The sequence below is a fragment of the Hemiscyllium ocellatum genome, chromosome 32 (genome assembly GCF_020745735.1).
Source record: "Hemiscyllium ocellatum isolate sHemOce1 chromosome 32, sHemOce1.pat.X.cur, whole genome shotgun sequence".
NCBI classification, from domain to species: Eukaryota; Metazoa; Chordata; class Chondrichthyes; order Orectolobiformes; family Hemiscylliidae; genus Hemiscyllium; species Hemiscyllium ocellatum.
This window is the reverse complement of record NC_083432.1, coordinates 49,351,720-49,495,898: the sequence shown is the minus strand read 5'-3', so window position 1 is coordinate 49,495,898 and position 144,179 is coordinate 49,351,720. Positions and strand designations below refer to the sequence as shown.

Below are 144,179 nucleotides of genomic sequence, written 5' to 3'. Positions count from 1 at the left end.
GGCTCAAGGGTGGAGGAGCGGGAAGTGGAGGAGATGCGGTGGAGGGCATCGTCGATCACGTCTGGGGGGAAACTGCGGTCCTTGAAGAAGGAGGCCATCTGGGCTGTACGGTATTGGAACTGGTCCTCCTGGGAGGAGGTGGAGGGCGTGGGTGGTGTCCCGAATGTAGGTGGGAAGTTCTTGGACTAAGGGGGACAGGATCGTGTCGAGGTATGCAGAGATGAGTTCTGTGGGATGAGACAATGGGTCGGCCGGGGCAGTCAGGTTTGTGGACTCCTCCCTCCCCTTCCTAGACCTTTCCATTTCTATCTCGGCAGACCGAATCAACACGGACATATACTATTAAATGACCGACTCCCACAGCTACCTAGACTACACCTCCTCCCACCCTGCCCCCTGTAAAAATGCCATTCCATATTCCCAATTCCTTCGTCTCCGCCAGATCTGTTCCCAGGAGGCCCAGTTCCAATACCGTACAACATCGATGGCCTCCTTCTTCAAAGACCGCAATTTCCCCCCAGACATGATCGACGATGCCCTCCACCACATCTCCTCCACTTCCCGCTCCTCCACCCTTGAGCCCCGCCCCTCCAACCGCCACCAGGACAGAACCCCACTGGTCCTCACCTACCACCCCACCAACCTCCATATACAGTGTATCATCCGCCGTCATTTCCGCCACCTCCAAACAGACCCCACCACCAGGGATATATTTCCCTCCCCTCCCCTATCAGCGTTCTGAAAAGACCACTTCCTCTGTGACTCCCTCATCAGGTCCACACCCTCCAACCCAACCTCCACTCCCGGCACCTTCCCCTGCAACCGCAAGAAATGCAAAACTTGCGCCCACACCTCCCCCCTCATTTCCCTCCAAGTCCCCAAGGGATCCTTCCATATCCACCACAAATTCACCTGCACCTCCACACACATCATTTACTGCATCCGCTGCACCCGATATGGCCTCCTCTTTATTGGGGAGACAGGCCGCATACTTGCGGAACATTTCAGAGAACACCTCTGGGACGCCCGGACCAACCAACCCAACCACCCCGTGGCTTAACACTTCAACTCCCCCTCCCACTCCACCAAGGACATGCAGGTCCTTGGACTCCTCCATCGCCAGACCATAGCAACACAACGGCTGGAGGAAGAGCGCCTCATCTTCCGCCTAGGAACCCTCCAACCACAAGGGATGAACTCAGATTTCTCCAGTTTCCTCATTTCCCCTCCCCCCACCTTGTCTCAGTCTAATCCCTCGAACTCAGCACCACCTTCCTAAACTGCAATCTTCTTCCTGACCTCTCCTCCCCCACCCCCACCCTATCACCTTCACTTTAACCTCCTTCCATCTATCACATTTCCAATGCCCCTCCCCCAAGTGCCTCCTCCCTACCTTTTATCTTAGCCTGCTGGACACACTTTCCTCATTCCTGAAGAAGGGCTCATGCCCGAAACATCAACTCTCCTGCTCCTTGGATGCTGCCTGACCTGCTGCGCTTTTCCAGCAACACATTTTCATCATGTGACATTGGAGCCGAATTAGGCCATTCAGCCCATTCGGTCTGCTCCACCATTCAATGAGATCATAGCCCAACCTGATAATCCTCAACTCCACTTTTCTACCTTTTCCCCATTACCCATGATTCCTTTACTGATTAAAAATCTATCTCCGCGTTGAATATACTTAATGCCCCAGCCTTGACCGACCTCTGTGGTAAAGAACTTCACAGACTCACACCCCTCTGAGAGAAGATGTTCCATCTTATCTTTGTCTTAAATGTGCGAACTTCATCCTCTGGTCCTAGACTCTCCCACAACGGGAAACAACCTCTCCACATCCAACGTTATCTAAGAATCGTCAATGTTTCAATAAAGTTGTCTCTCATTCCTCTAAACTTCAATGAGTACAGGCTCAACCAACTCAACCTTTCCTCCTAAACCACTCCCTCCATGCCCAGGAGCAGCTCAGTGAATGTTCTATGGATGGCCTCCTGCCATATCTCTCCTGAGATAAGGGCCCAGAACTGTTCACAATGTTCTAGGTGTGGTCTAACTAGGGCCTTGTATGGATTTAGCAAGACTTCCCTATATTTACACTCCATTCCCTTTGAAATAAAGGCTAATGTTCCTTTGCCTTCCCTGTTGAACTTGGACACTAGCCTTTTGTGATTCAAGGACAAAGATTCCTTAATCCCTTTGCTCTGTCTTCAGAAATCTTCCATTGGTTAGGATACTTTTGGAGTCTCTAAGGTTCTGAATACTTTTCTAAATATCTTGAAATCTAACAAAACAAACTTAACTTTTCAATAACTCTGAGATATGGGAAAATAATTGGCAGCAAGGCAGAATTAATCACTGACTTGTTTGTGGTTTCTGTGTACAGTTTTGTTAAAGTACCTCTCCTTTGGTGACGAAATTGATATCTGACGAGCCTGTGTCACTTATTACCGAGCCAAGATCTCTAGCTTGCAATGTTTGTTATTTACTCATGGGACAAGGGTGTCGCTGGCTAGGTCAGCATTTATTGCCCATCACTAGTTACCAAGAGGGCAGTTAAGAGTCAACCATATTGCTCTGATTCTGGAGTCACATGCAGACTATGTAAGGACAGCAGTTTCCTTCCCTAAAGGACATTAGTGAACCTGACCATCAACAACGGGCAATGATTCATGGTCATCATCAGACTCTTAATACCAGATTGTTATTGAATTCAGATTCTACTATCTACTGCGATGGGATTCAAACCTGGGTCTGCAGAACATTAGAGGGGTCTCTGGATGAACAGTCCAGTTATAAGGCCACCAGGCCATTGCCTCGACTCTCCTCCGACCCCCAGCGTTGAACAGGACATGTTCAGAGCTCAAAAACAAAACAAGCTGACCAAAGGGACTGAGCCCACACCTGGGAATCTGAACAATCCGTACCTCAGTCCTTTAGTACTCGTCATGCTCCTGCAGGATGGAGATAATGCAGGAATCACTGGAATGTGGGTCCAATCATGAATCCAACATCCAAGCAAACAGTGAGGAGGAAATGAGCTCACTGTTACATGGTATAGCCTGAGATCGATGGAGTGGTCTACTGAGCACAGTCAAGGACAAGAAAATGATTAAACAAATTAATCGATGGAATTGGTCCAATTTCAAAGCTAATTTTTTGTTTGGATTTTTGAATCCTATCCAATGGGTTGAAATCACAGCTCCTGGCAAATACACACACCTGATTATACTCCAGCGTTGAAGTTACCAATGAATCTCTCAGAGCCAGCGTTCAGGCCAAGTGACTCACTTGGTAACTATCCAGCACGTTGTCAACACAATCCCACTGCAGACTGGGACAGTATAACCCCATCCCACTGCAGGATTTCTGAAGAACAGCAGAGAGACTGTTCCCTTTCAATGAAACTCATTCATGGGATATGGGCGTCACTGGCTGGGTCAGCATTTATTGCCTTTCCCTCGTTGCCCCATTGAGAAGGTGGGGGTGAGCTGCCCTCTTGAACCACTGCAGTCCATGTGCTGTGGGTAGCCCCACGATGCCCTTAGGGAGCGAATTCAAGGACTTTGACCCAGTGACAGCGAAGGAACTGTGATATTTCCAGGTCAGGAGGTGAGTGGCTTGGAGCGGAACTAGCAGGGGGTGGTGTTCACATGTATCTGCTATCCTTGTTCTTCGAGGTGGAAGTGGTTGTGTGTTTGGAAGGTGTTGCCTGAGGATCTTTGGTGAATTTCTGCAGTGCACCTTGTAGATGGTACACACTGCTGCTATTGAGTGTTGGTGGTGGAGGAAGAGAATGATTCTGAATGTGGTGCCAATCAAATGGCCACTTTGTCCTGGATGGTGTCAAGTTTCCATTCAATCCCTTGATCCTGCTGCTCTATTTGACATGATCACATTTGATCATCCAATCCCTCCAGTGTGGAAGCAGGCCATTCAGCCCACTGAGTCTATGCAGATCCTCCAAGCATCCCAATCAAACTCACCCCCCTGCCCTATCCCTGTAACCCTGCAATTCCCATGGCCAATCCACCTAACCTGCACATTTTTGGACTGGGAAGAAACTGGAACACCTGGAGGAAACCCACGCAGACATGGGGAGAATGTGCAAACACCACACAGACAGTAACCCGAGGCTGGAATCGAACCTGTATCTCTTGCGCTGTGAGGCAGCAGTGCTAGCTACTGGGCCACCATGCTGCTCTGTATTGAGCTCAATAACTTAATCCTACCTCCCCATCCATACCTCTTGATCTCTTTAGCCACAAGAGCTATATCTACCTCCTCCTTGAAAACACAAAATGTTTTGGTCTCAGCACATTCTGTGGTAGTGAATTCTACAGGTTCCCCCCTCTCTGGGTGAAGGCATTCCTCCTCATCTCAGTCCTAAAAGATTTGACCCTTATCCTTAAGCTATGACCCCTGGTTCTGAACTCCCCACCACTGGAAACCCCCTTCCTGCATCTAACCTGTCTCGTCCCGGTTAGAATTTTATCAGTTCCTAGGAGATCCTCCTCATTTTCTAAACTCCAGTGAATACAATCCTAACTGACTCAATCTCTCCTCATACGTCAGTCCCGTCATCCCAGAAATCAATTTGGTCAATCTTTGTTGCACTTTCTGGACAGCAAGATTTCTTCCTCAGATAAAGAGACCAAAATTGCCCACAATATCCCAGGTGTGGCCTCACCAAGGCCCCTGTATAATTGCAGCCAGCCATCGTGGTTCCTGGTTCCTGTACACAAATCCTCTCGCTGTAGAGACATACACACAGTTTACCTTCCTCAATGCCTGCACCCTTACGTTCAGTGACTGTATGGGGACGAATTGCACCTGTCCAGGTAAGTGGGGAGCATTCTCTCACACTCCCAACTTGGGCCATGTAGATGGTGGACAGGCTCTGGGCAGCCAGAGGAGGTGAGTTAAGCGCCGCAAGATTGCAAGCCTCTGACTTAGACAATCGACAATAGGTGCAGGAGTAGGCCATTCAGCCCTTCGAGCCTGCACCGCCATTCAATATGATCATGGCTGATCATTCCTAATCAGTATCCGCTCCCTGCCTTATCTCCATAACCCTTGATTCCACTATCTTTGAGAGCTCTATCCAACTCTTTCTTAAATGAACCCAGAGACTGGGCCTCCCCTGCCCTCTGGGGCAGAGCATTCCACACAGCCACCACTCTCTGGGTGAAGAAGTTTCTCCTCATCTCTGTCCTAAATGGTCTACCCCGTATTTTTAAGCTGTGTCCTCTGGTTCGGCACTCACCCATCAGCGGAAACATGTTTCCTGCTGCCAGAGTGTCCAATCCTTTCACAATCTTATTTGTCTCAATCGTATCCCCTCTCAGTCTCCTAAACTCAAGGGTATACCAGACTTGCTCTGGTAGCCACTGTGTTTTTGTGATGGGGCCAGTTCAGTTTCTGGCGAATGGTAATCCCAAGAGTATTGATAGCGGGGAGATTCAGAGATGGTTAATCTGTCTCTTCCTGGTATCACTGTCAATATTTGCCCATCAAAAGGCAGCAGGCGATCCAGTCATTACCCATATTGTTAACTGCTGCAGGGACGGCCTTCACAAGCAGCTTTTATTGGGAAGCACTTAGACACACCAGCGAATGAGAGCAATGCTCACAAGGTCGGAGTTTCAGCTACACCTCAGCTGCTTACATTCTTGTCTCTGAGTCAAACAGTTCCAGGTTCCAGGTCTTAACCCGTGGCCATCCAGCATACACTGTGGGACAGTGCTGGTGGCATGCTGCATTGTCAGAGATGCCCTCTCAGCTGAATGTACAAGGGCCAGTGTTACTATTTTAGGTTGGGTTTCATGATGCCACAACCACAGAGAGTGCACTCCAGGGCAGATGGCCCAATCAGAGGGAACACAAATGATCAGACACCTCACTGCTCATCATGGACAGAGTGCAAGAGTGGTCAATACTTACTACTCAACCAACCTGCTGAATATACACATAAATAAAAGAAAGAACAGAATATGCTGGGAATCTAAATTAAAGGCAGAAACTACAGGAGAATCTCAGTAGGTCGGGCAGCACCTGGCAGAGAAAGCAGAATTCACGTTTCAGGTCTAGTGACCCTTCTTCAGAACTCATCTTTCTGCTCTTTCTGTGTGACTGACTCTCACTGGGGTACAGTCCCCCACACACTGACTCTCCCTGGGGCACAGTCCCCCACACACTGACTCTCACTGGGGTACAGTCCCCCCCACACACTGGCTCTCACTGGGGTACAGTCTCCCAAACACTGACTCTCACTGGGGTACAGTCTCGCACACACTGACTCTCACTGGGGTACAGTCCCACACACACACTGGCTCTCACTGGGGTACAGTCTCCCAAACACTGACTCTCACCGGGGTACAGTCTCGCACACACTGACTCTCACTGGGGTACAGTCCCACACACACTGACTCTCACTGGGGTACAGTCCCCCCCACACACTGGCTCTCACTGGGGTACAGTCCCACACACACTGACTCTCACTGGGGTACACTCCCACACACACTGACTCTCACTGGGGTACAGTTCTGAACAGTCACAGGATTCAAAACATTAACTCTGTTTCTCTCCTCACAGTTGCTGTCAGACTTGTTGAACTTCTCCAGCAATTTCTGTTATTGTTTGTGATAACACACACCTGGTCATTACCATATTACTGTTGGGATCTTGTTGTGGTATTTCCTACGCTGTAATAACCATGAACCTTGCTAAGTACGTCGTTGGAATTGAAATACTTTGCCGCGTCTGATGGTCACATTCGGCGCGACAGGAATACACCTCTCTCTTGTTTTAAGCAAAATAGTGGAATTTTCTGAGTTACATTGGAGCAAACACCCAACTCTGAACTCAGCGAGTATTTAAGTTAGGAAACACAGGAGAGCAGCAGATGGGAGACAGGTCAATGTTGAAAAGATAGGAGTTAATGCTTCAGGCGATGAACGATTCATCAATTTGTCTCGCTTGCTGTAAGTGCAAATTTGTTTTTAAAGTTGCTTTTAGGTAATTAAATCAAATTGGATTAAACCCAAGTGCAATCCCAAGGAGAGCAGATTGGATTCAGCAGAATGTGCTTTTAGCAGAATGATCCTTGACTCTGTGTGTCTATCAGTCCCACGGAACGTGACTCCCGTCTCCCTGACAGGAACCCGAGCAGTTAATACCCACCATTGTGGACCTTCTCCACATCCCCTCCCAGTCTCACTGCTCACATACTCAGTGCGTGTGTTTACTGATAGAGCTCCCTCAGCCTATTTCACAACATCCCTTCAACACGACCCCAACCTTACAGCAGCGGACAGGGGCGGAGATCCCCAAAAGAGGATAAAGTGTGGTGCTGGAAAAAGAACAGCAAGTCGAGCAGCATCAGAGGAGGAGGGGAATCAACGCTTCAGGTCAGAACCTTCCATCAGGATGAAATATCGACTCCCCTTCTCCCCTGGTGCTGCCTGACCTGCTGTCCATTTCCCAGCTCCACTCTTTATCCAGACCCGGGCTCCCCAGCATCTGCAGTCCTCACCGTCTCCAAATACACCCCAACACCATCCCCCCCTCACCCCATCACCACCCCCCCTCACCCCATCACCATCCCCCCCTCACCCCAACACCATCCCCCCCATCCCATCACAATCCACCCCTCACCCCAACACCATCCCCCCCTCACCCCAACACCATTCCCCCCTCACTCCAACACCATCCCCCCCCACCCCAACACCATCCCCCCTCACCCCAACACCATCCCCCTCACCCCAACACCATTCCCCCCTCACCCCAACACCATCCCCCCTCACCCCAACACCATCCCCCCCAACCCATCACCATCCACACCCCCACCCCATCACCATCCACCCCCCTCACCCCAACACCATCCCCCCTCACCCCAACACCATCCCCCCTCACCCCAACACCATCCACCCCCCACACCCCAACACCATCCCCCCTCACTCCATCACCATCCCGCCCTCACCCCATCACCATCCCCCCCACCCCAACACCATCCCCCCTCACCCCAACACCATCCACCCCCCACACCCCAACACCATCCCGCCCTCACCCCATCACCATCCCCCCCACCCCAACACCATCCCCCCCTCACCCCAACACCATCCCCCCCTCACCCCAACACCATCCCCCCCTCACCCCAACACCATCCACACCCCCACCCCATCACCATCCACCTCTCACCCCATCACCATCCACCCCCCTCACCCCAACACCATCCCCCCTCACCCCAACACCATCCCCCCCTCACCCCAACACCATCCACCCCCCACACCCCAACACCATCCCCCCTCACTCCATCACCATCCCGCCCTCACCCCATCACCATCCCCCCCACCCCAACACCATCCCCCCCTCACCCCAACACCATCCCCCCCCACCCCAACACCATCCCGCCCTCACCCCAACACCATCCCCCCTCACCCCAACACCATCCCCCCCTCACCCCAACACCATCCCGCCCTCACCCCAACACCATCCCCCCCACCCCAACACCATTCCCCCTCACCCCATCACCATCCCCCCTCACCCCATCACCATCCCCCCCTCACCCCATCACCACCCCCCTCACCCCGTCACCATCCACCCCCCTCACCCCATCACCACCCCCCTCACCCCATCACCTTCCACCCCCTCACCCCAACACCATCCCCCCTCACCCCATCACCATCCACCCCTCACCCCATCACCATCCACCCCCTCACCCCATCACCATCCGCCCCCTCACCCCATCACCACCCCCTCACCCCATCACCATCCACCCCACTCACCCCATCACCATCCCCCCTCACCCCATCACCATCCACCCCTCACCCCAACACCATCCCCCCCCTCACCCCAACACCATCCCCCCCTCACCCCAACACTATCCATCCTCCTCACCCCAACACCATCCCCCCCACCCCAACACCATCTATCCCCCTCATCCCATCACCATCCCCCCTCACCCCATCACCATCCACCCCCTCACCCCAACACCACCCCCTCCCCCCAACACCAGCAGATTCCCAAATTGCCCTTAGCTACTAAAGTCCCCCATTGCTGATGTCAGGGACACAAGTGCCAATAATGGATCAATATTCCAGATATTGTTTCAGGAAATGCAGTAAACACCAAGCCCCAGGGGAGCAAACAACCTTCACTGTACGTAGAGCTCTCTACAATTGGTCAGATCATTTTCAGAAAACCCACTGATAAATAATGATTATTATTACACAGCATTAACTTTGGACCAGCCACAGACACTGTGTGAGTGTGGGACTGTACCCCAGTGAGAGTCAGTGTGTGTGGGTCTGTACCCCAGTGAGAGTCAGTGTGTGTGGGACTGTACCCCAGTGAGAGTCAGGGTGTGTGGGACTGTGCCCCAGCGAGAGTCAGCGTGTGGGGGACTGTACCCCAGTGAGAGTCAGCGTGTGGGGGACTGTACCCCAGTGAGAGTCAGTGTGTGTGGGACTGTACCCCAGTGAGAGCCAGTGTGTGGGGGGGACTGTACCCCAGTGAGAGTCAGTGTGTGTGGGATTGTACCCCAGTGAGAGCCAGTGTGTGGGGGGGACTGTACCCCAGTGAGAGTCAGTGTGTGTGGGACTGTGCCCCAGTGAGAGTCAGTGTGTGTGGGACTGTGCCCCAGCAAGAGTCAGCGTGTGGGGGACTGTATCCCAGTGAGAGTCAGTGTGTGGGGGACTGTACCCCAGTGAGAGTCAGTGTGTGCGGGACTGTACCCCAGTGAGAGCCAGTGTGTGGGGGGACTGTACCCCAGTGAGAGTCAGTGTGTGGGGGGACTGTACCCCAGTGAGAGTCAGTGTGTGGGGGACTGTGCCCAGTGAGAGTCAGTGTGTGGGGGGGACTGTACCCCAGTGAGAGTCAGTGTGTGGGGGACTGTGCCCAGTGAGAGTCAGTGTGTGGGGGGGACTGTACCCCAGTGAGGGTCAGTGTGTGGGGGACTGTGCCCCAGTGAGAGTCAGGGTGTGTGGGACTGTGCCCCAGCGAGAGTCAGCGTGTGGGGGACTGTACCCCAGTGAGAGTCAGTGTGTGGGGGGACTGTACCCCAGTGAGAGTCAGTGTGTTGGACTGTACCCCAGTGAGAGTCAGTGTGTGGGGGACTGTTCCCCAGTGAGTGTCAGTGTGTGGGGGACTGTACCCCAGTGAGAATCAGTCATACAGAGCGAGAACAGGCAGCACCCACTCCGCTGTTTAAATCCCTCTGCGGTAACCCTGTCACGTTGCAATATTTGTGTTAGGATGTGGCCCATCCCTCTTACCACAGAATCCGGTGACACCTGGTTTGTCTCTCCTCCTTCTGAGCAGACAGCGAGGAAGCCCCTGACAGTCAAACAGCCAAGTGGCAATGAGGTTCGCTTTATGAAGGACGATCGCCTGCCCGGAGTGTTCGAGAATGCATCCTCTCACTGACAGAAGCAGTGCCTTCAGTGGAACAGGAGCAGAACACTGAAGGTCAGATAGAGATGTGCAAATCTGTGCTAATGTGACAAAACCCACAGTCGCTGGACACTTGCACAACACATCGGGCTCTTCGTGAATTCACATCACTATAACACATTACAAGGGTAGAGTAGGGAGTTTGTTTGCCTTCTGCAGCACTTTCCAAACCTTGGTCGTTCTTGTTGAGTTCCCCTGGGGGTTGCAGCACAGTGGAGTGTGAATAATTACTCCAATATAAAATGCTGCATTACTGAACCCGGGAGCCTGCCTCAGCACAATGCAATAATGCAGCAGCTCCCCACATCCTATAGGCTCTGACAGCTCTGACTGACAGCTCTGACTTTCCAGTGAATGCTTTTATATAAATTGTAACTCACTGTTTTGTGAGGACAGTCGGTGGGTCGAGGAAGCCAGATGCTGCTGTGTCACGGGCAGATGGCAAGGTCAGGAGCAGCTGTTTGGTTTTAAACAGAAGGTCCTGAGGATAGAAGCAGAGATGAGAGAGTGTCAGTGAATGTGGGGAGACCGGAGAAACTGAGGCTACTCTCTTCAGAGCAGAGAAGGTTAACTGCGAGGAGACTGGATTGGGGATGACCAGCATAACATTTCAGAAGTCCTTAGATGATGACTCGCGTGGGCAAGACTGTGGGCTAAGTGCTGAGAAATGGGGCTAGAATAGGAGATACTTGATGACTGGCATGAAGATGCTGGGCTGCAGGAGCTCCCTCTGTGCTGTAAAACACAGTGATTCCCAGTGTTGTGAATTGTGAGGGGTTTTTTATAGAAGAAATAGGGGCGTGCAGTTTCCTGCTGCTGGAGGATTAGTAAACAGAGGGACTCACATTTCAGGTAATTGAATTAACAAAAACAGGTGAGGAAATATTTTTCGCTCAGTGAGCTGTTTGTAATCTACTGTCTGAAAGGCTAGCTGTCTGAGAGGCTAGCTGTCTGAAAGGCTAGCTGTCTGAAAGGCTAGTAGGAGAACATGCAACAGGAGCCTTTCAAAAAGGGGGCATCTGCCAAAAAGTGGGAAAGGAACAGTTTCTGACCCAGGAGGAACGCGGGAGGAGTGGGACCAATCTCCAAGCACCAGCACAAGGGGAGGTGAGCTGAATGCTGTTAAGATCCCTCTGAATCATGACTGTACCTCACTGAACCCCACGCCCAGTTTGTAATCTGCAATGAGACATTGAGGTGTTCATTACAGAGACTCTAACTGACCCTCAGTATGTAGCAGAGTCGTCACCCCGTGACTGTGGTGTTTTACTATAACAGAAGACAGCAGGAGCCTATTGTCCTGGCTCTGTGGCAGAGGAATCCATTTAGTAACACTTGCTTTACACCTTCCCCACAGCCATGTAAGTGTCTCCTTTCCAGCTATTTATCTTCTTTAAAGTTATGTTTCAGATCTAGTCGCAGTACCTTTGTTGACAGTACATTTCCCAGGAAGGGCTATCGGATTTGAAAGGGTCACATCTGACACTGGGATATTGGAATGGAGACATCTCTTACAATCCCCCCGAAACCCCACCCCCCTGGAGCCTGGCAGGTATTTCAGCCCTGACAGTGAATGTGACCAGGAGGCAGTTGAATCTGGAGAGGAGTTTGTGCACCTGAACCAATCCAAATCAAACATCTATTCAAAGCAACCGAGCACCTCCCGAGAGCGGGGCCTCGTTGGAGCAGTCGGAGAGAATTTGCTGATGGAATGCTGGTGTACCTCTCCAGGGATACACTGCACCACATCCCATCCAACCTGATGCAAAGTCTCTGATTAGAAAGCTTCCCCTTTTTTTACTGCGTTAGTTACTGATGAGGCAACAATGACACACCGATTATCTTTCCCAGTTCTGACTCTCCCTTTGGGGCGCATTTCAACTCATTTTGGTATAAACTCACTCAGAAACACTGCCAGTGAAAACCACCCCGGACAAGGTGAAAACCCAGTTCAGGGATCCAGTGGATTCTTCCTGTGGACAGACAGGCAGACGTTCCCCTGTAGTACAGGCCTGGAGGAGCTCAGAGCCTGTAACACTTCAATCAGACCTCGAGCAAATCTTCTGACCCTGATTAACCTACAGATCAGGGAAGCTGCCTCAGATTTCAGAAAAGGCATCACACTCCTTCATGATTATAACCTTGTGTACAGTCAGCAGTCAGATACAAATCTCCTAGAAACTTCTGCTTTAATGATGCAAACTTGTTGGGCCAAGTTTAAAGTTGTAAACATTTCTGAGCTGTACTTTAGAACTATGGGGACATTTAGCTCTCAATGTTCCAGCACTCAATTAGATCATGAGGGATCTGTACATCAATCTGTCTCTCAGCCTTTGCTCTAAAGGATCAAAGTTTGCCTGATATGCTTTTGCTGCAGCCTCAGTCTCCCGTCCTCTCTGCGCTTTAGTGATTTCAGCCAGAGTTTGTTTTTAATGTCAGTGTCTGGGTCATTTCAAGTGCAGACATATTCACAAAGTGTGTTCCGAGGGATCTCATGTCAGCCTTGCCCTTCAGCACTGATGTAAGCTCTCACACAAATACCTTTGCTTCCTGTGTTTCTTACAAAGCAGGATTTGAAGGTGTGCCACATCACGCTAAGCAGTCACCCTTCACGCATGACTAGTCAGTCACATGGTAAGCTGTTCACCTGTGGATGCCTTTGTAGCTGGGTCTGATCTGTTGACGAACCAGCCGTTAAGACGTCATGGGGAGCAGCAGGAGCCTGGGCTCATTTTAATTTTTTTTTAAGTTTCCATCTTGAGACATGAAGACTACCTGGATGTGTGGGGCTCTGGTTTCCTGTGTGGCATTCGATCACAGGTGGTTTTCTTCAGTCACCTCCTCGTGGCGACCAGGATCAGTAGATACAGGCCACAGGAGAGAGGAAATGAAAATTCAGCAGATACCTGCTCACCAGTATCTAAACAGGGTGGTTTTCACTGGCAGTGTTTCTGAGTGAGTTTATACCAAAATGAGTTGAAATGCGCCCCAAAGGGAGAGTCAGAACTGGGAAAGATAATCGGTGTGTCATTGTTGCCTCCTCAGTAACTAACACAGTAAAAAAAGGGGAAGCTTTCTAATCTGGGACTTTGCATCAGGTTGGATGGGATGTGGTGCAGTGTATCCCTGGAGAGGTACACCAGCATTCCATCAGCAAATTCTCTCCGACTGCTCCAACGAGGCCCCGCTCTCGGGAGGTGCTCGGTTGCTTTGAATTGATGTTTGATTTGGATTGGTTCAGGTGCACAAACCCCTCTCCAGATTCAACTGCCTCCTGGTCACATTCACTGTCAGGGCTGAAATACCTTCCAGGCTCCAGGGGGAGAGTTGGGGGGGAGGGGGGCTGGTAGGGGTTAGATTGTAAATGCTGTCTCAGGACAGATGTGAGAGTTTCTCAAAGTTTTTATTCCAGTTCAGTTCTGAAACTGATCCTAACCCGAGTTTTAGGGATGGGCAATAAATACTCACTGAGCCAGGGAGGCCCACAGCTCAGGAGGAAATGACAAAAATTCACTGGATCGTCCAAACCAGCCAATGTTGATTGTCACTGTAAGGACGACTCAATTCGACAGTGATAGGCTTACAGGAGTGAATATTGGGGTTCAGGGCTCAGGTACAACAGACAGGCCTTCAGACCCAGTTGGGGTTCTAGAGAGAGGAACTTTCAATGGGAGATTTCAGTCAACTGCATTCCATTTTAAACAATAAGTGCCCCAGTGTCCAGGTTGGAAATGAAATGGTTTGTGTTCCGAAACAAAATGTTTGATAAAAGCGATGGTCAGATATGGCACAGCTGGCAACAATGGGCATCAGGTGGAGTTCAGCTGAAAGGTCAATCAATGACTTTCCTTGAACAGTAGTACAGGCCTGAAGGGTCAGGGTCCAATCCAATTTCTACTTCCTAATTCTCTTCTATTCTGCCAGTATTGCTCCCTGAGTTAGTGTACAGTGTTGTGAGACAGTGGAGTGTACGAGATAGCAGCGACTGGCTGTACTGTGCTACATGGACTATGTAGGACATGGATAATAAGAGAAATATCAGTTTCCAATTGCCCAAGGCAGATATATCTGTAAACCAGTAACAATGCACAGCAGCCGAACCCTGTCGGAGTAGCAGAAAGCACATGTTCTGAAATAGTACTGACCAGAGATATCTGACAGATACAGTGGGACAACTTACCAATCCTCTCCCAAAGATACCAATGTTGCCAGGTTGGAGGATTTGAGTTACAGGGAGAGGCTGAATAGGCTAGGGCAGTTTTCCCTGGAGCGTCAGAGGCTGAGGGGTGACCTTATAGAGGTTTATAAAATCAGGGTGGCATGGTGGCTCATAGCACCAAGGTCCCAGGTTCGATTCCAGCCTCAGGTGACTGACTGTGTGGAGTTGGCACGTTCTCCCTGTGTCTGCGTGGGTTTCCCTCGGGTGCTTTGGTTTCCTCCCACAATCCAAAGGTGTACAGGTCAGGTGGATTGGCCATGCTAAATTACCCATAGTGTTAGGTGCATTAGTCAGAGGGTGGGTTACTCTTCAGAGGGTTAGTGTGGACTTGTTGGGCTGAAGGGCCTGTTTCCACACTATAGGAAATCTAATCATCATGAGGGGCATGGATAGGATAAATAGACAAAGTCTTTTCCCTGGGGTGGGGAAATCCAGAACCAGAGGGCATAGGTTTAGGGTGAGAGGGGAAAGATATAAAAGAGACCTAAGGGGCAACTTTTTCACACAGAGGGTGGTACGTGTATGGAATGAGCTGCCAAAGGATGTGGTGGAGGCTGGTACAATTGCAACATTTAAGAGGCATTTGGATGGGTATATGAATAGGAAGGGTTTGGAGGGATATGTGTCAGGTGCTGGCAGGTGGGACTAGATTAGGTTCAGATATCTGGTCGGCATGGACGGGTTGGACCGAAGGGTCTGTTTCCATGCTGTACATAATTTTGTAAAACTCTACAAGGTCAGCTCTCAGCCTCCGACGCTCCAGGGAAAACAGCCCCAGCCTGTTCCACCTCTTCCTGTAGCTCAGATCCTCCAACCCTGGCAACATCCTTGTTAATCTTTTCTGAACCCTTTCAAGTTTCACAACATCTTTCCGATAGGAAGGAGACCAGAAATGCACGCAATATTCCAACAGTGGCCTAACCAATGTCCTGTACAGCCGCAACATGACCTCCCAACTCCTGTACTCAATACTCTGACAAATAAGGAAAGCATACCCAACGCCTTCTTCACTGTCCTATCTACCTGCGACTCCACTTTCAAGGAGCTATGAACCTGCACTCCAAGGTCTCTTTGTTCAGCAACACTCCCTAGGATCTTACCATTAAATGTATAAGTCCTGCTAAGATTTGCTTTCCCAAAATGCAGCACCTTGCATTTATCTAAATTAAACTCCATCTGCCACTTCTCAGCCCATTGGCCCATCTGGTCTAGATCCTGTTGTAATCTGAGGTAACCCTCTTCGCTGTCCACTACATCTCCAATTTTGGTGTCATCTGCAAACTTACTAACTGAACCTCTTTTTTTTTAGATTAGACTTACAGTGTGGAAACAGGCCCTTCGGCCCAACAAGTCCACACCGACCCGCCGAAGCGAAACCCACCCATACCCCTACATTTACCCCTTACCTAACACTACGGGCAATTTAGCATGGCCAATTCACCTGACCCGCACATCTTTGGACTGTGGGAGGAAACCAGAGCACCCGGAGGAAACTCACGCAGACACGGGGAGAACGTGCAAACTCCACACAGTCAGTCACCTGAGTCGGGAACTGAACCCGGGTCTCAGGTGCTGTGAGGCAGCAGTGCTAACCACTGTGCCACCGTGCCGCTCTTATGGTCACATCCAAATCATTTATGTAAATGACAAAAAGTAGAGGGCCCAGCACCGATCCTTGTGGCACTCGACTGGTCACAGGCCTCCAGTCTGAAAAACAACCCTCCACCACCACCCTCTGTCTTCTACCTTTGAGCCAGTTCTGTATCCAAATGGCTAGTTCTCCCTGTATTCCATTCCTTGCTAACCAGTCTCCCATGGGGAACCTTGTCGAACGCCTTACTGAAGTCCATATAGATTACATCTACTGCTCTGCCCTCATCAATCTTCTTTGTTACTTCTTCAAAAAACTCAATCAAGTTTGTGGGACATGATTTCCCATGCACAAAGCCATGTTGACTATCCCGAATCAGTCCTTGCCTTTCCAAATACATGTGCGTCCTGTCCCTCAGGATTCCCTCCAACAACTTGCCCACCACTGAGGTCAGGCTCACCGGTCTATAGTTCCCTGGCTTGTCTTTATCACCCTTCTTAAACAGTGGCACCACATTAGCCAACCTCCAGTCTTCCAGCACCTCACCTGTGACTATCGATGATACAAATATCTCAGCAAGAGGCCCAGCAATCGCTTCTCTAGCTTCCCACAGAGTTCTCAGGTACACCTGACCAGGTCCTGGGGATTTATCCATTTTCAACCGTTTCAAAACATTCAGCACTTCCTCCTCTGTAATCTGGACATTTTGCAAGATGTCACCATCTATTTCCCTACAGTCTATATCTTCCATATCCTTTTCCACAGTAAATACTGATACAAAATATTCATTTAGTATCTCCCCCATTTTCTGTGGCTCCACACAAAGGCCACCTTGCTAATCTTTGATGGGTCCTATTCCCTCCCTAATTACCCTTTTGTCCTTAATATATTTGTAAAAACCCTTAGGATTCTCCTTAATTCTATTTGCCAAAGCTATTTCATGTCCCCGTTTTGCCCTCCTGATTTCCCTCTTAAGTATACTCCTACTTCCTCTGTACTCTTCTTAGGATTCACTCGATCTATCCTGTCTGTACCTGACATATGCTTCCTTCTTTTTCTTAACCAAACCCTCAATTTCTTTAGTCATCCAGCATTCCCTATACCTACCAGCCTTCCCTTTCACCCTGACAGGAATATACTTTCACTGGATTCTTGTTATCTCATTTCTGAAGGCTTCCCATTTTCCAGCCGTCCCTTTACCTGCGAACATCTGCCTCCAATCAGCTTTCAAAAGTTCTTGCCCAATACCGTCTAAATTGGCCTTTCTCCAATTTAGAATTTCAGCTTTTAGATCTGGTCTATCCTTTCCCATCACTATTTTAAAACAAATGGAATTATGGTCGCTGGTCCCAAAGTGCTCCCCCACTGACACCTCAGTCACCTGCCCTGCCTTATTTCCCAAGAGTGGGTCAAGTTTTGCACCTTCTCTAGTAGGTACATCCACAGACTGAATCAGAAAAATGTCTTGTACACACTTAAGAAATTTCTCTCCATCCAAACCTTTAACACTATGGCAGTCCCAGTCGATGTTTGGAAAGTTAAAATCCCTGACCATAACCACCCTATTATTCTTCCAAATAAATGAGATCTCCTCACAAGTTTGTTTCTCAATTTCCCTCTGACTATTAGGGAGTCTATAATACAATCCCAATAAGATGATAATTCCTTTCTTATTTCTCAGTTCCACCCAAATAACTTCCCTGGATGTATTTCCGGGAATATCCTCCCTCAGCACAGCTGTAATGCTGTCCCTTATCAAAAAAGCTACTCCCCCTCCTCTCTTGCTTCCCTTTCTATCCTTCCTGTAGCATTTGTATCCTGGAATAGCCAGCTGCCAGTCCTGCCCATCCCTGAGCCATGTTTCTGTAATTGTAATTCCAAGCCTCTGACCTATCTCCCCAAAGCCTGCCCACCAGCTACAAGGCACAAGTCAGGAGTGTGATGGAATACTCCCCACCTGCCCTGGATGGGTGCAGCCCCAAGAACACTCGAGAAACTCGACATCATCCAGGACAATGCAGCCCACTCCACTTCCACAAGCATCCGCTCTCTCCACCACTGACACTCAGTAGCAGCAGTGTGTACTGTCTACAAGGTGCACTGCAGAAATTCAGCAAGGCTTATAGGTCAGCACCGTCCAAACTAACAACTACTTCCATGTAGAAGGACAAGGGCAGCAGATACATGGGAACAACACCCCCTGCAAGTTCCCCTCCGAGCCCCTCACTATCCTGACTTGGAAATATATCACCATGCTTTCCCTGTCACTGGGTCAGAATCCTGGAATTCCCTCCCTAAGGGCATTGTGGGTCTCCCCACAGCACATGGACTGCAAGAAGGCAACTCATCCTCACCTTCTCAAGGGGCAAATAAATGACACCCACATCCGACAAGTGAATTAAAAAAAACCAACAACCTGATTCAACAAATCTCCATAAAGATACCAAAATATCTCTCGACCCCTCTCGGAGCGCCTGAACACTGAGAGAGTCAGCAGATCTGATAACTTTACAAACTTGAGATTGAATCATAGAATTAAAGCAGGGAGGGAAACCCCTTTAAATAACAACAACAAACTTGTACTTATGTAGCACCATTAACACAGTAAAATATCTCAGGTGCATTATCAAGTCATATACAATGACATCAGAACAGGAAACCAGTCAAAGAAATAGTTTGGCAGAAGCTTCTGAAAGGAGGATAGAGACACTCTGAGATGTTTAGAGCGGAACTTCCAACGATTGGGACCCAGGTATCAGAACGATGGAGGAATGGGAATCGAGGGGTGCTGAAGAGGCCAGAATTAGATTACTTACAGTGTGGAAACAGGCCCTTCAGCCCAACAAGTCCACACCGACCCACCGAAGAGCAACCCACCCATTCCCCTACATTTACCCCTTCACCTACCACTATGGTTGATTTAGCATGGCCAATTCACCAGACCCGCACATTTTTGGACTGTGGGAGGAAACCGGAGCACCCGGAGGAAACCCACACAGACACGGGGAGAACGTGCAAACTCCACACAGTCAGTTGCCTGAGGCGGGAATTGAACCTGGGTCTCTGGCGCTGTGAGGCAGCAGTGCTAACCACTGTACCACCGTGCCGCCCAATGAGGTGATTACAGAGACTGGGGAGAGGCAACAGCAGGAGAGATGTGAAAAGAAGGAGAAAGGCACTGCCCTAGATCAGGAGCCCATGTAAAGGTCAGAGTTCAGTGCTGAAGACTGAGTTGGGTTTAATGTCAACTATGATACAGGCAGCAGAAATGTGAACTCACTTCTGTCTGTGCACAGCTGGGAAGGGGAAGATTGAAATAGTCAAGTTGACAGGTAACTAGGACATGGGTGAGGGAGACAGCAGCCAGTGAGAGAAGTATGGGCAGAATCTAGGGGGGGCTTTTACTGATGCAAGTGGATATAGGGTCAAAAGCGCAGCTCAGGGTCAAGACTGTAAACAGTGTGGAGAGGAAACTGAAACATAACCACACTGACCTACAGTGACCAGGCTGTCAGTCCAGCTCTATGTTTCTGCACACAACAAGCACGTGACTGAGTGTCAATAAAATGTCAATCCTACTCTCGACTCCAACCTCAGACCTTCCGAACCAATCCGACAGCAATCCACTGTTCCATATATACATGCTCAAACGCAGTCAGACTTCCCTGTGGAACATGCACAGACCTGACTACAGTCAGACTTGATATCTGTCTCATCCTACCTCCAGACACATGTGGGACTGCGGGCGCCTTTCCATACAAATGTCAGCGATTCTACCCCAAGATAGCCTGGGGTAGGTGGGACCAGTAAAGGGCAAGGGTGGAGGACAGTGAGAATCCGTCTGATGGCACTGACCAAAATGGACATGGGTTTGACCATGCAAACAAACTGTATTAGTCTCTCCTGGATTGTGAGTGTCTCTGGCACCAAGAAAAGCTGGGATAGAATCAGAAAGTTGGGATAGAATCGGAACGTTGGGATAGAATGGGGAAGCTTGAAGAGGAACCAATTTGACAGTGACCTGGGACTGACCTGGGACTGACCTGGGACTGATCCAGTCGCCTCTGGTCTCTAACACCCAATCCATGGTAAACCCCCTCAATCTTTAAACTGTAATAAAACTAAAGAAAATAATTCCTTGTAGATTGAAATCTGCATTTACATTGTTTCCTGGTCCAGCTGATGTGTCTGGACTCACTGTAACTAACACCCCCTACTCCCCCCACTCTGAATAAGAGGGGGGGCTGCTGGTATTAGGTATCAGTCATGCACTCAATCTTGTCTCGGAGGTGAAGGCACTGATGGAGTGCTGCATTGGTGGAGATGCCTTCTTACAAATGAGACATTAAACTGACTCCGAATCGATCGTCTTCACTGGGAGCTGTTCCTGGTCTCCTGGCCAATGCTCATCCCTTCATTGATTTCACTAAAAATAAAGACTGTTGAGTAATTACCACGTTTCTGTTTGAGGGACCTTGCTTTGTTGGATTCCCTACATTATAACCGTGACCACTCATCAAAAACTCTATACCGGCTGCAAAATACTCTGAGATTTCCAGAGACGTTCTGCAGTCTCAGTGCGCAGGGTGTGTCTCCTACAGCCTACAGCCAGTGGGACAGAAGGGAAAGCAGACTGAAAATAGACAGAAAGAAAGAACACTTGGTTTTACTCACTGACCTATTGGGACCGGACAACTGGGGAAACTGCAGTCCAAGGCAGTGTCTGTCTTCATTAGCTCCTCAGTCTGCAATCACACTGATCCACAGGAAACTGCAGAAAGGGCATACAGTTTAATTGCAGTACAACACCCTAAAGCAAGGTTAAATATTAACTTTGTAAAGTTATGGATCGCGATTAAAACGTGACAGTCACAGCGTCAGTGTTCCTTGGTGTCACATTCACAATCATTAGCCTCAAAGTCCCTGATCAAAGCCATAGTTGAAAACCAAATGGTGGTGGTACTCGGCTCCAAGACTACAGGCTGATGAGTTCAAAGCCCACCAGGGAAAGTGAATTCACTCGATTTCAAACTAACACCAGACAATCTCACCAGTGTTGCTGGAGAATTATTTCAATAACTCTCCTCCACAGACAAAACTGGTCATCAAATCTGGGACCACACTTTCCCCAGAGTCTGGTTAAACTCTTGGCTCAGCAATAAGAGTGGCCTTTCCAAAATCCCAGAAAAAGTCTAATCAAAGAACCAAAGTATTGCTCTCTGCCTCCAGAAAACTGATTACAAATGAGGAGTAAACAGTGCTGAGTCAGGTCTTTAGCCCAACCTCACTGGGGAGCACCAGGCTTCAGTTCCGTATCCTGAATCCCAGGAATGACACACCAGCTCTGAAGCTACAGCTTCACCAGGATGATCCCAAAGGCTGAAAGAGTTCAATTATAATCCCTGAGAACCCCCTTGAGTTTAGAAGACTGACTGTTGATCAGATCAAGGTGGTTAAAATGTTAAAAGGATTTAACAGAGTAGATGGACAGTTGTGGAGACAAAGGATCCTTGCTGTCAGATTTCAGAGGGGCCATTCACTGGAGGTGCTGTCAGACAGTGCATACTGTCAGGGGAATAGGAAACATTCCCCCCACCCCCTCAATAACCTGCAAACGCTGGCGATTCTTTGAACCAGAATCAATCAGAGAGTTGTAAAATAAAGAAGAAGCCTTTCAGCCTATCAGCTATGACCCATGCTGGTTCCACTTTCCCCCAATAAGCCCATAGCCTTCAAGTGCTCCTCCATGTACTTTTTAAAGGTTATGAGTATCCTGCCTCAACTCCCCTCCCAGGCAGTGCACTGCAGACTCCCATCACCCTCTCAGTGAAAAGATTTATCCTCCACTGTCCTCTAAATGTCCTGGCTTTCACCTTGAAATTATGCAACTTGTTCTTGAGCTTCAACTGAGGGACAAAGCTGGTTTCTATCCCCTCATAGTCCTTGCCCCTCATCATCTCTACACCTCTTTCAGGTCTCCTCTGAACCTTCTCTGCTGTAAAGAAACAACCTGAGCTTATCCAGCTTCTCTTCATTATTAAACTGCTCCATCTAGGAAGATAGTGTTGCAGAGCTCCGCACCGTACCGTGAGTGGGACGAGTTCCTGACCCACCCTACCTGGACCACCACGATATCCTGACACTCTGGAAAGGTTGTGGAGTCGCAGGAAACTGTCAGACAACAACTTAGCTTGGTGTTCACCATCCAGGGAATGCCGAAGAAGGGAGGAAGTACTTCTGAGGCAGGATCCTTGGACTCAATTTCCTACCAGGCCCTGGTGAAGGAGCTCGTGAAATCTCGCGAGATGTTGGGTAAGCAGATCGGGGAGATGCTGGCCCCGATACCTACCATGCTGCAGAAGCATGAACACCAGCTGGGAGTCCTGGAAAAGAGGATGGATGAGGTTGAACACAGAGTCACAGTGGTGGACACTGATACCAGTTCCACCAAGAATAGGATCGAAGCCCTGGAGACACAGGGCCGTAATTTACTTGACCAGGTTGATGACCTCAAGAACAGGAGAAAACATATTCAGACGTTCAGTCAGCCAGAGGGTAAGGAAGGTGAGTGGCCGGTGGAACTTATTGAAGACTAGTTGCCAAAATTCCTTAACTTGGGTGCTGGAATGAGAGGCTTGATAAGCGAGAGGGTTCACCGGGTCACGGTGCAGTGGTCAGGTCTGGGTCAATATCCTCGTCCTCATTTGGTGCGGTTTCATCATTATAGAGATAAGGAGAGAATCGTGGAAGCTTCCAGAATCCAGGGGAAGGATCCGAAGGCCCTAATTTAGGAGGACTCTAAGATCATGTTCTTCCAGGACCTCTCAGCGGCGGTGATCCAGAAAAGAAAATCCTATGACAGTGTCAAGAGAAGACTGAAGGAGCTTGGGATCCAGTGCTCTCTGAGGGATCTGGTGGTGCCTCGGTACATCTTAGATGGATCCGTACAGTCTTTGACACGTCAGAGAAGGCAAGAGACTTTGTCGACAAATTAACCTAATCTGAGCAGTTTAGTATGTACAAATAGTAGTGGTGTTTGGGTATGTCTTTATTATTCTTTAAAAAACAGAGGCTTTCTTTTCCTATGTTTTTTTATTGGTAATAATCTGGTTTAGACTATGTTCAGAGGCAGGTGGGATGTGTACTTTCAATGAGAAAGTGACGTCTGCAGATGCTGGAGATCAGAGCTGAAAATGTGTTGCTGGAAAAGCGCAGCAGGTCAGGCAGCATCCAAGGAACAGGAAATTCGACGTTTCGGGCATAAGTCCTGAAGAAGGGCTTATGCCCGAAACGTCGACTCTCCTGCTCCTTGGATGCTGCCTGACCTGCTGCGCTTTTCCAGCAACACATTTTCAGCTGTGTACTTTCAATTCCTAACTTCAGCTATACCAAAGGATGGATGGGGTATTTACCCCTTTTTCCTTAAAAAAAAGTTTTCTTTATTCACTTTGCTATTCCGTGGTGTATTTTCTTTCTCTGCTGCTTGTATTTGCAGTGTGGCACCAGATGGGACGAGGGAAAATGGTTGAGATGGTTAGATGCCTACTTACGGGCAGCTTATACCCGGTTCAGGGATTTAAATGCCCGGGCTGCAGTCTTGGCAGCAGGATAGGAAATTGGGTTTTTTGGATGGGTAGTTGCCCCCTTTAGGCAGGGGCTGAGTTCCCTGAAGCTGTTGGTACTTTATACATTGGTTTGTGTTGTATATAATCTTTGATAGTTTTGTAGGTTTGTTAAATGTAATGGTTTTAGTTTTATATAGTTTTTATGTTCGATGGATCTTGTGAGACTCAGACTCGGCGATTTCTGGTTTGAGTTCCTTCTTTCTGGAATTTAAATGTTACTGCAGAAGGTTATGTCTAATGACTTGATTAAATGATGTACCTGGAACATCAAGGGGAGTTACTCAGCAATTAAGGGGAAGAAGGTACTTTTGAGTCTTCGAAAGGAGAAGGTGGATATTACTTAATTATAGGAGACACACTGGGATGATAGGGAGCATTTGAAACTACAGCCGAATGGCTTTGATCAGGTCTACTTTTCATCATTTAATTCCAGAAAAAGGGGAGTGGTTATATTGGTTAGGAGGAATCTCCCATTTAAGTTACTAGTGTGTATTAATGACACACACAGGAGGTTTGCAATTCTCAAAGCCCTGATAAATGGGGAAGAATATGGTGTTTTAAATGTTTATTGCCCATCCCCTCAAATGTCTGGTAGATGCATTCTCTAAACTGATCAGTCTTGAGTCCCGGCATGTCATTATAGTGGGAGATTGTAACTGTCTAATGGATCCCACCATAGACATGTTGCCCAAAGGTCCCTCAATACTCTCTGTACAAACTAAAAAGTTAGTGGATCTGTGCGTGGAGTGAGAGTTGGTAGACATCTGGAGGCATCTCCATCCTACAGGCAGGGATTTTACGTTTTTTCCCAATCCACACAGATGTCACACCAGGATTGATTTCTTTCTGACCCCTGTGGCAGCCTTGCACTTAGTGGCATCTTGTACAATTGGTAATATTACCATCTCTGATCAGGCTCCAGTGTACCTGTTGATTAAGATTAAGGACGTTATAGTGGGCCCAAGGCACTGGTGACTAGCCGGGCAAGTACCTAGCATATCTCACCAGGAAAAGGAGTGCCCCTCAAGCTATTACGGCGATTAGAGAAGGGTCTGAGAACCGAACATGTGACTCCAAAAAGATTAAGGTGTCATTCCAGAGATTTTACTCTAAGTTATACCAATGTGAGAGTTGTGAGGAGGGGCGGGCCAAGATGGAGTCCTTTCTCAAGGAGCTGGAGCTCCCGGGAGTGACCCCCGAACAACAGTCCTTTCTCAGTGCCCCCTTATCAGAGCAAGAGGTACAGGAGGCTGTGAAGCAGCTTCAGATGGAAAGGTGCCTGGACCTGATGGACTTCCCAGTGAATTCTATAAGGAATTTATAAACATACTGTCAGGCCTTATACTGATCATCTCTCGCCAGCTCAGAGAGAGGCCAATATTTCGCTTATTCTTAAAAAAGGGAAGGTCCCGGTGCTTCGTACAGTCCCATTTCACTCTTAAATGTGGACTTTAAAATCCTCTCTAAGACGCTCATTTTAAGGCTGAAGACTGTGTTACCTTCTATTGTTTAAAGAGGATCAGACAGGCTTCATAAACAGCCGCAGATCCTCCAATAATGTTAGGAGGCTGATGAATGTAATTTAAGCATGTCAGCAACACTCAATACAGGGATTGGTGATTTCTTTAGATGCAGAGAAGGCATTTGAGTGAGTGGGCCGTAGCTTTTTTATACTCTGGAGCGGTTTGGTTTGGGCAAAGTCTTTATAAGATGGGTAAAGGTTTTCTACAGTGTACCTCTCGCTGTGGTCATTACCAACGGGGTACGATCAAGCAATTTTAATATTTTCACGGGTAGCCGGCAGGGCTGACCCCTTTCACCGTTACTTTTTATGTTGGTGATTGAACTGTTGACGGAGGCCATTCGTGGGGATCCCAATATATCAGCTCCAGAAGTGGGGTCAAAATTACATAAGATCTCGTTGTACACAGACAATGCCCTCATTTTGTTGTCGAATCCAGCAGTTTCAGTGCCTCCCTGATACGATGCATCAGCTGGTGTGGCACCTTTTCGAGGTACAAGATGGATGGTCTTACGAAGGTGCTAGGTCTTGAGGGTGATTATCAATTCCCATTTAAGTGGTCACAGTGGGGGAGGGGTTTGTGTATTTGGGCACATTCATTACTCCAGTTCTGGATCAGCTGTTCAAAGCTACTTTTTTTCAACAATTCAACAAAATCAAACAAGGCCTTCAAAGATGGGAGGCGATTCCGGTCTCATGGTTAGGTCAGATAGTGCTTATTAAGATGAATGTTCTCCCCCGTTTGCTGTACCCTATACGGATGCTCCCCCTGATTTTCAATAAGCAAACATTCAGGAGACTGAACGGCTGGCTCAGCTGTTTTCTTTGGCATCGTAAGTGGCCCCTTATTAAATTAGCTGAACTACAGTTGCCTCACAGATTGGAGGGAGTGGATCTCCCAGACATTAAAAGCTACCAACTAAGCTCGTTTTTATCTTACATGAGTGATTGGGTTTGTGGGGACTCTCTTTCAATGTGGTTAGATATCGAAACCTCCCAGGCAAGGTGACCCCTCACCAGCTTGCTGCTTTTGGACAAAATGAGGACAGTTAGGGAATATTGCCATAACCCAATAGTCATCAATACTGTTAAAGCATGGAGGGCAATTCGGCAGAAGAAAGGCAATGTTGGCAAAACGTCTTTTCTTACACCTATCGTGGATATGCCAGGTTTTCAATCAGGGATGATAGATTCAAGATTCAAACATTGGGCAGCTTGGGGTGTGTCTTGCACGGGCGATTTATTTGAAGGAGAGACAGTGATGTCCTTCGATCAGTTAGCACGGCAATACGAGCTATCTAGCAGGGACCTCTTTCGTTTTTTTCAAGTTAGGGATTTTATTCAAAATATGACTTCACTTTTGACTGATCGCTACAAATCTGACATAGAGAGGAGTGTGCTCAGTACCAAGAGTACACTTTCTGTCAGCACTTTATATCATCAATCGGGGGGACAGCCCTCAGATGAGTTTGATCGACTCTGCAGGCTGTGGGAGAGAGAGCTGGGTATTGAGTTCTCCTCAGAGGCATGGGAGGATATTTGGGAAAACGCAGTAAAGATATTAATTTGCAATCAGACCCATGCTTTACAGTTGAAGATTCTCCACAGGGTCCACTTGGCTCTGGACTGTTTGTCAAAATGTAAACCAGGGGTATCTTCAATATGTCCCAAGTGCATGGTTGGTGCAGTCACTCTTACCCATTGTTTCTGGTCCTGTGGCAGGCTTCAACCAGACTGGAGTGCTGTGGGGGTGCAATGGAGGGGATTTTGGGTGTAAGGGTGGAGAAGGACCCAATCTCTCTTCTTCTTGGCCTGCCCAGCGTATTCCCTGCAGATGCGCATAAAAAAAACGTTTCAACATCCTCACTTTCTGCGCAATAAAAAAGATCTCGCTCGGTTGGGTATCTGAAAATTCCCCAGGCCTGTTGGGTTGGCAGAAGATTGTTATGGAGCATCTCCCCTTGGATTTTCTCACTAGTGTGGTACACCACAAAACTGAGAATTTTTATAAGCCCTGGCAGCCCTTTTTGGAATACCTGGGCACAGATTTATCTGCCGCACTAACATGGGTTTTTTATATAGCTGTAACGATTGTGTTTTGTGAGTCCAATATTCAGACAAGGGGAACTGCAGACGTATGAATCGGTGAAAATTAATGCTCTCAATATTCAAGAGTTAGTGTTTAGTTTGGCTGAGCTGCCCTATTATTACTAATTAGTTTGTGGTTAGTTATTATTTAGTTAGTTAGGTAGTTAGTTGTTTTTTTATTTTATACATATTTATAGATCTGGACATAAGAAAAGTTTGGGTTTTTTGCATTATTGGTGTTCTTTATTTGTACTGTTTTGAATTGGATTGTTTTGTATTTGTCGTAATATTAAAAAACTATTTTTCACTAAAAATATATTTTAAAAAGCACTGCTCCATCCAGCTAAAAATGATCATTTTGCATTGGGTCATGCAGGTGTTGTGGGGCAAATAAAGAAGCAGATTAACGATGGAGACAATGTTTGTACAGTAATCCCAGGGAGCTGAATGGCTCACTCCATTTCCTATCATTCTAGAGTCAGAGTAAAATGATATTTCCAACAAAATGTATGCTTGGGCTTCACCAGATCCCTAGATTCTAATTAGTTTGACATCGATTCGGCATCCATATCAGCAGAGATTTTCCTGCACATCCAAACACCTCATCTACTGTATCCGTTGCTCACAATGTGGTCTTCTCTACACTGAGGAGGCAGGATGCTCCGCAGAGTGTTTCAGGGAACATCTCTGGGACACATGCACCAAACGACCCCATTGCCCTGTGGACGACCACTCTAACTCCCCCTCCCACTCCACCAAGGACATGCAGGTCCTGGGCCTCCCCAGCCTTCCATCCACTGACTCCATCTACATCTACCGCTGCCTTGGGAAAGCAGCCAACATCATCACAGACCCCTCCCACTGTGGTTAGACTCCCTTCCACTCTCTTCCACCAGATATAAAGATTTGTATACACATATGGATGGATTCAAGGACAGCTTCTTCCCTGCTATTATCAGACTTTTTAATGGACCTCTCAAATGGTTAATGTTGGTCTCTCGCTCTCTGCACCTTCTCTATGGCTGTAACATTGTATCCTACACTCTGTCTGTTACCTTGATACACTCTGGATGGTTTGATCTGCCTGTATAATATGCAAAACAACACTTTTTATTGTGTTCTGGTGCATGTGACAATAATAAATCAGTCATTACCACCTATCTCTGATAACCTTCCACGTGCTCACTTCCTCATTAAAAATCAATCTATTTTTGCCATAAAAGAGTCAAAGGTTCTGCTAAAACCACAAGGAAGTTCAAAAGACACACATCTCTCAGGAAAATTATCTTCCTCTTTGTTTTAAATGGGCAAGCTCTTATTGTGTAAGAGCTACCACACACCCACCATGTCAAGACCCCTCAGGATCTTCCACCTTTCAAAACTTGGACTCTTCAATCCAACCGCGAGGGTGAGTGAAAACCAGGTGAACACCTCCCATTGTGGAGTTTGAAAACAGTGAGAGCGTACAGAATTATTCTCCCTGTCCTAGTGCAGGCAGATGTTCAATGAATTGTTCAGCCAGCAGCCCCGCTGTTTATAGAAGATAAAACATTTTTAAAAACTGACAGAAAGTTTTACATTTCCATTTTACTTTTCAACATCTCAGATCACTCTACTGACAATAAAATACTTTTTCAAATGTCATCAGTATGATGTAGGAAACGCAGCAGCTAAATGTCTGCACAGCAGGTTCCCACAGGCATCTAGTCGATAGTGACCGAGAATAGAATAATTCTGATTTTTGTCGGGTTGATTAAGAGATAATATTGACCAGCACCTGGTCTTCATTTTAATAATTCACATAATAGGAGAGACCTTGGTTTAACAGCTCAGCTGAAAGACAATACCTCAGATAGTGTACCCCTTTACACTGGAGAGAGCTACACTGGAGAATAATGCGTTGTGGAATTCTACACTGGAGAGAGCTGCACTGGAGGGAGCTGCACTGGAGGGAGCTGCACTGGAGAGAGCTGCACTGGAGAGTAATGCACTAGAGAGACCTGCACTGGAGGGAGCTGCACTGGAGAGAGCTGCACTGGAGAGACCTGCACTGGAGAGTAATGCACTAGAGAGAGCTGCACTGGAGGGAGCTGCACTGGAGAGGGCTGTACTGGAGAATAATGCGTTGTGGAATTCTACACTGGAGAGAGCTGCACTGGAGAGACCTGCACTGGAGAGAGCTGCACTGGAGAGGGCTGTACTGGAGAGACCTGCACTGGAGAGAGCTGCACTGGAGAGAGCTGCACTAGAGAGAGCTGCACTGGAGAGACCTGCACTGGAGAGACCTGCACTGGAGAGGGCTGTACTGGAGAGACCTGCACTGGAGAGACCTGCACTGGAGAGAGCTGCACTGGAGAGAGCTGCACTGGAGGGAGCTGCACTGGAGAGAGCTGCGCTGAAGAGAGCTGCATTGGAGAGAGCTGCACTGGAGAGTAATGCACTGGAGAGGGCTGTACTGGAGAGAGCTGCACTGGAGAGACCTGCACTGGAGAGGGCTGTACTGAAGAGAGCGGCACTGGAGGGAGCTGCACTGGAGGGAGCTGCACTGGAGGGAGCTGCACTGGAGAGAGCTGCACTGGAGAGTAATGCACTGGAGAGAGGATATTCCTGGAAATACATCCAGGGAAGTTATTTGGGTGGAACTGAGAAATAAGAAAGGGATGATCACCTTATTGGGATTGTATTATAGACCCCCTAATAGTCAGAGGGGAATTGAGAAACAAAAAGGAGATCTCAGCTATCTGTAAGAATAATAGGGTGGTTATGGTCGGGGATTTTAACTTCCCAAACATGGATAGGGACTGCCATAGTGTTAAAGGTTTAGATGGAGAGGAATTTGTTAAGTGCGTACAAGACATTTTTCTGATTCAGTATGTGGATGTATCTACTGGAGAAGGTGCAAAACTTGACCTACTCTTGGGAAATAAGGCAGGGCAGGTGACTGAGGTGTCAGTGGGGGAGCACTTTGGGGCCAGCGACCGTAATTCTATTCGATTTAAAATAGTGATGGAAAAGGATAGACCAGATCTAAAAGCTGAAGTTCTAAATTGGAGAAAGACCAATTTTGACGGTATTAGGCAAGAACTTTCGAAAGCTGATTGGGGCAGATGTTCGCAGTAAAGGGACGGCTGGAAAATAGGAAGGCTTCAGAAATGAGATAATTAGAATCCAGAGAAAGTATATTCCTGTCAGGGTGAAAGGGAAGGCTGGTAGGTATAGGGAATGCTGGATGACTAAAGAAATTGAGGGTTTGGTTAAGAAAAGAAAGGAAGCATATGTCAGGTATAGACAGGATAGATCGAGTGAATCTTTAGAAGAGTATAAAGAAAGTAGGAGTATACTTAAGAGGGAAATCAGGAGGGCAAAACGGGGACATGAGATAGCTTTGGCAAATAGAATTAAGAAGAATCCAAATGGTTTTTACAAATACATTAGGGACAACAGGGTAACTAGGGAGATCAGCAAGGCGGCCTTTGTGTGGAGCCACAGAAAATGGGGGAGATACTAAACAAGTATTTTGCATCAGTATTTACTGTAGAAAAGGTCATGGAAGATATAGACTGTAGGGAATTAGATGGTGACGTCTTGAAAAATATCCATATTACAGAGGATCGCATTAAGGTGGATAAATCCCCAGGACCTGATCGTGTATACCCTAGAATTCTGTGGGAAGCTAGGAAAGTGATTGCCTCTTACTGAGATATTTGTATCATCGATAGTCACAGGGAGTCACAGTCAGTCTGTGACTGTAATTGTTCCCCTGCATTTCACACTGAAGCTCTGAAATGAGATTTAAACCAACATCCTTTTGGTTCGAGGCAAAAAAACTGCTGACATCAAAAGAGATAAACATTAGAGAGCTACAAAAAACACAAGGTATATGGTAAAGCAGAGCTCCTGTTCTTGTAGTGCTAGCATTGGGCAGATGGGTCAAATGGCATCTTTCTGCTGTCACGTTTCATTATGCTATTTCTGGTTTCTGTTTTTAACTCCATATAGAGTCATAGAGATGTACAGCACAGAAACAGACCCTTCAGTCCAACCAGTCCATGCTGACCAGATATCCCAACCCAATCTAGTCCCACCTGCCAGCACCCGGCCCATATCCCTCCAAACCCTTCCTATTCATATACCCATCCAAATGCCTTTTAAATGTTGCAATTGTACCAGCCTCCACCACATCCTCTGGCAGCTCATTCCATACACGCACCACCCTCTGTGTGAAAAAGTTGCCCCTTAGGTCTCTTTTATATCTTTCCCCTCTCCCCCTAAACCTATGCCCTCTAGTTCTGGACTCCCCGACCCCAGGGAAAAGACTTTGTCTATTTATCCTATCCATGTCCCTCATGATTTTATAAACCTCTATAAGATCACCCCTCAGCCTCCGACGCTCCAGGGAAAACAGCCCCAGCCTGTTCAGCCTCTCCCTATAGCTCAGATCCTCCAACCCTGGTAACATATGAAATGGAGAATAGAAAACAGTGACTTGAATATAACTACTGTCTCAGATCCATGACCAGGAGTATATATTTAAGGTAAGGGTTACAGAGGCTATTAGGAGAAACCTCTTCACCCAGAGGGTGATGTGTATCTGGAACTCACTGCCTGTGAGGGTAGTAGAGGAAGAATCTCGCAGAACATTGAAGTAGTATCTAGATGTGCATTTGGATCACCAAGGCTGGAAAGGGATTCCAATAGTTAGGTGCTTGTTTCTGACTGGTATAGACATGATGGGCTGAAGGGCCTTTCCCAGTGCTGTAGACCTCTCAGGTAAGTGTAAAAGATCCCAATAATATTCAAAGACCAGCAGGATTCAGGATGCCCAGTGAACTGGGCCAATATTGATCCCTCTACCATCACAGTTTAAGGGAGGTTTCTATTCACTGACTGTCTGCGATCTCTCCAACATATGAGTGACTACATTTGAAACGTGCCATTTTAGCTCTTAATAGAGCAGAGAGGTGAAAGCATAATGATAATGTCACTGGATTGAGACCATAAGGAGATATAGGGGCAGAATTAGGCCATTCGAGCCATCGAGTCTGGTGTACCATTCGATCATGTGACACACGGAGCCTGGGTCTGCACTCGATGGAGATAGAAGGATGAGGGGGATCTGATTGAAACTTATAGAATACTAGCAGGCCTGGACAGAGTGGGTGTGGAGAAGATGTTTCCATTAGTTGGAGAGACTAGGACCCAAGGGCGTGGCCTCAGGGTGAAGGGGTGATGAAGAGGAGTGTCTTCACCCAGAGGGTGGGACTCTGTGGAACCTATTGCTGCTGGGGGCTGTGGGGACCAAGCCATTGTGGGTATTGAAGAAAAGATTGATGGGCTTTCAATGAGTAAGGGGGTCAAAGGTTACAGGGAGAAGGCAGGAGAATGGGGTTTACAAACATGTTGGCCATGATCGAATGGTGGATCAGACTCGATGGGCTGGATGGCCTAATTCTGCTCCTGTATCTGATGGTCATATGATCAGTCCCTTTTCAGGAACTACGCTGCTAATTTTCACTCGCTTTGTTTAAACTCTAAATGGGAAGAGTTGCCGGTCCGGGCTCTGATATCAAACACAGCTGTCAGAGCCCATTGAAGCTAAAGGTAAAACCTGGGAGTGCAGACTCCCACAAACAGGGGGGGGGGCAACTCGTCCCAGTCACCGTGGGCAACATCAACAGGTAGTTCAGCAACTTTGATACTGTTCATTAAACCCATAGCAACACAGTTATTCACCAAATGGGGCACTAAACAAGAATTAGATACAGAGTAAAGCTGCCTCTACACTGTCCCCATCAAACTCTCCCAGGCCAGGGACAGCACGGGGCTAGCTATGGACAATGTTAAAATCGAACAGTGAAAACGCGTGTAGTGAGTGTGAGGGGTGTTGACGGAAGGGGATCTCGAGTGAACTGGGATACAGGCTGCAGGTGCATAGACTGTGTACTCACACACATCCAGCCCCCTCTTCCCGAGAGACAGGATAACGGGATCGCCCTCTGTAATTTCAATCTCTCGGTTCCAGTGAAGTGTGATTCTAAAACCCTGTGACCCTGCCGTTACTGGCTGTTTCCTCACGCTGACAGTTGGAACCATCTCAATGTTCCACATTGTCCTGGGGTTACTCTCCCAATGTGCGGGTGAAGTTGCTGTTTGTCTCTTAGCGAAACCTCAGAAACCCAACCCAATGTGTATCAGTCAGTCCCACAGTGGGTCGTGTGTGTGGTGCTGGAAAAGCACAGCAGGTCAGGCAGCATCCGAGGAGCAGGAGCATCGACATTTCAGACAAATGCCCTTTATCACCAGTGAGTCCCATCCAGAGTCTGTCAGGGATGGCTAATGAGCTCAGACCAGGGAGAGACAGACAGCGTGGGAGCATGTGAACTGTTACACTTTCCCAATTGTTAAGAGAGCAGCGAACTGTTTACTCACTGGGTGGGCGTCCAGTTACCGGTCAGTGCTCGTGGGATGTGACACTGTGTTCTCTGTAGAACATCCATTGTGTGACCTCACTGACCCCCCTGAGCCAATGAAGCAACAGAAAGAGAGAGAGAGAGAGAGGGAGGTCTTGGTTCAGGGAAAGTGAGTGATCTGTCAGAGGATCTCTTCATCATCATCACCAAATTCTCCCATTTTAACCATTTATAACTTTTCCATCAATTTCAGTCTAAGGAAGACACCCTGGATTGATCCTCAGCGGCAAATCATATTCATTGCAGTCAGGACACAGGGTTAGATACAGAGTAAAGCTCCCTCTACACTGTCCCCCTACCCCCCCATCAAACACTCCCAGGGACAGGGGGTTAGATACAGAGTAAAGCTCCCTCTACATTGTCCCCCCCACTCCCCATCAAACACTCCCAGGGATAGGGGGTTAGATACAGAGTAAAGCTCCCTCTACACTGTCCCCCTCCATCAAACACTCCCAGGGACAGGGTAGGTTAGATACAGAGTAAAGCTCCCTCTACACTGTTTCCCCCCATCAAACATTCCCAGGGACAGGGGGTCAGATACAGAGTAAAGCTTTCTCTACACAGTCCCCCATCAAACACTCCCAGGGACAGGGGTTAGATACAGAGTAAAGCTCATTCTACACTGTCCCCCATCAAACAATCCCAGGACAGAAAAGCATGGGATTAGGTACAGAGTAAAGTTGCCTCTACACTGTCCCCATAATACCCTCCCAAGACAGGGGCAGCATGGGGTTAGAAATATATCCTCATTCATTCAGTTCTAACCTTGATAAATTCCTTACAGTGATCCTTACAGTGTGGAAACAGGCCCTGCCGCCCAACAGGTCCATACTGACCCACCGAAGAGTAACCCACCCAGACACATTTCCCCCTGACTAATGCACCTAACACTATGGGCAATGTAGCACGGCCAATTCACCTGACCTGCACATCTTTGGACTGTGGGAGGAAACCGGAGCACCCGGAGGAAACCCACGCAGACACGGGGAGAATGTGCAAACTCCACACAGACAGTTGCCCGAGGTGGGAATTGAACCCTGGCGTTGTGAGGCAGCAGTGCTAACCACTGAGCCATCACGCCACCCGGTGACAGGGTCAGACTAGATCATTGGCGGAAGTGGAGTTGCAGGTCAGGGCCACGGTCAGACTATTTCAAGCTTTCAAACTCTCTGAAAGTGAAGGTGGTAGAGGGATTGAGTGCAAGGTCACCCCAGGACTCACAGGCCGGAGATGGGTGAGTTGTTGGAGGAAGCTGGACAGGATGAAGCTGTGATCTCTGAGGTACAGAGGGATCTGAGTGTCTTGGTGCATGAATTACAAGAAGTTACTCAGGAGCTAGGGAAGATTGTTTGGAACTACAGCGAGGTCATGTCCTTGATGTCAGTATCTGGTCGCCTGATTGGATAAAGAATGTAATTGTATTGAAAGCATCTCGGAGAAAGTTCGCTCGATAGATTCCTGGGATGAGAGGTTATCCTTGACTTCCTCCCACCTTCTTATGAATAAACAATCAATCAATATTGATGAGGAGGTCACTGACCTCGCTGTAGTCCCAAACAGCAGCAGTTTAATATTCCATTCCAATTGTAATCAATATCCACACTCCACTCACCTTCCCTAGCTTCTGAGTAACTTCTTGCAATTCATGCACCAAGACCTGAGCTCCCTCTGTACCTCAGAGATGTGCAGTCTCTCTCTCTATTAAAATTAGGTTCTTTTTCTCCCTGCCAAATGGACAAGCCCCTGGTTGGTGATGTTTTAGACCATCTGCCAAAGGTCTGCCCTCTCCCCAACATCTGTCTGTCTGCCTTTGCAGACTCTCTATCTCCTCTGGAAGACTTTGGATTCAGGAGCCACTGAATCACAAGCTCAGAGCATTCAGGTTTTATTAAGTTTAGTTAGAAAAGTTGTTATGAACTCACAGGATGTGGCCATTGTTGGCGCAGTCCAGCATTTATTGCCCATCCCTAGTTGCCCCTTGAGAAGGTGGGGGTGAGCTGTCTTCTTGAACCACTGCAGTCCATGTGCTGTGGGTTGACCGACAAAGCCCTTAGGAAGGGAATTCCAGGATACTGACCCAGTGACAGTGAATGAACGGCAATATATTTCCAAATCAGGATGGGGAGTGACTTGGAGGGGAACTTGTAGGAGGGGGTGATCCCAGGTATCTGTTACCCTTGTTCTTCTTGATGGAAGTGGTCGTGGGTTTGGAAGGTGCTGGCTGAGGAACTTTGGTGAATTTCTACAGTGCATCTTATGGATAGTACACACTGCTGCTACTGAGCGTCAGTGGAGGAGGGAGTGGCTGCTTGTGAATGTGGTGCCAATCAAACAGGCTGCTTTATCCTGGATGGTAGGCAAAAGTGAGGACTGCAGATGCTGGAAATCAGAGTTTAGATTAGAGTGGTGCTGGAAAAGCACAGCAGGTCAGGCAGCATCTGAGGAGCAGGAAAATTGACGTTTCAGGCAGAAGCCCTTCATCAGGATTTATCCTGGATGGTGCCAAGTTTGTGCAGTGCTGCTGAAGGTGCATTCATCCAGGCAAGTGGGGATTATTCCGTCAAACTCCAAATGTAAATTCTGGAACAAAGATTCATCAGGCTTTCACACAGAACCGAGGGCCAGCTCCATCCTGAGGGGTTGGTCAGACAGAGTCTGTACATCGGTGTCCATGTGCACATTAATACAGCTACCCCCTAAAACCTGTTCTTCTAAGCACAAACCTTCCTGTATCTCATACTCTAGAGAGTTGATGGGCTGCTAGGTGTGGAGAAGAGAGAGTTAGAAGGATGGATGGATTGTGAGTCAGTGTCTTCCAGGATAAGGGAAGAGTCCAAGGCAGGAAACAGGCTTCACATTACTGACAGTGAGGGCAGGTAGCCAGCAGAGGGCAGACACATCCTACTATCTCCAACTCACCGGAAATGAATGTTCAACAAATAACTCACAATATACACAGAATGGAGTATACAGGACACAGGATAAAAGCCCATTGTCAGCACACCAGTTGCTGTTTGACATGGGCACTAGCAGCAAGAGAAAATTACAAAGAATATCTGTAAATGCTTTCAACTAAAGTAGTTCACCCATTTCACAGACGAATCTTTAAACTATAAACTATCTGAACAAATCTCCAATATACAGAGTACAGATTAATGACCCGGTCAGTGCTGAGGGAGTGCTGCACTGTCAGAGGGTCAGTGCTGAGGGAGTGCTGCACTGTCAGAGGGTCAGTGCTGAGGGAGTGCTGCACTGTCAGAGTGTCAGTGCTGAGGGAATGGGCACTGTCAAAGGGTCAGTGCTCAGGGAGTGGGCACTGTCAGAGGGTCAGTGCTGAGGGAGTGGGCACTGTCAGAGGAGTCAGTGCTGAGGGAGTGGGCACTGTCAAAGGGTCAGTGCTCAGGGAGTGGGCACTGTCAGAGGGTCAGTGCTGAGGGAGTGGACACTGTCAGAGGAGTCAGTGCTGAGGGAGTGGGCACTGTCGGAGGGTCAGTGCTCAGGGAGTGGGCACTGTCAGAGGGTCAGTGCTGAGGGAGTGGGCACTGTCAGAGGAGTCAGTGCTGAGGGAGTGGGCACTGTCGGAGAGCCCGTGCTGAGGGAGTGGGCACTGTCAGAGGAATCAGTGCTGAGGGTGTGGGCACTGTCAGAGGGTCAGTGCTGAGGGAGTGGGCACTGTCAGAGGGTCAGTGCTGAGGGAGTGGGCACTGTCGGAGGGTCAGTGCTGAGGGTGTGGGCACTGTCAGAGGGTCAGTGCTGAGGGAGTGGGCACTGTCAGAGGGTCAGTGCTGAGGGAGTGGGCACTGTCGGAGGGTCAGTGCTGAGGGAGTGGGCACTGTCGGAGGGCCCATGCTGAGGGAGTGGGCACTGTCAGAGGAATCAGTGCTGAGGGTGTGGGCACTGTCAGAGGGTCAGTGCTGAGGGAGTGGGCACTGTCAGAGGGTCAGTGCTCAGGGAGTGGGCACTGTTGGAGGGTCAGTGCTGAGAGAGTGCCGCACTGTCGGAGGGTCAGTGCTAAGGGAGTGCCATACTGTGGGGGGGTCAGTGCTGAGGGAGTGGGCACTGTCAAAGGGTCAGTGCTCAGGGAGTGGGCACTGTCAGAGGGTCAGTGCTGAGGGAGTGGGCACTGTCAAAGGGTCAGTGCTCAGGGAGTGGGCACTGTCAGAGGATCAGTGCTGAGGGAGTGGGCACTGTCAGAGGAGTCAGTGCTGAGGGAGTGGGCACTGTCAAAGGGTCAGTGCTCAGGGAGTGGGCACTGTCAGAGGGTCAGTGCTGAGGGAGTGGGCACTGTCAGAGGAGTCAGTGCTGAGGGAGTGGGCACTGTCGGAGGGTCAGTGTTGAGGGAGTGGGCACTGTCGGAGAGCCCGTGCTGAGAGAGTGGGCACTGTCAGAGGAATCAGTGCTGAGGGTGTGGGCACTGTCAGAGGGTCAGTGCTGAGGGAGTGGGCACTGTCAGAGGGTCAGTGCTGAGGGAGTGGGCACTGTCGGAGGGCCCATGCTGAGGGAGTGGGCACTGTCAGAGGAATCAGTGCTGAGGGTGTGGGCACTGTCAGAGGGTCAGTGCTGAGGGAGTGGGCACTGTCAGAGGAATCAGTGCTGAGGGTGTGGGCACTGTCAGAGGGTCAGTGCTGAGGGAGTGGGCACTGTCAGAGGGTCAGTGCTGAGGGAGTGGGCACTGTCAGAGGGTCAGTGCTGAGGGAGTGCTGCACTGTCGGAGGGTCAGTGCTGAGGGAGTGCTGCACTGTCAGAGGGTCAGTGCTGAGGGAGTGCCGCACTGTCGGAGGGTCAGTGCTGAGGGAGTGCTGCACTGTCGGAGGGTGGGTCAGTGCTGAAGGAGTGCTGCACTGTCAGAGGGTCAGTGCTGAGGGAGTGGGCACTGTCGGAGGGTCAGTGCTGAGGGAGTGCCGCACTGTCAGAGGGTGGGTCAGTGCTGAGGGAGTGCTGCACTGTCAGAGGGGGGGGTCAGTGCTGAGGGAGTGCTGCACTGTCAGAGGGTGGGTCAGTGCTGTGGGTGCTCCAGGTTTTGACCAAGCAATAGTGAAGGAATTGCGATATGTCTCCAAGTCAAGATGGTGAGTGGCTTGATGGGGAAATAGCAAGTGGTGTGTTCCCGTGTATCTGCTGCCCTTGTCCTTTGAGATGGAAGTGATCATGGGTTTGGAAGGTGCTGCCTGAGGATCTTTGGAAATTTCTGAAGTCCATTTAGATGGTAAACGGTGCTGCTACTGAGCATCGTGGTGAAGGGAGTGGATGTTTATGGATGTGGTGCCAATCAGAGGGCTGCTTTGTCCTGGATGGTGTCAAGCTTCTTGAATATTGTTGGAGCTGCCCCCATCCAGGCAAGTGGGGAGTATTCCATCACACCCCTGACTTGTGCGTTGTAGATGGTGGACAGGCTTTGGGGAGACAGGAGGTGAGTTACATGCCACAGTATTCCTAGTCTCTGCCCTGCTCTTGTGCCTTCTGCATTTATATGGCGAGTCCAATTCAGTTTCTGGTCAATGGATGTTGTTAGTGGGGAATCAGTGATAGTAACACCATTGGATATCAAGGGGCAATAATTAGATCCTCTCTCAGTGGAGATGGCCATTGCCTGATGCTGTGTAAATACTCCTTGCCAGTTGTTAGTCTGAGCTTGGGTCCTCGGGTAAAAAATGAGGTCTGCAGATGCTGGAGATCACAGTTGAAAATGTGTTGCTGGTTAAAGCACAGCAGGTTAGGCAGCATCCAAGGGGCAGGAGAATCGACGTTTCGGGCATAAGCCCTTCATCAGGAATGTAGGGGGTGGGGGAAAGGGAGTTAAGAAATAAATGGGGGGGAGTGGGGCTGGAGGGAAGGTAGCTGGGAAGGTGGTAGGTAGATACAGATGGGGGAGGTGACAGTGATAGGTCAGAGGGGAGGGTGGAGCAGATAGGTGGACAGGTAGGACAGTTCAAGAGGGTGGTACTGAGTTGGAGGGTTGTATCTATGATAAGGTGGTTGGGGGTGGGGTGAGATGAGTCAATTGGGGCCATGTGGTTGGAGGGTTGTATTTAGGATGTGGTTGGTGGGGGGAGATGAGTAGACTGGTGCCATGTGGTTGGAAGGTTATATCTAGGATAAGGTGGTTAGGGGTGGGGTGGGTGGGGGGAGATGAGTCGATTGGTGCCATGCGGTTGGAGGGTTATATCTAGGATAAGGTGGTTGGGGGTGGGGTGGGTGGGGGGAGATGAGTAGACTGGTGCCATGCGGTTGGAGGGTTATATCTAGGATAAGGTGGTTGGGGGTGGGGTGGGTGGGGGGAGATGAGTCGACTGGTGCCATGTGGTTGGAAGGTTATATCTAGGATAAGGTGGTTAGGGGTGGGGTGGGTGGGGGGAGATGAGTCGACTGGTGCCATGCGGTTGGAAGGTTATATCTAGGATAAGGTGGTTGGGGGTGGGGTGGGTGGGGGGAGATGAGTCGACTGGTGCCATGTGGTTGGAAGGTTATATCTAGGATAAGGTGGTTGGGGGTGGGGTGGGTGGGGGGAGATGAGTCGACTGGTGCCATGTGGTTGGAGGGTTATATCTAGGATAAGGTGGTTGGGGGTGGGGTGGGTGGGGGGAGATGAGTCGACTGGTGCCATGCGGTTGGAGGGTTATATCTAGGATAAGGTGGTTGGGGGTGGGGTGGGTGGGGGGAGATGAGTCGACTGGTGCCATGCGGTTGGAGGGTCCCAAGGCGGAAGATGAAGGTTGTGCAGTGGTAGTTTAGCATTGCTGCCACATTACAGATACCGCCTCCTACTGACCCTCAACCACAACCTCACTTCCCAGCACCAAACCATCATCTCTTTGACCCTCCACAACCTCATCACCTCTGGGGTTCTCCCATCCACAGCCTCCAACCTCATCGTCCATGAACCTCACACTGCCCGGTTCTACCTCTTACCCAAAACCTGACTGTCCCAGTCGATCCATCATCTCCACCTGCTCCTGCTCCACCAAACTCATCTCCTCATATCCTGACACCATCCTGTCCCCCTTGGTCCAGGATCTCCCCACATACATTCAGGATACCACCCATGCCCTCCACCTCCTCTGTGACTTTCATTACTTGACCCCCATCGCCTTATCTTCACCATGAACTTACAGTCCCTGTACACATCCCTCCACCATGACGAAGCAAATCTTATCAGGACTTATACACTTCATGGTAAAGTCCTAGGGAATGTTGCTGAGTGCAGGTTCATAGCTCCTTGAAAGTGGAGTCACAGGTAGATAGGATAGTGAAGTAGGCGTTTGGTATGCTTTCCTTTATTGGTCAGAGTATTGTGTACAGGAGTTGGGAGGTCATGCTGCGGCTGTACAGGACATTGGTTAGGCCACTGTTGAATATTGCATGCAATTCTGGTCTCCTTCCTATCGGAAAGATGCCGTGAAACTTGAAAGGATTCAGAAAAGATTTACAAGGATGTTGCCAGGGTTGGAGGATCTGAGCTACAGGGAGGGGCTGAACAAGCTGGGGCTGTTTTCCCTGAAGTGTCAGAGGTTGAGGGGTGACCTTATAAATGTTTACAAAATTATGAGGGGCATGGATAGGATAAATAGACAAAGTCTTTTCCCTGGGGTGGGGAAATCCAGAACCAGAGGGCATAGGTTTAGGGTGAGAGGGGAAAGATATAAAAGAGACCTAAGGGACAATTTTTTCACGCAGAGGGTGGTACGTGTATGGAATGAGCTGCCAGAGGATGTGGTGGAGGCTGGTACAATTGCAACATTTAAAAGGCATTTAGAAGGGTATATGAATAGGAAGGGTTTGGAGGGATATGGGCCGGGTGCTGGCAGGTGGGACTAGATTGGGTTGGGATATCTGGTCAGCATGCTGTACATCTCTATGACTCTAAGCCCTCCATTTCTTCCACTCCCAATGACCCAACCAGTACCCTTCCACTGACACACTCATTCGATTGGCAGAACTGATCCTCACCCTCAACAGCTTCTCCTTTGAATCCGCCCACTTCCTTCAGACCAAAGGGGTAGGCACGGGCGCCTGCATGGGCCCAGCTATGCCTGCCTCCTTGTCGGGTATGTGGAATAATCCATCTTCCATGGTCACACCAGCACCATTCCCCACCTTTTCCTTCGCTACGTTGATGACTGTATCAGCGCCACCTCGTGCTCCCATGAGGAGGTAGAATAGTTTGTCAACTTCACAAACACCTTCCACCCTAACCTCAAGTTCACTTGGACCATCTCAGACACCTCCCTCCCCTTCCTGGACTTCTCCATCTCCATTTCTACCTACCAACTCAACATGGACACCCACTAATAAACCCATCGACTCCCACATCTAACTAGACTACACCTCCTCCCACCTTGTCTCCGGTAAAAACACTATTCCTTACTCCCAATTCCTCCGCCTCCGCCACATCTGCTCCCAGGAGGGGCAATTTGACTCCAGAACATTCCAGATTGGCTCCTATTTCAAAGACTGCAATTTCCCCTCCCACATGGTCAACAATGCCCTCCAGCACATCTCCTCCACTCCCTGCACCTCTGACCTTGAACTCCGCCCCTCCAATTGCAACAAGAACAGAACCCCCACCCCACCCCGGTCTTCACCTTCCACCCCCACCAATCTCCAGATACTGCACATTATCCTCCGCCATTTCTGCCACCTACAATTGGACCCCACCACCACAGATATATTTCCCTCCCCATCCCTATCAGCGTTCCGCAGAGACCATTCCCTCCGTGACTCCCGCGTTAGGTCCACGCCCTCACAAGCTCACCCTCCACTCCCAGCACCTTCCCTTGCTACCACGCAAGGTGTAAAACCTGCGCCCACACTTCCCCCCTCACCTCCATCCAAGGCCCCAAAAGGAGCCTTGCACATCCGACAGAGATTTTCCTATACATCCAAACGCCTCATCTCCCGTGGAGAAAGCGAGGGCTGCAGATGCTGGAGATCGGAGTTGAGAGTGTGTTGCTGGAAAAGCACAGCAGGTCAGGCAGCAACCAAGGAGCAGGAGAATCGACATTGTAGGCATAAGCCCTTCACAATGTATCCCTGATGATTCCTGATGAAGGGCTTATGCCTGAAATATCGATTCTCCTGCTCATCGGATGCTGCCTGACAGGCTGTGCTTTTCCAGCAACATACACTTGCCCCTAAGAATCATCCCTGGTTGTCCTTAAGAGATGAACTGCCTTTCTGAAGTTAGTTCGATACAATTTGGGTATCACATTGAGCCCTTTCAAATGGCCATTAAGAGTCAAACATGGAGTTGTAAAGAGACTGGAGTCACCTATAGGCCCAGCAGAGGTGAGGACAGCAGGTCACTATCCCATGGGTCAGTTGGGTCAGTTTCTCTAATGATCAGACAGCTCAGTGGGTCACATTCACTGATCCCAGTCTTTATTACCAGCTTCTTTTTTTAAAGAAAACTATATTTTAATTCTCCAACTGCCCAAAGTGTGTCCTGAACTCTATCACTGGATTAGTACCAACCGAGTGAGAAACAAAAACAGAGGTTGCTGGAAAAAGCTCAGTGTCTGTGAAGAGAAATCAGAGTTAATACGTCTGGTCTGAACTAACAGAGTGAGTCCTTATTCCCACACTTTTCCAGGGTTGATATCTTGCTCTGGGAACTATGGAGCAGAAAGTGGAATCCAGACAGACACTGCCACAACTGAACAAGGAGGACGCTGCAGGGTCACAGATGCCTTTTGGTGAGACAGAACATCAAAGCTCTACTAAAACAATACTGCAGATACTGGCGATGGAAAAAAAGCAGGAATTGCTGGAGAAACTCAGCAGATCTGGCAGCATCTTCAGGAGAATGCAGAGTTAATGTTTTGGGTGCAGTGACCCTTTTTCAGAACTCCAATTTTAAACAATGATGCACTCAAAATGTTAACTCTGTTTCTGTCTCCATTAATGCTGCCAGACCTTCTGAGTTTCTCCAGCAATTTCGGTTTTTAAAGCAATGCTCAGGCTGTTCTCTCAGGAGGATGTAACAGATGCCATTTTGCATGGTCTGAACACCCCCACTGGGTCCTGCCCCCTCTTAGCTCCCACCTCATTGAACCATCAATATCGTGTGAGATCATGCGACACAGAGCCATTGGCCCTGGGTGGGAGACACCTGCCTGTGAGGGAGCGGATGTGGGGCCTTTGACCCTAGCTATCGCTGACAGCATGGGAGGGTTAATGCAGGGTGATCTAGTTGGCTCTGAACTGGGACAATACGGTAATGTGTCTGAAGCAGAATGCAGCCTTGACTCTGTGGCCTTAGGCAGCAGCTGAGACTGTGTTCCCCTCTTCTCGAAGGACGTGTCAGAGTAAGCGCACTCACTGACTATGTACTGCTCTATTCAGGGACTCTAACAATGCTCGTCTTTCTTTCCCTGTTGTAGATCACTGTGTTTTATTGCTCTTTCTCATCGGGTCATTGACAATCGTACGTATTATTGAGAAATCTTTGTAGGCAGCTATGAGGTATGAAAGTGCTTGTGTTATTATAACATTTCTGATCTCCCAATGTACCTCTGGGTACAATTTCAGCTTCACTGAACACCACGGAGCTCTTTCCTCAAACTGCAGGGCCAAGGCAATACAATTTTACATTCACCGTGTCTGGTTATTGGCATTTTGAGGGTGAGGATCAGCATGGAGTTACAGAGGAAATGGGCACAGACATTTTACAGGGAGGGAGGTGGAGATTTGGGAGGGTGGGGTCGTTTTTGCAATACCACAGGGTCTTTTCAGCAAGGTGAATGGTCGAAGAGATGAGGATAGGACCAGTACAGGCTGAGGAAGGGCCATTAGGTGGTGCATTGTAATACAAGGGTCAATGAACATATCAGGATTCAACTGTAAGACAATTTAAAAATAAGTCACTTCCATGGAATCAGAGAGAAGGAGGAACATTTTCTGCCCGAGGGTCAGGAGTCTTTGAAAGCTCTGCCCCAAAGGAGCAGATGTCATCTCTCAGCCTCCACTGCTCCAGGGAAAACAGCCCCAGTCTATCCAGCCTCTCCCTATAGCTCAAACCCTCCAACCCTGGCAACATCCTTGTAAATCTTTTCTGAACCCTTTCAAGAGGGGAGAAGAGTTCACATTTTGGGATCATTGGAATCTCTTCTGGGGTAGAAGTGACCAATATAAGGACAGATTGTACCTGAATTGGAAGGGGACTAATGTACTGGTGGGGAGATTTGCTAAAGCTGCTTGGGAATATTTAAACAAATAAGATAGGGGTGGGAAGAAACTACTCTGTAAGATAGTGAGGAAAGAGATTAGTCTGACTGGTACGGTTGGAAAAAAGGAGCAAGTCAAACAGTCAGGGCAGGCAGGAACAGAGAACAAGGTAGGACTAATAAATTAGTGACAAAGATCACATGGAATGTGGAATCAAGACCACAATCATATGGAATGGAGTAGTCTCAAGGGGCCGAATGGCCTATTCCTGCTCTTAATTTGTGTAGACATATCCAATACCTTCATTATTTTCAGTCCCCAACAAAATAATTCCTGGATTTTCTCAGATCCGAAATTGGTATCAGAGGTTTCAAACTGACTCTCTTCCCCATGGTCTTCCTGTTCCACCTCATCGTTGACTGAGCGAGAGCACCAGACGTTGTAGTCAGTTACACAGCAGGATAGGGAATGGTGCTGGGGGTGGGGGTGGGGGCGGGGGCGGGAGATGGTGCTACTGAGTGACAGTGAGAGGAAGCTGGATTAACATCACAATTGGCACCAGGGAGCAATTCACAACTCAGGATTCACCAGTTTCACTGAAGACATTTCCTTGTGTATCAGAATTATCTACATCTGACGAAGTGTCTAGATTCAAAATGTTAGTTTGCTTTCTCTCCATGATGCTGCTAGACCTGCTGTGATCTCCAGCATTTGTTGTTTTTAATTAATAGTGTCTCTGATAGATAGAGCTGCTGCAATGCAGTCAGGAAGATGACAGTCCAACCTATAGGGCTAAACAGATCTCACACTGGCTTAGGGAACAGATCAGTGGACCTGAGAGGAGTTGGAGGGAGATGGGAAAGTAACAGCATTTGTCTAATACTGCAGAATCAAAATGTTGCAAATTATTCATTCGACCTTTAAATCTGTAAAATGTAGGTACAGAGTAAAGTACTGAGTCACTTCATTATACACCTCGATTCTTAGCATTTGCCACAAAGGTGTGAATCCTGCAATCAGTAGATAATCTCCATAAGCAATGAGTTGAGATAGTGATTTCAGGAGTTGATTGGTACTTTGTTACATGTTTATACTTGGCATGTAGCTCTGGCCCTAAGACAAAGAAGGATTTGTTAAGACCCATGAGGCTATCTACTTTGTAGATACTGTATTCAACTTTACAGAACACTGACAGCTGCCAACTGAACATAACACGCAAACCATGTGCCAACAGAGCTGCCTAACACTTGCTGGGAAAGGCAGAGGGGATTGTGAACAACTCCATGAACTGGAGAATCTGATAATTACTGCACAATGGGATGGTTCAGCTTGTGTAACAACAGCAGGCGTCAGAGATCATGATGATGCTGCAGGAAGCTCAGTAAACAGATGGCAGAGACCACAGATAATTATGAAAAGGGCTAGAATCCAGGCAGGAATCTTTCAGCTCAGGAGGTGACCATTTGACCCATTGAGTTTGTACTGGCTCTTGAAACCTTTCCCTTGGTCTTCCTCCCCACAACCCTGCAATATTATTTTCCACATTTCTGCCCACGCCCCCACCCCCAGTGAGATCATCATAGAATCCCTACAGCTCAACAAGTCCACACTGACCCTCTGAACAGTATCACCCAAACATATTCCCCCACCCTATTACTCTAGTCAGGAATAAATGTAATGCACCCAACCCACACATGCCTAAACACTATGAGCAATTTAGCCAATTCACCTAACCTGCACATCTGTGGACTGGGAGAGCTAACTCACACAGGCACTGGGAGGATGTAAACTTCACCCAGGAAAGGGACAGTTGGACAGAATTCATTCTCATTAGTTTGCTGATCATTTGAGGCAATGCTTCAGAGAGAGAGAGAGAGAGAGAGAGAGAGAGAGTGGAGGCTCACAGCAACCAATCCTGATAAAATGCTGCATTCAAACAGCACAGAAAAATCGAGAGACTGCAAAGAACACAAACAGTTAGATTGCTGACTTATTTTCTCGCCTTAGGGGACAATTAGTGGCAAAGAACTGGAGCATGAACTCTGATTGGTGAAGGGCACTGGGCAATGTCAAGCTTGAAGAGTCATTCAGTTACTATTGCTCTGTATTCTGAATAAATTGCTTCAGACGCAGCCCCTGCTCCCTCTTGCTGCTGCTGCCAAATCAAAGGAAAATACACTAAGCAAAAGCTCAAACTCAGGAAAAACTAACTGGGCTCGCTGCTGCTTACTTCAACATTTGACAGCGAACAAAAGATTTTGCCACTGTTTCAGATTTATTTATTTCATTCACTTGTGGGTGTCACTGGCTGGGCCCAGCATTTATTGCTCATCCCTAGTTGTCCCTTGAGAAGGTGGGGGTGAGCTGCCTTCTTGAAATGCTGCAGTCCATGTGCTGTAGGTAGATCCACAATGTCCCTGAGGGAGGGAATTCCAGGATTTTGTCACAGCAACACTGATGGAATGGCGATACATTTCCAACTCGAGATGGCGAGTGGGTTGGAGGGGAACTAGCAGGGGGTAGATCCCATGTATCTGCTGCCCTGCTTAACTGTAGTGGTGTCAGGGCTCTATTGCTCAACACCTACAAATTAAGGGTAAAAATCAGCCTCCTACCCTTATTACAATAAGAATGTTGCAGTGATAAATGAGATTTTTAAGCTCCCTGAATTTAGCTCAGTTTGGGCTGAGCTGGTGTAATCAAGAGTCATAATCATATAACTGTACAGCATGGAAACAGACCCTGCAGTCCAACTTGTCCACACCAACCAGATATCCTCAGTAAATTAGTCCCATTTGCCAGCACCTGGCCCATATCCCCCAAAACTCTTCCTATTCACATACCCATCCAGATGCCTTTTTAACATAATTGTACCATCCTCCACTTCCTCTGGCAACTCATTTCATACACAGAATTTCTGTTTATTTTCCTTAAATGAAGTCAGGTCCAGAGATACTTGAAACTAAACAGCTTAGGCAGTCAGCTATGCATGGATATTGCTCTGTGTCTCACTTCTCATATGGTCACTGCCTTTGTCTCTCTCCCCTTTTTAAAAGTACAGCTATTTTAACTTTTTTTCCCCTCCAAAGTTCCAAAACAATGCAACAGCTTATAAAACAACAACTATTACTCCTAGAATTCAAGGAAATCAGCTCCAACACAAAAGTACCTCAAAAGCTGCAACACCTAAAGCCACATTTTTTTCCCCACCCTCCATCTTTGAATACCCAGCATCCTAACCCCATCCCCCTATCAAAACTTATTCATCAACTTTGAGGGGGGGGGGGTTGGAGAAAGGAGACCATTTGGTATTAGTCTGCTCAATTGTAGATTCGTAATGTCTTTTTAAAAAGAGAGGCAGTGGAACCCAGTCTTCCAAAGGGAGTGGATAGTGGAGCTCCCAAGAGTCAGAGAATGATGAAGTTCAAACCTAAAAGAAGATTAAGGAACATGGAACTGAAGTGGGCAAATGGAGTGCAGATACAGATTAGCCCAGATTAAATCAAACAGTGAACAGGTCGGAGGACCTGAATGGACTGCTATTGTTCTTAGAGCGATCTGCCCAATTGTAGCAATATTGTTTTGCTCAAACATAGAGACTGAATGATTGGGTAGGGTCTATAAAAGGGTACACATAGCAAGTTATGATCAAATCAAATCTAGTAAATCAAAGAGGTCTTTTCCCATTAGTTTTTTTCTTGTTTTCTGATCATTTTGAAAAAACTGAAACCAAGACAATCTGTGGTATATTGTTTTTAATTTGCTTTTTACAAAAACTTAGAAGTTATCAAAGTTGGTTGATTGAAACCATGCACTGTATGAATGACCTGCATCACCATACAATTTACAAAGAAAAACTGCAGTTAGTTCAAAAAGCTGTTTAAAATGGTTACAGCAGAAAACCACACAAAACACCAGCCACCATTAATAGAGAGATCATTAAATCAGGATTGACAAATACTCTTCCTAACTGCCTCATTTATGCACATCACAGAGGGACACACAACCACAGGCTTTACTGCAGATCAAATCCAGACATCTCGGCTTCCCCCATCACCAGCCAGATAGACTTATAGCTTGGTTCGGTTTTAAAGTCACGTGCTGACTTCCCACATTTATACCCTTACTGAAGCCACTACATACTGGCTAAGACCAAACTATAGCCCATTGAATGGGTGAGATGCAGAACTACTGAGCGAACGGTGGAGCAAAGGACTTAGAGGGAAACAAAGAAATGCTCTCAGTATCACTCACTGCTCATTAAAAATGAACGACCACTAGTTCATCCACCAAATTTGCTTTAATTAATTCAACAAAAAAACTCTGATCATGACTTATTGATTCATGGTCTCCCAGGAGAATAATTCCCTCCCATCTGCAGGCAGTTAAACATCAGCAAGGCAAGTGTAGATTACATATTGAGAATGGAAGTTTCTTTTTGATGCTTTTAAACGGACCCCTTGGGAGCTGGTCCAGAACAATTAAAAGCTCACCAGTCACGTGCAAGCAGATATCTTCACAGCCACTCGCTCAATAACCTGCACTAACGAGAGAGAGAGAGAGAGAGAGAGAGAGAGAGAGATTATGTAACATAACCCTAAATGTTCTAAAATGAGAATGAAACTGGTTTAAAAATAAAATAATGCTTTGGTAATTTGCAGCTTTCACAGCCAGGAAAAGGGAATTTTCAAGGGAAGGATTATTTCCTCCCTTTGAACATCACATTCTAGAGAAGCTGGTTAAACAGAACAGAAACCTTCAGACAGATTGGAGTTGCTCACTCAAATCATTCCTGATACCAAATATTTCCTCAATTAGTCCCATACTGAAAGGCTTCAGCTTCGAAATGCTTCCCACAGGCTTTCCTCGATGAGTGTTAGGCACTTCTGTCAATATGCAAGTCTCTGCCACACACAAACTCGGTTAAAAGCAGTTTTGCTGATCCCTCCAGAACCTCATCTGCATTTCAAGGCTGTCAAGAGAAAAATTACACAGTCACAGTCACAACCAGAACAAAAACCATTCATGAGAAACCTCAACTAATCTCCTCAGTGGAGAGAATTCTCAGCTGCTGGGTATTTACTCATCATCTGTCATCCACAAACCCTTGTTATTTATTATGCATCCATTCACATCCAGATGTTCAACATCTCATCCATTCAATCCAGGAGATCATCATTGTTGCAGTATGTCTTTGAGAAGGTGAAGGGACCATCAACACGAGATGGTGTCTCACTGAGTGCAAGTTCTGGAACGATCAAAAATACGAGCAGCCCCGTCGCTCTCCCCTCCCTCCCCATCCCATCCCCGACCTCAGCACAGTGCCAGGCAGTAAATGGCAATAGAAACACCATGTCTGATGGGGATTGATCCTCAGACCAGGAGGTACAGAATATCTGAGCTGATTTGTTGACAAAGGTGTTGAGTGATGTTAACTAGTGGCTGAGTGGAGAATTAAGAAATCATGCGGTCAAGCCCTAACCCAGGGTCCCGAATCAATGGTCTCAGGCAAACCCTGCTAGGGCCATATCGAAGCACAGTCATCCTTTAATTCCTCACCAAAAGCCCCATATTCAGCTGTGATCCTGTGGCCACTAGTTCAAAAGGGATTTTGAACTTCCACCCATTCCCAACTTCTCCAGGGGCTAATAATTATCCCTCAAATCACAACCAAATAACAGATTACTTAGTTACTCATAGCACTGCTCTTGATGGATGTTGGTGTAAATTTGCTGCTGCCTCCCCTACATTACAAATATGACTTCATTTTAAAAATACTTTACTGGCTTTGGATAAAATGCTTTGGGATGATGAGACACCATAACAGACAACTTTGTAGTTTCATCCTTTGAGATGAATCTCCCAAATGTCAGCCCCACATTAAAATGATTCAAAGCACTAAGCATAGATCAGTTAAATTTAGGAAACTTGATCAGCCAGAGTTGGTGCCTGCTCCCACACATTGCTTGGTAAGTTTTATTACAGAAAATTTATATTGCCCCAAAATGTCATTGAAGGATTCAGCACCATTTGCTGGAGACCATTTGACCCATCATATCAGTGTCTGCTCTTTGAAAGGAGCTATCCAATTGGTCCCCCACTTGTGAACATGAATTTTCCAAGAGGAGGTAGTGGCCGAGTGGTATTATCACTGGACTGTTAGTCCAGAAACTCAGTTAATGTTCGGGGCCTGGGTTCAAATCCCACCATGCCATGTCAGAATTTGAATTCAATAAAGAATCTGGAAATAAGAGTCTAATGACCGTGAACCCATTGTTGAAAAGAATCCATCTGGTTCAGCAACGCCCTGTAGTAAAAGCTACCACTCTTCTCTGGTCTGGCCTACATGCAACTCCAAACTCACAGCAATGTGGTTGATGCTTAACCATTCTCTGGGCAATACATGCTGGCCTAGCCAGAGATGCCTACATCACATGAATGAATAAATAAAAACTACGAATGAAACCAATTTAACATTTTGAAAAAATTGCCAGAATTCGACCAGGTGGCACTCCTTACCTTGTGGAATGATGCTTGGGAGGTCTAGCATCGATACAAATTCATAGGCTCATCCGACATCATCCCATGTCTGTCCACTGAGTACAGTCCATCAGGACCATTCATCAACTCATGGTCCATATCCAACTCGCCGTCTTGATTTCGATAGTGCAGGTCTGTCTCCCCCTCAGTGGGTGGAGGGAGGAATGCTGTTCAAGCAAGGTGCATTTTTCAAAAGAAATGCCACAAATGAGTCAATGTTATCACAGTTCATCCAATAACCGTTCAATTGAGAAATGTCATTGCCCTCCCTTTCCAATGGTTTTGCTCCAATGAATCCATTTGGCTGCCTCTAACTGCCGAACTGCTCAGAGCCTGTTCAAGAGTGTATTAGTTCATTCAAGTCTCTGAACCACCGCCAATCCATAGAGCTAAATGCAGAGAGAGACTGGCAGGTTCAGTATAAATGCCAGACTCCCTCAGTCTCTGCAGCACGTGGTCCCAATAGTGTCTCACATAGAGCAAGGGAAGGGCAATCAATACTTCCCATCACCCTACCCTGTAACAAACAGCACCCCAGTCACACGAGAACAGTACACATTATAATGTGGAAGTGGAAGTGTTAATGAATCAAACAGAGAATGCTGGAGAAACTCAGCCCATCTGGCAGCATCTGTGGAGAGAGAAAAAGAGTTACTTCTTTGAAACACTACTTCAGAACAGAAGGGGCTCTAAAGAGTCATGCCAGATTCAAAGCATTAACTGTTTTTCTCTTCACAGATGCTACCATACCGGCTGTGTTTCTCTCATTCTTGGATTCAGATTTCCAGCATCCCCAGTATGTTGCCTTTCAGTCAGTCCTACAACTGAGGTACAAGTACCACCCAAGGGTTCAAACACCTACACATATATTCATCTCCATATCCAACACATCTGCCTACATGTGAATGTCTATCTATAGCTATTAAATGGTAAAGTCACCATAACCCTACTAGCCCATAGGGCTGTTTGCTCGTTAGAGAGAACTGACTGGTGATGGTCACCATGCCTCCGGTGTTTTTTTTTGGTGGGGGGGGGGGGGTGGTTGAGATGGAAAATTATTCATGGTGACCTCAGCTGGTGCAGGAATTGAACCCATGCTGTTGGCATCACAAACCAGCTGTCCAACAACTGAGCTAACAGACCCCCAGAGATATTAGTGCACAAATGAGATAATTGTGAACAGATAGAGACCACACAGACACTCTGCTGGGAATCAGGAACCTGGAGCAGTTTAAGCGAAATTCTTCAAACGATGACTTGACTGTCATTCTTTACACTTACCATCGTGATAGGAATCTGCAACCATCAGTCGCTCAGCCTGGGGAGGATAAAGTGCAAGTATTACCAGGAAGCATATATCCTCAGCCATTACCCCAACAGCTTTATACTCCATGTTCCTTCTCTGGCCCTAACCCCTACGCCCCAGGTTGCTCTGCTTTAGCAACCTGTTAACTTGTTCACATCACCTAGTATTGTCTGGTCACACGTACCTCATGTGAGAATAGTCATGCTCCTTCAACAAAAAACCCTCCAATACCCTGCACCCATCCCCCTTATCGCTCTATTTATCCTGCCCTAGGAAGCTTGACGTTCATTACACAGCAAGCTTTCAAGGTAGCTTTTACTATCAGCAACTTGGAGTCGCAGAATTTCCCAACTCAGTCAGGAGTGAGTCCCACCTCTCAAGTGTCAGCCCTTCACTAGGGTGAAGACCCACGTCCACCAGTTACAAGATTATGGCTGATCTGACTCTGGATTTACCTCCAATTTTCTGTCCCCCTTCCCCTTCCACACTCACCAACTGCCTTCAGTTCCACTGCAGATCCAGGATCTGTAACTCAGTCTCAAACATATTCAATGACCCAACCTCGGTTTCTGAATATGAGCAAGGGAGCAGCCCAATGTCCTGACCAGTATTGCACAAAATCATGAATTATCTGGTCATTGTCACATAGCAGATGGTGGGATCATGCTATGCTCAAACTGGCTTCTGCCACACATGCTGCATTGCAACAGCGACCACACTTCACTGGCTGTAAAATGCTTCGAGAGGTCGAGATTGTGAATGGCATTATAGAAATGTACATTTGCTAGTCTGACATAGACAAGTATTGAAAGTTTCAGGAACATCCACCTCCCTCCCATCCCCTAAACTCTAGAATCTGACTAAAGAAATGGCTTTCAGACACTGGCGCTCAGACTCCGAAACAACTTCTCGATAGCAGGGTAGAATTGAACCCATCACGCTGCGTCACTGTCACACAACCCCCTCTAACTCATTCTCTCAAGACTGTACAATTCTTTTTTGTTCTAAAAGGGATGACTTGCATCTGGTTTCACTACCCTTTCAAACAATGGTTTCCATAGAAACAGAAAATAGAAGAAGGAGGAGGAGGCGAGTCAGCCCGTTGAAACCACTCTGCCAACCAACAGGATCATGGCAGGTCTTCTATCTCCATATCTCTCACCTGCTTTCTCCACAGCCCCTGACACCTCTAAATTTGAAAAATCTATTTCTTTCAAAAACATTTTCAGGGACTTTGCCTCATATCTTGGAGTCAGAATTTCAGCAGTTTATCACTAGAGTGAAGACATGTTGCCTCATCTCAGTTTGAAACGGTCTACCCTATATCCCGAGGCTGTGAGAACACAAAAAAAAAAACAACAGTACAGGAACAGGCCCTTCAGCCCTCCCAATCCTCTATCTAAACCTGTCGCCTATTTTTTTAAGGATCTATCCCAACCTATTCATCTGTCTAATAATATCTTTCCACAGTAAATACTGATCCAAAATATTCATTTAGTATCTCCCCCATTTTCTGCAGCTCCACACAAAGGCAGCCTTGCTGATCTTTGAGGGGCCCTATTCTCTCCCTAGTTATCCTTCTGTCCTTAATGTATTTGTAAAAACCCTTTGGATTCTCCTTAATTCTATTTGCCAAAGCTATGTCCCCTTTTTGCCCTCCTGATTTCCCTCTTCAGTAAACTCCTACTGCCTTTATTCTCAAAGGATTCACTCCATCTATCCTTGACATATGTTTCCTTCTTTTTCTTAACCAAACCCTCATTTTCTTTAGTCATCCAGCATTCCCTATAACCTACCAGCCTTTCCTTTCACCCTGACAGGAAAATACTTTCGCTGGACACTCATTATCTCATTTCTGAAGGCTTCCCATTTTCCAGCCATCCCTTTATCTGCGAACATCTGTCTCCAATCAGCTTTTGAAAGTTCTTGCCTAATACCGTCAAAATTGGCCTTTCTCCAACTTCAACTTTTAGATCTGGTCTATCCTTTTCCATCACAATTTTAAAACTAATAGAATTATGGTTGCTGGCCCCAAAGTGTTCCCCCACTGATACCTCAGTCACCTGCCCTACCTTATTTCCCAACAGTAGGTCACGTTTTGCACCTTCTCTCGGAGGTACATCCACACATGGAATCAAAAATTTTCATCCTGCCTATTCTTTCATTTCTGATAGCAATCTTGAGATTCCTACCTCTGAAGTCATACTTTTTAAACTCGACTCCTAACTCCCTAAATTCTGCTTGTAGAACCTCATTCCATTTTTTTTTGTACAGATTTCATTGGTGCCTATATGCACCATGACAGCTGACTGTTCAGCCTCACCTTCAGAATATCCTGCAGCCGATCAGAGACATCCCTGATCCGGGCACAAGGAAGGCAACATACCTTTCGGGAGTCTAGTTTGCGGCCACAGAACCACCTATCTACTTTCCTTACAATTGAATCCCTTAGGATTCTAGCCCTTCCACTCTTTTCTCCACCCTTCCGTATAGCAGAGCCAATCACAGTGCCATGAACCTGGCTACTGATGCCTTCCCCTGGGGAGAATGTGTAAAGGGTGTGTGCAAGTAGGGAAAAGTTTTGAGTTTTGTGAAACAAGAGGTTCAGCTGAGCATGACAGATCAGATAAGAACTTGCAGTTAACAATGAGGTGCTGGAGGCAAGGGTAGTGGTTTAACAAGATAGAAAAGTATTCATTATGTGCAGTCATTCAACAATGGAAGCATTTAAAGTGGAAGGTCAGTTAACAAGGTGAAACATATCCATTATGCTGAGGTTAGTTAATTAAAGGTTAAGATTATTCATTGTGCAACAGCAGAAAGCTTAAACTCTACTATTGACACTCGCTGATTGTAACAGTCACCCAATTAATATGTATATTGCCTTATCTGGATTCTCCACCCTGTAAAACAACTATATAATTCATTAAGAAACTGTTGTTCAGGAAAGAAGACAGAGAACCCGTGTCTCTGGGCACATGGGCGATCGTTCACTCTCCCTCCAGGGCCCGGAATAAAAAGATGAAGGAAGTATAACTATATTGCGAGTCTGAGTGTTTTGTTTCGACTGAGGGGGGAAAACGGGACGACATGATGAGCCATCGCCCCCAACAGTATTCAAAATGGTATATCTGTTTAAGAGGGAGCTGACCGTATGGGATACCTGCATTGCATTCCTGCTCTTTCTGCCTTTTGGTCACCCTTTCTCCCTCAGCAATCCTAATCTGTGATGTGACCAACTCGCTAGAAGTTCTATCTACACCCTCTTCAGCTCGCGGATGCTCCAGAGTGAGTCATCAGAGCTGTCAAGTGGTCTCAAGACCTGCAGCTGGACACACTTCCTGCACATGAAAGAGTCAGGGACATCAGCTGCATCCCTGAGCTCCCACATTGGGCAAGAGGAGCAGAACATGGCTCTGAGATGGCCTGCTATTTCTAATCTTAAGCTCTTAAACTGCACCTCCTGGTCCTAACCCTATTGCAGGAAACATCTTTGTTGTATTTAATTTATCGTGCCATGTCAGAATTTCATGGCAATATGGCCCCCTCTTTTCCTGTCTCTCCTTGTACAAGCCCAGGCGTAAGTCTGGGGAACCTTTGCTGAACTCTCCAGAGTGAGGTTTTTTCCCCATCTTGTCTTGGGTGAGCAGAGCAAAATTACACAGCAATCCAGGTTAGGTCTCACCAAACCCTGTACAACAGAGAAATCCTTGTTCCTGAACTTGCAAAGGCGGCCAAATATTTGGGTTTCTAACTACATGCTTCAGATCATCTTCTCTTTCTCAATAACCTTACCCATATCATCTGGTTACCAATCCTCCTGCCCCGGATGCTGCTTCTCCTGATTTACACCATCAAACTTGAGTATAAAGCAAAACATTTCTATCAGATCTCCTCTTAGCAGAACAATCCCAGTTCTCCCAGTCTAGCCACACAGCTAAAGTCCCAGATCCCTGGAACGCACTGGTAAATCTCCTTCACATCCTCTAAGGCCTTGGCATCTTGAGATGCCCAGAATTGATCACAATACTCCCCACACTAAAGGCTGACTAGATTTTTTTAGAATTAAAAAAATTTCCCACAAGTTACCAATTTCTTTTCTAAACTGTGTCTATATTTAAAAAGCCAAAACTTCTGCCTGCTTGTTAGCAGCCACTCAGCTGTTTGCGAGTTTTCCAAAAAGATTTGTGAACCTACGTCATGCCAATATTAACTTTATTCTGTTTTATAAAAATGTTACTGCAGAGATTTCAGTGGGGATTGAGTTACTGCAGCAGATAGAGTCAGAAAACAGGTTGAACTTTGGTTTAAATGATCTCAAAGACATCGAATATATTTATTCGGATAGGTTGGTTTGTCTTTATTTTAATTTCTGTATAGTAAATTGCTTATTAACAAGAATCTGCAGGCTCATCTGAGCTATATTTCCACGACTGACCACGTTAATTAACTAAACTATTGAAAATGTCCTATGACACTAGGTTTAATTCTGGGATCTGACTTGTGTAGTAATATCAACTGGAATCATGACATATACCTTTGATTTTGTTTCTTCGTGCAACGGAAATTACCTGGCACACCCATTACACTTGAAACATTGGTCCTAACAACATTTTCCCTCCAGGTCTGAAAAATAACTTCACTCCGTCTCCCACACAATTGCTTATCGACCCAGATACTGCCTTGAGATTAAATCTTAGAATCCCTACAATGTGGGAAAGGGCCATTTAGCCCAGAGTTTGTACTGATCCTCTGAACAGCATCCCACCCAGATCCAGCCTTCCTACCCTATCCTTGTAACACTGCATTTCCCATGGCTAATCCACCTAGCCTGCACACCCCTGAAACTATGGGCAATTTAGCATGGCCAATCCACCTAACCTGAACATTTTTTGGATTATGGGAGGAAACCGGAGCACCCGGAGGAAACTCACGCAGACACGAGGAGAACGTGCAAACTCCACAGTCATCCAAAGCTGGATTCCTGATGCCAAAATGCAGCAGTGCTAATCACTGAGCACCTGTGCCTCCCCTAATCTTGCTAATGGAATATCAGGGAGTGGCAGGAGATTGAGTACATACAGCATCCCAGGCCTCTGGGTCATTGCGAAACAGCGTGCTGGTCAATTCAACAGACAGTCGCTTCCGGTAATCCTGAGGTTTGTCTTCTGATATCCGGAACAGCACAGCAGCAGCATAGGTGGCTGCAGGAGAGAGAGAAAAGGTCAATACATTGCCTGACTAGTGCTCACCAAAGTAAATCTGAAATCCACAGAGAGCAAGTGAGTGCACTAAATTAGCAAGTGCATGAGCATCCCCCAACACAACAGGTCACTGGTTCATGGAAGATTGTGATAAAATATGGACTATTTCCTAATTCCATCATCTGATTTCAATATCTGGGACATTCATGAACTGAGAGACTGGAGGAAAAGATACTGACGACCTCAACAATTAGCTGACCACACAGGTTAGCAAAGTTTCTTGAAGACGATGTGGAAGAAATTAAACTGGCTGAAATGAATTTTGTTTTGTCAAAAGAGACAAACTCACTCAGTCTGGCATAAAAATTCTCTCATTTCATTTTAGATTTCAGAGTGTCTCTCCAGGACAGCTGTATGATTTCACCTGTATTCTCAAACAGCTTCTGCAACTTTGACTGAATCCTGTTTGAGCTAACAATTAAACAATTTTCAAATCTTCCGTTTCCTGGAACCCCCTAACAAATAAGGTCTCTTCCAAAAGAAAAATGGAAATATCGGGGATTCAACACTGGTCACGTGCCACAAGTGTTTAAATCTTTGCAGATAATTTGTCTAAAGTGAAGATGCAGGTTCACGGTTTTGGGAGGGATGCAACTCTGTAGTAGTTGTAGAGATCAGGTGTACATGTTGTTTCTTAACTCATAATTAAAGCATTTTCTCAATTCCTAAAGTCTCAGCACAGAACCAGGCCCTTCGGTCTAACCAGTCCATGCCAAACAATCCCAAACTAAACTGGTCCCACCTGCCTGCTCCTGGCCCATATCCCTTCAAAACTTCCCTATTCAATGGACCTATCCAAATGTCTTTCAAACACTAAATTGTACCCACACCCATCACTTCCTCTGCAAGTTCAATCCACATGCAAACCACCCTCTAGGTTAAAACTTAGCACCTCATAACATTAAACCTCTCCTCTCACCTTAAAAATATGCTCCCCAGTCTTGAAATCCCCCATCCTAGGGAAGAGACACCTGCCATTAACACTATCTGTATCCCACATTATTTTATGAACTTCTATCAGGTCGCCACTCAACCTGCTACACTCCCAACGAAACAAAATCCCAGAGTATCCAGCCTTTATAACTCAAATCTTCCATACCCCACAACATTCCAGTATCTCTCTCCTGAACCCTCTCCAGCTTAATAATACCCTTCCTATAACTGGGTTTCCAGAACTGAACACAACTCTTCATTCAAACATTCCTATATCTATGCATAGAAGCAGCATAGAGATTAGACGAGACTTTTGAGATGAGGGCTCAAATGCCACACCGATTTTACACATGCGTCTATAGTGCACCACCTTGCACTGGCACTGGCCACAAATACATACACTTTACCGCTGTACAATATGTTCCACATATTGGGAGATGAAAGGCATCACCTGTAATCATCAAGTTTGGAGACAATGAATTTAACACTGAAATACATCACTTGTATTTCAAAAATCTGCTTTTAAAAGAGCAGGGGAGATGGATTTTTGACTTGACTGTTGGAATCAGGTGGAGAAAACGTTCTCTTCGAGAGGCCAAAGAAAATGATCGGAGACAGTGTTCTGATGTTTCTTTTCACCAATTCTAAGGACTCAAGGAGAGCTAAAAATATTCTACTGCTGAGCACAGATATCAATTAAATAAGCTGCATTAAGCAGTCTCGGGAAAACCTTACACCTCAAAAACATCAAGGCCCTTAAGCTCCATATTCCTTTCATACTTGATTCAGTTTTACTGAGGAATTTGATTAGTTCCTTCTGTGACACAATGTGACATTTCAAAGCTAAGTAGCCCAGGCTCACTTTTCTTTCCCCTTACTGTCCACAGATACAATGCCTCTCCTGCTCTCCCTGTCACCGGAACTGAAAGATCCCTTTCCCAGCCCAGGGCCAAAGGTGGGCATCATTAGAGAACATCTATTGATCACTCACCAATTCCCTCATTCATGGAGTGCAGCATTTCAGTGAGAGGTGCCGTGGCTCCCTCTCGATCTATCTCCTCTGCAGCATCTCGGTCCTGTGCAAGTTCACAGAGAACCCCAGCAGCAACACGCTGGATATTCTCAACCGGAGAGTAAAGGAGCTGGAGGGACAAGACAACAGCACAATGAGCAAACCATGCAGCAATCTGAATAGAAATATCCTTACTGTCAGATAACAAATTAACACATTCAAGATGTAGTTTCACTTCGGATAGGTGTCTTCACCTCCTCCCATTACTGGGAAGCAACCTAATTCTTCCTGTGTCACTCACATTGGAGTGTGTTGGAGGCTGGGAAAGTGTGATGTGGGCAAGATGATTTAGGAAGTCCTTTCTATCTTTAATCAATGTCCAAAGAGCTCCCAGAGAGAGACACTGGATAACACTTAGCCATAGGTGGAAAGACACCAGGATTAATCTAGTCCTCCAGACACTGCCTGATGTTATGCTGTTTTCAAATGTTTCCAGTAGAAGTTTACATCATTATCACTGCATGAGTATCCTTATAACAACAGTTTGACAATGGATTAACGATTACTTAAAGATAACTTGAGAATCATTTACTAACAGTTTGGGGAAAAAACATTTCATACAAAAGCAAAAAATGGTTCAAAACTTTTAATTACTGGTCCAATGCAACACTGTACCAGACTTCTAATTATTTGCTGAGAAAGTTATTAAATGCATTAAGAATTAATCTGTTGATTGGATAAGATAATGGTATATACAAAAAAAAACTTAAGATAAATTAATTAACTCTCCTTTCATGTAACTATTTTAATTTTTAATATTTTACAGAATGAGGAATTGCTTGATTGCCAAATGAAAACGGTTGGGGGATGGTGAGATCCCTGTGTACATAGAGATTTGATTGTCTATAAATACTCTTTAGGGTGTGGAAAGTTAATATATAAATACAGCATGTGTGTTCAATCACAATTCATGTTTGGTTTGAAGTTGGGGACTGTGGAAGGACTGAAAGGAAGGAGATGGCTTTGTTTTAACAGTTTTACCTGAACAAACAGCGGGATGGTGTTTAGCCGAGTGATTTCAGCACGGTTGCTAGGATCCCGAGCCAGAATGTGCAGCGCTCCAGTGCAGCCTTCAACAATCTCATCCATTCGTACTCCATCCTGACAGATTATAGGTCAATACAGATGCTGTTAATCCTACACATGCATTGTGCACAACTTTGTAATTCATTTATTTTAACTTTAAAATTGAAAAACCCACTCCCTTCACAGCATTGAAAGAAAGCAGCTTCAAGATTCCACCAAAAGCAGCCAATATCATGGGACCCCAGATAGACGGTCATCTGCTCCATCAGTGGAGGCATCGCAGCTGAGTCCCATCTTTGCACAGACATGGCAGAAATGTTAACAGTTGAAAGTTTGACATATACACAATCATTTTAGGTCAGCTGTACAAAGAGGATGACGATGCAGGGTAGGATGAAAGACATGGAGTGCGGAATCACATTTGACGTACCATATATTGCTGCTGTCCACCTCCAGACGCTTGTCGCTGTGTTTCATGGTGAGCTTTCACTAGGAGCTGGATAAGTTGGGAAATGACACCACTCTCACGGAGAGGACCATGGTTAGAAGGGCACAGTGCCAGGTTACGGACCAGTCCAACAGTGGCCTAGCAATGGGAAGAGAGAGAGCACGCGAACAAAAAAAAAGAAGATTTAAAGAAAAAGAGGGAAGGGGAGGGGGGAGAGAAAAATGGCTGAGTTAACATCATTGCCAAAGCACAGGGATCAGTGCGACAGTCCCTTTGTGTTTGAGAATGGCTTCAGACTGTCCCAAAGCTACTCAACCTTCCTCAGTCTGATAAGGACAGAGCTGCTCTTATGGACAAATGCTATCACTGCCTAGCTCCCCACTCCCTCCCCAAGTGGGGAGTGTACAGCTGCCCACAACCTTCAGATTGAGCACATCCAGAATACTAATCATCTCCACATACAACAGCATTGCAAACAAAGACATTGTTCTTGGAATGTGGGAGAATTAAGCACCTCTAAAAGGCTTGAGATTTCAATCAGAATACCTACAGTGCAGAAAGAGGCCATTCAGCCCATCGACCCTCCGAAGAGCATCCCACCCAGACCCCCCACCCCATTCCTTTAATCTCCATCTCAAGCTTTCACTAGGGAAAAAAATAATAATAAAATTCTAGGACAAATTCTTTGTATCGCTGCATCTCTAATACTACAGCAGTTGCATCTAGTCCTATACAGAGTGCAGCAGTTCAAGATGGTGGTTCATTGCCATCTTCAAGGGCAATTACGAATAAAGAAGTAGTGTGACCCAGGTAGCAACCCCCAAAGCTGAGAATGAATTCTGAATCCCCGGACTGAGTCACACACTGTGGGGTCTAATTTCCCTCCCTCAGGGACATTAGCAAACATGGTTCATTTATAATTGCACGCATTTATTCACTTTGTTTATCGACCATGCCTCCCTGGGATAGACCTCTCTAACCATTGTAACTGCACTACAAGCCTACTTGGTCACAAAGCACATTCACACCTGAATAAAGTGCGTGGGCAGGACAGGCCTCATCGCAATGCTGACCATGTCCTCCAATCTCTTGCTCTTTAACTAGCCCCTCCCCTCCCACAACAGCATGAACACTACCCCACCTTGCCCTTAAAAAGACACCCTCTACCCCAGCTCCTGAAAGTTGGATCACTGTTACATGGAACCTCTATTCACCTTTATCAGTGGCCAGTGGAAAGGTTGATTCAGAAGCCTGATAACTCCAGGGATACCATATTTGGAGCGCACTTTATTCTGGGCAATCTCAGCTTCAGGGTGTCGGCTGGTGAGGTGACGGAGTGCACAGACAGCTGGTTCAGTGATGTCCTCTTTGTCGCCTGCTCTCAGTACGGTGTGGACCAGGGCCTCAATGCCTTCTACCTGACAGACCACCATCTTGTTCCTGGCATTGTTGCAGGTGAGGTTTGAGAGGATACCAGTGGCACAGGTCAGCACATTAATGTCATCTGAAGCCAGCAGCTGGACCAATGTGGAGAGGAGAGGATCTAATCCTTCCTGCAAACAAAATATAACCTGGATTAGCAGACAATTCACAACTTCATAGGCCGTTCCGCTAATTCTCTCTTGTAAACCATCAAAATTAGCCATTAAATAAAAGCAGTCTACCTACCCTGTGCTGGTATTGCCCACTTCAGTGACCACATCTCCACCTGATTGGCAGACTAAGCTAAAATGGGCCAAACAGCCTATTTCTGCCATATCATCTCCACAGAACTTTCCTATTTCTGAACCTTTCACAGCATCAGTCAGTCCCATACAAAAGCATCCAAGTCATCTTCCTGACCTACAGTGCTTCCTGTGGCAGTGAATACTACATTCTAATCAAACTCTGCATATAAATAATTCTCATTAAATCAATCAATCTTGTAGGGAAAGAACTTCTCATATTTACAACACCTCATTTTGGATTCTTCCCAAAAAGTGTAAACCTTTCTCCACATTGATTAGACTATTTTTTGGGATACAGCATTCAATTCTGGTCTCTCTGCTGCAGAAAAGATGTTGTGAAACTTGAAAGGGTTCAGAAAAGATTTACAAGGATGTTGCCAGGGTTGGGCTATTAGAGAGAGAGGCTGAATAGGCTAGAGCTATATTCCCTGGCCATTGGAAGCTGAGGGAGTGACATTATAGAGGCTTATAAAACCATGAGAGGCATGGATTGGATGAATAGCCAAAGTCTTTATCTGAAGGTACAGGACCTCAAAACTGGAAGGCATACGTTTAAAGATGAGAGGGGAAAGGTTTAAAAAGGGACCCAAGTGGCACCTTTTTCACACAGAGGGTGGTGCCTGTATGGAATGAGCTGCCAGAAGATGTGGTGGAGGCAGATACAATTACAACATTTAAACAGCATCTAAATTTTAGAGTAACCAGCATGAGATGTATATATGGATAGAAAGGGTTAGAGGATTACAGGCGAAATGCTGGCAAATGGGACCAGATTAATTTAGGACAAATGGCTGCTTTCTGTGGTACACAACTCTGACTCTATTTTGTCCAATCCATTCTTAATCGTCAAGGGCTCTCTCAGGTCACCTGGAAGTGTAGGTTTCGGCACTACACCTCCATGGGAAGGCAGTGCATTATCTCCATTGTTTCATCCTACCTTTCGCGGTCATACTCTGCACTGACTTGGAGAAACCAGAGAGCTTTGACACCCTTCCAAGCAGGTGCCATCCCTAAGTCCCCAGGCCTCAGCTGGAGTGCAGCATAAAGCCTGCTTTACGTGCTGCCCCAACTGTGAACAGACAGCCCTCAATCCCAAGTTCACCAGCGTCTCCAACTCTACCCCAAATCACATATCGTCTTACCACCCAGTTACCCTCCCTCACCTCCCATTGACAACAGCTACATCTCCCACAAATCCAACACTGCTGAGACAAACCTGCCTCTGAATCTACAGCTAGAATTTTGGGGAAGAAATAAGGAATAAATACGGTGAACAATGAAGAAACACAGGGAGAATGAACTGAAATTCAGGCAGAAATATAAACTCAGATTGTGAATACAGTTGGTTGAAGCCATTAAGGCCAAAAAACATTTTTTTTTTTTTAGGTACTGTAAGGAGGGGCTGAGGACAAAACCTAATGAAGGAGGATGGCTGTTCTTGTTATAGAGGGAGTGCAGCAATGGTTCATCAGACAGATTCCTGGGACAGCAGGACTGAAATATGAGGGGAGGTTGAATTGGTTGGGATTATATTCAATGGTATTTAGAAGAATGAGGGCAATCTCAAACCTACAAAATGCCAACAAAACTAGGCAGGTGAGATGTGGGAAGGATGTTCCCTATAACAGGGGAGGCCAGAACTAGTGGTCACAGTCTCAGTACTCTGAGAAAACCATCTTAGACTGAGATAGGGAGGAACGTCCTCAGCTACAGCCAGGTGAGCCTGTGGAATTCACTACCACACAAGGTATACAATGTTTTGGCATTGACTAATTTTAATAAGAAGTTGGATATAGCACCTGGGGCTAAATCGATCAAAGATGAAAAATGTGGTGCTGGAAAAACACAGCAGGCCAGGCAGCATCTGAGGAGCAGGAGAGTTTATGTTTCAGGCACAAGCCATTTTTCAACTCTGGTCTCCAGCATCTGCAGTCCTCAATTTCTCCTAAATAGATCAAAGAGCATGGGATAGAAAGCGGGAAGAGTGCACTGGGTTCAGGTGATAAACCATGATCATATTGCATGGCACAGGAGACCAGAAAAGGTCAAATGGCCTGTGCCTGGTTCCTGTTTGCTGCTTATAATGAAGTTATTAAAAAAACTGCAGTAGAGCAGGATCAGTCAGCACTTCATTTCAGAAAAGACATTCAATTTAGTGTATCCAGCATGAGGTTCACTGAAAGTGGGAAACTAGTGGGAGTGGCACATTGGCTCTCAGCACCAGGGTCCCAGGTTCGATTCCAGCCTCGGGCAACTGTCTGTGTGGAGTTTGCACATTCTCCCCACGTCTACGCGAGTTTCCTCCGGGTGCTCCAGTTTCCTCCCACAGTCCTAAGATGTGCAAGTCAGGTGAATTGGCCATGGGAAATTGTCCATAATGTTAGGTGCCTTAGCCACAGGGAAATGGGTCTGGGTGGGTTACTCTACGGAGGGTCAGTGTGGACTGGTTGGGCCAAAGGGCCTGTTTCCACACTGTAGGGAATGTAACCTAATCTAGAGAACAGACTGGTGCAGCTTCCATTGCAGCAAGAGATGGCTACAAGATTACATTATTTTAAAATTATGAAGGGCTTCAGTTTGGTGAACAGGGGAGTTAGTGAGGGCAGACTTACAGGACAGGTTGTCATTCCCTTTGCCACAGGGAATGTTTGACAGAGACAACTGTCACTTAATTAAGAATTTCAACAAAGTGCGAAATGAAGGTGCTTAAAAGGGCTATGGATGGAAAAGTGAAATTAATTCTGAATTACTCTATCAAAAGATTTGTCACACAACTGATGGCTGAGTGGATAATTACTGTTCTGAAGACATGCACAGTCTTAATTGCTTGAGGCATAACATACATGATTCACGTTTGAAAAGCCAACACCACCAAATTGGGGAAGAAATGCATTTACTTGTACTGCTTCCTTCCAGAGACTCGGGCACAGTCTAGGCTGCAAGTGTCAACTGGACCAACAGGTACAGCTCACCCTCCAGAGGCAGAAGGTATGAGTACGAGTACAAGTCACAATCAGGAGATTAGTGCGTGGAATGTAGATGACATTCTCAGTGCAGTGACAAGGAAGGGCTGCACTGTCAGAGGTTCTGCCTTTCAGGTGGATAAGGTCCCACTCCATTGAATGGAGGAGGAGTAGGTATACAGAGAAATGTTCCAATATCAGGAGCAATGTGGATTCCTCAAACACTTGACAGAGATGATCTGCTCATGAGATCTGTGGGATCCCACTACACACTGATCGTGAATCATGTGTCCTAAGTTACAACAGTGACTACACTCATCAAGTGCAGTCTTGGAGCCAGAGAGCCTCACCTGCTTCGTTGCTGCATCAGAGAGATTCCGGAGCGTCCAGAGACAGTTCTGAACCAGCCTGGGGCTGGAGCTGCCCAGGTGATAACCCAGAGCCTGCATCCCACCTGTTCAATAAAACACCAACTCAATTCAGTGAAGCAGGTTTGTACATTGGAAATCTAAACCCACAGCTTGGGGCTATGATAGCATCAGCTGTGTTGTTTGTATAAACTGACAGCTGTTCAGTGATCCAATAGAATATCAAATAAGACTAAACTGCTCTTCATTTTCTGTGACCATGGAAACCAGCAACCCTTTCTCAACTTCCCTCACCAAGCTGTCAACATGACAGATTTTCTCAAATTTTACAGCAGTGCAATAGGCATTTTGGCCTAACTGGCAACAGCAGGTAGTCAAACACTCCTGCACACTTTACAAGAGTTTAGGGTTTCACAGATGGAAGACAACAACTAGGGAAAGCTACATAGTCCAAGATGTAAGAGTCATCAACACTGGACTTGCTGCCTTCTGGGATGTTTCTGCATGTCCGAGCTCTAATGTCCTTGACACTGACCAAATCTGTCAGTGTGGCAATTGGTCAATAATGGTAGCCAAAATACCCATAATCCTGAGTGCTCTGGAAACAGCCCCATCAATTACACAGAACACTCATACCAGAGACAAATTGGAGCCCCAGCATTTTGCTGTTGGTCATCAATCCAACTAAATAAAAAAAATTCCTGTTAAATATTTTCAGAAACGCCCAAAAAAAACCTGGCCGAAAGCAGTCAATTCAAACAGAACAGGCACAAGGCAGGGAGCTGAATACAGCGTGTTAATGAACAGAGTGATAGAGAGAGGGATGAGTTTCAGGAGACATAGTTACCAGCTTCCACGATTGCAGGCTTGTTACTGGGACAGACAGACAGAACTTTCAAGACCCGGCTTGTGGTCCAGAGCAGCTTCTCGTAATTATAGGTCCTCATGATATGAACAAGAGCCTCTGGGCCCCCGTTGGCCAGGATAATCAACTAAAAACAAAAGAAAAAAAAAATCAACTTCTGGTTACAGATATTCACTCGCCATCCCAAAATCTAAACCAAAGAGGACACAGCCAAAACACCACACTATGCTCCAATTCATAGGACACAGGTACACCCATCCCATTCCATTGAAATGGAGATTTCAGCTTAGGTGTCGACCATGACTCAACTAAGTCTCACTCCAGTGTTGAGGCCAGCGACCTGAGTGTACAGAGGGACAGCTGTACTATTGACGATGCCCCCCTCACTCGAGATTGTAAACAAAAGGCCTCATTAGCACTCAGGTGTAGGTAATGGTAAGGGGAGTTCACCCAAACTCCTGGGCTTTATTTATCCCTTAATAAAGGTCACTATAACAGCATGTCTGGCCATGATCACATTGCTACATGTGGGAGACTGCTGTGTACAATCTGATGTGTTTCCTGCATCACGATGACTATACATCATAAAGTACTTCACTGCTGCCTGCCACTTCTGGAGGTCCCAAAAAGGTGAAAGAGGCTATACAAATGCAATTCCCTTAACCTTTCAGTTGTTTCTGCTTCTGTTTGTATTTTAACAGAACTGAACTTTCACTACAGTGACAAGGCACCCTGCTGTACAGCCTATTCCCTCAGTGAATGGGTTGCATCACACAGAATCTACAGAGCAATAGCAAACATTACAGCTCCATGGGCACGATCAGATATCGGTGTGCATCCCACTGGGCAAGTGCTCTCCACACCCAACCTCACCACTGAAAACAGTGGGCTAACAATCACGCTTCCCACCTTCCCAAGGTTCATCCATTGTCCAAAAAACCCCCAAAGAACTGCGGATGCTGGAAATCAGACAAAAATCTTAAAAACTGCTGGAAAAACTCAGCAGGTCTGGCAGCATCTATAGAGAAAGCAGAGTTAATACTTCAGGATTTGAAGAGTCATTGGATCCAAAACATTAACTCATCCACCGCCAGGTCTCTCACCTTGCTCTCCTGATTGCCATAGGCCAGCAGCTGCAGGCAATCCGTGGTGATGGCAAGAAACTTCACATTGTTCTTCTTCAGCAAAGGAACCATCTTCTGGAGCCCATCAGCCAATCGGACAGCCATCTTTGCCCCCTCTTGGTGTAGAAGCAGATTGTGGAGGGTTGTAATGGCATAGAACAGGATGGATTCAATAGGAGAGCTGGTAAATAAACACACAGTCAGATCAGCAAGACATCAAAACCCACACAAACTAGTCTTCAAAAAAGGAAAAAGCAAAGCTTCAAAAGGCTGTTGACCATCATTTGGAATCCTTAGCTTTGGAAAAACAGAATTGAACCAAGTTATGCTAAATTTTCTAAAGCATTGTTTCGGCCCATACTGGAGTATGGTCTGTAATTCTGGACAGCACATATTATAAAGGTTATTGAGGCATGGGTGTAGAGGAGATTTCCAGGAAAGGAACCAGAGAGTTAATAAGAGACTAAAGAAGCTTGAATTTTTCTCCTTGTAACAAGAAAGCCGGTGAGGAGGGGTGTTCAGAATCAGTAACAAGGTGGTAGAGTGGAGAACTGGTTTCCATTGAAGGAAGGTTGGTAACAAAAGGAGGATAAATTTGAAGTGAGTGGCAGAAAACAAACCAAACTGAGAACACAAGTGACCGAGCAGGAATAGATGACTGAAAGGGGAGTGGAGGCAAGTTTGAAAGTAAGTTTTGAAAGGGAATTCGATAAATAGATAAAGTCAGAGTTGTACAGCACAAAAACAGACTCGTTGGCTCAACCAATGCATGCTGAACATAATCCTAAACTAAACTAGCCCCACCTGCCTGCTCCTGGCCCGTATCCCCTCAAATCTTTCCTATTCATGTGCTTACCCAAATGTCTTTTAAACGTTGTAATTGCACCTGCATCCACCACTTCCTCAGGAAGTTCATTCCACACATGTACCACCCTTTTTAAAAAAAACTTACCCGTTTTTTGTTAAATCTCTCATCTCACCATCAAAACATGCCCACTAACCTTGAAATTCCCCCATCCTAAAAGGAAAGACACCTACCATTAACCCAATCTATACCCCTCATGATTTTATAAGCCTCTAATAATTGAAAGTAAGCATTTATAGGGGTGTGGGAAAACAGAAAGCCAATGAGACAGCTTCAAAGAGCTGGAAGTGAAACAAAGGCTGCAGCACAAGTGGAGCCATCGACAATCCTTTCCGCCATCCCTACAGCCTTCCCAAATCTCCAAGCAGTTCAAGATGGTATAACAACCTGAAAGGGTTAATCGACAGAGCGTTTCCCATAATGGCACAGGTAATGCAGTGACAATGCCCCTACCTCTGAGCCAGGAGGTCCAGGTTCAAATCACACCTGTTCAGATGTGTGTAACAACAACAGTTTCTAATCAAACTGTTAAAGTATCTATAAAAGCCTGGTCCTGGGAAGGAACCACAGAGTTATTGGAGTTTGTATCTCTTAGTAATGCTGAGAGACAATACTTTAGTAACTGTAATGTGAACTTAGAGTCAGAGAAGTACAGCATGGAAACAGACCTTGCCGACCAGATATCCCAACCCAACCTAGTCCAACCCGCCAGCACCCGGACCATATCCCTCCAAATCCTTCCTTTTCATATACCCATCCAAATGCCTCTTAAAATGTTGCAATTGTACCAGCCTCCACCATTTCCTCTGGCAGCTCATTCCATACCTGTACCACCCTCTTGAATGAAAAAGTTGCCCTGTAGGTCTCTTTTATATCTTTCCCCCTCACCATAAACCTATGCCCTCTAGTTCTAGACTTCCCGACCCCAGGGAAAAAAGACTTTGCCTATTTATCCTATCAATGCCCCTCATGATTTTATATACCTGTATAAGATCACCCCTCAGCCTCCAACCATCCAGGGAAAACAGGCCCAGCTTATTTAGCCTCTCTATAGCTCAAATCCTCCAACCCTGCCAACATCCTTGTAAATCTCTTCTGACCCCTTTCAAGTTTCACAACATCTTTCCGATAGGAAGGAGACCAGAATTGCATGCAATATTCCAACAGTGGACTAACCAATGTCCTGTACAGTTACAACATGACCTTCCAACTCCTGTACTCAATACTCTGACCAATAAAAGAAAGCAAACCAAACACCTTCTTCACTATCCTATCTACCTGCAACTCCACTTTCAAGGAGTATGAACCTGAACTCCAAGGTCTCTTTGTTCAGCAACACTCCCTAGGACAAAACCATTAAAAAGGTGTATAAGTCGTGCTAAGGATTTGCTTTCCCAAAATGCAGCACCTCACCAGGATGTTGCCTGGAATGGAGAATAGGTTGAGAGTTCTCGGCCTTTTCTCGTTGGAACGGCGAAGGATGAGGGGTGACTTGATAGAGGTTTATAAGATGATCAGAGGAATAGATAGAGTAGACAGTCAGAAACTTTTTCCCCGGGTACAACAGTGTTACAAGGGGACATAAATTTAAGGTGAAGGGTGGAAGGTATAGGGGAGATGTCAGGGGTGGGTTCTTCACCCAGAGAGTGGTGGGGGCATGGAATGCACTGCCCGTGGGAGTGGTAGAGTCAGAATCATTGGCGACCTTTAAGCGGCAATTGGATAGGTACATGGATGGGTGCTTAATCTAGGTTAGATGTTCGGCACAACATCGTTGGCCGAAGGGCCTGTTCTGTGCTGTATTGTTCTATGTTCTATGTTCTCACATTTATCCGAATTAAACTCCATCTGCCACTTCGCGGCCCATCTGGTCAAGATCCTGTTGTAATCTGAGGTGATCCTCTTTGCTGTCCACTGCACCTCCAATTTTGGTGTCATCTGCAAACTTTCTAATGGTACCTCTTATGCTCGCATCCAAATCATTTATGTAAATGACAAGACGTAGAGGATTCAGTACCGATCCTGTGGCATTCCACTGGTCACAGGTCTCTAGTCTGAAAAACAACCCTCCACCACCACACTTCTACCTTTGAGCCAATTCTGTATCAAAATGGTGAGTTTTCCCTGAATTCCATGAGATCTAACCTTGCTAACCAGTCTCCCATGGGGAACCTTGTCAAACTTACCCAAATTGAGCCTAATATCTCAAGAGATCAAGACTTCAAATAGCTAGCAATGAAATAAGATACAATTAACCCATTGATTGTTCAGCATTATCCATTCTCTGCCCAGATGCCATGTAGACATCCTTCCTCACATGACATCAGTAGCTTAGACAAATATGAGCAAAGTGAACTGGTGGGAACAAATCTACTGCAGATATAAATATTTCAGGCAGATGACCAAGACAACTTATGATGTCAGCATTGGTCAGATGAAAACTTAATTTAGCTGCAACAATACAAGACTCATCTCTGGCCCTTTGAACATATATTTCCTCAGGCCCATTGCCAACTCAGGCAATGGCCATTCCTCTAGCACCTAAGCCCCATCCACTAGAATTTCCACATAAATCCTTCAAAATTCACCATGAAACTCACCACTCAACTCTTTTTAAAAAGACATGTCCAATATTTGGCAAAGTCATAAGGTACTGCAGCAAAGGGCTTTGGAACATTTTTCCAAATTAATGAGATGCAGTGTAACTGAGTTGTTGTACATGGTTCACAGGAATTTAATGAAAATTCAACTCAGCTGTATGAACAGTTCACTGAGAATGAGCATTTTACTTGAAATGAAGTTACATGACTCAGAATTTAAAGATGAAGAGAATCAAAACAATGAATTCAAGCCAGGAATATCACTAACTGTTTAGGTTACTGTAGATCAGTATACATGTTTACCCTTAAAGCCTACAAAAAAGATCCAAAAATAAGGGTTAACTTGTATGTCCAGTAAAAGCACAAGCAGGATTGTTCGGGCTAAACAAATGGGATAATCTTAAATCAGGGTGATGTATTTATCATAATCTTCAGTAACTGAAGAGAGTGAAATCCTGACAAATGAACAAAGAAAGCTGCAACCCCCCCCCCCCCCCCTTTTGAGAAATTCCCTTAGACTCATATTTAGTGAATTAATGTAGCTATATATTACTGTGAGCAGATGGCACAGGAACATACGAACAGACAATTGAGTCTATGGGTGAAGACTGGATCCCAGAATCCCCAAAATATCACGGCCTATTCTATCACTCCAAAATCCTGTGGAGTGGATGATTCCGATGATGATGTCTGAATGCAAGACCCCCCCCCCAGTAGTAGCAAAAGTTCAACATCTGGCCTATTAGGATACCTGAAGTGAAGTCCATGTAACAGACCAGTGGCCAGTGCAGGGTTAGCTGGATATCAGCAGAATTGTTACTGAGTCACATGCGCACTCAGCAGCCTCATTTTACACTGACTGTGAGAGCAGCTTTTGTGACACAGGGGCAGTGTCTCCATCTCTGGGCCTGGTTTGTAATCCCACCTCCTTTGGAAGAGTGCCAAAAGATTCCTGAACAGGTTGGTTAGAAAATAACAATCTCAGTGGGAATGTTTCAGGTAGAGCACAGAGTTGGGGGTGGGGTGGTAGCAGGGGGAATGGTGTCCAAACGACACTGAACAAATTCAAACACAGCTGAAGAAGCCAATTCCTAACTGGAGGTGCAACCTACCTGAGCATCCTGACCAGTGCAGGAATCCCACCAGATTTGAAGATGGCGAGCATGCCGTCACGGTGATGAGAGAAGTTGTGCAAGATGCCAGCTGCACAGCGCACCGTTTCCATGTCATTTGTATTCTGCATGGTGCGGACAACCGCAGCAACCATCTGGGGCGACTGCTCCAGAGCGCGACATGAAGCATCTTTCTTTGACAGCTGGTTCACTATCATGGTTGCCTTGCTGACAATAACCTGGTCCACAAAATGCAGAAAGAAGGGTCAACACTCTCTGGGCCACAATGAGCAGCTTACTGAAATGGGCATAAGCTTTCACTGAACCCACCCCCTCAGCAGCTCGACTGTTTATGACCCTGTCCAACATGGAAGGAGCAAACAACTGCAACTGCTATTTATATAGTTACTTTTGGAAGGCAGAATTCACCAAGGAAAATTAATCAAACAGAGCTGAGTGACATAAGGAGACACTGGGCAGGGGATAGAGTGAAACAAGACCTGCAGTCAGGCAGAACAGCATTTATGATGTGAATAGGAGCAGAAAATTCTAAAAGGATGTTGATCAATTCAGACAGGGGAAAAAAACTGCATTAGTTTGAAATTAATGTGGGAAAAATGAAGTCAATTTTGAAGCGAGGAAATACTGTCTGAGGAAGAAATTAGGAGCAGAGATCTAGGAACCCAAGTATAGATATTATTAAAAATTAGTGGTTAAAGATCAATAAAAATGTTTGTTTTTATCTCAAAACATTGGGAATATAAAAAGGTGAAAGAAAGAGTGATATTAGAGTTATACATGAATCTCATTACAGCCCATCTGGAGTAATTGTGGTCAATCTCAGCACCACACCTTGGGAAGGATGCAATTGCCATGGAGGAGCAGCAGCAGAATGATCCCAGGCTGGAAAGGGTTAATACAATCACAAGATAGAAGATTAATGTAAATGGTTAAAGAGGTGATCTACTGGAGATGTTGCAGATCATTAAAGCAATTAATAGGATCGACAGAAAGATACCATTTCCTTTGATTTTCATTTTGGACAGAGGACAGGCAGGAGCAGCCCACAACAAAGATGAGGAGAAATTGTATTGAGGGATTTTTTAAAAATTCACTTGTGGGGTGTGGATATCACTAACTGAGTCCAGCATTTGTCGTTCACCTGGGTTGCCCCTTGATGTGCTGCTGGTGAGCTACCTTCTTGAACTGCTGCAGTCCATGCGCTGGAGGAACCCTTAGTGCCCTTAGGGAGGGAATTCCAGGGCAGTGCAACTTTGAAACATTGCCTCAAAGCAGAGGTGGGGTCACTAAATATTGTAAGTTGAAGGTAGAGAGGCAAAGGTTACCAGGTAGATGGGAATGTGGGGTTTGAAACACAAACAGATGAACTTACTGAATGGCAGAGCAGACTAAGGGTCAAATGAACTACTACTGCTCCAAATTAGCAGGAGCCAGGTGCCAGTCTGCTGAGGGATGATTACAAGGAGGCAGTTCTTCCAGCAAAGTGATTGCAGGTGCAGGTCAACTATAAATTGTGAAGGGAGGCCAATGCATTTCGTTGGGTTACACAAATAAAGCAAAAGGATGGAGCTAAGATACAAAATCAGCCGAGATCTAATGGAATAACAGGACAAGCATGATCAACTTAAACGCTTCCCGTTAACAAGTTAAAACACCCAACCTGGTCCTCATCATTGAGAAGTTTGGTGAGTTCAGGAATAGCCCGTGTTGCGAGCTCTGCATCATCTTGGTAATTGATGAGCTGTACAATGGCAGCTTTCAGCATCTGAGAGGATTCTGACAATTTCTGCACATTGGTCTCCTGACCAGGGTCCATCTGGGTGGACAGGATACGGGTACCAGTCTCCAGGGTTTCTGGGAACATGGCAGCACGCACACGTTGCCCACGGGTGGAGGCCAGCTGCTCTTCCATATCTGTAGAAGGAGGGGTTACATTGTGAAGCATAGTCTTTTAGTCACTCAATACACCGGGCGCCAGAATCCCTTCCCTCCCCCTATCTGTTGTCTACCTTCAATTGTAATTGAACCAAGTGGCTCACTTGATCATTTCAGGAGGATAGTTAATGTTACTGTGGGTCAGGAGTCATATGGAAACCAGACCAAGGATGGCAGATTTGCCTTCCCTAAAAAAAGTGAACCACATGGGTTTTTACAACAAATTGAGGGTAGTTAGAGATCACTCAGACTAGTTTTACATTTTGAATTTATACATGGAATTTAAATTCCACCAGCTTCCACCAATGGGATTTGAACCAGTTCCCAAAGCCTAAGTCTCTGGATAACTCTTCCAGTGAGACCACCACTAGACCTCCACCATTCAGAATTGAAATGGACAGGATGGAGGTGAAATGCAATTAACCCAAAGTGATACTGATTTAGCCTGGGCAAAGAGTGAATATAGCTAATCACATGGCATGTAACCAGCACATCACTTGTCTCCTCCATATTTTGTATTCACCTCAGTACCATTTCTTCTACTGGGTGCTAATGTCTCTGCCATTATTCTGTTCCCAATGTCATGATCAAAATCCCCACAACTCTGTCACACCAGTGGCATGGATTCTATATACCCCCAAAGTCATCCAATATCAACAGGAATTCAACTATCACAAGTCATCTCAGCCAAAAAGGTGGCACTGTTGTCTTCCCTACTCTGGGTAAGTTAGTACAGAATCTGAAGTGCTCAAAGCTTAACCCCAGTAAAAGATAGTAGCTGTTGTGTGACCAGCAATCCGAACATTACAACAAATATGGTTATCTGAACTATTCTCTCCTTCTGTATTATCCAATCAAATCCCAAAAGTGCAATCAACCAAACAACAATTTATTGCTCTCATTCCTTCTGCTGCCACACCTTTCCAGGGAAAGCAGTGCAAATGCTTCACATACCTGGTACTTGGGTCGCTGTGTAGGTAGTGGTTGTGACTGTGTAGCTTCCCTGCTTCAACATTTCATCATCTTCAGGGTTGCCTTTGCCACTGAGGGAGGGGACATTGGTGTTCATTCCCGAGTGAATGCCAGAATCAATGTAGCTCTGCCACTGAGTCACCTTGCTAACAGCCTCGGAGTCATAACTCTCCATTTTTCACACTGAAGAATGAAAAAAAACGAGAAAAAGACTTCAGTATTGGCAGAGACAGCAAACTGATCACTGATGTTAATTGTCCCAGGCAAGTTTCAACTGGAAGCGAAAAGCCTGGCAGTCAGGTGACCATGACAATGAACACCTGAACACACCCCATGCTGAAGAGTTGCAAACAACCGCCACAGAAATCCTGATTGAGTAAGTGTGTAACCGTACATGACTGAGTACAAATCAAGGGGAGCCTTGGCAAAGGGCCAAGAGTCCCAAGGTGCAGGATGGAGAACGGAGGAAGGGAGCAATATCAGGAGGGATGGTCACATCAAACCTGAGACTTTAACTGGAGATAAGACCATAAGACATAGGAGTGGAAGTAAGGCCATTCGGCCCATCGAGTCCACTCCGCCATTCAATCATGGCTGATGGGCATTTCAACTCCACTTACCCGCATTCTCCCCGTAGCCCTTAATTCCTCGAGACAACAAGAATCTATCAATCTCTGCCTTGAAGACATTTAGTGTCCCGGCCTCCACTGCACTCTGCGGCAATGAATTCCACAGGCCCACCACTCTCTGGCTGAAGAAATGTCTCCGCATTTCTGTTCTGAATTGACCCCCTCTAATTCTAAGGCTGTGTCCACGGGTCCTAGTCTCCTTGCCTAACGGAAACAACTTCCTAGCGTCCACCCTTTCCAAGCTATGTATTATCTTGTACGTCTCTATTAAGTCTCCCCTTAAGATCTCTGAGTGAAAGAACTAGAGACAGAAGAAAGCATGTTTATAGCTGCAGTGTAGAATGTTCCATCAGAAGGCTTTGATAACGGATAGAAAAAAAATTGTACTTAGCATCTGTAACAATTTCAGGATGCCCCAAAGCACATTTCAAAAAAAAACAAACACTTTCATTGGCTGTAAGAAGTCACTGCTGTAACTTTGGTAACATGGCAGCCAAATGCACACAGCAAGATTCCACAACAGGACCACAGCCACAACCAAGAAACCTGGATTTTAAAAACCCAGAGTTAATATTGGCTGGGACTGGGGAGACTTTGGTTTTTCTTTGAAATAGAGCCATGGAATCTTTCATTCAACTTCAGCTGAAAAGTGGATTTTCTTCCTGAGGTCTGTAGTCCCTTGACTGTACCACAATGCCATGAAAGCTGGCATCTAGGCCAAGACTTGCCAATTCACCAGGACAATCTTGTACATACCAGGGAGTTAAGAGGTGATTCCCTTGGGTCTTGTTCAGAGGAACACTTTCAAAAGGATTATTGAAAGTTACTGAGGTATGTTTAAGAATTACTTCCCCTCCGTCATTTTTAATTAATGTTGGAGACAGATGAAAAATACTGCATTGTACGTCACCAAAAATCACATGTTCAGGTAGTGGAGTTGTGCTTTCTATCTGCTCTGGGGTGGGATGATTGGCTGTCGGCAGCAAATGGCACAGAGTGGAACTCACTGACATCTGTATTTACAAATCAGCAACTTTTTCATAAATCACTAGTCTTTCAGCTGCTGATACAAGGGTTAGAAAAATACCGTCTGACATCACACAGCTGTTCAAAACTGCCATCTTACCCAATCTGGACTACGTGTGACTCCAGACCCACAGTAATGTATGACTCAACTTGTGGGCGGCACGGTGGCACAGTGGTTAGCACTGCTGCCTCACAGCGCCTGTAGACCCGGGTTCAATTCCCGCCTCAGGCGACTGACTGTGTGGAGTTTGCACATTCTCCCCGTGTCTGCGTGGGTTTCCTCCGGGTGCTCCGGTTTCCTCCCACAGTCCAAAGATGTGCGGGTCAGGTGAATTGGCCAAGCTAAATTGCCCGTAGTGTTAGGTAAGGGGTAAATGTAGGGGTATGGGTGGGTTGCGCTTCGGCGGGTCGGTGTGGACTTGTTGGGCCGAAGGGCCTGTTTCCACACTGTAAGTCTAATCTAAAGTCTAATCTAATCTAATCTAATCTAAAGTACCCTCTGGGCAATTAGGAATAGGCAATAAATGTTGGCCTAGCAGTGATGGTCACATCCTGAGAATTAAAAATAAAAACTTCTCATTGCCAAGCCAAGATTTAATATACTCAGCATTGTTAGGTCACCCTGAGGGAGGTTTGGCACAGTACAGAGCTTGGGAAAAAGACAGACCTAGAGACAAAGTAAGGATTTCCCAGCTCCCCTCCAAATCATTTATCAAAAATGTCTTTTCAAATCTGGAATTCAAGTCCTTGAACTATGGTGGAATTTGAAGCCATTCTTAGATTAGTGTATGCACCTCCTAATTAAATCAATCCACAGGAAGTGATTGATAAATTTGCTAGACCATTGAGGAACAAAACAAGTGGACAGTTCAATCAGAACCAGCACTGGTACAATGGACCATCAGGTCTCTCACAATACTGAAACTAATATCGAAGCTTAGTGGCCACAGGAACAAAAGTACCAAAACAATGACAATCTCAATTATTGTCATACCAAATTACACTGGCTCAACTTTACAGCCCACTAGAGGCATGAAGTGCCTGTGAATCATGGCAGTTTATAGAATTTGAATACTGATTAAAATCAGGGCTTTGTAATTTCATCCCAGGCTCATGAGGAAGTTTTTAAAATCTCTCCATTGGTGAGCAAGTCCACACTCGCCATGTGGGTCATTCTGACATAACCATACAGCACAGAAATAAAGTACAAAGTTCAAGGCACTCAAAAAAGCCGACAACCAAGGTGGTAAATTCCAAGTTTATGCAATTTACTACAAAAATTACCCATCCTCTTCCTTCCAGAACATTGCTGTTCCATTTTGAGAAGTGGCTATCACAAGTAACCTTTCGGAGTTTACTGACCACATACAGCCCTTGGCAATCATTTAGTGAATTCCCAGCAATTCAGTTCCTTTAGCATCTAAGTCACAGAACTAAACAGGTCTACTCATACTTCCACAGAAAAACAAAGGGAATACGTCCCTTTCTAGACCAAGCACAGTGACAAGGAAAGACAGAGACCAATGCAGAAACTCACAAAGCACCACAGCAATGTCAAAGCAAATGTCACAATTGCCCCAGTGAACATAGGCCTCCGAAACAGGCAAGGGAAAAATAATTGGGAATAAGGAAATGGCAGATGAATGAGTAAATGCTTTCCATTGGATTGGTTAGCTCAATTAGCTGGACAGCTGCTTGGTGATACAGAGTGATGCCAACAATTCCCACCCTGGCTGAGATGATTATCATCATCAAGGACACACCTTCTTAACCTCTTCCGTTGCCAGCTTGTTACTATATCAAAAAGATTGGTCATGTAGGATTTTCCCCTTCAAAAATGTATTGGAATTCTTTGAGGGAAACCATCGGATGCAATATATTTGAATTTCAAAAAGGCATTTGGTAAGGTATCGCACCTTAGGCTATTTAAGGCAGGAGCACATGGAGTTGGAGGTAGCGTACCAGCACAGGTACAGCCTTGGCTAACCAATAGAAGACAGACGTAAGACAAGGAGGCATTTTCAGAATGGAATGGTGTGCCAGTGATCAGTATAGGGGCTACAATTCTTTGGAAAGTATATTAATAACTTGGGTAAGTGACTGTACTGGCATAGAGCTTGCAGATGATACAAAATCAGTGGTGGGCACATTGTTGGAGGGAATCCTGAGGGACAGGATGTACATGTATTTGGAAAGGCAAGGACTGATTAGGGATAGTCAACATAGAAAAATACAGCGCAGTACAGGCCCTTCTGCCCTCGATGTTGCACCGACCGAAGCCTACCTAACCTACACTAGCCCAATAACCTCCATATGCTTATCCAATGCCCGCTTAAATGACCATAAAGAGGGAGAGTCCACCACTGCTACTGGCAGGGCATTCCATGAACTCTCAACCCACTGAGTAAAGAATCTACCCCTAACATCTGTCCTATACCTACCACCCCTTAATTTAAAGCTGTGTCCCCTAGTAACAGCTGACTCCATTAGCGGAAAAAGGTTCTCACTGTCAACCCTATCTAAACCCCTAATCATCTTGTACATCTCTATCAAATCTCCCCTAAACCTTCTTTTCTCCGATGAGAACAGCCCCAAGTGCCTCAGCCTTTCCTCATACGATCTTCCTACCATGCCAGGCAACATCCTGGTAAACCTCCTCTGCACTCGTTCCAATGCCTCCACATCCTTCCTATAGTATGGCGACCAAAACTGCACACAATAAACATGGCTTTGTGCGTGGGAAATCATGTCTCACAAACTTGATTGAGTTTTTTGAAGTAGTAACAAAGAAGACTGATGAGGGCAGAGCAGTAGATGGATCCATATGGACTTCAGAAAGGCGTTCAACAAAGTTCCCCATGGGAGACTGATTAGCAAGGTTAGATCTCACGGAATACAAGGAGGACTAACCATTTGGATATAGAACTGGCTCAAAAGGTTGGTGGTGGACGGTTGTTTTTCGGACTGGAGGCCTGTGACCAGTGGAGTGCCACAAGGATCGGTGCTGGGTCCTCTACTTTTTGTCATTTAAATAAATGATTTGGATGCAAGCATAAGTAGTACAGTTAGTAAGTTTGCAAATGACACCAAAGTTGGAGGTGTAGTGGATAGCAAAGAGGGTTACCTCAGATTACAACAGGGTCTGGACCAGATGGGCCAATGGGCTGAGAAGTGGCAGATGGAGTTTAATTCAGATAAATGCAAGGTGCTGCATTTTGGGAAAGCAAATCTTAGCAGGACTTATATACTAAATAGTAAGGTCCTAGGGAGTGTTGCTGAACAAAAAGAGACCTTGGAGTGCAGGTTCATAGCTCCTTGAAGGTGGAGTTGCAAGTAGATAGGATAGTGAAGGCAGCGTTTGGTATGCTTTCCTTTATTGGTCAAGAGTATTGAGTACAAGAGTTGGGAGGTCATGTTGCAGCTATACAGGACATTGGGTTAGACCACTGTTGGAATATTGCATGCCATTCTGGTCTCCTTCCTATCGGAAAGATGTTGTGAAACTTGAAAGGATTCAGAAGAGATTTACAAGGATGTTGCCAGGGTTGGAGGATTTGAGATACAGGGAGAGGCTGAACAGGCTGGGGCTGTTTTTCCTGGAGCGTCGGAGGCTGAGGATGACCTTATAGAGGTTTACAAAATTATGAGGGGCATGGATAGGATAAATAGACAAAGTCGTTTCCCTGGGATCAGAGAGTCCAGAACTAGAGGGCATAGGTTTAGGGTGAGAGGGGAAAGATATAAAAGAGACCTAAGTGACAACTTTTTCATGCAGAGGGTGGTACGTGTATGGAATGAGCTGCCAGAGGATGTAGTGGAGGCTGGTACAATTGCAACATTTAAGAGGCATTTGGATGGTTATATGAATAGGAAGGGTTTGGGCCAGATGCTGGCACGTGGGACTAAATCGAGTTGGGATATCAGGGTGTGGACAGGTTGGACCAAAGGGTCTGTTTCCATGCTGTACATCTCTGATTCTATGACTCTAGGTAGGAAGGCAAATGATGAAGATGACACAGAGTATTGAAACAGATTAAGCAAGTTGGCAAAAGGTGGTATAATACAATGTGGAAAAACCGGAGATCATGTAGTTTGGGAGGAAGAATTGAGAAGCAGTTATTATTTAAATGGAGAAAGATTTAATATCAAAAGATTTGGGGGTCCTCGCACCTATAATCACAATAAGCTAGCATCTACATTCAGCAGGTAATAGGAATGTAATGTTGATCTGCATTGAACGTGGAATGGAGTATAAAAATACACAAGTCTTGCTAAAGTATACAAAGCACCAGTTACTGGATCAGTGGTGCTGGAAGAGCACAGCAGTTCAGGCAGCATCCAACAAGCAGCGAAATCAACGTTTCGGTTTACCTAAAGCACCAGTTACACCATTGCTGGAACAATAAACAGATTTAGTTTCTTATCTAAGGAAAGACATGCCAGCAATGGAGGTAGACCAGAGAGAGGGGTTCACTCTGCCAAACTTGGTACAGAAGTACTGTCTCACGAAAAGTCAAGTTGGGGTTTTGAAGGGCAAAATTGGATCTTATTGAAGCATACGAGAATTAAGCTTCAGAAGTCTCCTCTTGTCAGAGAGACGAGGACCAGAGGGCATATTTTCAGAATAAGGATTCAAACATTTAAGAGAGGAGGATGAATTTATTCTGAGGGTAGTGAATCTGTGGAATTCTTCACCACGGAGGGCTGTTGAGGTTGGGTCAGTAAGTATATTCAAAACAGACGTTTTAAAGAAAATCAATAAAAGAATCATAGTCAGGAAGAATGAAGGGAGGATGATCAGATCAGCCACAATTTTATTGAATAGAGGCGCAGACTTAATGGGCTGAATGACCAATGCCTTATGGCCCAAACAGGGAATAATCTGCACATACTATTCCTAACTGGCAGAGCAGAGATAGGAGCCTACTGCATGGAAAAGAAACCAAGACTTTCCTTGCAGCTAGTCTCATAAATGACTGGGTGATTGACAATCTTCTGGTCAAGATTACCGGAAAAGCAACTTGTTCTCAGCTGTGACTTTTATTGTCCCATCAGTATCACAGCTTACACCATTAAGACCTCTGCTCACTGTGTCCCCCTCTCATTCTACCTCCCCAAACATTGCAGTACTGTAGGTGCTCCAAAGTGTCCCCTTTCAAATGACAAGTTAACTGGGGCTCCATCAGCCCTCTCAAACTTAACATACATGATTCCACAGGTAGGGGAGTTTGCTCTGGTACACGAGCCAACATTTGACTGGTCAGCACCTCATTTGCAAAGTCAGGTTTCCTCCAAAAGAAAAAAAATGATTAGATTAACTTTTGAAATAAACCAGCTGTAAAGAATCTCAGGATGTTTTTAAAATCACGCAAGGTTCTGCATAAAAACACAAAAGGTACAGTCACCATTTTTGCTTTTTCGCCAAAGTAACACTGATCTTTAAGCTCTGCTTAGTTTTGTGAAGAGTATCCTCAACACTGGCAGAAGGTTTAAGCTTCACTCTAGGTGGTTGGACTTCATAAACCAGGCTGGCATTCAGCTGTTACAGGTAGAGGTGCCATCTTTGGGTGGTGTGTAAAACCAAGGCCCTAACAACCGGTTCAGCTCAGGATGACGTTAGGGTCTGTGACCAGCACTCACATGAGCCAAACCACATCAACTGGTCACATCTCACTATTTAGTGTGGGACTTCCCTTGGTTGCCAGGTCAGCAAAGGTGACTATGGCTCAGCACTAATCATTTGTAAGAAACCAACTGAGGAGAAGGATCAGGCCATTTGGTCCATCCAGCTTGCTCCATGATTCAATGTGATCACAACTAAACTAATTTTGGCCTTTACTTTATTGTTCTCCATGCCCGCCACCCCCCCCCCCCCCCAAATAAAAAAAATCTGAACTACCTAGCTGATTAAAAATCTGCCAAGTTCACCCTTAAGTAAACTCCGACTACTCCTCTGGTATCTGTGGAGGAGAATTTCAAAACAATAAGGATCCTGGAGAATAAACAAACTCCTAATTTCCAGCCTAATAGGGAGGCCCCTGCATTTTTAAATTCTGTCCTAGTTTTTCAGCCCAGTAAAACTTCTCTGAACTGCTCCACTATAAATATTTCCATCCTTAAGGAGATCCAAACTCTACCCAATTCTGTTGCAGTTTCACCAATGCCCTGCACAATTGCAGGAAAATTGACTTTTGGTTTCTACTGTTTTTAAGAATGCTAAGATACCATATGCCTTCCTAGTTACTTGCTGTATTGGCAGGGTGATTTTCTGGTGATTCAAATACAAGGTCAACCAGATCCTGCTGTACTGCAACACACTGCAGACTCTACTTCAATAATAGATAATTAATAAACTTCAGGAGATTTGAAAACAAGGATTGTGCCAGACCAAAAGGAAACAGACTTCCTTCTATCTCATGGCCCGTTTCTATATCATGGAGGAGTCACCATTTATTTTATAAGTTTAACCGGTATAAACATATGGAGACAAAACCCAAGTGTGGAGCATTTCCAATGCAGCCTTGACCATGCCATCCACAAAACTAACAATATTGAAGACCACAAGCTGGCATCAGGAAACAGTCTGAGCACAAATGGCCCCAGGGTAAAACTCCTGGGCATTGCTGAGCCCATCTATCCCAGAGTGTGATAGGCTTCACAGGTCAGAGTTAGAGACAGCCAGGCTAGCAAGCAGACAACTAGACATGGTTCTCTATTGTATTCAGCCCTTGCTACACAGTCTGCCTGTGTTCAGGCTAAAGGACAACAACATTTACAGTAACGTCTCCCACTGATTCGTCTGTCAGTCTCACCTGCAAAATAGCATGACAGTAGACCTTTATGTTACAAGGACATTTAGCAGAGCACCCTCTAAATGGGTGGTGGGAGTTACAAGGGAGGAAGACACTGGAGCAGAGTCTGCCCTTTGTTGCTGTTCAATGTCCACAGCGCCCATTTCCCAGGTGCAGGTACAGTTACAACAGTTAAGAGACATTTGTACAGGCACATGAGTAGCAGAGTTAAGGGATATAGGCCAACCACAGGTAAGTGGGACTAATTCAGTTTGGGAACCTGGTCAGCATGGACAACTTGGACCAGACAGTCTATTTCTCTGCCGTACAACTATGACACTCATCCCCTCACATTAAAAACTTCATCTACCTCTACAGCATCCACCTGAACCTCAACATACAGATGCTTCAAACTCTGCTCACCCCTAAGCTGCACATGAGAACATTCCACATTAACCACCCAAAATCAGAAACCCATACAGTAGACCAGCAATGAAAACACTGATTTATAATGACAGCAACATCATCCTACACAGCAAATAAACAGGTCAATAATTAAATACATTGACAGGATATGGTTTTAGTGGGGAGGGGGTGTAGCGGGAGAAAGGCAGAGCACAATAGCAAAACAACGATTGCTTGGTTTAATTTTAACAATCGAATCTTAGTTTGAAGTGCATCTCCAGGCCATTTGCTGTAAACATGTTTGATGTGCACAGTGGCTGACGGACTGTTAAAAGGAAAGCGCCCCAGGCAGGAATGCAATTGATTTTTCCCCTTGGTCAGCAGTACATAGCAGGCTGTTACCACAAGCAGAGCAGGCAGCTCAGTGAGGTTCAAATCAGTCACTACATCTTGCGTAGGCCAGAAATACCCCCACTCTCCCCAGAACTAGACAGAATACACTCTGGGAGAAGCTGGACTCTGATACAGGTTCTAATATCTCCACCCAAAAACATCTAGGGGCCTTGCGCTGTTTATTTATAGGTTCAACTCAGACTGATTTGCTGCATTGATTGAACATCCTTTATGGATATTCACGAAAAAGCAAAAACTGCCTCAGGAGAAAGAGGGAATTTGCAAAAGGGAGGGAGAATTGAGTTGCTGCAGTCCATGTGGGCAAAAATATAAATATTGTTATGCTAGGAAACAAATGCCAGTAATTTGAACCACTGACAGCAAAAGTTGCAGAGATGTATAGTTTCATGTCTGAATGGTGAGACCTGGAAGGGAATTTGCAGCTGGAGTTCTAGAATATAAAGTTTACGGGTTTGTAAGATGCTGTTGAAGAAACTTTGGCAGCAGTGCCACAGTGCATTATTGGTGGAAGTGAATGTTTAAATTGCTGATTAAGTGGACTGCTTTATCTTCGATGATGTTTAGCTTCTACAGTGTTGTGGAGCAGCCTTTACCCAGTTAAATGAACAGTATTCCAAAACACTGTAGGAGCAGATTACTACAGATGCAGAAATCTGTACTGAACATAAAAAATGCTGTAAATCACAATGAGTCAGGCAGCATCCATGGAGAGACAGTAAGCTAAGGTTTAGAGTCTAAATAACTCTTCATCAGAGCCGCTCTAGGATTTGAAATGTTGGCCTGCTCTCTCTCAATGGGCACCGCAGATCCGCTGTGATTTACAGTATTTTTGTTTTCAGTATTCTAACACTCCTGATTCAGGCCCTGTATATGATGGGCAAACTTTGAGTCAAGAGGTAGATTACTCACTGGAATTCTTGGCCTCTGACTTGAAATTGTTTTACATAATCCAACCAGAGATCTGGCTACTTTAGATCTGGTGGAATTTAGCATTCAGTTTGAGAGTGAGATATTTTGGTCAGAAACGACTGTACAAAATTTAAATAAGGGTAAGTACAAAGGAACAAAGACAGAGCTGAGTGGAATGGACTGGTGAGAAAGGAGTTTAGCAGCAAAATCAGTTAAGGAACAATGGCAGACATTTAAGAAAAAAAGGTCCTGACTCACATTGAAAATATATTCCAGTGAAAGAGAAGGATTCTAGGAATGGGATAAATCCTGGATAACACATTGAATTATGAATACTTATGGCAAAGATTAATGGTAAGTCAAAGGATTACTATTGTGGTCAATAGGTTCCATTCTAAGTTTCTATTATTTCAATAGCTCTACCCATATGTATTATACTTGAAAGGGTTCAGAAAAGATTTACAAGGATGTTGCCAGGGTTAGAGGACTTGAGCTATAGGGAGAGGCTGAACAGGCTGGGGCTGTTTTTCCTGGAGTGTCGGAGGCTGAGGGGTGACCTTATAGAGGTTTACAAAATTATGAGGGACATGGATAGGGTAAATAGGCAAAGTCTTTTCCCTGGGGTCGGGGAGTCCAGAACTAGAGGGCATAGGTTTAGGGTGAGAGGGGAAAGATATAAAAGAGAACTAAGGGGCAACTTCTTCATAGAGGGTGGTGCATATATGGAATGAGCTGCCAGAGGAAGTGATGGAGGCTGGTACAACTGCAACATTTAAGAGGCATTTGGATGGGTATATGAATAGGAAGGGTTTGGAGGGATATGGGCTGGGTACTGGCAGGTGGGACTAGATTGGGTTGGGATAGCTGATCAGCATAGAAGAGTTGGACCGAAGGGTCTGTTTCCGTGCTGTACATCTCTGTGACTAATTGATTCAAGACATAAAAAGACCATTCAGTCCCTTCCGCCTGTTCCAGTACCAATGAGATCATGGTATGCTAATATCATTCACCTGCTTCAGCTCCACGTACCTCAAGTAGAAATTTCAGCTTTGAAATCAGTGGGTGAGTTAGCCTTCATTACTTTGTGGGACAGAGTGCCATACTCACCTCAGCTTTTGCATGATATGTTCCTGGATTTCTACTCTAAAATGGAGGTCAGATGGCTTTTCCTCAAATAATCTTTACATTGAGAGGTATCCACAATCATTTCATATGGCACTGCCACCACGCTAAATATGGACAATTGGCCGTGTATGTCCTGTACACAAAAAGCAGGATAAATCAAACCCAATCGTCAGTCCACACTCAATCAGTAAATTAAATGAAATCAAAGGTGTCATCAACATTACTTTCAGGCAGCACCTGCTCAGTGACATCCAGTTTGGATTCTGCCAAGGCTACTTCACTCCTTGCCTCACTGCAGCTTTGGTTCAATCTAAAGAGCTGAATTGAATTCCAGAGGGGAGGTGAGAATGACAGCCTTTGACATCAAACACATCATGGAACCCTAGCAAAACTGGAATCAATAGGTATCAGGGGAGACCTCTCTGGTGGTTAGAGTCATACATACCACATAGGAAGATGGTAGTGATTGTTCAAAATCCAGTCACCTCAACTCTAGGACATCTCTTTAAGAGTTCTAGGCCCAACCATCTTTAGCTGCTTCATCAATGACCTTCCCTCCATCATAAAGGTCAGATTTTCACCGATGATTGTATAATTATTCAGCATCAGTTGCAACTCCTCAGATACTGAAGCTGTCAAGTGTTCAAATGCAGTGGAGTCATAGAGTTAGAGAGATGTACAACATGGAAACAGAGCCTTCAGACCAACTCGTCCATATTGACCAGATATCCTAACCTAGTCTAGTCCCATTTGCCAGCACTTGGCCCATATCCCTCCAAACCCTTCCTACTCATAAACCCATCCAGATGCCTTTTAAATGCTGGAATAGTACCAGCTGCCACCACCTCCTCTGGCAGCTCATTCCATACTCACACCAACGTCTGCAAGAAAAAAAGTTGCCTCTTGGCTCTCTTTTATATCTTTCCCCTCTCACCCTAAATCTATGCCCTCACGCTCTGGACTCCCACCTCCCCCACCCCAGGGAAAATACCTGGTCTATTTATCCTATCCATGCCCCTCATGATTTTATAAACCTCTATAAAAAGGTCACTGATGCTTCAGGAGACACAGCCCTATGCTATTCAGCTTCTCGCTATAGCTCAAACCCTCCAACCCTGGCAACATCCTTGTAAATTGTTTGAGCACTTTCAAGTTTCACCACATCCTTTCATTAGAAGGGAATCCAGAATCACATGCAACATTACAAATGTGGCCTAAACAATGTCCTGTACAGCTGCAGCATGACCTCCCAATGCCTATAGCTAATGCTCTGGCCAATAAAAGGAAAGTATACCAAACACTTCCTTCACTATCCTATCTACCTACAACTCCACTTTCAATGAACTATGAATCTGCACCCCTTTTACAGTTCGTCTTGCTCAAAACTGCACGAACCCATCTAAGACAAAGTTTTCACGGTGCCTCAGTACACATGACAATTAATTCAATTAGATTCTGTAAATCCCTTTTAGATTAGAAACAGTCTGAACATTGGGGCACAGCCAGCCTCAATGCATTAACTGGGCCAACATGGCAGCTATTGTTAAAGTTCACTTGAGAATGTAACTTTAATTTCTGGAATTTACATATGAAATAACTGAAACCAATATGCCAATTCTAAAAGATGGGAGACTTAAACAATCCAGGTCTTTTTCAATATATAATTTCAGTTACATCACACTGTAAACTTTTGCTATAAATTCTGTGTCTTACAATTTTATACTCCACAACCACCTAAGGAGCAGTGCTCTGAAAGCTAGTGCTTCCAAATAAACCTGTTGGACTATATCCTGGTGTTGTGTGATTTTTAACTTTCAAGAATTGCAGCTGAGTCAAGTAGACAGCTCTTGAGGGTATCTAGGTCTGTATAAGAAATGCTGCTCTAGCCAGTGACACCCACATTCTATGAATGAAGTTATTCTCTTTATTTGTTCAATGTCAATGACTCTCACCCAAGTCAGAATGTTATTATTATTATTTCAAATTTACTCCAGAACCCATCACCCTGGCAAGTCTTTATCTCAGCAGTGAGAGATCAATCAAGATACCTACACAAGTTCACATCCAACTAGACAATTACTGCCTTCTTTGCAATGGTGTTTCAGCAGTCGAATTCACAACAATTGAATGGCAAACAGGGCTTCAGTCATGGACTGGGTGCTGGCAGGTGGGACTAGATTGGGTTGGGATATCTGGTCAACATGGGCAGGTTGGACTGAAGGATCTGTTCCCATGCTGTACATCTCTATGACTCTATGGACGCGTCTCCCAGGATTGTTCATTGTTTTTATACAAGGTACCAATTGCACTCTTTTTGCCATTTCCCCAACAGAAACCAGACAATTTGTCGATCTTTTAGCAAAAGAATTTCCAGCAAGTCTCTTCCAGCTCATTAAAAATTCTGCAATAACTGATAAGAGATATGAGAGAGCAGGTCAGCAATGGTCACAGTCACCCGAGGCAATTTGTCACTTGTTGAAACCAGTTCAGAATGATCCCAATTCAACATCATTGGATCCAGCCACAGGAAGCGAAAGGGCCTTTCTGTGCTCACATTCCTAAAAAGGAGCAACACAGCACTAACTGCTCTGGGAGATAGACAACTGCATTCCAAACATTTACCAGAAACAATGCAGCTCCTAACGCAGGGACCTACAAATACTCCATATTCTAGAATAATGGAAGTTTCCCTTAGACACAGACACAGAGTTCCAGGTAGAGATTTTCATCAGTACAGAAATACTAAATTTTCAACACAAAGGGCACTCACCAGCCTGGGAAGACAGCAAAATCTTCCTGTCAAGAATAAGTAAGTTACAGGAACAAACAACTTTGTATTTCTGCAGCACCTCCCACGACAAAGGATACCACAAAATTCTTTAGGTGCATGGACAATCAAGTGCTTTTGTAATCTACAAAACAGTGCAGCCAATTTATGTACAGCAAGTTCCCACAAGCAGTAAAACAGGAACAATTTGAGTACAGCTATTAATCAGCAAACATTAGACAAAACACCAGGCACCACCTCTCTATTCTTCTTCAAAATACTCCCATGGAATCTTTCCTATGCACCTGGAGCAGTTGTGGTCGAAATGTTCTGACTAGAAGATAGATCCTCAGACAATGCAGCATTCCCTCAGTACTAACTCTGCAATGTCATTCTAAAGTATGGTCTCTGGAGCGAAGTTTCAGTCTTTGGCCCAGCAAGTTAAGAGCTGCTATGGCCAGAGCAGCCCTGACTGATCAAAATAACTGATCGGTGCAAAGGAACAGAAAATTGGACTCAAATCAAATGTTAGACATAAACAAAGAACAAGGTAAGCAACAGATTATACACAACCCATTTGATCCTGGTACATGGATTTCAAACTTGCCTTAGCAAACCAGAAATAGCTGTAAACACTTCCCACAATCCACTTCCCATTTCATGCAACATTCAGGAAATGGATACTGAAGCCACAAGCAAGGTTGGTGTACTAAGGAAACAAGTTTAGAGATATAGTTCAGAATCACAATTGAATGTGGGTTTATAGCATATTATGGAGGCAATTAGAGGAAGATTTACTCTGTACATAACCCTGTGCTGGGAGTTTGATGACGACAGTGGAGAGCTTTGCTTTCAGTTCAAGAGATAGACAGCAACTTATTCTAAGCAACCCTGTGCTCTACCTATCTTGACAGCAGTTATCAAACAGTGTGCTGAATAACGTAAGTCCCATCTTACCAAACCAGAACCTGCTGTCAATACTTCTTTGGACTGTTGTATAATCAAATGCTGTAACTGCAGAGACTGTCAGATTGGATTGTAGAAAGTAGAGTATTAAGAGGAAAGAAAGAGCGTGTACTGAAATCTGAGCCATTACCTGCTCAACACCCAGACTAAAAAAACAAAGTCTGAAATGAAAACAGTTGGGATGGCACGGTGGCTCAGTGGTTAGCACTGCTGCCTCGCAGCACCATGGTCCCAGGTTCAATTCCAGCCTTTGTGACTGTGTGTGGAGTTTGCACATTCTCCCTGTGTCTGCGTGGGTTTCTTCCGGGTGCTCCGGTTTCCTCCCACAGTCCAAAGACATGCAGGTTAGGTGAACTGGCCACTCCAAATTTCCCATAGTGTTAGGTGCAATAGTCAGAGAGAAATGGGTCTGGGTGGGTTGCACTTCGGAGGGTCAATGTGGACTTGTTGGGCCAAAGGGCCTGTTCCACACTGTAGGGAATCTAATCTAAAAAATAACCAAGAGGGAGGACAAGGTATTTGGAATCTTTTGAAAAGCCCATCCAAGAAAAGAAACTTCACTTCACATCAAATGAAATTTGATAATTGCTGTCATTACTGAATGGAAATTTCTGAAACTAAATCAGAATTCTCCAACTGACTCAAACATCTCTCCACAGCATATCAGAGAATTCCCCACTAACTGGTGATTCATCTTAGCTCTGCTCCTATCCAGCAAGTTGTCAGTCTTCTCCATTGTGAGCAGTCAGTATGGAAGGTTTAAAAGCTTACAGTAGCTGGCCCTTTCTAAATTACACTGGGAATATTGCACACCCCAGGAAGATACCCTGAGAGATGGAGGGAAGGAAGGTCAGGCAGAGGAGAACAGAAGCTGTTTGGCAATGAGGGTTAAGTAGGAATTTACTGTAGGCTGGGCAAAGGACTCAACATCAAGTTCTCCAATTTCAAATAACCCCCCTTCTTATCCCCAGATTCCTTTCCAGCACCACCCCCCCCCCCTTCACCTTCCATTTCACTTACTGCTCTTTCCTTCCAGCCATCAACCAGATTCATTCCTCCCATCCAATAGCCAGGCCATACCCTCTACCCGTGTTCACCTATCACTACCTCACCACTTTGCCCCTCTTCCACCCCTTTCTCTGCAGCTCCCCTCATCCCAGTCCTAAAGAAGGGTTTACCCGAAATGTTGACTTTTTCACCTCTTGATGTTGCCTGGCTTTATTGGTCAGAGCATTGAGTATAGGAGTCGGGAGGTCATGTTGTGGCTATACAAGACATTGGTTAGGACACTTTTGGAATACTGCATACAAATCTGGTCTCCCTGCTACAGAAAGGATGCTGTGAAACTTGAAAGAGTTCAGAAAAGATGTACAAGGATGCTGTCAGGATTGCAGGCTTTCTGCTATAGGGAGAGACTAAATAGGCTGGGGCTGTTTTCCCTGGAGCAGAGGCTGAGGAGTAACTTTATTGGGGGGGGGGGGGGGGGGGGGGGGGGTGTTTATAAAATCATGAGGGGCATGGATAGAGTAACAGACAAGAACTTTCCCACCCTGGGGGAAGACATAAACTGGAGGGCATAGGTTTAAGGTGAGAGGGAGAAAGATTTAAAAGGGACCCAAGGGGCAACTTCTTCATGCAGAGGGTGTGCGTGTATGGAATGAGCTGCCAGAAGTGGTGGTGGAGGCTAGTACAATTACAACAACATTTAAAAGGCATCTAGATGGGTACATGAATAGAAAAGGGTCGAGAGATATGGGCCAAATGCCAGCAAATGGGACTAGACTAATTTCAGATATCTGGTCAACAATATCTGCTGTACATCTTTATGACTAACTTGATGACCTATTGCAAGATTTAAAATTTGCGAAGACAGAGCAAACAAATGACACCACAAAGTGGAATTTGCCTACATAACTTGATCGACAGGAAGAACAAGCTCAGTTGTGCACTAACCAGAACCAATTACAGTTTATTCAAGAGGCAGCCTCCCACAGAGCTCAACACACTCCAGCTGATTCATGCTGAACGGTGTCTGAAAATCCTGGGGAGGTGGTGGGGTGGGAGGGAGGCAGACAGAGACAAAAATGGGGAGGAGAGCGAGAGGAGGAGAGTATAAGAGAGGGAAAAAAAAAGAGGGAGACAATGAAACTCTCACAGAAAGATGACAACACCGAGGTGTTATTATGCAGGGTAACAAAAGAATGTAAAGGCACTGAAGATTATGATGCCAGACTAAGATGTTGTATCTTTCAGGAATATCTGAACAATCTAAGTCTTTCTTCCAGACAGAGTGGTGTAGGGGTAATGACATGGGGCTATTAAACTAGAGGCCCTGACTAATACTCTTAGAACAGGAGTCTAAACTCCACCACGGCAGATAAAATTTGAACTAAATTACAAAAACCTTGAATTAAAAGCTAGTCTAGTGTTGACAATGTCACCATTGATGGATTGTTTTTAAAAAAAAAATTTACTAATTGCTCTTAGTGAAGAAAATCTGCCATCCTTTCCTGGTCTGACCTACATGTGACTCCAGGTCCACAATGTGGCTTACCTATAAATGCCCTCTGAACTGGCCCTAGTAGGCCTTAGTTCAAGGCATATGAAGGGGTGAGGATGGTAAACATAAGAGTAATTAGTAAATTAAATGAGTTCATGTGAGAATGGGAATCCCATGACCACAGGTCAAGGTGAATAGGATCAATACATTTAAGGGGAAACTGGATAGAACATTGTACAGAGCTGAAAATGTGTTGCTGCAAAAGCGCAGCAGGTCAGGCAGCATTCAAGGAACAGGAGATTCGACGTTTCGGGTATGAGCCCTTCATCAGGATTCCTGAAGAAGGGCTTATGCCCGGAACATCGAATCTCCTGTTCCTTGGATGCTGCCTGACCTGCTGCGCTTTTGCAGCAACACATTTTCAGCTGATCTCCAGCAACTGCAGACCTCACTTTCTCCTCAGAACATTGTACAGTACAGCACAAAAGGGATCCTTCAACTCACGTGTTATGTTGTGCTGAACATAACACCTGATTAACAGCAACCTGCAGAATGCAGTTGTAGATACCGCCCTCAGGGTCAAGTTATTGTTTTCTTCCAATAGGAATGAGGGAACAGGTGATGAATAAATTAAAGAAGAGCGAATCAGATGTGAGCTGCCAATCTCTACAGCTGGTCAGCATGTGTAGCCCTCTTATGGACCAGTGGTAGTGTCCCTACCCCTGTACCAAGAGACCCAGGTTCAAGTCCCACCCATTCTGGAGGTGTGTAATAACATCTCCAAACAGGTTGGTTCGAAACAAAGGGAAAATAAAGCAGCAATTGTGTTTGCATTCATAGTCAGGAAAGAATTTGTACAATAAATTTGAATTATAGGGCTCTTGGTGTGGTAATGACCCTATCTCTGAACCAAGACGCCTGGGTTCAAGTCCCACTTGCTCCATGAGGTGGGAAAGAACATCTCTGAACATGTTGATTAGTAAATATAAATTGGGTGCGCGCTGATTGTATAAATATGGGGAGCTAGTAAATCAGTGGGATGAGTGTTTTATAGAGTGTAGTTCAATGAAATAAAGCTCTCACATAAAGTGTGGACTTTAATTTTGTTTGAATACAGTCTGGAATATAACATTCATCACCATACACCATGTGGAGTCAATGCATACAAGCACTCATCACTAGTGACCTGACCGGTAAAATTAAACAAGTGCATTGAGGCAAATTGTCATAATAGCACAAAACAGAATACTGTTAAAAGGCTAATGACAACATCACAAAGAATTGGTATATTTTGCACTCATCACTTCATTGTTGCTGCACAAAGTGTGTCAGGATAAAGAGGGGCGGGGAAGTAAACAGTAATACCAAAAACACTTGCAATTGCTACACAAGGATATACAAATCATTCTTCCCCCGCCCCCCCCCCCACCCCCAACAATATTAGAACCCTCAAGATCAGAATGAGTAGCTGTACAAATGATATCACTCAGACAGCTACTTCTGCTAAAGAACATGCCCAGAAAATACACTTCAACCTTGAAAAATACACCATATTACACCCAAAATATGCACTATACTACCACACTGCAACCCCTGAATCTAGTAATCCCTATAACAGGTGTATAATATACACAGTTTATGTAACTAGCATGGGATTAAAATCAAATTCTACAGAGTTTCGGCAACTCCATATCACACCCAGCAATAAAGTCATCTTGGGCATTATTCCAAAAACTATAACAGTCAAAGGCTTCAAATTCCAAACTAACAACATACAATACTCAAACTTCCTTATTACACAGATACCAGCACTTCCCAAAAACCCATAACCTCAACTAAGAACCATGTCTGCAGACAAAAATAAGTACTGTACAAAGAACTGAAGATGCTGGAAATCTGAAACAAAAACAAATTTCTGGAAAATCTCAAAGGTCTGGCAGCCACTGTGGAGAGAAATAAGAGCTTCCATTTCGGGTCCAGTTACCTTTCTTCACTGGTAGGTAGGAAGAGATTAGTTTTTCTACAGATAATAGGGCAGGGTAGGGTGGGGATTAAAGCCCAATGAGAAAGAAAAATAGTTGGATAAACAAATAGATTAAGGTCAATTTGGGAAATGAAAAAAAATGTTATTGGGGACAATTAGTGGCTAACAGTAGGTAGAGTGTAACAGCTGCCTAGTGATGACGTGGTTTGAGGTGTTTTTTTTGGGGGGTGGGGGAAAGAAGGGGGGGTGGGGGGGGGGGAAGAGAAAGGAGTTGGGGGGAGGAGGGAAGGGGTTGGGGTGGGAGAAGAGGGAGGGGGTGGGGCACCTGAGAGGGAGGGAGGGAGGGAGGGGGGAGAAGGGGAAAGGGGAAAAGGGGAAGGAAGGGGGAAAAGGGGAAAAAAAAGGGAAAAAAAATGACGGAGGGGGAGCATTTTAGAAGAGGAGTTGCGAGCTGTCCTAAAAGCCCTAAAATTGTTGAACCCTATACAGAAGGCTGCAGGCTCCAAGTATAAAAAGTGAGGTGCTGTTCTTCCAGCTTGCTCCGAACTTCACTGGAGCACTGCAGCCAGCCTGTGGCAGATGTTGACTCGGAAACAGGGAGATGTGTTGAAGTGGCAGGCGACTGGAAGCTCAAGTGCTCTGTGAAGCAAAGACCAGGTTTATGGTTTGTAAAGGGCACCACGTTGTGAGCAGCAAATATAGTAGACTAGATTGAATAAAGTGCAAGTAAAGCACTGTTCCACCTGGAAGATGAGCCTGAGATCTTGGAGAGCGAAGAGGGAGGAATTAAATAGGCAGGAGTTACACCTTCTGTGGTTGGAAGGGAAGGTGCCCTGCGGCTGTGGGAGGGTATTGGGAGTGAAGGAGGAGTGGACCAGAGTGTACCAGAGGAAACGGTCCCTGCAAAAGGCTGAAAGGTAGGGGAGAGGATTATGTACCGAGTGGTGGCATCTCATTGGAATTGGCAGAAATGGCTGTTAACAATCTTCTGGATTTGGATGTTGATGGGATGGTAGGTGAGGATAAGGGAGACCCTATCATTGTTGTGAGGGTAGAGAGGGGTTTGAGGACTGAAGTGAGGAAGATGGGTCAGACCTGGCTGAGGGCCCTGTCAACCACAGTGCTAGGGAAATCTTTGATTGAGGAAGGTGGTGGACATTTCGGAGGCTCCCTTATTGAAGCTTATCATCAGAATAGATGCGATGGAGTCAGAGGGACTGAGAGAATGGAATAGTGTCTTTACAGGAAGCAGGAGTACAGAGGATGCAGTCAAGGTAACAAGGTTTAAAGGTGAGAGGGGAAAGATTTAAATGGGACAACCTTTTCACATAGAGGGTGCTGTACGTATGCAATGAGCTGTAAGAGGAAGTGGTGGAGGCTGGTACGATTACATTTAAAAAGGCATCTGGATGGATGAATGGACAGAAAGGGTTGAGAGCTATGAACTAAATGCTGGCAAAGGGGTCTTGATTAAGTTGGGATATCTGGTCAGCATGGATGAATGGGACTGAAGGGTCTGTTTCTATACTGAGCATCTCTGATTCTACAACTGTGAAAGTCAGTGGGCTTGTTGTGGGCATCATTCCTAATGAATGATCAATTCTCCTGCTCCTCGGATGCTGCTTGACCTGCTGTGCTTTTCCAGTGCCACACTCTCAACTCTGATCTCCAGCATCTGCAGTCCTCACTTTCTCCCAATATTAGTGGTCAGTCTATTCCCAGAAATGGAAACAAATGTCAAGGAAGGAAACGGAGGAGTTGGAAATGGACCAGGTGTAGATGACTGCAGGGTGGAAATTGGAAGTGAAATGGATAAATTCTGGATGGGGGGGGGGGGGAAGCAGCATCAATTCGGTCATCGGTATATCGAAGAATGAGTGGCGAGTGGGGGCGAGAGCAGGACTGGAACAAGGAATGTTCCACACAGCCCACATTGAGTCAGGGATAACTAGATCCACACAGGTACCCATGCCCACACTTTTGACCTGAAGAAAGCGAGAGGTATTAAGAGAGGTTGTTGAGGGCAAGGCTGAGCTTGGCAAGGAGGAGGGTGGTGGGGTGGTCAGATGTGTGGGAACATCACCACTTGCTAGGTTCCCTCTGTCAAATCAACACAGTATCCTAACTTTAACCATGTACTGATCCTTCACTGTCACAGAGTCAAACATCTGCAAATCCCTCCCTTACAGCAGTGAGCTTTAGGTGAACCTTCACCAGAAGGACTGCTGTGTACCAGCCCCTTCCCAAAGGCCCAGCAAAGGTAGGTAATAGATCTAAGAGGGATCCCAAAAGGTGGTAATTGATCCCAGCCATATCAGTCTGCCTACACCTTGAGAACCTGTTTTATTTTTAGAAATGGTGGGGCATACAAATCAGTCAGTCAAGGATGAGGAAGGAGAAACAACCAAGCCAGCACAGAATATCCACAACTTCAAATCAAACTGGGTCGGCACAGTTCATGGGAAGCACTCTCACCATAGTCAGGAAATCATGGAAACCCATCCCAGTCCACAGAACAAGCGTAAAATCAAAGCCAACACTTTCAGTGCAGTTTTGAGTACGCTGCATTGTCAGAGATACTCTCTCTGAAACAAAATGTGAAATCAAGGTGCCATCAATCAGCAGATATCTCCCATAGATGACTTTTGAAATACATTAGGAAACCCTGCAGAGATTTAAGATTCATATTTTAGAATCATTCATGGAATTCATTTTGTTGGATAAGCCACGGCTTTGGTGGTGATGGGCCATCTTTTTAAACCTGTGTCCATCAACCATCATGATTAAAACTGACCACGCATCATTACCTGGTTGTTTCTGGGAATTTAGTGTATAAACTGGATACCAGGATTCCAGTGTATCAACTTCAAAAGCATTTCCTTGCCTGTTAAGTGCTTTGATCATCTGTTGCATACGCTGGAGCACATTCTATAAACGCAAATTGTTTCTTCAAAAAGGTCACTAGGAAGATGTTTACTTCTTTGTTAGTTGCACACTAGGACATGATTTGCAGCAGGCTCCCATGTCAGATTACCTCCATGACATACTTACGAGCTGGGAGAGCCTCAAGTCTGGAGATGGTTTATTTTGCTACTTTGTTAGATTACAAAGAATGACACTAGGCGAAAACTGCACTCGATTCCCAAAGGACTACAGATTCCGGAAAACAGGAAGGAGTTAAGGAGTTGCCTTATTGCAGGGTAAGGGCAGGAGCATGAGGGTTGAGAATAAATTGCAATTACACCAAAGCTCTGACAAAGGAGTTAATCAAAAACATTCTATCATGAAATGTGACCATGATGTGCAGAGGGTAGGAAAAAGGGAGACTGGCCTTGAGTACAGCAGCTTCTTCTGAATCTCAGATTAGCAACAGACACTCGAATTGTGCTGTGGAAAGTGGAGTTCATTTTGTAACAGAGCAACAAACCTAGAATTCACAATCTTCATCACATCCCAGATGTACATTCCTGGAATAGCACTCATCAGATGTAACTAACAGACAAGAGGCCAAATTCAGCCTTGCTCAAGCCAGATTAAACAAGAATATACACAAGAACGCCATTACTAATAAACCACCAACATTAACAATGTTAATATAAACAATGCAAAACAAACAAACACACACCAGCTCAGTGCTGTTTGCCTGGGTGTCGTAACCAAGATATCAAGATGGGAAAACCTAGTTTCCTGACTTTACAGCAACAGATGCCACTAGCAAGTGGAGCTCATCATAGCAAACAGCCTTAAAAAGGCGAGCTGAGAACAGAAAGAGGTAGAAACTGATAACAGCCTCTCAGCTGGCCACCCCATCAATTACTGCACAGTGGCTCAGTGGTTAGCACTGCTGCCTCACAACATCAGGGTCCCAGATTCGATACCAGCCTCAGGCAACTGTGTGTGGAGTTTGCACATTCTCCCTGTGTCTGCGTGGGTTTCCTCTCAGTCCAAAGACGTGCAGGTCTGGTGAATTGGCCATGCTAAATTGCCCATAGTGTTAGGTGCGTTAGTCAGAGTGAAATAGGTCTGGGTGTTATTCTTCAGAGTCCACTAGTGTGGACTAGTTGGGCTGAAGGGCCTGTTTCCACACTGTAGGGAAACAAAGCTACCTCAGATTCACATTTCCAACAATAGCCCCTCCAGAAACACTGCTACATTATCTGAAGTTGAGTGTGCTGTGGCTCAACAGAAAGCAATATATAATCCTCATCCCTTACTATTCCAAAAGGTGCAAGATGGCGTCCCCACTGTTGAACAATATCGTGCACAATGTTAATGGGTTCAGAATTAAGCAGGGGTTAATTCCACAGTTCCTGATCATTCAGTAAAAGCAGAGTGCCTCACTTGGCAGGATCAGGCTCAAGACAGTTCTTATCCAGCAAACATGCAACAAATTGACCACAGGCAGAAGGTGGCCACTTGTGTCAAGTGCTAGAAGGACTTCAGCAAGAATTAGCAATTAAAGGGGACCCTGACAGAGGGAATACTGGCCCTCTGTTTCTTCAGGGTCCCATGCAATACATGACTTGTGATCAATGTGTCACATTGAGGCATGGAAACTTCCAGATAATCACATGGGAATAGGCTGCTGAGCAGGACCACTTCAAAACCACCTGAAAAATTTGTTATTTAAATTGTGGTCCCAGCAATTGCCATCAACAACCAAAACACCCTCAAAAGATTCAGAGAGGAGAAGCACAGACAGATTAAACTGGACATTTCAGCACAAAGAATTTGACAGAACAATGAAACATTCAATTATAATTGCTACTGCCCTTGACTGGAGCACATCAACCCTGATTGAATCACTCAGGTATTTCAAAAAAAAAGTGTGTTTCAGGGTTAGCAGGCAGTCTGTCAAACATCCATCAGTTATTTCTTTCCTAACCCCAGATAACAGTCCACCACCTGTGAACCCTGAAAATGGGGTATTTGATTAGATTACTTATAGCGTGGAAACAGGCCCTTCGGTCCAACAAGTCCACACCGACCCTCCGAACTGCAACCCACCCAGACTCATTCCCCTACATTTATTAGATTTGAACAGGGAAAGAATCAGTTCAACTCAAAAAGATCCTCAACTCACCCAATGTGTTCGTGTGCCAAAAAATAACCAGAAACCAAATCAGAGGTTGTTTAATCCGACAGGAATCCATACTGCTGCCTCAAAATTCCACCTCTACCCACACAGTAATCAGATGACTTGATTTATCCTCCACAAATCATTCATGTCAGATTGGAGAGCAAAGTGGTGTCAACGTGCACTTAGATCAACACCCACCCACTGGAACACTCTGCCCTCACCCTCCAGCCTGGAGTCTACCATCCAATGGGAGAGCACAAACTCAACATGTCAAAACTCAAAAAAATCCCCAAATCTCACCCAGTTTCCCCAGACTTGACACACCAAGAAAAAGGGGACAGGAACACAGAAGATCTAAAGAATTGCTGTGGTGGAGGGGAGTGCAGAAAGGAGGGCATATTCAACATAGATATTTCCCTCACAATGAGTCACCAATTATTCCATTGTCACTGTCCTGGCAGTTTCCCAGGACAAGCCAAAACTATATCTGATGCCCAATATCTCACGGTTTCAAATTTCCTCTTCAAAAGTCACAAAGGTGTCTTCAGCAGCTACAGGAAACATTGTAATGACTCTGAGTGGCTGCAAGGCACTCCACAACACAAAGGGCTTTAAAAATGGTAACTCCTCAATGAGGAAACAGCACTGTATTTAGACTTTATTTTTCCATTCAAAGCTCATCATCCCTGGGGGCAATACTGTATATTCTATAGTTTTAACATCTTTCAGTAAATGAGGCCTCTAGAACTATAAACAGAACTCTGCATTCCACTGAATTTTATATTCTAAAGAAAATTATTGAATTTACTTGGATCACAGAATGAAACAGGATGACAAAGGCCATTTGGTCCATTGTACCTATACCAACTCTTTGAAAGAACCACCCAATTAGATCTTTCCCATAGGTGAGCAAAAACTGTGCTGACTTTATATTTCCTTATTAGGTTTGGTGTAAAACTTAGTCTCTCTTCAAGATGGGCCGTTTTCCTCGAAGTGTTGGAGACTGCAGGATGATCTTATAAAGGTTTACAAAGTTATGAGATGCAGAGATAGGGTAAATAGATGAGGCCTTTTCAATGGGGTGGGAGAGTCCAGAACCAGAGGATTAAGGTGAGAGGGGAAAATTTAAAAAAGGGACCTAAGGGGTAACTTTTCCACAGAGGGTGATGCATATATGCAATAAAGGTGCCAAAGGACGTGGAGACTGGTACTATTACAATATTTAAAAGGCATCTGGATGGGTATATGAATAGGAAGGGTTTAAACAGTGATATGGACCAAGTAATGACAAATAGGATTAGATTAATTTAGGATATCTGATTGGCAGAGACAAGTTGGAATATCTGCTTCCATTTCTGTAACACTGACTATGTTTACTTCCATTAAAAAGTGACATATAAATGCTCGTTGCAGAATTGATGACAACTACATGGTTAGTTTAGGAACCCCAGCCTGAGTGCACTTCCCCATTCTTGGAAAGGAACAATTGAAAGATTGGACAGTGAGGACTAACCAATTCTCCCTTGAAGTTGTGAAGTGGCATTGTTATACAACAACCCAGAATGGGAAGTGTACTATAAACAGCCTACACAAAGATTAGCTGGGACATTGTGTTCCACCCATGGAACAAAACTGGAAAGCAGTGGATTCAGCAGAAACTCCAAGTTTCAAACAGGCAAAAGCTGAACCCAAACAGCATAATCAATGCAGCTGTGCCAATTCTTCACAGCTCTTGAGTACAAGCTGTTAGTCAGCTGTGATTGCAAATGGTTTTGTAATTACTGTGGGGGTGGATGTGTAATATTATCAGTGTGTACAAGTTTTGGAGTCTCATTTTGTTGGGTTTTTTTCCCTGACAGGTTGCAGTGAAATCAATCTAAAAATGATTAGTCAGAGAGACCAACAATCCGAACAGAGTTGATGACCGGAGGAGGGTGGAGGGGGTGGGGAGGGTGGTAACAAGCAGCCACACTTAATTCCAGATGTTAAAAATGTGAGTAGACCAAGAGGAAATGGATTCATCTGCTCACCTACTGTTAAAGCATTAAACAGGAATTAAGGGGCCATTCAGCCCATAAAGCTTGCTGTGCCACTCAGTTGATTCCGATATTCCTATACTATCTTCATATCCAGTGAATTCTTTAATATCCAGAAATCTATCAACATCTGTCTCGAATATACTCAATAGCTGAGCTTTCACGGCCCTTTAAGACAGAGAATTACAGATTAACAACCCAGAGAACCTTCTATTTAGAAAGTGCTGTGGATGTAACCCATCACTTGGTGCAGTTTATTGGCCTTAAATTTAGGAGAAATAGCAAAGACAAATTTGCATTTACATAGCACCTTTTAACTCCAGGTTGTCCCAACTGTTTTACAATTAAAGAAGTTAATTCTGAAATGTGTCACTGCTATAAGAGGGGAAACTTGGCAACAAAACTGCACAAAACAAGATCCCACAAGCAGCAACAAGAGAATGACCTAATGATGTTGATAGACAAATACATTTCTCTTATTTTAACCCTGTCAGATCCAACTCTTCAAAATAGTGGCTTGTCCAATAGAGCAGACAGGGCCTCAGTTTAATACCTCAACAGAAAGAGAAAATTTCTGAAAGGGCAGCACTCCCTCAGTGCCGCAGTGTGAGCATCAGTCTGCATCTTTGTGCTCAAGATCAGGTGCAAACGCACAACCTTCTGACCAGAGATGCTACAGGGGTCTTGCTACAGTCTGATGAGCTCAAACAGCAGTTAATACTCGTAGGAGAAGTTTGGCACTGTGCAGTGGAAAGCGGAGAAAAAAAGAGCAGCTTTCTATAGATACCCCGCATTCTGTTTTGTATTGTAATCCTGAGTCACACGGGACACTATGAAAAACAACTCAACAAGCTGCGAAGTCCAGGGTGGAGACTCTTAGCTAACAACACAGAATGCATTTCAACCTAAAAATATCACAACATCACAAAAGAATAGCTATATCAACATACCCTTAAACCATGATCACAAAGAAGAGAGATTTCTTCCCTCACGATAACCATCATCACTATCATCTGCAATTTCTCAAACACCAAACACTCCACTGACTTGCAATACTGAGCAGATGAAATTTAAGAAATTTAGCAACTACACATCAATAATTTTTCTGCATCAGTTCTGATGCTCTCCAGGATGTCCAAGTGCATGAGGGGTGCTACATAAATGCAAGTGTTTTTCTAAGACTGAATTTGAGATACAGCAAATGCTGATTGTTTACACACAATTTCAGGCTATTTCCTGTTTCATTTCTCAGCGAAGCTTCCTATGAATCTAAAAATACACAAACATCTTCAGATTTCCCTTCAGTACCTCATCTGAACTGTGCCAGAGGCCAAGGGAAAGCCAGCTTTTATCTGAAGTCAGTTCTGAATGGGTCAAGCCCAGGTGGTCAACATGACAAGTAAACCAAGTGCCCCTGGATCAGACAGGGCTAAAATATCAGCAAGGGTTCTTATACAATAATCCTCATCCACATCTTTGTTAACCTTAGACTGATCAGGTGATCATTCAAAATTGTTCAGTTACCCTCTATAAAGATCTAGAACTCTGCTGCCCATGTCTCATGCACCCTATGCTTGTGAACTAACATTAGCTGCTGTCCCAAAATAATTCAAATTTAATTCACATCTTTGCTTTAAGGAGGTCTTCATGGTCTTGCTCTTCCCTAAACTTCCTCAACTTTATGTAACATCACCTCACCTCACCGCAACATCGATGCTCTTCTCAACTCCAGTGCTACCAAATCAGATTCCCATCGCTGCACCACTGGCAGCTGTACTTTCAGCTGCCTTACCTCTAAACTCCAGAGAATTCCCTTAAAATTTCTCCAACTCTCTTTCCTCCTCGAAACTTACATGACCAACCAAAACCTTGAGTCATCTGATTCAAAAAAAGGTGGTGTTGTTCAGTGTCAGCTTTTGACTAATAACCCCTTGTAGATCACAGGAGCAATGTGTAAATGCATAATTGTTATTGGAAGAGCAGGCATATTGGATATTCAACTATGATTTGAAACACGAAAACCACTGACTCAGTCAGGGAAACTACAGAATGTCCATGATAAGCCAACACTTTCAGGAATAAGGTGGTGTGTTTCTGGTTTCCCCAACTCTTAAGCCCAAAACTCCACTGCCTCTGGCAAGATCCTCCAAATCAATGGCAACAAAAGGTAGTCAAACAGCATCTTTTCCCAAGCCAACATCAAGGTTCAAATCACTCCATCCAAGAGGACATTTCTCTCGACTCCAAACGTGTCTGCTTCACTTGGAATTCAGTCACAACAGGAGACACCCAGGAGGACAGTGAAAACATCTTCTAGAGATGTCCTCCAAATTTTCCCGAAGAGATCAAACATCATTGACCACTCATGGGAGTCCCTGGTTTGTGACCAGCCAAAATGGAGAAGATTTGTTCAGGAAGCAGGAGATGCTTTGTTAAAAACTCAGAGGCAAAATTGGAGAGCACTGAAAAACTCCACCCCTCTCATCCATCACATTCCAGCTCCCCTCAACCTGCCCCAATGTGTGACTTAGTCTGCAGGTCATATCAATTTCAGTTATTCTCAATTCCAAAGGGACAGAGAAATGGAAAGAGGAAAGGACCCTCTGTGTAAAACAAAAGCTTCCTGACATCATCCTTGAATTGATAGATCTATCTTTAAGATAATGGCCCCATCTTGAATTATCTAGGGAAAATAGCCTTTTTCTCTCTGCCCAATCAATTCCTTTTAACATCTGAAGACTCTCACTCAGGTCAACCCCTAATCGTTAAAATTCAAGTCTGCGAAACCAGTCTTCAGATTAACCACATAAACATTGGAAATTTAAGATGGAGCAGCAGTGAACAATTAAACCAAGGGCTGGGATCTGTCCAGTGGTTTAGAATGAGGCCTCCATTGAAGAAAAGCCTCAGATTAGAGGAATTCAGATCCAAAAGGGAAACAAAAGGTGAAAATTTCATTTTTTCAGACTCTCGAACATTGAGTGAAAGGGAAAGGCAGTTTAGTTTGATTATTTAATTTACGTTGGAGGGTATAAAGAAAGAGAATTTTTTGGATAAGAACCATGAGAGGATTTCAACAGCAAGCTCCTGATGGTGGAGATAGTACTTGGAGATATAACACCAGCTTTTTCCATTCCTGACCATTCCTAGGTCCGTACGTAACACGCAGAAGGTTGGACGGCTGTGGGTTCTCTGCCAAATGCAGACAAGTGAACACAATCCAGTCGGCCATTCTCACTACTGCACAGAGAGTGCAGCACCATCAAAGAAGCTACATTTCAGAGGACTCAAATTGGGACCCCTTCTATCTACCTCTCAACCAAACATAAAGACCCTATGACTTTTCTGAAATACAACTGGAAAGTTCTTCTGGTTACGGCCAACATATATTCCTTAACAAAAATCATTTAAAACAGACTCATATGAACATTATCTCACTGCTGTAGGATCTCGCCATGCACAAGCTGATATTATAAGTGTTGAAAATATTCTGAGACTACACTAACAAAAGTATTTCATTACCCATTAAAAAGGTGCTACTTAAACACAAGATAACTTTTCCCCTGTGGTGTTTGTGCAGGTTACATCAGAGGGAGCAGATATCCCCACATGAGTCATTCACCATTCCAACAGATGCCACTTATTTACCAGTTTATCCTCTACTGCTCCCCTCAGTCACAAGTCTTCAAAACGTTCCCAGCAATATTACAATCTGAAAAAAGACATTGCAAGTTAGTACTGTGAAGCATTTGCACAGTACCTTGCCTGTTGGCTAATAATATTTGATGGACAGAACCTGGGAATTGCACACCATCCCATTGTATCACACAACATATGTAGCAATAACTCAGGGCTTTTTAATTTATTGCTGAAACTTTAGCTTCCTCCAGACCAGTTAAACAATTAGCGAGTCAGCTGGTTCCTCCTCATGCTGCAGTCAACATGAATCCGCAGTTAACCAGTTCGGGACTGTATAATCATTTCCACCACACGCACAAAAAAAAGTTGTCAGCATTCAAGATTAGAAAGGACAGATTTGTATTTTCATAGTGCCTTTAAAGACATCAGATTGCCAAAAGCAGTAACTGGACAGAAAATTCCCACAAAGTCACAGTACTATAACAATAATCTGGTTTTAGGTGTTTTGATGGAGGAATACATATTGGCTAGGCTACACACAAGAATTCCAGAGCTCTTTTTGAATTATTGTCATGAGATTTTTGACAGATATGAAAGGCAGTATTTCTGATTGTGCAGCACACTCTCAGCATTGTACTGGGTGTGTCAGCTTGGATCAAGTGTCCATGTCTCTGGGGTCAGCCAGGAACCCACCAAATCTCACTGATAGAAATCTAACTGGTCTGTTGGTCAGAATTGATTGCCTGAGACTCAAACCAACGAGTTGCTGATTTGGCCTCGGCTGTGCAGTTTCAGACTACATCTACCTTTTTGAATATCAAAACTGAAATTAGGCTGATATCAGTGAAATACTCGAAACTAAAAACATTGCATATCACAAAATTCAAGATTAGCACAAGACCAAATGAGCAGGAAAACCATCAAGAAAAGTAATAAAAGGGGAATAGTTTTATCTTTGCTCTTTCGTGGATGTGAATATCGCTAGTAAGGCCAGCATTTTTGTTACCCATCTCGAATTGCCCTTGGACCGGTCAGAACTTTAGACCATTTCAGAGGGCAGGTAGAGTCAACCACATGGCTGTGGGTCTGGAGTCACAGATTGGCCAGACTGGGTACGTGCAACAGAGTTCCCTCCTTCTAAACTATTATTGAACCATGGGATTTTATAACAGTGATAGTTTGATGATCACCACTACAGAGTATACGCAGGATTGGGAAAGGTGATTAAACCCCACAAGCAACTGTGGTAGATTTTGAACCTGGTGTTCTCAAAGTCTTGTGAACCTCTGGATTACTAGTTAAGGTGACACACATACAATGGGTGCAACATTCTATCCCTGAAATAGAACGCTAGACAGATTTTCTTTAGACTTGAATAAGAGTTTCTGCAGGTTATGTATTTTCAGTACCAGAGGGGGCACTCAAGCTGAAGAACAGGGTGACAATTACTGGTGTAAACAACTGGATCCCTTTTAAAAATAGAAAAAAAACTAATAAAGGCCGCAAGTCCACTGAAGCAACTAAACCATCGACAGCTTGGTCCAATATTGTCACTTGTAGGCACTAGTGACAAATTGTTTGGATGGTTTAAATAGTTTTAGCAAGTCTCTAGGAGCTGTTGTCACAAATTTGTTTTCAAAATAAATACAAATATATCGTTCATTATGAACGAGCAATGAGTGGAATTAGAGACAGTTTGGGAAGGTGACTAAAGACAATCTTGAGTTAAGTTATAGGAGTGAAGAGAGATGGATAAAGGGAGGTTGAGGGAAAGGATAGGGTGCACGATGATTCAATACCCTGTCACTGATCGGGTAACAGCATGTGTGGAGGCATCAACTCCCACTCAGGTTCCAGGGAGACAGTAACTCAGGGAAACAGTATAAAAACATCATGTGTAATTGTCACAAATGCCAAAAACCTTTACAAAACAATATTCTAGGAACCAAGGTAAGTAAATTGAAAAATGTAAAGTCATCATAAGAGCAACAGGTTGGTTGAAGCAGCTTGAAGCTTTGTTTCTGGTAACGGAGAGTAACTAAAAAATCTCTCCCTCACAAACAAAAGACTGCCATTGTCTGTGGCTGCAGCCAATCACGATTCTCTCAGGAAGTCATATCTGAGCATGAAATTCCTGCCAAAGCTCCTATACAATACCAAAAGCACTACGTGACAATTGGCTACAGCAGAAATCCTGAACCCAAAAGGTTGTTCACTTGTATCTCACTATCCCACCTACACCAGCCTCAGGAGGTGAATCATTTAGTCAGTGCTACTGAGTCACAAAATAAATCAAGGTTCAAAATTCAGCACCAAGGCAGCGTTAAGACTCAGTCAGAATCACAACTACCAGTTACTGACAGTGTGTGTGAGGATACATAGACACGATAGAGAAGTAATGACAATGCTCTTGATCTTTAGAGGCATTGCACCCCTGAGGGGAAGGGGTGCTTTAACAGATGTGTTCTCTTACAAAAGATATATAGTTGGGAGGGGTCCTGGACAGATAAACTGAAAAAGAGCTGACAGTGCTTTTACTGTCCTAGTTTTGACTCAAATGCTTTGGGGCTGCCTTTCTCACTGCACTCACACCCTGCCTACACCCAGACTTCTCAAAGTAAGAAACTGCTGTGTTGTCAAAAAGGAGATTCCTGAGCATGATCTGCAGCTTTCGAAGTCATGAGTCATTTACAACTGGCAGCAGTTGAATCACATTTGTTCTCAATATTTCACTGTACCCATTGTCTTCCTCCCAAATTGGATCACAGATTTTACAAAAGGATCCACTGGCAGAGTTAGGCTGATTTTACTGAGACTGGTGGGACTCCTGGTACACTTCACTGAGCAAACCAAGAGTAACTGCTGTTTATGGTAAAACAGAGACAGGGTTTTAACCAAGACACCTGTATCGAGTTTTGGCGAATCTGGCAAGTTTACTTTGGACATACAGCAGCTATCAGGCAAGTGATCCTAACACCCCATTACACCCAGTATAAAGTCAGCGGGCCAATGTTTAACCAAACATGGTTTTTGACGAAAGACTAAGCGGGGTCCTAGGTTCAATCCTTCGTACATTCTAACCAGAACACAATGACACTATAAATTTATAAACTGGCCTCAGTGTTAAACAAGTGTCAGTGTAGGAAGGGATTAGGACAGACCCCGTAACAGAAAAGGTTAAAATCCCCTGTAACACTGCCCACCATCAGTGCCCCAAAAGCTGCTGCTGCTGCTGCCACTTACAACATCACCTGGAGATGTTCACATTATAATTTGCAAAATAATTACAAGAGAGCTTTCAAAATTAAATATCGACAAGAACAGTTGTGTAAAAAAATAAGAAATTTCTTCACATGACATGGATGCATATTTAGAATGTACAACATATAAACCTGTTTTTTTAAAAAACTATCCCCATAACAAACCTTAGCAATATACCAAGCAAAATGGGTCAGTACCTTCAGAAAGAGAGAAAAAGTACAAGTTACAAGATGCTAAATACTCCACTGTAAAATACTTCTCCAATACACAACCTAGCCAAATACAACCAGACTCCATAAACAATGCAAATCAGCGATGCCACAACACAAAGCAGATTACTGCCAAAAACATGGGACGTTTCCACAAAAAGGTTGAAATGCATAAACAGGTAAACAGCTGGGCTTTGTAACAAAACAAAATCAGCTTAAGACCATAAGACATAGGAGTGGAAGTATGGCCATTCGGCCCATCGAGTCCACTCCGCCATTCAATCATGGCTGATGGGCATTTCAACTCCACTTACCCGCATTCTCCCCGTAGCCCTTAATTCCTTGTGACATCAAGAATTTATCAATCTCTGCCTTGAAGACATTTAGCGTCCCGCCCTCCACTGCACTCTGCGGCAATGAATTCTACAGGCCCACCACTCTCTGGCTGAAGAAATATCTCCGCATTTCTGTTCTGAATTGACCCCCTCTAATTCTAAGGCTGTGTCCACTGGTCCTAGTCTCCTCGCCTAACGGAAACAATTTCCTAGCGTCCACCCTTTCCAAGCCACGTATTATCTTGTAAGTTTCTATTAAATCTCCCTTTAATCTTCTGAACTCCAATGAATACAATCCCAGGATCCTCAGCTTACTGAACAGTAACACCCTCACCAAACAGATTTTGTGCTCAGCTTGTCTCACGCAAGTCCTCATCTAAGGATTTCTCCCAGATGTTTAAATTCTCATTTCCAGTTACAGGGCAAATCAGCAGCACAAAAAACAATCATTTAACCCAAACAGTCAACATGATATATTTAACCTGCACATGCACACAAATAGTTCTCACTTTTCCAAACTCAATCCAAAAACTTTTCTGCTCTTTTCAGAGAATCCCCAATGTCCTTACCAATAGGACTGAATAGAGCACCTTGGACAAAAGATTACATTACATTGAACTTCCCGTCAATCCACAGTTTGAGTGTTTATCAATCAACATATCCCCAAACTCAATTTTTCCTAATTACTATACAGTATAAACTTTTACAATTAGTGAAACCATGATTGCTCCAGAAATTTTCAAAACAAAGCTGCCCTTAATTGGTATTTGTTCATTTTATTAAATTGCACAACAACACAGTATTAAAACCAGGATAGCACCCAGTGATAGACATAAAGGTTCTCAGAGAGGCTACAATTTTACCTCTAATCAGTGAGAGGAGAAGGAATGGTAATAATTAATAGTTTAATTAAAAAGGCCAGCACAGACACAATAAGGCTGCATGCACCCACTGAGACAGAAATTCCAAGTTATAACAACTCATTACTATTCTAACTTTATGCTAACCTGTAGATAACAGCCTGGTAATTACCTCCAGACCTGCTCCCTCATAAATCATTGGGCAGTATCTCCTGCAATAATTTTACTGTGCAAGTATTGATCAGATCCTTTTTTTGATGTTACTGTACTATTGAACTTGTTTGCAGCGACCTTTCAAGCAGCAAACTGTAAACAGTTTTCAGTCTGTAGCAGCGTCATGTCACTGGCACAATACAAAAAACAATTTCAGTTTTACTCTCAACTGCCAATAAGCCATTCCCAGAGAACAGATGGCTGCGAACCACTAAAAAGCTCTAATTTATATCTGGAACAAAACAGCCAGTTGAACTTTGCACATTCGGCTGTCAACAGTTCCGAAGCTAGTCCTTGCCCCAGGCTGACAAGAGGTCTCCCAGTCTCTCTCTCTGGGTCTACAAGCACCTGAACAATCAGCTGCCCACCCAAAATGGACAAAGATGCCCAGATGCTGCAGAACAAAACAGAGGACCCCCACCTCCAAACCCAGGACCAAGACACCACAAAACATGGAAATCACAACTTCCCCAACTCTGCTCTTTCAGAAATGGGATTGAGGAAAAGATTAGAACTTCAAACAGAATCCCACCAGAGAGGGTCAGACTGAGCAACAACAATCACCCCCAGACAGACACAGACATCACCACCCACACAGACACCCCCCTCACACAGACCCGAGACAGAGACCCCTCCCAGACTCCCACACCCCCAGACACAAACCTCCACCCACACCCCCAGACACAGACCCCCACCCACATCTCCACACACAGACCCCCACCCCAGACACAGACACCCACACTCACACACCCACCCCCAGACCCAGACCCAGACCCCCACCCCCAGACCCAGATCCAGATCCAGATCCAGACCCCCCACCCCCCCAGACCCAGACCCAGACCCAGATCCAGACCCACACCCACACCCACACCCACACCCACACCCACACCATCACTCTCCCCCCGTGCCCCAGCCAGCCGCACCCAGGCGGGCAGCACCCGGAGCAGGGGAACTCTGACACACTGACCGGTGTAAACACCGCAGCAGCCCGGGGCCAGGCCCGGACACCGGGAGCGCACCTGAGCGGAGGGTCCGACTCCGTGACTCCCGGCCCCCAAAGACAGGGGACACCCCTCTCCCCCGGTCCCCGGGGCTGAGAGCCCCAGCCTGTTACCTGAGGAGCGCCGGGTGCTCTCCGAGCTCAGCTTCCAGCTCCGCCGCCTACCGCCCGAACAAAGAGGCGCTCGAGCCCAGCGCCAGCACCAACCCGCCCTTGGAACCCTCCCATTAGGCAGCTGTCACCGACACACCCTCCCTATTGGTCCATGGACGGTCAATCGTATCCCAATGCCCAGGTACCATTGGTCCATTCACTATCAATCATCGTATTTCCCCGCCTCCGAAGGGTGGGGTCGCTCACCTCTACTAATCATTGTTGGATTTCGGCGAGCCTAGCCTCCGATTGGTTCTATCCCATTCCAATTCCCGCCCCCTGATCCTTCTGACTGCGGCTGCGCGGAACCACACCTGGTAGAGGAGGGGTAACTCAGGTGAGCTGGCTGCACCTGTCAATCAAAGCTCCTGGTCAGGCTAGGAGGCTGCTGTAGTTTAACCACAGCTTCAATCCCATCTCCGACACTGACAGCATTCCTGTATCAACACCAAGATTAATTAATACTAGTAAAAAGTGAGGTCTGCAGATGCTGGAGATCAGAGCTGAAAATGTGTTGCTGGTTAAAGCACAGCAGGTTAGGCAGCATCAGGATGAAGGGCTCTGGCCCGAAACGTCGAATTTCCTGTTCCTTGGGTGCTGCCTAACCTGCTGTGCTTTAACCAGCAACACATTAATTAATACTGGTCAATACAAGGAGTACTGCAAGTTCCCTTCCCAACCACTTACCATCCTGACTTGGAAATATTTCGCTGTTTCCTTCAATGTTACCCAGTAAAAATCCTGGAATTCCCTCATGAACCACATTGCAGGTCTGCCTCCAGCATTTAGAATCAGTATTGTTCTGATTCAGAAATAAGTCACCGTTCCCTCAGTGTCAGTGGGCACAATCTTGGAATTCCCTCCCCAGTAGCATTTGGCTGTCCCTAACCCAAATAGACTACAGTGGTTCAAGAAGGCAGCTCGCCACCACCTTCTCAAGGATAACTAGGGATGGGTTAGAAATGCTGGCCTGCAATGCCCACATTCCATAAATAAATATTTTTTAAATACTCATTGTTAAACATTGATTCTGCTAAGTGTCAGGTCTGCGCCTTGTATGTACTGTGTACAAAAGCAGAAAGTGCTCTCATAGTGTCATAGAGTTACAGAATCATACAGCATGGAAACAGACCCCTCAGTCCAACAGTTCAAAGAGCAATCATGTTGGACTCAAAAAAATTACTTCTATTTGTCAACAGATGCTGCTGAATTTGCTGAGATTCTCTAGCAGTTTGTTTTTATTTTAGATCTTCAGCATCCGCAGTACTTTGCCTTTATTTGCATATATACAAAATGTTTAATCAAGTAGAACATCCCAAGGAATCTTACAGGAATATAGTCATACACTAAATATACAAAAAGATAAGTGGATATCTTGTAAAACATAACTGAAATCTTGGACAAAGAGGTTGTATTCTAAGGAAAAGAAGGAAGGCAGATGTTTCAGCAGGAGTCAGGAGATGGACAGCTAGGCATTGCTGGCTGAACCCGGCATTTATAGCTCATCCCTAGTTGCCTTTGAGAAGGAGCTGCCTTCTTGAATTGCTGCAGTCCATGTGCTGTAGGTCGACCCACAATGGTCCAAGGGAAGGAATTCCAGGATTTTGTCTCAATGACACGGTGGCACGGTGGCACAGTGGTTAGCACTGCTGCCTCACAGCGCCAGGGACCTGGGTTCAATTCCCGCCTCAGGCGACTGACTGTGTGGAGTTTGCACATTCTCCCCGTGTCTGCGTGGGTTTCCTCCGGGTGCTCCGGTTTCCTCCCACAGTCACAAAGATGTGCGGGTCAGGTGAATTGGCCATGCTAAATTGCCCGTAGCCTTAGGTAAGGGGTAAATGTAGGGGTATGGGTGGGTTGCGCTTCGGCGGGTCGGTGTGGACTTGTTAGGCCGAAGGGCCTGTTTCCATACTGTAAGTAATCTAATCTAATATGAAAAAAGACACTAAAAGTAACAGCTATGTATTACCAAATCAGGATGGCTGGGGGCTTGAAGAAGAACTGGCAGGAGGTGATGTTCTCATGTATTTGCTGCCCTTGACCTATATGGTGGTGGTAATGGTTTAGAGGGCACTGTATAAGAGCCTTGTTGAATTTCCACAATGCATCTTGTAGATGTTACAAACTGCTCTTACTGAGCTGAGAGTGTGGTGCTAGAAAAGCACAGCTGGTCAGGCAGCCTCAGAGGTGCAGGAGAATCGGCCCTTTATCAGGAATGAGGCTTGTGGCCTGGGGTGCTGAGAGATAAATAGATGGGGGGGGGAGCTGGGGGCAAGGTAGCTGGGAATGTGATAGGAAGGTGAAGGTGAGGGAGGGAAAGTGATAGGTTGGAGAGGAAGGTGGAGCAGATAGGTGGGAAGGAAGATGGACAGGTCAAGAGGCTGGTACCAAGTTCAAGGCTTGGGACTGGGATAAGGTTGCGGGAAGGGAAATGAGGAAACTGGTGAAATCCACATTGATCCCATGTGGTTTCAGGGTCCCAAGGTGGAAGATGAGGCATTCTTCCTCCAGGCGACGGGTAGTTAGGATTTGGCGATGGAGGAGGCCCAGGACCTGCATGTCCTTGGCAGAGTGGGAGGGGGAGTTAAAGTATTCAGCCACGGGGTAATGGGGTTCGTTGGTGCGGATGTTCCAGAGAAACAATCTGCAAGTTGGCATCGTGTCTCCGCATTGTAGAGGAAACCACATCGGGTGCAACGGATACAGTAGATGATGTGTGTGGAAGTGCAGGTAAAATTCTGTCAGATGTGGAAAGATCCTTTGGGACCTTGGACAGAGGTGAGGACGGGAGGTGTGGGCACAGGCTTTGCTCTTCTTGCATTGGCAGGGGAAGGTGCTGGGAGTGGGGTGTGGACTGGTGGGGGGCATGGATCTGACAAGGGAGTCGCAGAGGGAATGGTCTCTCCGAAACGGAGATAGGGGTCGGGAGGGAAATATATCCCAACAATATCTGCTTGTAGATGGCGGAAGTGGCGGAGGATGACGGAATGTATCCGGAGGTTGGTGGGCTAGAAGGTAAGGACCAGGGTGTTCTGCCCTTGTTGCGGTTGAAGGTGTGGGGTTCAAAAGCAGAGGTGCAGAAGTGGAGGAGCTGCAGTGGAGGGCATCATTGACCATGTGGGAGGGGAAATCCTTCTCATTCCTGATGAAGGGCGTATGCCCAAAACATCAATTCTCCTGCTCCTCAGATGCTCCCTGACCTGCTGTGCTTTTCCAGCACTACACTCTTGACTCTCATCTCCAGCATTTGCTGTCCTCATTTTCTCCTGCTGCTACTGCGTGTCAACGGTGGAAGGAGGTGATGTTTGGGATGTGATGTTAGTCAAGCTTCTTGAGTGTTGTTGGAGCTATACTCATCCTGACAAGTGGGGAGTATTCCATCACACTCCTGGCTTGTGCCTGTAGATGGTGGAAAGGTAAGGGGAGTCAGGAGGGGGGTTATTTGCCACAGAATTCCTATTCTTTGACCTGCTGTTGTAGCCATTATATTTATATGGCTTGTCCTGTTGCATTTATAGTCAATGGCAACCTCCAGGATATTGATATTAGGGGATTCAGTAGTGATAACACCATTGAATGTCAATGGACAATCGTTAAGTTGTCTCCTATTGGCAATGGTCATTGCCTGGCGCTTGTCTGCTGCAAATGCTACTGGCCACTAATCAGCCCAAGACTGGGTATTGTCCAGGTCTTGCTGCATTTGAACATGGACTGGTCCAGTTTCTGAGAAGTTGCAAATCATGTTGAACATCATCAGAAACAGCCCCAAGTCTGGCTTATGATGGAGGAAAGATCATTTATGAAGCAGCTGAAGATGATTGGGCCTAAGATGCTATTCTGAGCAACTCCTATAGAGGTGTCTTAGAGCTGAGATGAATGACCTCCAAGAAGCACAACCATCTTCCTGTGTGCCAGGTATGATTCCAACTATCGGAGAGTTTTCCACTGAATCCTGTTGACACCATTTTGTTTAGAGTCCTTGATGCTACATTCAATCAAATGTTGCCTTGATGTTAGGGGAAGTCACCCTCCCCTAGAGATGTCAGCTCTTCTGTCTGGACCAGCATTTATTGCCTATCCCCATTTCCCTAGAGAGCAACTTAAGAGTCAACCACATTGTTGGGGGGGGTCTTGAAGTCACATGGCAATTTCTTTCCCTAAATGACATTAGTGAACCAGATGGGTTTTTCCATAAATTGACAATGAACTCTTAATTCCAGGTTTTGTTTTGTTGAATACAAATTCCACCATCTGCTATGGCAGGATTTGAAATGGGTCCCCAGGACATTACCTAGGTCTCTGGGTTAACGCACTTAAGGCAAACTACAAGGCTATCACCTCCCTTATATGAACCATGGCTGTAATGACATTAGGAGCTCAGTAGCCCTGAAAAAACATAAACACAAGATGCACTACAATAAATTACCAAGCTCCTTAGACAGCACCTTAGAAACCCACACCACTAGCATCTAGAAGGACAAGGGCAGCAGATACATGGAGACACCACTCCTATAAGTTCCCTTCCAAGCCACTCACCATCCTTACTTGGAATTATATATTGCTGTTCCTTCTGTGTTTCTGGTTCTAAATTCTGAAACTCCCTCTTTATCAACAGTGTGGGTGTCTATGCGCAACACAGACTACAGCAGGTCAATAAGGCAGCTCACTACCACCTTCTCAAGGGCTTTAAAAATGTACAATAAATGCTGGCCCAGTCAGTTATGCTCACATTGCATGAAAGATTCTTTAAAGGGCTTTATACATTGGCTGCACAGCAAAAAATCTTTTTCTGGCAGTTTCAAAATGTCACAACTGTGCATGGCTTACAGAATCAGGAGACAGTGAGCTGGTACTGATAGGTAATGAGTGGGCAGACAAAATCACAAGTCTCCTTGAAACTTGCTTGAGTGGGCGATATCACCAGAATTTATGCATGATCCTCAGATATGTGAAAACCTAGCCACTTCCTGACAGAAATTACTGGACAATAATCAGGAGGTCTGGCTGATATCAGAGCTACTTAGACCCAATGTAGTGATCTTTACACAAAAAAATTCTCTAACAGAGAACAATTAACTCAGCATAGATTGGATTTGAGTCTGAGACCTTCAATCAGTAACTGAGTACACCAGAGATACAGTAATTAATTTGTGAATACAATACTTACTGAATTGCTTTATTCATATAAAAATGTCCAAAACTGCAGTTATGTTTGATATTAACCTGACTCAGGGTCCATGATCTGCAACTTTCAAACTAGCTACCATTTTTATAATTATGGAAATGTGAGGTGTGACCAGTCCTGAAGGCATAGTGCAAGATTCACCCAGGAGCAGAACTGCAACAGTGCCAGAAGAGAAATCTGTCAGAAATTAGGTGTTTGCAATGTGGCAATATACAGTTTACTCTTACTACCCTGTAAAACCAGCATAATGTAATTTGTTGGTCCCACAAATATTCAACAGCATGAAGTACAATGTGCTCTGATCCCTGTCTACACATGAGTATCCTCACTCAGTTATTTTTCAATAGACAACAGTGTTAGTCTTAAAAGCAGCGTGTTGGGTTGACAAGGTGGTGACATCAAAGAGATATGAAGAAGTAGCTTCCTCAGACTGAGGAATGTAGGTGTCTTCCATCACAATCTGATGTTTTTGACAAGACTCAGGCAATGCAGAGCAGAAAGGGAATTCACCTGCTAGCTGAGAAACAGACAAGCTTGATTTGAGGAGTTTGTTGTCTCTGTGGGATCGAGTATGAACTCACACAATAAATAAACTTCAAATGAGATGGGGCATTAACAAGAGGAGGCATTCATATTATTTAAAAATATCAGCTGACTAACAGCCCAGCAGTCTTTCAGCAGCTAGGGAGCTGTCTGGCTCTGACCTCTGAACCCAATTCAATTTGGTGGTAGGTGAGGTGTTCCAGGTGGGGCAGGGGTACATTTGCAAATGGACTTCATTGTTCAGCTAGGTCCTTGGTTCCAATTGTTCTCCAGTGACAGTTGGTTGTGTATGAACATTTGGAGAGGGAAAGATTTTACTTGACTGTGATGCCAATTACAGATGAATTGCTTGTTGATTGCACTCACATAGAAAATTTGTGTTCTTGGCTGAGGCAGCAGAGGTGATTGGTTCATGATGGGCTGTACCCCATAATGACCAGCCTCTAGTATCTGGTATAAATACCAGTGACTGCTCTCAGCTTTCTCCTTCTCTGAGGTTGTGATTGTTTAAGCTGCTGTTTACTGCTGTGCATGGTTCCCAGCTCTCATATATCCCCTTCACTCGAACACTAATCCTAACCAATCAGTTCAGTTCTCCATCTCCATCTACACCATAGAACAGTTATAGCACAGGAAGAGGTCATTAAACCCATCACTTCTGTGCTGGCTGAATAAACTAGGAATTTATTCTACTGACACTTTCCAGCACCTGTAGCCATTCAGGGTAATCAACTTCAGATACAGATCCAGGTTCCTTTCAAATGAGTTGAAGCTCTCTGCTTCAACCACCAAATTAGCAGCAAATTCCAGATACCCACCACCCTCATGAAAAAATTTTACTCATGTCCGCAATAATCACTCCACCAATCATCTTAAATCTGTGCCCACGGATATTTGACCTGTCTTCCATGGGAAACATGTCTTCCCTCTCTATTGAATCCTGATGAAAAGTTCTTCCCCTTCTTCTCTGAAGCTGATCGATCTGCTGTACGTTTTCTGGCTCCACTCTTTATCCAGAGTCAAAAGGTGTGGCACTGGAAAAGCACAACTAGTCGGGCAGCATCCAAGGAGCAGGAGAGTCGACGTTTCTGGAATAAGCTCTTCATCAGGAATGAAGGATTTCGACCTGAAACATCGATTCTCCTGCTCCTCAGATGCAGCCTTATCTGCTGTTCTTTTCCAGCGCCACATTTTTCAACTCTGATCTCCAGCATCTACAGTCCTCACTTTCTCCCATTCTTTATCCACTCTGACTCTTCAGCATCTGCATTTCTCACTATCTCCTCTCCACTATATTCAAGTCCCTCATTGTTTTGTACACCTTACATCCCCTGCAACTTGTTCTGTTCTCAGGAAAACAACTTAAACCTATCTCGTCTCTACTCAGAGCTTCCATGTTCCAGACCTGGCAACATTTTTGTAAATTTCCTCTGTACTCTCTCTGAAATAATTATGTCCTTCCTGTAACGTGGTGGCCAGAACTGTACACAATAACCCAGCTGCAGTCTAACCAGTGTCTGATATAGTTTCCACATTATATCCTTGTTCTTGTTTTAATAACTCCTCCAATGAAGGAAAGTATCCTTATTCTTGATGTAGTGATTGGAATTAGGTTGGCCTGATGGATCTCATTGAGTGTGAGATCCCTGATTGAGGCTGTTAACCTGGGCCAATCAGGAAGCCCTGGCTGACAGAGGTAAACAGGAGTCTCAGAGAGTCTCCTCACTCTAGGGACTGGCCTTGAGCTGGCTGGTCAGAGTCAATGTACTGTGCTCGTGTAAATAAAGGGGGACTTGGTGACAGGATACTGTCCTCTGTGCAGTGATTTCACTTTACCACCATATTTACCTGGCCTGCCACCTTCAGGGATCTGTGCACATCCACTCCACGATCTCTCAATTCCTCTACCCACTCAATATCCTCCCATTTATTGCATATTCCCTTGGTTTGTTTGTCCTGCTCAAAAGTAAAATCTCTATTTCTCTGGATTGAATTCTACTTGCCATGTTTTCACCCACTTACCAAACCACTGATATCACCCTGCCATCCACAGTCACCCTGTCCACTATAAGTTAGACGCCACTTTATGTGTCTTCTGCAAATTTGCCAATCATGCTTCTGATACTTAAATCTAAATTATCAATATATAAAACAAAGAGCAAAGGAGCTCAATGAAACACCACTAGAAGCTGCTTTCCATTCACAGAAACATCTTTGTTTCCTGTCAATGACCCAGTTTTTGATACAATTCACCGCAATCCTCTATATCGCACAGCCCTTATTTTTCTGACCAGCTTGCCACATGGAACTTTGACAAATGTCTCTCTGCAGACAACATTTGTTGCATCAGGAATTAATTCACCTGTTAGATTAGATTAGATTAGACTTACAGTGTGGAAACAGGCCCTTCGGCCCAACAAGTCCACACCGACCCGCCGAAGCGCAACCCACCCATACCCCTACATTTACCCCTTACCTAACACTATGGTCAATTTAGCATAGCCAATTCACCTGACCCGCACATCTTTGGACTGTGGGAGGAAACCGGAGCACCCGGAGGAAACCCACGCAGACACGGGGAGAACGTGCAAACTCCACACAGTCTGTCGCCTGAGTCGGGAATTGAACCCGGGTCTCAGGCGCTGTGAGGCAGCAGTGCTAACCACTGTGCCACCGTGCCGCCCACAAAAAAATCCAGTTAAGTTAGAGAGCCACATCCTTCGCTTTACAAAACGTCACTGACTACCCCTTACTCAGCTATGCTCTTCCAAGTAATGACTAGTCTTATCTCTCAATGTTGATTCTAGTTAGTTGGCCACTGAGGTCAGACTGACACCCAACATCCATCATCTTTTTCATCTCATCTTTACTTTCTACTCCTTCGATTCCACCTTCACCAAGATCTAACCTGAAAATCACCTGCCCCCTACATAAACTGACATTGTTAATCATTCCTTTCTAAACATATCATTAGTGCATTCTCCTTAAAATATAACCCTGATCCATTTGCCATCTCAGTGATTCCTATGCTATCAATCATGACTCAGTGTTAGTTTTCCCACTTTCTAAAATTGTGTGCTCAAACCCACATCAATGACTGAGTCAAAATATCCAGGTAAACTCTGCAGTAGCATTGGCATTAAAAGTTACACAGTCCAATGCCAGTACTGAGGGAGTGCATTACTGTCAGAGGGTCAGTGTTACGGAGTGCAGCACTGTCAAAGGGTCAGTTCTAGGGGAGTGCCGCACTGCCGGAGGGTTAGTACTGAGGGAGCGCTGCACTGTCGGAGGGTCAGTACTGAACGAGTGCTGCACTGTCAGAGGGTCAGTGCTGAGGGAGTACTGCACTGTCAGAGGGTCAGTGCTAAGGGAGTGCTGCACTGTCAGAGGGTCAGTGTTGAGGAAGTGCTGCACTGTCAGAGGGTCAGTGCTGGGGGAGTGCAGCTCTGTCAGAGGGTCAGTGCTGGGGGGAGTGTTGCACTGTTCAATTGTCATCTTTATTAAACAAGCCTTCCATTGCTATCCAGGTAAATTTTAAAAATCCCACAGTCACTGTTTTGAAAGCGAGAAGAAACATTGATCTGCAAAGGTTAATCAGAGGTCAGAGAATTGGGCACACTTTGAGAATCAGCAAAGAATGACTAGAAAAAGGAGAACATAGAGTTTGTGAGAAAGTTAACTGGTAATATAAAAGCAGATAGTAAATGTTTCTGTCAACAATTGAATAGGAAAAGAGTAATTAATGGTAGCATTTGTCTTGTACAGAATGCACCTTGGCATTTGATAATGAGAAATAAAGAGACAGCAAAAAAGTTTTGAAAAGATATTTTGCATCTGACTTCATAATAGATGACTGAGAAAACTTCCAAAAAAGAAGTGACTAGAATGATGAAATTGAAACAAACACCAACTCCAGGGAAAGTTTGTTCAGAAAACTATTTTACCTAAAAGCTATCAAGACTCCAGAATGACTTCAATCATGGTGGCAGAACAGATATTAAATACATCTAATATAATCTTTCAAAATTCTTCAGATTCTGCTAAGGTTGGAAATAGTAAATGCAACAGGTTGAGTGAGTGTGTAAAATATTTTGATGAAGGCTACGTGTGAACTTGTGCATTTCGGCAGGAAGGTAAAAAGTGAGGTCTGCAGATGCTGGAGATCACAGCTGAAAATGTGTTGCTGGTTAGAGCACAGCAGGTTAGGCAGCATCCAAGGAACAGGAAATTCGACGTTTCGGGCATAAGCCCTTCATCAGGAATGTCATTCCTGATGAAGGGCTTATGCCCGAAATGTCGAATTTCCTGCTCCTTGGATGCTGCCTAACCTGCTGTGCTTTAACCAGCAACACATTTTCAGCATTTCGGCAGGAAGAATAGAAACACAGTAGTCTGTTTAAATGGATAGATATTATAGATCACAGAGTGACCTGGATGTCCTGGTACATAACTCACAAGGTTAGTATCTAGGTACAGCAAATGATTAAGAAGGTAAATGGAATAATGTAATGAAAGGAAAAATGAGCATAACAGTTCTGTCCACAGAAATGACCCTGAGCTTCCAGTTGCCTGCCACGTTAACACCCCACCCTGTTCCCCAGCCAACATCTCTGTCTCAGACTTACTGCTGTACTCCATTGAGACTCAGCATGAGCTAGAAGGACAGCACCTCAGTTTCTGCTTGGGAACTGGACAGCCTTCTGTACTCAATATCGAGTTCAATTTTAGGTCTTGAACTCTCCCATGTCCTTACCTCCAATGCCCACAGTCAAGCCTTGACTTCTGCTACTACGCATTATTAGCCACTAACATCCCCAGTTACAGCTATTCATCCTTCTAGCCAGATCATTATCTGTCCACCTGCTCTTCCCTCTTTTTGGGCTCTACTCCCACCTATCATTTACTCCTTATCCCCTCCCCTTGTCCTATCTTCTACATATAAACCGACATTTGTCCAGTTCTGAGAAAGGATCTGAAACATTAACTCGGAGCAGTCTCCACGGATGCTGCCAGACTGCTGAGCTTTTCCAACAGTTTCTGTGCTTGTTTATAACAATTAAGAGAGTCAATGGAGTTGGGGGGTTGCAGTCTGGAAAGTGGAGTCATGAACAGATCACCACAACCTTCTTGAACAGGAGAGCAAACTCAAAGGGTCGAATGGCCTACTCCTGCTCATATTTTCCCCACAGTAGGGGACAGAAAAATCAGTCATAAAGCTTCTGTGAATTGGAAAGAGAAAACTGCAGCCTTAACATCATTCGCTTAAACAGCAGCAACATGGCATGTATAAGGATCAAGATCCAAACAATACAGGCTTCAGAGACCCTTACCAAATGGCAACACCATCAGGTATAATGGGGAGGAAAATTACAGGATGAAAAACAAGTTTTTTGAAGCAAGTATCAACCCATCAAACTCGTGTCAGAGCTAGTCTGGAGGCAGTGTGACTTTGATTAAATGTTTCCACAGATAAGGGTTTTTAACAGGAGCACTGTGACAACGAATTAACACCCAGTGACGCAGATGAGACTGAACGAAGCAGAGATCATGATTGAGAACAAGCTGGAACATGCAATGGCTTGGAATATTGCTTCTGCTCAGCTAAAAGGACTTCAGCAAAATGCAGGTAAAAAGGGGAGGAACATAAAGTTAACATGCCCCAGTGACCTCCACTGGAGAGGATGGTAAAAAGATTATTATAGGTAACACTCCTTTTGAAATTACTCAGGCAGAAATGAACTTCATGCCAAAAACATTACAAATATGTTTAAGCTGAGTATGTCCCAGTGTGGTGCTGGGATAAGAATCTATTGCAGGATGCTCAATTCACTTTTGAACACTTCAGCGTTCCAAGTAGTTTAGACTCTTCATGAGAACAATAAAATCACCAGAGTAAGTCATCCAAAAAAACTGAATTGTAATTTATTAGCCTATCCTTTGGTTCCAGTTCTAAAGAATTGTTTTTTAGTTTCAGCGATGCTGACCTTAGGTGTTCAATGGAATCCTGAGCAAAGATCTCTCAGAACAAACCCACAAATGGAAAGGAAAGGAGACTCAATGATAACAGGGAACTCTAAGGGTCAAAGGTAGTCAGGAACACAGGGAGAAGCTGATTTATAAAACACACAATCACTTGGCACGCTTCAAAATGAAAGAAAATATATTAAAAGATCAAAAAGGTGAATAGATTTTATTAGCTGTTTTCTCAAAGGGACTGGATTACAAAAGTGAGGCAATGGTTTGGTTCATTTATATTGCCTCGGTCACATTGTACCTGGGGTATCGTATGTATCCCATCTCAGGATACATTGGACTTGGAAGGAGTGATTCCCAAATTCATGAGAACAATTACAAATTGAAAGAATTAAATTACAGGCTGATTGGACTAGAATTGTGTTCCCTCGACTATAGAGGATTAAGGATTCTAATTGAAGTGTTTAAGTAATTAAAGAATTTGCCAGATTCAATAGAGAAAGACTTCTGCTGATGTCTACCCCGCCTCTGCAGTTATGTTCAAGCCCAATTGGAGAGTGAGCACATGGTTTCCATCCATGTTCTTGATGTCTTCAGAGAGAGGTGGGCATTGTGGGGGATGCAGGGCTTTATTTCCCCTTCCAACTCTATTTTGATTTAGTTCCCTCCCTCTCTCCATACCCCACCTTTTAGCGTTTAGAAAAGATAAAATGAGGTGATTTTTTTGAAATGTGTAAGATACTGAGGGAATTTGACACAGAGGACCATGAAAGGATGTTCCCTTTTGTGGGAAAGACTAGAACTAGGGAAACAATTTAAAACTAAAGTATCTCTCTTTGAAGATGTGGATGAGGTGCACTTTTTCTCTGTGAGGGTTGTTAGTCGATTGGAACTGTATTTCCAAAAGCATAGAATCATAAAATACAGCAGAGGCCTTTAGGCCCATCAAGTCCGTACTGCCAAAACTACACTAAATCTACACTCGTCCCAAAGCCTTGATGTTGTGACATTTCAAGTAGTCATCCAATGATTTTTTTAAAGATTATGAGGTTTCTTGCCTCAACTACCCTCCCAGGCAGTGCATTCCAGACTCCCACTACCCTCTTGGTGAAAATATTTTTCCTCAAATCCCCTCTCAACATCCTGGTTTTCGGCAGTGGAGTCAAGGTCACAAATTTATTCAAGGCTGAGTCAAAGAGAATTTTGAAAGACAAGGGAGTCAAGTGCTATGGAGAGAAGATACAGAAGGAGAATAGAGGACACAACCAGATCAACCATGATTTTATGGAATGGTGAAGCAGGTTTGAGGGGCTGAATGGCCTATCATTGTTCCTGTGCTCCTGAAGGGCCTGTTCCTACGGTCCAACAAGCCAAGGTTTCAATCTCTGTCCAAACTTCCCTCCAGACTTTTCAGCAATGCAGTTATAACAGAACAGGGGGCCTCCATGTTCTTGGGTATTGGCACAAGGAGGTGTGTTACATGGAAACTCTGCAGAAGGGATATGGGCCAAAGGCAGGGATATGGAGTTAGGCCATGATCTCATCGAATGATAGAGGGGCTGAATGGCCTACTGTTGTTCCTGTGTTCCTCAGCTGGGATTGTTCTCCTTACAACAGAAAAGATTAATCGGAATGTTTAAAATCAGAAAGTATTTTCATGTCATAATTAAAAGAAATAACCATTTCCACCGACAGATGTGTCTGTATCCAGAGGATACAGGTTTAACAAAATCAACAAACATAACGTGATAATGATAAAATCTTGGTATTGATTTTTGAATTCAGTAATCTGATTGCACCTGGGACTGAAACAGTTTTAAAAAGGAAAAGCACTGACTTTACATGGCCACAAGCAGAGGACTACGCATTGTCAAGTCATGAGGACCAATGTGAGATGAGTAAAGATCATCTGAGCTAGAACTAATATTTTGTCAAAAGGCATTAAAATCAGTCAGCTCAGTTAGGTGTGATAGATTTCCTCATCTCTGAATTGATTCACAACTGTATGCACATTTTCACAAACGGGATTTTGATTAGCCCACAACTAGAGTGCTGCGTGCAGGTTCGGGTCCCCACATGATAGGAAGGATGGGATTGCACTGGAGGGGGTGCACAGGAGATTCCCCAGGATGTTGCCTGGGATGGAGCAGGTTAGCGATAAAGAGAGGCTGGATAAGCTTCGGTTATTTTCTTTGGAGCAGAGAATGTTGAGGAGGGACCTGTTCGAGGTGTGTAAAATTATGTGGGGCATAGATGGGGGTGGGGGGATGGGAAGCAACTGTTCCCCACAGTAAAGATGAAAGCCAGGAGGTTTAAACGTTTTTACCCAGAGTGTGGTGGGTGTTTGTAATGATCTGTCTGGGAGGGGAAACCTCACAACCTTTAAATACTACTAGGGTCAGTGTGTGAATTGTCATAAGATTCCAGGCTACGGGCTAAGTATGGGAAGTGAGATTTCGTGCAGATTCGATTTTGTTTTAGTGGTACAAACTTGATGAGTCAAAGAGCCCTTCGATATTGTATAATTCTATGAACCTCCCCTATAATTAGGAAATTTAAAGAAATATAACATCTCCAGGTAGAATACAAAAAACAAATTGCATTTCAAGGAATTATTTGCAGCAACACAGAGGCGATGGATTTTTGATTGTAATTGGAACCAGCTGGAGAAAGTGTTCTCTCAGTCTCTCAGAAAGCACCTAGTGACTGACCTGGTTAAAAAGAACCACCAGAGTCAAAGAGAGTGGTGCTGGAAAAGTACAGCCAGTCAGGCAGCATCCGAGGAGCAGGAGAATCGACCTGTCGAGCACGAGCCCTTCAATAGGCTTATGACACACCAGAAGACTGAGGTCCGAAAGGAGATCTGAAGCTTGCTGAGATACAGGACATCGATTAAATAACCTGCATGAAGCGGTCTCAAGAACATCCCAAGGACTTTAAGCTCCATATTCCTTTCATCTTCCTTTTGTACATGGCACAATTGAATTGAATTGAGTTGAATTTATTGTCACATGTACTGAGGCACAGTGAAAAGCTTTGTCTTGCAAGCAATCCAGGCAGAACCCAGGCTGCTGGGGCATGTCCAACTTCAAGCCTGTAAACCCTGAGGAAGGGCTTATGCCTGAAACTTCGATTCTCCTGCTCCTCAGCTGCTGCCTGACCTGCTGTGCTCCTCCAGCACCACACTCTTGACTCTGATCTCCAGCATCAGCAATCCTCATTTTCTACCTTTAAGCCTGTAAGCTCTGGTTTGTTTCATTTTTACTCTTTGTGCTAAGGCATGTGATTATTGGGACTGTTGTGAGTATTTTAAGAACAGCATCACTAAGTCGGGATAGTCTGTCGGGTTTTTGGCTTGGATGAGTTCTCTAGTGTTTTATTTTCTGTTCTTTGTGTTTCATTCCGTAATTTTGTAAATAAATTCTGTTTGTTTAAAACTTGGCAGTTGGACTAGCTAATTCACTGTGGGAATATTCATTTATATAATTGCAAAGTTACGGTCTGGGCTACCTGCTTAAAAATGTTTTGAGGGGTTGGGCCTGGTCCATAATAGAATGTGCTTACGTGTGTGCAAGCTGGATAAAGTGTGTGTGTGTGTGTGTGTGTGTGTGTGTGTGTGTGTGTGTGTGTGTGTGTGTGTGTGTGTGTGTGTGTGTGTGTGTGTGTGTGAGACAGGCCACTTGGAGTGTTATAAAAACCCACCTTGATTCACTTGTGTCCTTTCAGGAATGAAATCTGCCATACTTACCTGGTTTAGATTGTGACTCTTACCGGCGGTTCGCCTATAGATTGGTGCTCCATGTTTACTGTGAAAACTTTAGGGTAAATAGGCAAAGTCTTTTCCCAGGGGTCAGGGAGTCCAGAACTAGAGGGCATAGGTTTAGGGTGAGGGGGGAAAGATATAAAAGGGACCTAAGGGACAACTTTTTCACGCAGAGGGTGGTACGTGTATGGAATGAGCTGCCAGAGGAAATGGTGAAGGCTGGTACAATTGCAACATTTAAGAGGCATTTGGATGGGTATATGAATAGGAAGGGTTTGGAGGGATATGGGCTGGGTGCTGGCAGGTGGGACTAGATTGGGTTGGGATATCTGGTCAGCATGGACGGGTTGGACCGAAGGGTCTGTTTCCATGCTGTACATCTCTATGACTCTATGAGATCACAGACCTAAGCAGTACAGAAAGTAAATAATAGGTAAACAGCAGCAAAAACAAAAACACAGGTACAGGTGAATGTAAAGCGTTTGCGAGTCCATTCAGTATTCTAACAACACTGGGGTAGAAGCTGTTGTGAAACCGGCTGGTGCGTGTGCTCAGGCTTCTGTACCTTCTCCCTGATGGTAGAGGTTGTAGAAAAACATTGCCAGGGTGGGATGGATCTTTGAGATTGCTGGCGGCCTTTCCTTGACAGCGGGCCAGGTAGATAGATTCTATAGATGGGAGGTTGGCCTTTGTGATTGTCCGGGCCAAGTTCACCGCTCTCTGTAACTGTCTCCGATATTGAATGGTACAGTTGCCATACCGGGTAGTGATACATCCAGACAGAATGCTTTTGATGGTGCACCTATAAAAGTTGGCAAGGATATTCGCCGTCATGCCAAATGTTCTCAGCTACCTGAGGAAGAAGAGACGTTGTTGGGATTTTGTAACCAGTGCGTCCACATGAAGAATCCAAGAAAGCTTGTTGTGGATGACCACTCCCAGGAGTTTGACACTCTCCACTCATTCCCCCTCTCTTTAACTTTGTTATGTAGTGGATAATAAAATTGCCCTTTCTTTCACTCAAGAAAATCTTGTCAGTGGCACCTTACAGACATGAGGTAACTACGTTGTCCCTGGTGTGAGGTACATCCTTGTGTTGGTGAAGAAAAGTAAATATTTATTGTGGCCAACTGAGGAATTTGGAAAGACCGAGCTGATTCACCGGGTTGTAAGAAAAGAATCTGAACTGAAAGTTCAGGATAAAAGTTTTTCAAAGCAGTGAGTTAGACAATAGACAATAGGTGCAGGAGTAGGCCATTCGGCCCTTCGAGCCTGCGCCACCATTCAATATGATCATGGCTGATCATCCTTAATCAGTATCCTGTTCCTGCCTTATCTCCATAACCCTTGATTCCACTATCCTTGAGAGCTCTATCACCTGGAGAGGCAGCAGATCAGATTCAATGGGAACTTTCAAATGAGAAGTGGATAAATATTCAAAAGGAGAAAAGAAAAAGGACTGATTATGTAACTCCTTCAAAGAGCTGATGGCATAGCCTGAATGGGCTGAATGGCCTCCATCTGCACGGTACCATTTTATAATTCAATGAGTTTTGAAAGAGGACAAATACAGGGTGAGGGCAGCATTGTCCTTTCTCGTTATTTATCCTGCTTCCCCCAAACAAACTGGCACATCCGAGGAACTGAGTTACATGTCTTCCAGTTCTATCCCACACACATCAACATCTCCAGGAGAAAAGAGACACTCATGTCCTGCCCTCAATCACGGGCTGGACACAGCTTTCTGTTTCTCAGAACCCGACTGTAGGGTATTTTCTTAAATTGCATTTGTATAGCTGCCCACTGTCTGAATTTTAACAGAATAGGGCCAGTCACTTTACATCCAGGTCTGCTTTTAATATGCAAAGATGGATGAGAAAGCAGAGGGTTAATCTTCAATTTATTCAAACTTTGGATTCCCAGAGAGGGGGTTTTCAGTGCCTCTGACCCAGGCAGTGGTCTCTGTAGACAGAGAGGTGGGGGGTGGGGGGGAGGGGTGGTTGTAGACTGTGCTTCAGATCAAACCAGACAACAGCTCAAAGACAGTAATAACCAGCCAGCCAATAGGAAGGGTCTGTTCGGTGCTACTTCCTCCCCTGGGAGCCCCTGCCACCAATTACTGGGCAACAAGACCAAAGAGCATGTCTGAATTTCTCAGCATGGAGAATCCTCCTGAACTCCCCCATTCCCCATGGGTTAATCCTTTTGGGAGCCTTCTGTTTGCAAACAGCCACAGAGATCCAAGTCTATCCCAGCGATCAAATCCACCATCTGTGCTTTCCTGCTAATTTTCACACCGACAAACTCTGATTCTTTCCATTAGGCACGGAGCAACCTCTCTCCCATCGACACGATCAGTCTCCGTGCAGGGGCCCAGACAGAGTGTACTGGATGGAGATAGGTGCAGCAGATGGGACAAAGGGATTTAGAAGGAAAGAGAATATTTGCAGGATTTAGAGGAAAGGCAAGAGACACAAAGAATGAGACCGAGGGAATAGCTCTTGTGGAGAAGCCATGGGGTGTAATCAAAAACATAAGATGTAAGAGCAGGAGTAAGTCATTTACCCCATTGAATTTACCCTGCAATCAGATCTGATAATCCTCAACTCTACTTTCCTGTCTTTTCCCTATAACTCTTGATTCCCCTTCTTAATTAAACATCTGTCCGTCTCAGCCTTGAATATATTCCATGACCCAGTCTCACAACCCTCTGCAGGAAAGAATTGTACAGATTCTCTATCCTCTCGGTACAACAGTTATTAGGGAAGGCAAATGGAATTTTAGCAACTATTGTTAAAGGAACAGAGTATAAAAATAGAGAAGTGTTGCTGCAATGATACAAGGCATTAATGTGACTGCACCTGGAGGAGGGATGTAGCTATATTGGAGGTAGTTCACGCAGGGTTCACTAGACCGATTCCAGAGCTGAGCTCCCCAGCCCACCCCACACCCCCCTATTTATCTCTCAGCTCCCCCCCCACCCCTCACATTCCTGATGAAGGCCTTATGTCTGAAACGTCGACGCTCCTGCTCCTCGGACGCTACCTGACCTGCTGCGCTTTTCCAGCACAATTTTTGACTCCAGAGGTGGGGAGTTTGGAATATGTAGAGATTGAGCATTTTAGGCTCCGCAGGATTTAGGAGAATGAGAGGAGATCTAATTGAGGTCTTTAAGATGCTAAAGGGAATTGATAAAGTAGAAATAGAGATGGTTGCTCATGTGGGACAATCTCGAAGAAGAGGTCGTTGTTTTAGGATAAAGGGCAGCAAATTTAAAACAGATCTGAGGAGACATTATCTCTTTCTAAAGACCATGAATCTGTAGAATTGACTCTCCCAGACCGCAGTGGATACAGTCATAGAGTCATACAGCACGCAAACATCAGTCCAACCTGTCCACAATTACCTTGTTCCAAAACTAAACTAGTCCCACTTGCCTGTGTTTGGTCCATATCTATCTGAATCTTTCTTACCCATGTAGCTGTCCAAATGTCTTTTAAATATTGTAACTGTACCTGCATCTACCATTTCCTTTGGCAGTTCATTCCATATACAAACCAACCTCGGTTTAAAAAAGGTCCCCCTCAAGGTCTTTTTAAATCTCTTATCTCTCACCTTACAATGATGCTGGGGCATTGAGTTTATTTGAGGAGGAAAGTGACAGATTTTTAATTAGTAATGGTTTGTAGAGTGAAAGGGATTGAGCAGAAAAGTGGTGGTGAGGCTGAGATCTGATCGTATTAGATGGTGGAACAGGCTCGAGGAGCTGAATAGCCTTCTCCTGCTCCGAGTCCTTACCTTCTTATGTTCTCAGAGAAAAAAATCCTCTTTATCTCTGCCTTAAACAACTTGGGGTATAGACAGGAGATTGGCATCAGGTATTAGAGATGGCACAGGCGCAGTGGCCTGAACGATCTCCGTCTGCTATTGGTTGTTGGAAAAACATCTGATTCACTAATGTCCTTCAGGGAAGGAAATCTGCCATCCTTACCTGGTGTGGCCTACATGTGACTCCAGATGTGGTTGACTCTCAATTGCCCTCTGAAATAGCCTGACACGCCACACAGTTGTATCAATCACCACAAAGTCTCAAAGAATAAAACCAAATGGATCACCAGGCATTGACCTAGGCACATTGACTCCAGACTGCATGGAGTCTCATGGCCTCAGGTCAAATATGGACAAGAAAACTTCCTGCTGATTACCATATGCAAAGCCTAGTCACTGATAAATCAATGTTCCTCCATGTGGAACACCAACTGGAAAAAGAACTGAGAAAAGCAAGAGCACAGAATGTTCCCTGCATGAGGAACATTAATGTCCATCACCAAGAGCTGCTCAGCAGCTGCAAAACACTGCAAACTGGGCGAGACTCAGACAGCTGGTGAGGGAACCGACAAGAGCGACAAGCTATTTGAATTCATCCTCATCCATCTGCCCCTGACCAAAGTGTGAGTCCACACCTGTGTCAGTGTCAGTAAGAGTGATCACTACACAGTCGCTGGGGAGAGAAACAGACAGATGCAGATCGCAACTGTGCTGGGCTCAGAACAGGAGTAATGACTGGGAAAGGAACAGGCAGGGAGGAGAGATCCTGGGGGGCACGGGCAGTGGGTGCAGGGGAGAGAGATCCTAAGGATATGGGCAGTGTGGAGGGGGGAGAGATCCTGGGGGGCACGGGCAGTGGGTGCAGGGGAGAGAGATCCTAGGGATATGGGCAGTGTGGAGGGGGGAGAGATCCTGGGGGGCACGGGCAGTGGGTGCAGGGGAGAGAGATCCTAGGGATATGGGCAGTGTGGAGGGGGGAGAGATCCTGGGGGCACGGGCAGTGAGGGGAGAGAGATCTAAGTGGGCACGGGCAGTGATGGCGGGGTGACATCCCTGGGGATCAGGCAGCTGGGGAGGGGGGAGAGATCCAGGGTGGGGGGCACAGGCAGTGAAGGGGACAGGAACAGGGAGAGTGGAGTGACTCTCCCAGTAACAGACTGACCAGGGAGAGCTGCTTTAACAGAACTGAAATGGGACATGAAAGAAAAGGAGGTCAGTAATTTTTGGGTATTTCTCTCTTGTCTTTAGAACTTCAAAACTGTATCTCTTCAACTGATAGAGTTTGGATTTAAAGGCTGTTCTCAAAACTTGGACAAGCATCTGGACGTACATGGAATAGTGTAGGTTAGATGGGCTTCAGATTGGTATGACAGGTCGGCACAACATCGAGGGCCAAAGGGCCTGTACTGCGCTGTAATGTTCTATGTTCACCTCACACCAGTCCAGGACAGGAGAATATCAGACACAGTCATATCCAGACGGGCTCAGGCTTGTTCTTAACCCTGTCTCTGACAGCTCACTAACATGATCGGGTTAGGGGTTAAATAAAAATAACCCTGGAACTGGCAGAATTGGTCAGGTGACCTCCTTCAGGACTGGCTGATTCGAGGACATTGCAAACAACTGAAATGTTGCTGATACTCTCAGAGCTCCCCTGGGGAGGGGGCTCTGGTTAGGGTCATGGTATCAGTGAGGATGAGCTGGACGAGTCTCAGGAACAGACCGAGTGACCAGGAGAGGTCACAATCGGACACTGAGACAGCCTAACACCAGCCATTCCATCAGACATGGACCAATAAAGAGTGAGAGAGTGAGAGAGATTGGTCAGACATAGCATTACATAAATGGTGTCACAGTCAGTGACCAGCTTGTCACCACATGGAGCTTTCACTATTAGTAACTGATGCATTCAGCACTGAGGGAGTGCTGCACTGTCAGAGGGTCAGCACTGAGGGAGTGCCTCACTGTCAGAGGGTCAGTACTGAGGGAGTGCCTCACTGTCAGAGGGTCAGTGCTGAGGGAGTGCCTCACTGTTAGAGGGTCAGTACTGAGGGAGTGCTGCACTGTCAGAGGGTCAGTACTGAGGGAGTGCTGCACTGCTGGAGGGTCAGTACTGAGGGAGTGCCTCACTGTCAGAGAGTCAGTGCTGAGGGAGTGCCTCACTCTCAGATGGTGAGTGCTGAGGGAGTGCTGCACTGTCGGAGGGTCAGTACTGAGGGAATACTGAACTGTCGGAGGATCAGTACTGAGGGAGTGCTGCACTGTCAGACGGTCAGTACTGAGGGAGTGCAGCACTGTCGGAGGGTCAGTGCTGAGGGTGTTCCACACTGTCAGAGGGTCTGTGCTGAGGGAGTGCGATACTGTCGGAGGGTCAGTGCTGAGGTAGTGCCTCACTGTCGGATGGTCAGTGCTGAGGGAGTGCTGTACTGTTGGAGGGCCAGTGCTGAAGGAGCGCCACACTGTTGGAGGGTCAGCATTGAGGGAGCATTGCACTGTCTGAGGGTCAGTGCTGGGGAGTGCCACACTGTCAGAGTGTCAGTGTTGAGGGGTGCGACACTGTCGGAGGGTCAGTACTGAGGGAGTGCCACACTGTCGGAGGGTCAGTTTTGAGGGAGTGCCACACTGTCAAAGGGTCAGTGCTAAGGGCGCACTGCGCTGTCAGTGGGTCAGTGCTGAGGGAGTGCCACACTGTCAGAGGGTCAGTGCTGAGGGCGCGCTGCACTGTTGGAGGGTCAGTACTGAGGGAGTGCCTCACTATCAGAGGGTCAGTGCTGAGGGAGTGCAGCACTGTCGGAGGGTCAGTGCTGAGGGTGTTCCACACTGTCAGAGGGTCTGTGCTGAGGGAGTGCGATACTGTCGGAGGGTCAGTGCTGAGGTAGTGCCTCACTGTCGGAGGGTCAGTGCTGAGGGAGCGCCGCACTGTCGGAGGGTCAGTGCTGAGGGCCCGCTGCCCTGTCAGAGGGTCAGTGCTGAGGGAGTGCCACACTGTCAGAGGGTCAGTGCTGAGGGCCCGCTGCCCTGTCAGAGGGTCAGTGCTGAGGGAGTGCCGCACCGTCAGAGGGTCCATGCTGAGGGAGTGGGCCCTGCCTACAGGTTCCAGAATGGGGCTTGAGCAGCTGTCTCTGGTGGTCCAGTGTGTGACACTGAGCGGATGATGTATTTTCCCGGGGGGACAGGTCCAGCATTGATAGGGTCTCAGCAGCTGCAACGATGAAGGAAATTCCCAGGAAGCTGCAGGCAGAGAGCTGAGCGGATTGGGGAAGGCCTGATTCCTGCTGCACAGTCTTTAATAGCAGACAAGCCAATAACGAGACGTTAAATAGCAGAGAAAAACATAATGAGTTGTATTTTACTAGCACCAATCTTGACTTTCGGATCCCACCAAAGTGCTTCATTACCGATGAATTACTTTCGACTTACAGTTATAGGAAACATAGCAACAGGTTTCCACACAGCAAGGTTCCACCTACATCATTGTGATAATGGCTGATCATTTGTTGTTAGCGATGGGGGGACAATATCAGCCAGACACAGGCAAAAACCCTTCCGCTTTCATTGAAGGATGTTCAATTTCCATCTGAATGGTAGAAGCAGGCCCAGTTTAATACTTGTTTTGATAGACAGTCCCTCCCTCCCTGAGTGCTGGCCTGGATTCTGTATCTGTATGGATTCCTCATTGCTGTCTACGGACTGGGGGTTCATGCTTCATGGTTCTCAGGCTGAGTGGTCGAACACTGCTCCCAGAATCATATCCTCAAAAATTCCAGTCCTAATGCCATCAGCTGGACCCACTGACCTCAGTTCATTACAACCAAAGACTCCACACTACCTGCAAAGTCAAAGTAATTAACCTCTCTGTGTTTACCTTACACCGAAAGGTCACAGTGCATCCTGAATCTGTTTGTTATTCTACCTCCTTACTGTCAGATCATATTTAAAACAATGACATGGCAGATATAACCCAAGGCAGGTCAGATACTCAACACCTGGTCAATAATTCATCCCTTCATCACTGGGAAAATAAAACATATGCAAGTGACTTACATGAAAGGATTTAAACAACGTTCTGCCCACACTATCCTATTCTAACCACCTTTATCCCATTCAGTGCTTTGTACCCGTCTGTCAGATCAGATCTCCAGCAACGTCTGCTCCTCCCTCCTATCCCTCGTCAGGATTTGCTCTGGGATTGTCTCACGTCCTCACTTACATTCAGTGGCATCCTCTGAAGACATTGGGTCAGGTTCCACTCTGATGACTATCAGATCTCCCTCGCCCTCATCACCACCGTCTCCTCCACTGTCTCTGTGTAGCCCGACTACTTGTCCTGCAATCAGTGCTGGATGAGCCAAAATTTCCTTCAATTAAACACATGAAATTGGAATCATTGATGCTGGTCCCTGACATAAATTCCATAACTTCATCACCATCTCGACTGCACTGATTAACCCCAGTGGTAATCACTAACATTTAAAATGGTATTCAAATGTCCAGTTATTAACTGAAAGAATTACGTCCCAATATTTCATGTTTTAAACAAATAATTATGTACAATAATTACACAAAACAAAGACTCCTAAATTAGCTCAAAATAACATAATTACTTATGCATTATATCCCTTTTATGTTTACCTCACTCAGGAATTCCTCGTCACTTGTGGGAAATCAAGTCATTTCTGCCTGTACGGGGCTCTCCAATTCACGTCGATTTCACTGCAGTGTTCCAACTGTTCTCATTGGTTATTTATTTATTTCAAAGGGAATGGCGTCCAAAAATATGGAGGTCCTGCTAAAACTATTCAAGGCATTAGTTGGACCACAGCTGGAATATTAGTTGGACCCTTGATCTAGGGAAAGATATAACAACATTGGAGGAAGTCTAGAATAAGGTCCATTTGGTTGATATGAAGTACAGAGGGATTATTTTATCAGGAGATGCTGAGTAGGTCTGTGCTCATTGGAGCTGAAAATGTGTTGCTGGTTAAAGCACAGCAGGTCAGGCAGCATCCAAGGAACAGGAAATTTGATGTTTCGGGCCAGAGCCCTTCATCAGGAAGCTCATTGGAGTTTAGATGAATGACAGCAAACTTATTGAAAATTCTTAGGGGACTTGACAGGATGGGAGAGGAAAGATTGTCCTAAACAACAAACCCAAACAGCAGACAAAACGCATCCAGAAACTCTAGCCACACTACCATACACCAAAGACATCTCTGGAATGACTACCAGACTACTCCGATCCCTTGGCATCATGGTAACCCACAAACTCACCGATACACTGAATCAGTGACTGATGAACCACAAGGACACTGGACCAACAACCAGCAAAACGAATGTTGTTCTCAAAATACCCTGCAAGGACTGTAACAAACTCTACATTGGACAGACAGGCAGGAAACTAGCCACCAGGATACACTAACACCAACTAGCCACCAAGAGACATGACCCACTATCACTAGTATCCATACACACAGATGAAGAAGGACAACACTTTGACTGGGACAACACAGCCATCCTGGGACAGGCTACACAGAGACAAGCACGGGAATTCCTAGAGGCCTGGCATTCAAACCGGAACTCCATCAATAAACACATCGATTTGGACCCCATTTACCAACCTCTGAGAAAAAGAACTGGAAATGATATACCCACCTTAACAGACCAAGACACGTAAATAGAAAGCAAGACATAATAGCAGTGCTTCACCAGAGGCTCACTGATGACTTCACCTCACATGGTGGTGGAACGTCTGAGAACAAACTTACCAACTCAGCGAGCAAAAATACAACCTAAACTTCAACCTGAGCTACAAATCTTCTCCAAAATCACAGATTGTTTCCCCTTGTGGGAGAATCTAGGACTAGATGACATAATCTCAGAATAAAGGGTCACTCTGTTAAGACAGATGAGGAGGAACGTCTTCTCTCAGATGGTAGTGAAACTGTGGAATTCTTTAGCACAGAGGGGTGTTGAGGGTAAGTCACTAATATTCAATAATATGGAGGATCTGGTGTGGGACTGAACTGGACAAAGTTAAAACTCACACAACACCAGGTTATAGTCCAACAGGTTTATTTGGAAGCACTAGCTTTTGGAGCGCTGCTCCTTCATCATGTAGCTGTGGAGCAGGATCATAAGACACAGAATTTATAACAAAAGATCACAGTGTTATGCAACTGAAACAATATATTGAACAAATCTAGATTGCTGTTAAGTCTTTCATCTTTTAGAATGGGTTTCAGGTTTCTATTCATTGATATGTAAATGCCAGAACTTATTTCAAATTGCATTCTGAAGAAAACTCAAGGTTTCATATTAAGGCTTTAACATTCAAGGTTGAGATAGACAGATTTTTAATTAGAAAACAGAGGTGCTGGAGATCTCAGCGGGTCAGGCAGTATTCATGGAGAGAAAGCAAACTAACATTTTGAGTCTTCATCAGATGCTGCCTGACCCGCTGATCACCAGCAGTTTTTGTTTGCAGGTCAGTATTTGCAGTAATTTGCTCCTAGATTTTTAATCAGTAAGGGGACACAAAGATTATGGGGAAAAGGCAAGAAAATGGAGTTGAGGATGATCAGAATCAGCCGCGATCTCATTGAATGGTGGAGTAAACATGATGGGCTGAATGGTCTCCTTCTGCTCTTATGTCTGATGGTCTTATGGAGATGCGAAGTTTCTTGGGTTCTTCCACTAGTTTTACGAGCAATGTCCTGTCTCTCCTCAGTGTGGACTCTCCGAATCAAACATGGAATTCACTTTATTCTGCCAGGACCCCTACAATCATGGCCCCGTGCTATGGTTTGCAGCCAAATCACCATTCCCGACAGATTCCAGCCATGCTGTCCGCAGGATGAAACTAATCCAACTGCTTCCAGAATTCTAACCAAATCTTTTCTGCGTCTAAACAAAGCAGGTTTACTTGATTTGTTCCTGGGATGTGGGACCAATCTCATGGAGAAAGTGGGAACAGGTTATAACTGGTACCCACCAGAATTTTGAAGAATGAAAGTTAATCTTCATTGAAAGATTGAAGATCCTGGTTACAAGAGCAGGTCAGAGGCTGGGAATACTGCAGTGAGTAACTCCCCTCCCGACTCCCGCCTGTCCACCATCTACAAGGCACAAGTCAGGAGTGTGATGCAATACTCCCCACTTGTCTGGATGGGGGCAACACTGCATACACTTGACACTATCCAGGGCAAAGCAGCTGCTTGATTGAAACACATCCACAAACATCCACTCCCTTCACCGCCGGCGCTCAGTAGCAGCAGTGTGTACTGTCCACAAGATGCACTGCAGAAACTCACCAAACAGCACCTTCCAAACCTATGATCACTTCCAACTAGAAGGACGAAGGCAGCATATATAGGAACACCACCTCCTGGCAAGTTCCCCTGCCAATTTACCGTCGACACCCCTTTGAGTCTGAAGTCTATGTGAATAATTAATATCTCTAAGGGGATAAGTATAGAAATCATGTCTCTCCCAAAAGCTCAGAAATGAGTCACTTATTGTTTAGTGTTTCCTCACTTTAAATTCTGACCTAATTAAATAAACACAGGCCGCATGTGAAAACCTCTCACCACCAGCCCAGAAACTGTAATTACGCCCAGGCTACTTGACTCACATTTACTTTTGGTTTGTTTATTATTACCTGCAGCAGGTGTTTCCATTTCTCTTCATTTAACAATTCTGATTCCCTATCTACAAGTTACCTGTAAAATATTAACAGAAGGTATTTGACTCTCAGATTGTAGGATGGGAACTGCAAAGACTAAACCTTTATCTTTGCACTGTCATCAAGACTGACAACTTTTACCACGCTCTGGTATTTCCTCTCTCTGCACTGCCTTTGTCTTTCAGCTACTGAAAAGCTGATTCTTTGCCCTGGTTTCTCTCTAGCTCTATATTCCATGTCTTCCCAGCTGCTCTCCCACACTGTACCTTCCTCAAATCTGCCCTCATCCAAAACCTGGCTGCCCCTACCCTGACTTACACCAAACTCCATCCACCCAATGGCCTAAATTTTAAAATTCTCATCCCTGTTTTCAAATCCCTGTGTGGCCTCACCCCTCTCTATCTTTGAAATCCTCTCCAATCCCACAACTTTCTGACATCTCTGGGTTGCACTAATTCTGGCTTCTTATACATCCTCAACTCCCTTTGGAGACCCACCCTTCAGCTGCCCGGGACGGGGGAGGTAGGAGGTGGGTGGGGGTGCTCAGCTCTGGAATTCTCTATTTCCATAAACATCTCCTCTTGTCTACCTCTCTCACCCTCCATTTACTGACACCCCTCCTTGCTCAGGATTGTAGTCACTCACCCTAACACCTCCCTAAGTGGACTGACGTTAACATTTTGTCTGATTAAATCCTGTGAAGATTTTTCCTACAGTGTAGATGCTCTAAAAATGTAAATTGTTTCTGTTGTTGTGAAGCTGTTAGGTTTAGTTCAGTAAATCTTTCAGATCAAAGTTAACAATCACACAACACCAGGTTATAGTCCAATAGGTTTAATTGGAAGCATGATGAAGGGCTTTTGCCCGAAACATCGATTTCGCTGCTTGTTGGATGCTGCCTGAACTGCTGTGCTCTTCCAGCACCACTGATCCAGAATCTGGTTTCCAGCATCTGCAATCATTGTTTTTACCACCTTAAGTGGAAGCACACTAGCTTTCGGAGCGACGCTTCTTCATCAGGTGATTGTGGAGGGCTCGATCGTAACAGAATTTATAGCAAAAATTTGCAATGTGATGTAACTGAAATTATACATTGAAAAATTGATTGTCTGTTAAGCCTTTCATCTGTTAGAATACTGTGATAGTTTCACTTCTTTCATGTGTAAATCACAAACCCTTTCTTTTTAAAGTTGCATTCTCGGGTTAGCTGCTCCAAATCGTGACTACTTTCAGATCAACTTTGCTGGAGCAGTTTCTCCAATTAAATGGGTCATTCTGTTGTACCCTGGCCTGAATCTGTCTCTTCCTCCATTTTGCTCTTTCTCTGAATATTTATATTTATGCCACCACTAAAATTGGCTTCAAATTTAATCTCCCCTTAGCCAGTTATTGGGAGAAGTGAGTGACCTCAGGATCATTCTCTGTCCTATTTAAATAAGGAAGTTCCCAGCACAATCCCACAGCTGGGCTGTGAATTGCGTATCAGACACAAGCAGTCATACCGGTTTATGTGACCTTGATTACAGTAAAATATTTGATAAATTGTTTTATGAAACAGCCCATGGCACAGATACAGAGAGAAGATCAGAGAGATAGACTGCAACAAAGGGAGAGCGAGAGTGAAAATCCAGTTAAGAGACAGACAGCGATAGGTAGATGAATAGACAAGACAGAGAGAGTCATTGAGATGTACAGCATGGAAACAGACCCTTCGGTCCAACCCGTCCATGCCGACCAGATATTCCAACGCAATCTAGTCCCACCTGCCAGCACCCGGCCCATATCCCTCCAAACCCTTCCTATTCATATACCCATCCAAATGCCTCTTAAATGTTGCAATTGTACCAGCCTCCACCACTTCCTCTGGCAGCCCACTCCATACACGTACCATTCTCTGTATGAAAATGTTGCCCCATAGTTCTCTTTTATATCTTTCCCATCTCACCCTAAACCTATGCCCTATTGTTCTGGACTCCCCCACCCCAGGGAAAAGACTTGGTCTATTTATCCTGTCCATGCCCCTCCTGATTTTATAAACCTCTATAAGGTCACCCCTCAGCCTCCAGCGCTCCAGGGAAAACAGCCCCAGCCTGTTCAGCCTCTCCCTGTAGCTCAGATCCTCCAACCCTGGATGGAAAGAAGTAAAGACAGACACCTGAATTTGGCCTCTGGGTTAGATGTTTAATGGGAGAAGATAGTCCATTAAGAGAAATTTGTGCAAAATGTGTTTTTAACTATTTGTTTTCCTGAAACTATCAATTTCTGTGCAGAGCTAACTTTCCTCACTAATTACTCCACCATTGCCTCCCTCCTCCTGTCCCATTCTAATTCGTTGAGTTACATCTGTGGAGAATGCACCAGATAATGATGATTGACAGTTAACTGTCCGGTTTTGTTTAAATTTTAAATAGGGCAGATTGATTCTGATTGGTCAGGCATTTTGCTGAGAAATAAACCAACAAATGGCTGTTGCCTATTCTGCTGAATATGTGCAAGACCTTCTTGTCTGCCCTGTTTGTGAATCTATGTAGCTTCCAGTATACAGGGTGTGCAGTCTGTGAGCCCAACTCAAAACCCACATTTAGTTGTCAGTATAATCCCTCACACATTCAGGGTGATTCAGTAAATATTATCCAATTGCAGAATCATAGCTATTGTTGGACACTGTGTTACATCCAATCAACAGGTGTGGATATTATGGTCTAGGTCATTGAAGGTGATGGTGAGGAGCTGCCTTTTTGATTTGTGATCTGAGTGACGTAGATTAATGAGATGCATCCAGGACCTTGATCCAGTGACAATGAAGGAATGTGATACACCTCCAACTCAGAATGCTGTCTGAGATAATTGGCTCCAGTTTTATCCACCACCTAGTTTGCTGGATTAGGACAAAAAATATAAGACCTCTTTAAAAAGAAAAACAACACTAAGGAAAATAGAAGAGATGACTAGTTGTGGATGGTGGAAGCTGAAGTAAAGGTAACAGAGATGTGTTTTCCGAGATCTGTGATGGGACTTTGTTGAATAAGCCACAGTGAGTGAGTGGGATTGAACAAAAAAGACAGATGATCACCAAGAGACACGTCCAATTCTTCAGGTGTACACATGGGAGAGAGAAACTAGAACATCTGCTCGTTAAAGGACAGCAACACGAGAGAGGGAGAGAGAGAGAGAGATAAGAACAAGCACTAATAGTTTAAGAAATGAAACAGGAAAATGATTTGAGGACAATGGTCTAAATGTCAGCAGCAACCATGACAGCTGGAAAACCGCGATGGACAACCCAATTAAACATTGCGCATAAAGAAAAAGAGTCTGTTTCTGGTTTTTTTTGGATAAAGAATAAAGAAGAATGAGGAAAGGTGGCAGTCTGGTGGTAATGTCACGAGGCAGGAATCCAGAACTCCAGGCTATTGTCATGGATTCAATTCCCATAACGGTGAAATTTGAATTTGTTGTAGATTGTTGTAAAAACCCCAACATGTTCCCTGAAGAAATCTGCTCTCTTTACCTGGTCGGGCCTACAATCGACTGCGGATTCTTAATACCCCATTCTGCGGATTAGTGATGACCAATAAATGCTGCCCTAGTCAGTGATGCCTACGTCCTGTGAGTGAATTTTAAATAAAAAAGGATGAATTCCCCTGCCTTTCTTCAGACACAACCACAAGACATTTTAAATATTTTCCAAACAGATCAAATGGGATCTCAGTTGAACGTCACATTGGATACCCAGAGCTGACATGAAGAAAAGAAATCTCTGGTGAATGCTTGTTGTTGCTGAGCTACCTGAACATAAAATCAGCTGCTTCAGACCAGGACGAAAGGAATTGAAATCCCTATAATAGAACCAGACAAAGCCAGTGTGCATCAGGCATTAACCCTCCCTTTAGCATTAATCAGCACACATTAACATCTCTGTCCAGCTGCTCCCTTCACAATCAATCGATAGACAGCTCTTCCTTTATCTAAGGCCCTGATAATAATTGTCTTTCATCAGCAATGGTGCTATAAATTGTACATCATCTCACCTCGACTCAGGGCTCTGATGAAAATGTAACCACATTTCTATCTCCAGTGTGGAGCAATTTAGTGAGGGTCCTTTTTTTGCAAATGTGTTATTAAAATACCTGGAATATTCCAACCACTCATTCTGTAAATTCTCTCATCACCACCCGCAAGGTGAGAATCTTGTTACTAGGGGGAATGGGGTGGGGTGGGGTGGGGTGGGGTGGAGAGGGGAAGCAGCTTTGTGTTTCTCGTTTTTTCAAGTTCAAGTTCCTGTTAAAATGCCCCCTGGGCCCTTTCAGCAAAGCCCAGAACTGACTCCCTCTGGGAGGAGGGGGAGGTGTATTTTTAAACGGATTATTCCTGGGACGGCTGCAGTCTCCGAATCACCGTTGAAGGAGGCCATCTGGTCCATCGAGACTCTGCTGACCCTTTGAGGTAGTTTTTTATAAAATGCATCCACAGGATGTGGGTGTGACCATCTGGGCCAGGATTCATTGTGCCTCCCTAGTTGCCCCGGGTACAACTAAGAGTCAGAGCTGAAAATGTGTTGCTGGAAAAGCGCAGCAGGTCAGGCAGCATCCAAGGAACAGGAGATTCGATGTTTCGGGCATAAGCCCTTCTTCAG

The 144,179-nt window shown here is 45.3% G+C and overlaps 1 protein-coding gene across 1 annotated transcript; it reads right to left on the bottom strand.

The window, feature by feature from the left end:
• Positions 1-48,867: 48,867 nt before the first annotated feature.
• Positions 48,868-112,623, bottom strand: LOC132831013 (junction plakoglobin-like). Its single transcript, XM_060849037.1, has 15 exons — positions 112,532-112,623; positions 76,251-76,451; positions 75,022-75,275; positions 73,341-73,579; positions 68,743-68,944; positions 67,622-67,766; positions 66,757-66,860; positions 62,931-63,269; positions 61,699-61,854; positions 61,224-61,343; positions 60,162-60,312; positions 58,056-58,177; positions 52,949-52,985; positions 51,647-51,834; positions 48,868-50,099 (listed from the first exon to the last, which is right to left on the bottom strand). The coding sequence occupies exons 2-14, from the start codon at positions 76,441-76,443 to the stop codon at positions 51,671-51,673; spliced, it is 2,226 nt and encodes a 741-aa protein (XP_060705020.1). The 5' UTR covers positions 76,444-76,451; positions 112,532-112,623; the 3' UTR covers positions 48,868-50,099; positions 51,647-51,670.
• Positions 112,624-144,179: the final 31,556 nt, after the last annotated feature.

Coding starts and splice junctions, on each gene's coding strand:
- LOC132831013 (XM_060849037.1), bottom strand. CDS start 76,443: ATGGAGAGTTATGACTCCGAGGCTGTTAGCAAGGTGACTCAGTGGCAG. Junction 61,344..61,698: donor GTGGACAGCAGCAATATATG/GTACGTCAAATG, acceptor ATAATCTGTCAG/GATGGAGTACGAATGGATGA. Junction 60,313..61,223: donor CCATCCCGCTGTTTGTTCAG/GTAAAACTGTTA, acceptor TTGTCCCTCCAG/CTCCTTTACTCTCCGGTTGA.